Raw genomic sequence first — 134,385 nt, forward strand, 5'->3', positions numbered from 1 at the left:
CCATGCATAGAGGGGCCGTGCAGACAGACCCGTGTGTATATCCACATTCAGTGCAGACAGACAGACCCATGTTGGGCGGACAGACCCATGCATAGAGGGGCCGTGCAGACAGACCCATGTGTATATCCACATTCAGTGCAGACAGACAGACCCATGTTGGGCGGACAGACCCATGCATAGAGGGGCCGTGCAGACAGACCCATGTGTATATCCACATTCAGTGCAGACAGACCCGCGCCCAGACCCACGCTGGGCGGACAGGCCCCCCGCTCGCCCAGACAGACAGACAAGACAGACAGAGGCGCGCGCCCCGCCCCCCGCGGAGCACACACCCTCCCGCCCTGGCCAATGGGAGCCGGGCGGCGGGGGCGCGTCACTCCCGGGCCGGGGGAATCTCTTGAATGAGCCACATTGTTGCAGCGGAAAGTGACCAACGTGCCGGCTGCTGCCCGCCCGCTCCTGCGCCGCCGGGGCCGGGCTGATCGAGACCGGCGCCGGCTCCCGCCCGCCGCGGAAGATGATCGCGTCTCACCTGGTCGCCTACTTCTTCACCGAGCTCAGCCATGACCAAGGCCAGAAGGTGGGCGCAGCCCCCCCCATCGATACCTCGCGTGTGTGTAAATAAGTGTGTGTGTGTGTGTGTGTAAATAAGTGTGTGTGTGTGTAAGGGGGTGAGTGAGGCTCGGAGCGGGACCCGGGGCTGGAGGAGGGATCGAGGCGGGCTTTGCAGGCTACAATCGATACCCCCCCCCACCCCCCCATCCCCGGACGGACGGACAGACGGACTGGGCGGGGAGGCCGTTCCCGAGCTCTGCGGTGGGTATCGATACCGAGCCGGGGGGCCATGTGCCTGTCCCGTCGGAGAGAACTCACCGGTCCGGGGACTGGAGCGGGCGATACCTGGCTCCGGGTGGGGGGGGTGTTTCTGTCCCCCTCCCCCGATCCCCTTGTGGGGGAGCTGCAGCGACTCCCCGCTACCCCCCTCCCCTGATCCCCTTGTGGGGGAGCTGCAGCGACTCCCCGCTACCCCCCCCCCGATCCCCTTGTGGGGGAGCTGCAGCGGCTCCCCGCTACCCCCCCCGATCCCCTTGTGGGGGAGCTGCAGCGACTCCCCGCTACCCCCCCCCCGATCCCCTTGTGGGGGAGCTGCAGCGGCTCCCCGCTACCCCCCCCGATCCCCTTGTGGGGGAGCTGCAGCGGCTCCCCGCTACCCCCCCCCCCGATCCCCTTGTGGGGGAGCTGCAGCGACTCCCCGCTACCCCCCCCCCCGATCCCCTTGTGGGGGAGCTGCAGCGACTCCCCGCTACCCCCCCCCCCGATCCCCTTGTGGGGGAGCTGCAGCGACTCCCCGCTACCCCCCCCCCCCGATCCCCTTGTGGGGGAGCTGCAGCGACTCCCCGCTACCCCCCCCCCCCGATCCCCTTGTGGGGGAGCTGCAGCGACTCCCCGCTACCCCCCCCATCCCCTTGTGGGGGAGCTGCAGCGCTACCCCCCCCCCCGGGTCAGGTTGAATTGCTGACCCGTGTTCGGCTGTGCGTCCCTCTCGATTTATTTTTCGGGGGGGGGGCGCGAATAGTGGGAGTGTGAAGTGGGCTTCTCCCCCCCCCTTCCCAGTACCGGGGAGCTGGGAGCCCCGGGCGGAGGGTGGACGGGGCAGCTCAGGGTCCCTCCTAGGAGGTCCCATTCTGGGAAACTCCAAGCATACCCCACGTCCTGTGTCTCGCTCTGCAAATCCGGCAAGCGGGGGGTGCCCTAACCCCCTGGGCCGCAGCTGCAGGGGGGGCCGGTCTTCCCACTGCCTTGCTTTTATCGTGAGAATAGGGGGGGGTCCCCGGCCCCAGGGGGTCTTGCCTTGACTTCATGTCTCCGCCCCACCCCCCATGGGCTGTGGGGAGAAGTGCCTCTGGTTTGGGGGGTTCTGCCCACCGGGCTAAGGGTGGGTGGAAGGATGTGACCTGATCCTGGAAGGGGCCGATTCTGAAGGTGTTTTCCCCTCCCCAGGGGTTTAGTTCCAACACAGGGATGCGCTTGGAAAGGAGGCGGCTGCAAAGTGTCTGTGGGGAGGGAAGTCTGTTCGGGCTCCCCTTGTCTTGCTGCCAAAGCCTGGCCCAGCAGGATGGATGGGGGCGCCCCTGGGATTAATTTCCTGGCAGTTTGGGAATGCAGATCCCACTCCTGCTGTTGGGTTTTACAGGACCCATGTATGTCCCTGTCCGCCAGACCCTTTCAGTGCCTGCTAAATCTCCTCCCTCCCAGCCCTGGAGTAGGTGGGGCGGCTGGGAAATCAGGGGGCACTTTCCCGCCAGCCAACAGAACTGTTTCTTTTAAAGCATCCCAAAGTTCCTCGCTCCGTGGATTTGAGATTTTGCTTTGGCCCATTATAGACAATAACCTTCCTGTAGCTTGTTCCAGCCAGGGCTCTTACCCCCAGTCACAGAAGGTTGTAAGTATTGTCCCCCAGTTTATAGCTGGGGGCTAGGGGAGGTGAGGGACAGGTTGTAACTTACCCAAGGTCCCACAGGAAGGCCAAGGCAGAGCTCAGGTGAACCCAGATTTCCTGATCCCCAGGCCTAGCTTGAGCCACATGGTTAGAGCGCCCCCCCCTCACCCCCCTAGGGCGCCAGTGGTGAAATATAAATCCTTCTTTGGGTTCCAGTATTGTTCTCTCCCCTTGGCCTGCTCCATGGTGGGCGGGAGGATGGGGACCTTGCGATTTAAAGTTTTGCTTTAGGGTTAGGCTCTCTGTCTATAAGAGTGAGGGTTATTTTAGGACGTGTCGGAGTGGGATGCTTAGATTTATGTGAAAACCTTCCCTGGAGGGTTCCTCCCTGCAAGCCTGAAGAGGGTTCTTCAGTGATGCCATGTGTCAAAACCCTGCAGTTCAATGCTTTCCCTTTCCCCCTCATCTTGTGGGGTAGGGGAGTTTAACTGGGGACACACTGAGCATCAGCATTAGCAGGATGGTGACACAGTGTGGATATATGCCGAATGTCCGGTTTGGTAACAGAGCAGGGTTGAGGAGATAGTCTAGGTCACTCAGGATTTGCAAACCAAATAAATGGCTTTTTGATGAAGTTGAGAGGGGGAGGCAGTGAATTATGTTGTGACTGGGAACTTTGAACCCAGTTTTAGTCCCCACCAAACCTGTGTTACATCATGAATGTGTTTTTCGATACCAGTTAGAAAACAAAAAAATTAACTCTGCCTCCCGCTTTGTCTGGAAAGTGAACGGCAAATATATCAACAGTGCTTTTTTTTAAAAAAAAAAAAAAGAAAAATTAATACAAAAAACATATGCATAACTTGAGCAAACCACGGTCTCAGTCCTTGGATTGAAAATGCAAATCAACAAATTGTGTGATCTCACTCTATTATTGTATAGTTACAATTTTCACAAGTAATTATGTATTCAGAATGTGGACATACTGAAATGTACTAGTGTTCGTTTAGCTTATTTGAGTAAGCTAAATGTATTTGTCCTGCTTTGAACAGAACCAGCTGTTGGTCTCTGAAAATGAACAGTTAGGTGAATCCCCCCCCCCCTTTTTATTTTGGCGGGGAGGGGGGGGTCACTCTGATGGTGAAACTTTGTCTGAAAATGGATTCTGAATTCTCCAGCTAGTCTGGTGAATGTCCTTAAATTAGATCTTAGAGACGGACCAGCTTTTTGTTACATATATGGACACCCAGTAAAGCTCAATTCTCAGTGCTGTGGTCATATGCTGCTGTACACACATGCTCACAGATGCTCTAGCTCGTCTGAAGCTGCTGATCAGGATTTCGAAATTCCAATTAATGCTCCCTTTTTAGCGGGGGAAAAAAATCACTTCCTCGTTTTAGTACTATATGTTCCCTTTGTAGCAACAGTGACACAGATAAGAACCCGCTGGCCAGGGAGACCAGATGTAAAACTAAGAAATGCTACCATGTCCGTGATGTCCCTGCTGGTGGTTGCATTAAATTGGAAGTAAAAATACCTAGCAAAAATCAAGTTGATATGTAAAGAAATATAGTTTAGGCTTCCGTCTTGTTCCATTGCGTTTAGATATAACGGGGCTTGTGTAACAGTGGAATCAGCTCCTATGATATATGTAATGTAACAAGACACAGGAGGTAGGCAAATAGTGTTGGTGCGTTTGCTCTGGGTTTTCTTGCTGTTCTCAGTTTGCTATGCCCTTATCAGTAACTTAGCATAAAGTTCTTTCTTAAGGAATTTCACTTGGTTCCAAACCAGGAACGTGGTGTGCAAAGCATGGTCTGTCCCTCTGTTTCAGTAACTACTTTTGCTAGGGAGAGCAAACAAAGGTTATTGTTCGGATGTGGGAAAAAGTTGCAAGCAATAATTGGCCCTGTTAGTCTCTAAGGTGCCACGAGTTCTTTTCACTCAACAGAAGAAGGTTCAGCTACACTGGCTGCGTTTATGTATGATGAAATAGGTTTACAGATACTTTCCCCAAATAACTCCTTCCAGACTTCGGATTTCTTTCAGAATTGTGTATTAAATAAGCTTCTGTAAGCCCTCTTATTTTAAAAAACCAAAATCTTTAGCTAATGGCCATGCTACTTTGAACGCCGAGTGTGCTGTTTCTTTGTCAAGACAGTAGATTGTGTTTGGCTGTCTCTTGCGATGTGGCTGCCATGGGTCTGCCATTGTTACTTGGGGGCTTCTGGACACCATAAAATCAAACAATAATAACGCATAGGTGCTCCAGCTTTTTCAGTGTGGACTGCATCACGTCTCCCATTTGCAGTTGCATGCACGGGAAAGTAATATTCGGAAAGTAGTGAATGTATCTCTTTGTTGTTTCTAATGCACCTTAGCAGTTGGAAACAAGGAGATCCAGGTAGGCAGCCCACCCTCTGCAAACCACAGTTGGAGAACCACCAATAACCTTGGCCGACTGATTTAGTGAAATGACACTTCATTAACTTGCATCTTCATGGAACTGACCGGGGAAGAACAGAGTATTTACATATTAAAAAAAAAATCAAAAAAAATCTGAGCAGGTTATTGATCCTGTTGCTCCAACCATGGCTGATGGAAACCGTTCCTGATCACAATCCTGTTCAAGAGGTCATGTTGTCTCTTGATTAGAGCTTGAGTCTCTGAGCTTGCACTCCTGGGTTCTGTTCCCCACTTACTGAGTTGCCAGGATGTAGCATAAGTAGGGCCCTACCAAATTCACTGGCATAAAAAACGCATCACGGACCGTGAAATCTGGTCTCGTGCTTTTACCCTATACTATACAGATTTCATGGGGAAGGCCAGTGTTTCTCAAATTGGGGGTCCTGATCCAAAAAGGAGCTGCAGGGGGGTTGCAAGGTTATTTTTTTGCGGGGGGTTGCGGTGTTGCCACCCTTACTTCTGTGCCGCCTTCAGAGCTGGGTGGTCAGAAAGCAGTAGGTGTTGGCCAGGCGCCCAGCTCTAAACACAGCGCCCCTCCCGCAGCAGAGCAGAAGTAAGGGTGGCAATACCATGCCATCCTGACTTCTGTCCTGCTGCCTGCAGAGCTGGGCCCTCAGCCAGCAGCCGCCACTCTCCGGCCACCCAGCTCCGCAGGCAGCAGGGCAGAAGTAAGGGTGGTGGGGTACGGGATTGCCATGCTTACTTCTGCGCTGCTGCTGGTGAGGTGTTGCCTTCAGAGCTGGGCTCCTGGCCAGCAGCCGCCGCTCTCCAGCTGCCCAGCTCTGAAAGCAGGACTGCTGGCAGCAGTAATGCAGAAGGAAGGGCAGAAGTACTGCAACCCCCCAACAACTCCTTTTTGGGTCAGGATTCCGACAGTTACAACGCTGTGAAATCTAAATAGCTGAAATCATGAAATTTACAATTTTTTTTAAATCCCATGAAATTGTCAGAATGGACTGTGAATTTGGTAGGGTCCTAATCATACGTCACTTCACCTTCAGTTTGCCCAGTTGTAGACTGGGTCGAAGTAACACTTGTCAAACCTCAAAGGGATTGTGTAAACTTAATGAATGTTTGCAGAGCACTTTGAAATCCACAGATGAAAGGTGCTTTAAAAACACTAAGACTATTAATATTTGAATGTGGCACGTTTACTGGGTCGGTGCTGCATGTCTCATACATTAATGTTGATTGAACCATTATGTTTTAACTGCTGTCATTTGTGGCAGAAATAATGCTAGGAAAAGTACTAACTGCATGTGGACACTTGTGATTCAGAGCTGAAAAATTGGGCTGGTATGTTTTTCTTTTCCTTCTAGCTAAAGGTACGAATTAGGGATAATAGCTAAGTTTAAGTTATTTAATTTTACTTTCATAATGAGGCCGCCCTTTCAGTACAGTGTCTCTGTCTGTCTCTTCAAGTCAAGTCGGCTATGTGGAAGTCATCAACCTTCCATCTTCTGCAGAATTGTAAAACTTCCACTCTCCTTTGGATACCAGTCCATCTGACCATTTTCTGATGTGACTGGCTCTTTCTTTCGCTTGCTTAGAGGAAGGATTTAAGTGTCTTCTTCCCCTTGTCACTTGGAGTCATTCTTAAATCTCAGTGTCATTGTCTTTCTTTTAAACTGTGACTGTTGTTATGCTGGGGAAGGATGGTGGGTGGATGGTTCCCTGGACACTGGCAACTTCCAGCCACTGAACGAGTCCAGCAATGTCTGTGGCAGACAAGCTTTCTCAAAATACCCAGCCAATAACCTTCACTTTTGCCCTGCAGGCAGCTCTTCTAAGGGCCTCTCTGCTCAGTGTCCCATTGTGGTGGTTTCTGCATTGTGGATACCTGCCATTGGGGGACTGGATAAAGTCCCACCACCACACTCCGGTGAGTGTGAGCCAGCTGGACAATAGTATCGTATCAAGGTAGAGGGACTTTGGTGGGGTCCTCCTGCTGTCCATTTTGTTTTCTGGCTGGATAAGATGTAAACCTCCAGGGCTGTCGGTTCATTTTCTGTCTTGTTATGTAGCATGGCCTACTGGATAGAGCACTGGGCTAGGGCTCAGAATACCTGGGTTCTATTCCCCGCTCTGCTACCTGCTAGGTGACCTTGGGCAAGTCACTTCCCCTCCCCGAACCTCAGTTTCCTCATCTGTAAAATGGGCATAATGATATTGCCCTCCTTTGTAAAGCGCGTTGAGATCTACTGATGAAGAGCGTTAGGTATAGTTATTACTTTATTAATACACACTTATATTATCTTAGCACCTAATAGCTCCAATCAGATCAGGGCTAGGTGCTGTACAAACACGTAATAAAAGACATTCCCTGGCTTTAAGAGTTGGCAATATAAAGTGTATGTGGGGTGGGGGGGGAGACAAATGAGGTAACAAAACCCAGAGGCTGTTTTATCACAGTTCATCTCTGTCTGGCCTCTCTTGTCCTGTGGCAACAGCAGTAGCTGATAGCAGCTGAATGGAAGCTTGGCTGGAATACACAGTAGCTTCTGGTTTCTGTGCTTTGAGCCACAAGCGTCAAATGCTCCCTGCGCTGGGGTGGGGGTTTTCCTGGGGGCTGCACTTAGGCTGCTGCGAACAGCAGCTGGTTTCTCGTAAAATACTCGGTGAGGGCAAGACTGACTATGTCGGTCCTTGATGATGCACTGTAGCATGACTTCTCTTAGTAATCGGTTCCTTACTCCCCACCCCTCGAGGCGTCCCGTTCGCATGCTTTGTCCTGTAAAATGAGACTCCTGAGGGAGGGGGGTGGGGAGGAAACTGGCTGTACAGGAAATTGTCTGACTCAGGCTGTAGTGTGCTGCAATAGGATCCGGGAGGAGTGTCAGGCTTTGCTGCTCTCGTAAAGTCACAATGGGGTTTATTTCTGCAAAGTGCCGAGTTCTTCCAGGGCAGTCAGTTGCGGGTGAGGGCCGGCAGCATCTTCCTGCAAAATGCTGAGCAATTCCTGGATCAGTGTCAATACTAGCAATCCGTACCCAAAACACAATCACGCAGCATATCGTGACTTGTAATTTAGTAGGTGGCAGAATTTCTTCCTTCTGTCCCTAAGATTTTAAGCTCTGTGTGTGTGTGTGTGTGGGTTGTGTTAGGCCACTCCTTGATGCTCACCCGTGTGATCACATTTGCCGACCTAAATTTACCAGTATGTTTGCAGATGGTCTTAGCTGTGGCAGTAGGCCCAAGCTGGGAAATGGTTTCTGTTCCCTGCACTCCTGCGGCTTCAGAATGCGACCTAGGGCAAGTCGCTTTCACCTCATTGTGCCTCAGTTTCCCCCTCTGTAAAATGGGGATAAAAACACCAATTTTGCAAAGCACTTTGAAATCCGCTGATGATACAAAGTGCTAGATGGGTGATTATTTGCTTCCTGTCCTAAACTGGGGGCAGTGTCACTCTGTGCTGTTAAACACTTGCTGCATTCCCCACCAAATTGACTGCATTTTAGTGGCAGGTCAGGTGATCCATCTGCCAGCCTCTTAGGGATGTTTTGAGAATTGCTTAATGTTTGTACAGTGTCTTTCATCAGAGGACCTCAAAGTATTATTTTGTGCTTCAGAATTTGAGAAACTTTCATTTTTTAATTACATTTCTACTAATCCGTAGCTGGGATAGGGAGTAAAAATGAAAACCTACTGGGGCCACCATCCTGTGGGACTTGGGAAGAGGTTCCTGATACCAAGCAGAACTTCTATGCAGAGATCAGGCCTAAACTAACCCTCCGAACTTCAAGGGTATTTCACAGCCTGATTTGTGGCTGGCTATTGTAAATGGCTTGTCAGTGGAGCAGGTCAAACCAAAATCCCAGATTTGATCTGATCACCATGGGGCTGTTAAATCCGGATCCAAACTTTGCAACTTAAACACAAGCTCTTTCTAACACACACCGAACTTTCAGTCCACCACCACCACCACAAAAAAAAAAGGCCTTTAATGTTTTTTAACATTAAATTCTCTCAGTGCTTCTAAAATGCACAAGCAGATCTAAGAACTAGAGAGAGAAAACACTGTAGAGCCGGACACATTTATTCTGAATTTAATTCTTGCCATGTCTGTGGAGCTGAACAAATCAGCCAAAAAATGAAGTGATGATTCATAGAAAAAGGCAAATGGCATTGCTCTCCTTCAGAAGGCCAGCATGCAAAAATAATTTAAGACAAGCATGTGCCCAGGTTCTTTTGCATTAAAATAAACAGCTCTGTAGTACTTCCCATGCTGCATTATCTTTGTTATGCAGGAAGTGTTTGTACTTAACAGGAAGCTACTATCATGCTATGATTTACAAAACATTCAGATGTAGTCAGATAAGTGTTGCCACTCGATTGGGGAAACAGAATCAAGACAAAAGATCCACATAACTGGAGTACTGCTTTAATCCATACAATGTTACCCTTAATCTTTAACCATTAGGTTGATTCTTCATTCCTTTTGCTCCTAGTACTGTTACTAACTCCATGGGAGTTGCTGATTCTTCAAGCATTTGTGTGCTTTTACTCCTGAGTGATTTTACTTCTACAAGTGGCTGCATTGATGGTACCAATCTTGCAAGCACTCGAGCATGGGGTTTAACTCTTTCCGCATGAAAACATTGCACTGAATTTGAACAAAACTCCTCACACGCTTAAATATTTGTAGCATCAGGTGCTTAAGGTGTACACTTTATATTGTGAGCTCTTAAAGCCAGGGAATGTCTTTTATTACGTGTTTGTACAGCACCTAGCCCTGATCTGATTGGAGCTATTAGGTGCTAAGATAATATAAGTGTGTATTAATAAAGTAATAACTATACCTAACGCTCTTCATCAGTAGATCTCAACGCGCTTTACAAAGGAGGGCAATATCATTATGCCCATTTTACAGATGAGGAAACTGAGGTTCGGGGAGGGGAAGTGACTTGCCCAAGGTCACCTAGCAGGTAGCAGAGCTGGGAATAGAACCCAGGTATTCTGAGCCCTAGCCCAGTGCTCTATCCAGTAGGCCATGCTACATAACAAGACAGAAAATGAACCAAGTGCTAAATCGACAGCCCCGGAGGTTTACATCTTATCCAGCCAGAAAACAAAATGGACATAAATACAGAATCAAGCCCCTTGCTAGCCTCATGTGCTCAAGAGGAGGGAGACGAGTTTGCAGGAAAAGGAGAAACCTCACAACTTGTCCATTGAGTAAGGTACATCTGTCCTGTCCTTTGCTACTGCACAAATTCTTCTCAAGTGGCCACCCAAAATTAGCTGAGACTTGTTCTTCAGCCATGAGCTCCCTTGTTTTGTATTAATCATTCCTCACTTCCTACCCTCAAAAAGTCCAACCATTATCTAAAGGTGAAATAAGTATATATTTAAAATATTCATTTCCCTTTTCTCTATAATTTGATGGAGGCTTCAGTCATAACATATTGGCAATAACACTGGACTTTGCACAGGGTTTCTGTAACCAGTCCCCACATTACAGGAATGCAGCCATGTGCACACAGAGATGGGCCTGAGCTGCAGAATTTGGATGTGGATCTGAATTTAAAGTTTGGGGCTGCTTTCACTCTGGGGTTGTGGTTTCAGGGCCATCTCCACTTTATTCCTCCCAAAGCTACGCTGCCAACAGAGATCATGCGGGATGGTAAAAGATGTGTAATTGCAGTTTCTTCCCTTCTTTGGTTGAATTCCACAAATAGGGATTGCAGTTATTCATAATCATTGCTTAGGTCTCCTACAATTTCTGTCAGCTGAGCATCTCAAAAACACTTCTCTAATATGAACTACATAAGCCTCTTAACACACCTGTGAAGTAAGGGCTATGTAGGGACCCTGTCACCCACGGGTGAAATGCAGCCACCTCTGGGGTGAAACACGGCAGCTGTTCAGCAGTTTAGGACAAGAAGCAGACTACCCCATAGTCAGTTTTTCAAGGACTTAGTTTTTAGACTTTGATTTTCTGCTTTATACAGAATACGCTTGGAGGTATTTTTGAATAGCTGGTAGCTATTTTAAATTGCCCCCTACTCATTACACCTGCTTTAGTTTATATCTCTAATTGTGATTCAGGGTTTGCTTTTACAGTGTCTGGACAATAGCTAATAGGAGAATAAGGAACAGGAAATGAATCTTTTAGGTGTCTTTCCGTAGCTCATTCCAGATTGTTCGTGTCTCATTCTGCTGGAATCTTAACAATTCCTGAGGTTTGAACTAAACTTCTGCCCAAGTGTAATGTTTTTCTCTGCTGTGTGTGCTATGAATGTGTATAACACATGCCATCTTAAACTCAGTACTACAACTTTCTGCCACCTACCTGGTTTCGATTTCCTCAGGGAAACACCATTAACTTGTGAAACTTTTTTCCATCCCAAAGAAATTTCCTTTTCCAGATTGCACTCGAGTAACTTATTGATTTGAGATTGACAATGATCTTAAAAAGGTAGAACAACCAACGAGGATGTTCCTCCCCAAAGGCATTCATCTGTCACAGTCACAAACTAATTCTCCCATCTTGCCAGATCGTACCTGTATAATTAGATGTAAATTTACTTACATTAAATACAGATGGCTAATTGGAACAACATAGCATTGTGGGGTTATATATTTAATTGCCAAATAGTTTCATTCCTGTTCATTCCTAAATAACACAGTCAATTTCCAAATAGTTTTGCATTTCAGCATCCCATATGCCGTCCGAATAGCCACAAATGCTGCTTCGTTATAACTTACTTGGAGTCCAGAGTCATCACTTTGGCCCTGATTCAATAAAACACTTGTTTATAACTCTGAGCTCCATGAGAATGGTCAGTCTTGGTTTCAGACTGGTGATGTCCCACCCGGTGTAGTCCCTGAAATCACTAGGGTAAAGCACATGCTTAAGTATTTTGCTGAATCAGGGCCTTAATACCTCAGCTGCGGGGACTATTTGCTCAATGGGACCTCAGTTTGAAACCAAACTTGGCCATTTCTCTAACCTAGCTCATGTAGTTGCTGACATTATATGTATTTTTAAATTCATTTAATGCTATTCCCCAGACTGGCTTTGGGATAGCATGACTTACAGCCTTGCCTGTGTTAGCTAGAAGGTAGACTAATGGCTAGTAGCCTCAGTCTAAGTGTGTAGGAGATGATGGATCCAGGTTTTAAAGAGCTTTGTGGAATTAGCGGAAGGTCACCCCGCTTCTTGACATTTTTAATACCGTGGAATCGTAAGTACATCAGGATCTTGGCAAGCACCAGACTTATAGTGAGAGAGGTTTGTGGGGATCAGCCAAGGTGCATCACCATGTTATCACAAACCGGGCACCGTGGCATCTGCTGTTGAGCAAGAGTATTGCATGCTCTCTGCTCGCTGTACCTTGCCATAGGTGGAGGTGGAAGAGCAAATATTGTAGATCTCAGCTGGCAAGTGATTGGAAAGCACTTGGCTACCATGTGGGGAAGGAAAGATTTTCCACCAGCAGCACCATGGGGCAGCGGGAGAGAAGGATCAGAAGTGAAGTGGGGAAAGGGAGGAAAAATAAATACTTTGGCTTGGGAAGGAGGGTGTGTGTCTCTGGTGAGGACGGCCCGACTGGGCTCCTCAAAACTGCCTGTACTTCTCACTAAAGAGAGGCCCAGGGTGTGATGATAATGGATCTTCAAGAGTTGAGGGTGTTGGGGTGCAGGCCTAGTTAGCCTGATGAAAACCCCATGTGAAATCTTCCTGCTAGATGGCTGAGTTCGTTCTTGGTTAACTGCACGGCTGGCTTCTCCCAAGGAGACTATAAAAGGGCACAACTGAAGAACAGCAAAGACCCGCGGTGCAGGATACTTACAATGACTTCATTCCTCCAGCATTAAGCTCACAGCTGAGAAATAATATTGTGCCCCTTGCCCTGTGTCCAATGCATCAACTACTAACCGCTCCTGAAGGCTTTGAAGGCTCCAATGTTACAAACAGCCTGGCTAATCTGATTTTAAAAAGCAAGCACATTCCCACTTGCCCTGGCTATGCTCTTGTTTCGACCTTCCAGCATGTCCAAACATCTGAGCAGTCTGGAGATGGGACAGGCCCAGAGTCCTAGATCCTGAACTCTTGCAAAAATGAGGATTTGGGCATGTGCTTTTCCTCTCATGTTTTTTTCCACTCCGAGTGGGAGGAGGGGCACATAACTGAAGGCTGTTACCTCAGCATTGGTATGTGGGCTGTGTGGGAACTGATTTCCTGTGAGTGAAAGCACATAGCTGGGAAAGCGGAGATAAGTATTTGGCTTCCCCACTGTATGGTATTTAAAGGTCCCATAAAGGAATCCTGTCTAGCTTGCTCTGAGAAGCCCTTTCAGATGTCACTCTTTGCATGTTCACATCTGCCTGTCAGCTTGTCCTCTGCTGGCCTCTTTTTGTGACTTTATTCAGCACACCAGAAGTTTTCCTTAGGGAGTAAGAATATCCTGGCTGGATAGCAGAGATATGTTTGCGATTCAAGGGACAGATCCCAAGGGGGTGTAAATTGGTGTAGAGCCATTGACTTGAATGGAACTAAGCTGACTTAGCCCAGCTGAGGATCTGGCCCCAAATGCATGAGCAACTAGGAGGCGGTGTGGCCGAAAACACACAAGGAATGAAAAAGGGGAAGGGGGGAAAGCAGCCCTTAAAATGATACTTATTTTGCTCACCCTAGTGGTCATATGGCCACGTCCATGAAGGAGGTCACTTCTCAGCCAGCTGGATGTTGCTGGCCTAGGAAATGCCAACCGTCTCTTTCAATACAGCACTTTTAAAAGCCTCCCACGTAATTTCTGGTGAAGCGCGCTCTTTGCCTTATGTGAACAGGGCGAGTAGAGCTTTCCTCTGACTTCACTGACACTTGAACGTGCCTTTTTAATTTGTTTAAACCAAGTAATTAAACTGCAGGGATGTTTTCAATCGGGGGCTGGCTGTCTCCGTCTAGGGTCAGGGAAAAGACTCAGTTTAGGTGTGGAACTCTGACGGTTTTATTGTGTTTGAATAATAAAGGAAGCCCAGAGTGGAAAGTCTGATCCTAACTTTGCCATGGTGTTTGTCCTTCCCGGCTGGGGGGAGAGGCCAGCAGCTTACCCTGCCCTGTTGATATAAAACTGGTATTCCCAGAGACCGACAGGCTGGCTAGTTTCAAAGGCCTTAAGGAGGAGAGTCTTGGTAACTAAGGCATTCAGTGGCCTTTGAGGATCTTGAATTCAGTTCCTACTTCTGCCTCAATTTTTCTACGAGGCCACAGACGAATAACATATAGCCTGATTTGTCAGAGATGCTGAGCACCAGAAGCTCCAATTAATGTTTGATGAGAGTGATGGGTGCTTGGCAACTCTGAAGAGCAGACCAGGCAGTTGCATGCCTCAGTTTCCCCCTCTGTACAATGGGGATAATTCTGACCTGCCTGGGGGTTGTGAGGCTTACTTCCTTAATGTGAGAAGCGCTTTGACACTGAGAAGGAACGCATGTGGGAAGCACAAAGTATTATCTGTAGTGACTCAATTCAGCTGATGAGTGTTAGTTGTGATTTGAGCTGAGGCGTTAGCTTGATTTGGTCCTTTTCAAACGCCGTGCTATGTCTGTATGGAAATGTACCATGCTAGCAGCTGGTCCATAGAGAAGACGATAGTCTACTGTTGCCAAAAGAATTACTCCTTTTGCTCCATTGAGAGAGGCCGGTGCGCATTGGTGCTGAGGGTCTCTGGTTCAGTCCCCAGCGAGGACCCGTGGTTGGGTAATATTCTCATGGGTCCATCCAAAATGCCTGACCCCATGCTGACCCACTGGCTTTCCTACACCTTTCAGATTGACAAATACCTCTATCACATGCGGCTCTCCGATGAAACGCTCCAGGAGGTGTCTGAGCGCTTCCGAAAGGAGATGGAGAAGGGTCTCAGAGAAGACACCAACCCCACAGCGTCGGTGAAAATGTTGCCCTCGTTTGTGAGATCCACCCCGGATGGAACAGGTAAAGTGCTGCAAGGAATTGCTTGTTCTGTGTACAACGTGGGTGGGGGTGCTGGTGGAGGAATGAGCTCTTCTGTTCCTTATTTGTTCCTCTCTACACCCTCTTCCTGATTGTTTTGTCCTCCTGTTGTGTTTGAATTGGGGAATGAAGGGTCCAGTTCTCCGACTTGCCCTGGTGGTGTAATTCTCTTGACTTGAAGAGACTTGCGCCTAATTCACACTGGGGTCGCAAGCCGAGAATGCCCCTTCTTGCAGGACAGAAACAGTCTCAGGTAGAACACAAGGGGCTGGGAGTGCCAGCAGGCCAACTGACCTCTGAGTGACAATGGGAAACCTTAGCTCCCCATAATACACACTCACAGTCGAGCCTTTTAACTGAACACTTCCTGCCAGCCACTATCCTAGCATAGGAGTGCCCAGAAAGTGCTCAGATATTACAATGATGCTGGTATAATAACCTAGATAGATGCAACAAACTCCTCCCATGGCTGACAGCTTTGTTCTCCCAGGTCCCCTAGCCAAGGCAGCTTATTACTGTCCCTCCAATCGTTGTAATCTCTGTGCAATCACCAGATTACCTTTAAAACTGATTTGCTGATGTAACATCTGCTAAAGCGTTCAGGACCAGCAATAAATAAATCAACTGGGGTATTTGTTAGGAAAGTTTCTAGATAAATGACTGTCAGGAAACTGGGTGTAGGATTTGTTTGTTTCTTTAAAGAGCGCTGAGAGGCTTAGGTTAGGGAGAAAAGAAGGATTTCTGGTTTAAAGTCAGGGAGTCAATTACATGCAGCGGGTGACATGGAATAACCCCTGGCCCCTGATGGAGACATGAGAAGGAAATTTGGCAGTGGTTTCCCACAGTTGCTGACCTCCCTCCAGCAGAGCTGAACATTGGGGAGCCCTAAGGTAGCCAAGAGGCTGAGGTGTTAAGTAACCCGGTTGATTAGACTGACCTTGCGCAGGACAGGAGACATGACGGCTGAAATGCTGGCAGCAGCTGGTGTCTTTGTGACGCTGGTTCTCCCAACGTTGCTGCCCTGGGGGAGCTGAACCAGCATCAGTAGTGCAGGGAAAGGGGTGGGGAATGGGTCAACGACTGCTGAGATAGGAGATCAGCTGGGTGAGCTAGGGGTATGTAGAGGATCTGGAAGACTCTGGGGCAAATTCCACTTCACTGGACCTGTATTTGCGTGTGTCCTGGAGTGGTTCTTTGGCCCAAAGAGCGTGGTGACCTCGGTGGCACCGCTATAAAGACTTTGTATCGAAACGACCAACCTGGGACCCGGTGGCCAGCATCCAGGAGAGGGAAAGGGAGGAGGAACTGAGCCGTAGAAGAAGGCACCCGTCTGCATTTCTCCTCCCGTCTCCAGCTGCTCTGCTGTTGCTTTGGGTTTTTTTTCCCCTGGCTGCTTCTGTCTGTGGTCCTGTCTACACTACAGCAGGGTAGCTATAGTGCTGTAATGTCCTAGTGTATATGGAAGGGCTTGTTCCATCGCTGTAACTCATCCACCTTTCTGAGCCACGTCGCAGGCGTCTGGCAAGACCAGCTGAGCCCCGGAGCGTCCCCTTCTTTGGGTTGCAGTCTCGTGAGAACAGCTCCTCTGACATTGGTGTCACTGACCCCGAGCCATCATAGGGTGTGTCTGCAGCAGTGAGTCTCAGAGCCCGGGTCTACAGACTCAGGCTCACAGTGCTCAGAACAGCAGGGCAGACATCGTGGCTTGGGCTGTGAAGTTCACCCTTGTCCCCGGGCTTCAGAGCCCGAGCTCCAGCCTGAGCCCGAATGTCAACGTAGCTGTTTTTAGTGCCGTAGCCCGAGCCCCGCGAGCCTGTAGCCCCGAGCTCTGAGATTCGCTGCCATGGGTTTCTGCTAGGCATGTCAATGTCCCCATACAAACCCTACGCCAAATCCCATCCGGAGGTGGTTTCTGGTTTCGCTAGCCTTAGGCAGCGTTGAAGGGATCTTGGTGTTTTCCTGGAGCTGCTGCATCTTCTGCTTTTTAAACAATAAAGCTCTAAACTTTACCCTGGGTAAAGTTTCATCCAATGATGCACAGTGACTTGCCAGTCTACTGCTGCTCCTATGCCTTTGGGCAAAGATTCAGCAGAGGGATTTCTCTCAGGAGAACTATATCTTTTGCGGGGAGAGGAGTTCTCTGATCATACAGGTTCTTCCATCAGGGGTGAATATTTTATTTTTTGTTAGATTCAGTTTGTTCCTGTGGTTGAGATCCCATAGTCTAAAAAGGAGCTGAGATTTAAGCAGCCTGAACATCTTAGAGCCTGATTCTCCTCTCAGTCCGTCAGTTCTAGAGAGTTACTCCCTTGATGTCAGCCTAAGTGAGAGCAGAATCTGGCCCTTGCTGTCAGCTTTGAGCCGCTGCTGTGTGGGTGCAAACCGAGAGCCCGGTTCAAATCTATCCCTAATATTGAATCGCCAAATGATTGTGTCACTGATGGACACATCCCACCATAAACTTTTTAACAAACTGTCCCCACTCCATTTGCTCTTTTTCCTTAGTGATTGATGCTCACATGTTCTGTCCTGTTTAAATATTAATCTGGGCGGGGTGGGGATACATTTCCATCATAGGTTCTGCTCCGGGTCTTGTGGCTAAGGCACTGGGTTCAATTCCTTGTTCTGTATAAGCATCTAGATGGAATTGTTTGGTTGTCTAATACTTAACATGAATGCCCCTTCCACATTTTAGAAGTAATTGTAATCCACTCAGTCTTGCTCAGAAGCAGACAGATGTTACAAATTTAAGGCCCTATGGGAGTTGATGGTGCTCATTGCACAGCACCTCCTCAGGGTGAGTTGAGGGCTGTTAGTATCTTGCAGGATCAGGTTCCCAAATACATTGGCACCTACTCAAATGAGATGGGTTGGACAGTTAAAAAGAGCTCAATTCTCAGTTTGGTACAATATATTGTAATGGGCAGCAGGGTCTCTGGAGTCTTCGCTAAGAGGGAATTGGTGTTAGGGATAAAGGAGACTTCCCCTGTAGACAAAGACCAATAGTAATTCTCTTATACAGGATTCATAGATATTAAGGTCAGAGGGACCATTATGATCATCTAGTCCGACCTCCTGCACAATGCAGGCCACAGAATCTCACCCACCCACTCCTGCGAAAAACCTCTCACCTATGTCTGAGCTATTGAAGTCCTCAAATTCTCCATCCGTAGATCTCAAAGCACGTTACGAAGGCAAGGAGGCGTCATTAACCCCACTTCACAGATGAGGAAACTGAGACCTAAGAGGTGGGCAGTGTCAGATCCTGAACTTGAGCCCATGTATCCTGACTCTCAGTCCAACACCCTATTCTCTAGGCTGCGATCTCCCCATAGGTAATATAGCAAAAGTGAGGCAACTGACCTTGTACTGTCAGAGCTCTGTGTTCCTCTCATTGTTCAAGCTGGATCTTTCTTAAAGGAAATCCTTACTGCTCCTTTTGGGTCACCAGGCACTCTTGCTACCAATGTTTTGCTCTGAATACCATATGAAATATGGGGCTTTTGAGATGGGTCAGCTGCATCTGGACAAGCAGCTGGGCTCTGTCCCCAGGAGAACATTGTAAGCTGGCTCCTGCCACTCACACTGCCTGTTTGCCACATGAAGGGTTAATCGAGACACAGCTTGTGACTGCTCCAGCACCATGTCTAGCTTTAACAACATGGTGCAAGAGAGAAAACGAATCTAAGGCAAATCAAGTGACACATTTTATTGGAAAGTGAAGTCTGATCTAAATGTGCCTCTCAGCTTTGTGGGTTTTCCCCTCAGCACTTGAAAGTGTGGGTGGCATTTGTCCATTTCCTTCTTCCCCATCTCTTCACTGGCCTCAAATAGAGGAAGCATTAGTCAGGAGGGTGCAGTGTTATAGTTTGCATACCCATTTTATGCCACACCTTCTTTATTAAGCGAAATGGCTCTTGGAAGCTATGAACACGCAGCTTGCTCTCAGCAATGCTGATTCTCTTCTGTTTTCACTACTGACTTCAACAGAGTTTCTCCTGACTTGCACTGTAGAGTAAGCGAGAGGAGACCCAATCCCTGTGCCCTCTTGCTTAGACCCTGAGCAAACACAAGTCCTGCTGGAAAGAATGGTGTGTTCAATTACCAGATTTTAATCTCCGGAGGCTCGGTTTGTTTTCTCAACAGCGTAGGCAGTTCATATACCTTGCCAGTTGATTGTTTTACTTTTCTTTGAAATCTGTGGTAGCCAGGTTACTGGAATATTTTGCTCCTTTGCTTTGCCCTATGGGATGGAATCCTGAAATGTCACTTTCATTCCGAAGATGTAATTTCTTCTTCATGTTACGTCCTTCCCCATGTTACCATAGACAGGTACTCCATTGCACATACACATGAGTATAATACCCACATTGGAGTTAGACTAACACAGTATTCAGTGGAATGCCTGAATCCCCAAGTAGATCAGTGTACTTAGAATGGGATTTTGAAAGAAACCTAAGGGCATTAGAAGTCCAAAACTCATTGAAATTCAGGGGATCTTAGGTACTTCAAGGCCAGATTTCCCCCCCCCATCCCCCCCCAAATGCTGAGCACCCATACCTGAAGTAAATGGGAGAACTGTGTGATTGCCCCATCTGGAAAAGCCAGGTCACAACACATGTGGGTTTGAAGGATTTTAAATATATCACAGTTTATAGATCAGAGGGGAAGCCGTGTTAGTCTGTATCCACGAAAACAACGAGGAGTCCGGTGGCGCCTTAAAGACTAACAGATTTATTTGGGCGTAAGCTTTCGTGGGCAAAAATGCATCTGAAGAAGTGGGGTTTTTTTACACATGAAAGCTTGTGCCCAAATAAATTTGTTAGTCCTTAAAGTGCCAGCATACTCCTCATAGTTTATAGAGAATGTCTGATCTGCATGAAACTGCAGCTCTGGTATTGTATTGTACTCGGTACTGACAGAACCAAACAAAGTCGTTCCCATCTGATGATAGGTTTTTATTTTAATTATCAGGTTAAACTGCTTAACTTACTGGGCCTGATTCTGAACTGACGGTTTACACTGGGGGTTCCTCCATATGTTTACACTGACCTGAAAGCAATATTCGGCTACTCCTATAACTGTGCCAGCCGAATTTGGCACAGCTGTGTTGAAGTTTAGAACGCTTGCCCTTTTTTCCAGCCTGGTTCTTTTGCTAGAATGATCCAAACTTTATGGAATAATCCCAGCAATAGGATTAGCTGGTGGATCCACAACAATGAGATTGTAACAGGCACAGAAAAGCCATTGACAAAGCTGTGTTGTGGTGTGTCCCCACCTACCCCCTTTGTTTCCATGGTGGACAAAGTCTGGAGCGGCTCCAATTTTTCTCTCTCTCTTTTTTTTTTTTTTTAAGCTGACTGGATTGAATATTCCAGATCACTTCAGCAGACCTGCGTGTGAGTCAGTGGAGTCTCAGTCTGCACAGTCATGGAATTCTAAAGTTCTGTACAAGGGGCGCGGTGGGGAGAACGGGGGGAAAACAAATTTAAAAGTACATTTTAAAGCTAAGCGAAAAATAACCCTTTCCAGAGCTGCTGTCCCAGCACCTGTTTACTCAGATCAGGCCGAGGATGGTGTAAGCCACAGGATTTCAGTCCCCTTTTGGATTCGGGGCTTCAGTTTTATTTCTTCAAGCTCACACAAGCATGGGTCATGTCGCTCCCCCACTCCTCCCGGTGTAGATGCAGCGAGGTCGACAGAAGGAAGGTAGGAAGCATCAATACTACAGTATTAGCAGCACGACTGCCGCCCCGTAGCTGTGCCGCTGTAGTGTAGACAAGCTTCAGCTACCAATAGCAGGGACGCTGTTACAGCGCAGACTGGATGCCTGCGGAATGACCCAGCCTCCCAGGCAGGCTTGTACAGCTGATGCTGCCGCAGGGTCACGGCCGTCGGTACTTGCAGTTGCTAGACGCCAGCCAGCTCAGGTATATTTCCATGTGGTGCTGTCGCACCTCTGATTGCAGGGTAGACATACCCTGAGTGTCTGCAGCATTTAGCACAAGGGGGGCCATGATCTCCACTGGGGCCTCCACGCACTACCATAATGCAAATAATATTGTTTAATTGGCATCTCCAATCGTAGTTGGATTTTGCACTTCGTAAGAACATCCTGCCCAAAAAGCCTTCCTTTCCTACCCCAGAACATTTTCCTCTCCCCCAAAAACTCTGGGAGTCAGTCTGGATGACCAGTCCCGTCCATCGGACACTTTATAACACCTTGACATTAAAACGGATCCTAAAAGCCCCAGGGGTGGCTGTTTTACTTCTGCTGCTCGTGTGTCCTGCGATCCTCGTGCTGGTATCAACTATAATTACCGTGTTTCTTATGGCAACAGGTATTGAGTTGCTCCCTGGATGGATGCTATTTTGGTAAGACTGTGTGACCCTGGGTATGTTGCACATCCCATATTACTGAATACTTGGCTGCTGTTGGTGTTCAAGGTGCGGTACAAGACTTAGAGGAAATCCTAGTCTGTGCCCTAAGGACTTCACATTCAAAAGGCTTGATGCTGCCAGATTCTGAGCACCTCCCACAAGGGGCTTGTGGTAAGATGAGGCCCTGAAACATAAACCCTTGTATCAGAGGCCTAGTATGAGGCCTAAGGCCTGAACTAAAGTAATGGTCAAGACTTTGTTAACATAAAGCAAAGTTACACTGTGACCCAGAGGCAGGCCCTGTCACAGAAGCTGGCAAAGAAAGGGCTGATGTTGCAAAAATACACATACCTAAAAGGTCCCGGGCACTAGAGATACAAACATATGCCAGGATGATACCAGAACACTCTGATACTTGCACATTCCACAGAGATAACAGAGAACAGGCGGACCCATCCTGAAGACAGGGGCAAAAGGGTACTATGATGGATAGAGTTGTTTTGTTCGAACCAATATGTGCAAGGTGCGAGGCGGCACCTTACTACGTCGAGGGGTTGTACCTCAATACGTCAGGAGTGATGTGAAACTTGTTTGTACTTGTGTATAAGAATGCACCCTTGAAGAGTTTTCATTGTCTGGCCTAGGGGGGCAATGGCAAATCCTGCCACTGACTGAGCCGATCCATTGTCAGGGAGCACATATGTGCTAGCAGAACTGTGGACATCTGATCCAGAGATAATAAACCTGGCTGGGTGCCTTCGTACCTTATCGGAGTCTGTGGTCATTGGGGGTTCTCTCAGGGTTTTCTGTGTCGGCGATCTGCGGAGCCGGGGCAGCACAGAGAGGGAACACACGCACGCAGCCGGCTGTTATCAACATTGAACAGAGCAGAGCACCACACTGGTGACATCTGACAACATCGTTGACACCCTCGGTCCTAGTCAGTGATTTTAACGGGCGTTGAAAATCCTTAGAGCCTGGCAGCTTCTAAATGTCCCTTCAGGTGTTTTGTACCGATCACTTGAGAAATGCTTTTGGAAATGAAACACAGGCCTTCTCTGTAACTGGGATTAGCCTGTCTTGAACACAGTGCAGATCTTGGCTTTCCCTACAGGTTGTACTGGTGAAGCTAAACCCATTGCTGCTCATTGGTGGTTGAGTCCCAGATATAGACAAGGGCTGTCTTGGTGACCGTTACAAGAATTAGAGAAACTAAGAAGCTTGTTAGTTTTCAGACCCTCTTACCTTGATGCAAGGGTGATCTAAGCTACCTGACCTGCAAATTGGGTATCTCAAGGAGAGAAGCAGTGGTGCCTTGCTGGGGTTTTATGGCTATAGAATGGAAGTTTGTGATTCTTGAGTTCAAATCCCAGCTATGCCCCTGAATTGTTGTGGCCTTGTGCAAGTCCCAAAAGACACCACTCTCTGCCACAGTTTTCTTATCTGTGAAATGGGGATGAGGCTAAATCTACCTTGCAGAGTGGCTGAAAGAGTCTTTGTTTATATTTAAAAATTGCTCTATCATCTGGGTACTATGCCAAGCTTCGTTGTCACTGATTCTCAGCCTACCTAAAATTAAAGTGTCTACTTTTTATTTTTAAAAATAAATCTCACGGCACCTATCCCAAGCTCTAGATTTTCATGTAAGCAGATGTCTGTTGTATGCAGCTGCTGGAGAGACAGTTCCCTGATCTAGGATGCTCAAAGGCATTGAGTTATTGTTAGAGAAGGCACAAGTTGTGATCTGGGTCCCAGTTTCAAACACTCCATAGTTCTCGGGTGCTTGGCTTGGGCGTGGGGATGTTGTTTGAATCCTTATAAAGATGGGTTGGTGGGGGGCTGTCCAGTGCTTGCTAGATAATGACCTGACCAGCTTGGCAGCTCCTCCTTATAACATGAGTGTAAGTAATTAGGGCGTAACCAGAGTGTTACAGTCCGGGCAAAGCTTTCTCTTCCTAGCTTGCTGAGGATAAAATGGGATTGATAGGAGGTTGTCCTTGAGAATCTGGCACCTGTTTCTCCCTCCTTTCCTTGCTGACCAGCCACCTTCCTCACAAGGCCTGCCCGCCCCAGGAGTGAGAGATCCAACTCTGATCTCTCGCAAGGGAGTGCACGGCCACTGCCTCTAACTCTGGTGTCCCATGGGGCATCACACCGCCCTTACTGCTAAGAGATTGAGCTGGTTCAAGTTTAAACTCTCTTCATCGTGGCAGCTTGGGATCTCTTGTGGAAGGATGATTTTGGATGAGATTTTTAAAGAAATTATCCCCTGGGATCTGGTCTTGGCAAGTTATTAGTTTCCAGGAGTACAAGGTATTTTAAACAGGAGATTTAGGGTAGGGGGTTAGAAGAGGCAGCTTTACAGAAATGAGCAATTGTTTCAGCTCTGATTTGTTTTTTCCAACCCCCCCCCCCCCCCGCTTTGCATTTCTTGCAAAGTCAATGCTTTTTTAAAAAATAGAATTAGCTTCCCATCTCCTTTGGGAGGTGGGTTCAGCTCAGTAATACTTGTGAATCGTTACAGGCTTCCTAACGCAAATTAATTAAAGGGAGGCCGTACTCCAGAGAAGCTGTGTGTTAAGCTATGCCCGAGGGACCTAGCCAAATCATGTTGCGTTATCTGAGTCTCTCGCCTGCATTTGTGTTGTGTCTCCGCTAACAGCAACCAAAACAGGCAGATAAACTCGATTCACTTTCCCTCGCTGCTTGTCATGCTGGTAGATTACACTGCTTTCAAGTAGTAGATGATTTACGCTGCTTTGCATCCCTCTAATGATGAGGGATTTGGAGACAGCCTTGAGATTTAGGGTTGTATATCTGTCTTATGTTGTTTTCTGCCTCCCTCTGTCACATCGCCATAGGATCTGACTAGCTCACAATCTTAGGTTACATCTACACTTGAAGCTGGGGGGTGTGATTCCCAGCTCGAGCAGACCAGCTCACGCTAGTTGTCATCAAATAGTAGCCTAGCCATGCTAGCATGGGCTGTGGCAAGCGGTGGTACCTAACCGTGTCGAGTACAAACCCACCTGGACCCTATGGGGAAGAACCTGACTCCTGCTCTCCGCCTGGCTCTTGCTAACTTTGCTTTATATTAGCAAGGCTTGACCACTACTTTAGTTCAGGCCTCACAACAGGCCTCTGATACAGAGCCTTATGTGTTAAGCTCTCTTTCTAGTACAGTGCTCTTACTCCCATTTCCCTGTTGGCCACAGGGCTTTGTGCCGGTTTTATCCCAGTGTAGATGAGAGGAGAATGGAGCCCCGTCTTTACAAAGTTTGCCCAAGCGCATGGCAATGGTCCTGGGATGGTTCAGAGGCATCTTTCCATTCTGTCCCTCTGTGATCACTCAGTCTGTCCTATTTACACTTCAGAATCCTTCCTTCAGAAAAGCCCTGCTTTGAAACCGGTCCCCTGGGGTTGAATTACTCGGCATGGAGATGGAGCGACTCTCCTGAGGTCACACAGCAAGGCAGTGGAAAAGTCAGGAACTGCATCTGGTCTCCTGGCTCAATTCCTCTGCTCTAACTAAGACCAGGCTGCTCCAGCCTCAAAAACAGCGTTGCTGTCTGCTCTGTGTGGACACGGAAGATCTCATAACTCCTCTGTGTGAGCTATTTGTGTCACAGGCCACAGTTCCCCAACTACCTTGTGCAACTTGCTGTGGCCCATTGTTGCCTCATCCGCCACCACAGAGCTGCTTGCATTTTAACTGGTTGAAGGGGTCCCTGGATGTAGGGTCAGATTCATCCCTGAGGGGGTACTTTTCACCCCCTCCACCCTAGGGGATAGCTGTGCTGAGGGTAGGGATTCCCTCATGGCGGGCAGGCATTGGGAGTATGGCCATCGCTCTTCCTTGAGAGAAACTTCAAGTTCTGTTCAGGGCTGTGTCAGGGGGGTCTGGCCAGGAGAGAGGCTCACTCAGCCCTTTTCCTGACTGTGCCTTATTTCTGCAGTGGAGCTGGCTGGCTGTGTCTGCCCGAGCAGGGATTGCAGGACGATTGCACTGTACGGAGAGATTTCAGCAAATCAGTAAAGTGCATGAAACCACTATTGCTTATTGTTAAAAGCAGCCAAGTACCACTGCCAGCGGTAGCATATCTGGCCCATGTAAATAGGCAGTCATTTCATAGCTCCATTTTAAGTGTGTGTGTGTGTGTGTGAGAATAAGACAGAGGCCTCTAACACGATATTCTTCTCTCTTTGCGCCTGCAGAGAATGGAGACTTCTTGGCCTTGGATCTTGGCGGCACGAACTTCCGTGTGCTGAGAGTGAAGGTGTCTGATAATGGCCTGCGGAAGGTAGAAATGGAGAATCAGATCTATGCCATTCCAGAGGATCTCATGCGTGGGAGTGGGGTACAGGTAGGTTTAATATTCCTCCCCCTTCCCCCCCCACCCTTTATTCCTGAACACACTTTCTCGCTGGATCACTCAGCCTGCTATGTCTTCCTGACGTGATTCTCCTGGGTATTCGAGAAGGAAACAACCCATGCTCAGATGCGACAGCCATTGGGGCTGGGTAAGTGCAAAAGGCCGAGGCTTTTAAAAGCAACTAATAATTTTCAGGTACCTTGGGCCTTGCCTTCACTAGTGAAGGTGGGTTTTTAACACCCATTACCCTAGTGTAGACAGGCCAGTTTGTGTTTTAACATGTGGTAGCTGGCAGGTATCTACACTAGGGTTCACAACTAACGTGTTCAGACTACAACTTGCCATCTCTCCACTAGGGATTTCTAATGAGTGTTAAACGCACCTTTTTTCCTAGTGTCAACGTGTCCGCCATTGGATGCCCAATTTGAGACCCCATAACAGGGCCTTGTTTTCAGAAGGCAGGTCCGCAGCACTCTCTGAAAATTAGGCCCCTTAGAGGGTGTTTCATGTTGAGTATACAAAACTGCCAGTCACTAAAAATCTTGGCCCCAGAGAGGGTGGTACTCTGGTCTGCCCTGAGATGATGCCAGCAGTGAAAGGACAGGAGTAAAGCACAGCGCATGTAGCTCTAATTCCCCTCTGATTCCATCCTCCCGCAACTGTGCCTAATCCCAGTTTAAATCTTACATAAAAGGTCCCCCCCCCCCCCCCCCGCACGGCCACCGCCCATCAGTTCACATGTCATCTTGCAGCATCATATTTGCCCTCGGGAGTTGCAGGCACCATGCAGTGGAAAGATGCTCCTCTGGTTGGTCAGAAGTAATCATCAATAGTCACTTTCTTGTCCAGGGAAATCTCTCTCGCTGTCCACGTGAGGGGGTGACACCCAGCGGGTACTGTGATGACACGTGCTCAGAGAGCATCCTCTGCAGCTTTGTATGAGGCTTGTGCTCTCTGGATAGAGGAGGGCGGGAGTGGAGCAAGGAAATTTTAGTGTCATTGCAAGATGCTGACGTGGTGGGAATTAAAGTTGTTAGGAGTCAGCACACCTGGGTTCCATTGTCACCTCTCCCACCAACCTGCTAGTCCCTTCCCTGCTCTGTGCTTCTGTTTCTCCCTTTGACTTGTGAGTCTAATGATGCCCACCATTCTCTCTCCATCTCAAAGTACTTCATTAAAGAGCTGTGTAAGTGTAAAGTACAGAGGCAGGCAGATGATGAAACACGTTGTCCGACTGTCTCCTAACCCTTTTGTTGGGCTGTTGATTTTGGCTCAGAATAAATACAAATGGAATAAAATAACAGTGTGCATTGTATGGGAGAAAATAGAGTTTGACACAAAATAAATGCAAACAGAATAAGATAATAGTAAATGACTGTTAAGGGGGATGTTGTGTGTGAGTCCTAGGGAATATAGTTTTAAAACTGTAATCCAGTCATCCCCCCCGCCCCACCCTCTTTGCTTTATACCACTTGAAGACAAACTGGTGTAATCTGTCTGTCCAGCTGTCTTCGCTTTTCTCATTAAAGCCTTGTGCGTAGAAGGCGCTTTAAAGTGCCTTGCAGAGAGATGTTAATGCTTTAAATGAGATTCGTCACTACCCGGGGTTTACAGTCTGGCAAAGGGGGAGGAAATGCCTGGAATAAACAGCTGAGGGAACTCGAGTTCAGTGCTCTGTTCTCTGCTGAAAACTTAGAAGAAGGAAACTAACGGATATTGAGGATCGATCCACAGTCAGCTTGGGTGATGCAGCAGGCAGAGCCTTGTCTGTGTTGGGAATTTATCTCCATTCCAGCCACCCACTGGACCCCATGTGCAGATAGACAAATTTGCGCCCTGGCATTGACCCCTGCTTGACACCTGAGTTCGATGCACCAGTACAAAGCTGCTGCTTATTGCCGTTTACCTTGTCTACGCTAGGGGTTTGCACTGGTGGGCGGCTACTGCTTAAAAGAGCTACCCTGCAAATCTTTGGTGAAGACATAACTAAATCTCAGTTGCATTTATTATGGTAACATATCTCTGTGAAAATTCATTGCAAATCTTCAGTGCAGTCAAGGTCTAAAGAACCAAGGAAGAGAGGTTTTTTTCTTTATCAAAGTACTGGACCATCCTGAACTGTCATGGGGAATCCTAGTATTTTGCTCTCTCTAATACCCTAGATTCCAAGACCTCAAAGCACATGACAAAAAATTAGGTAGTTCCGTCTACCTGCGCTATAACAGGGGGCAAACTGAAGTGCAGAGAGGTGAAGTGACTTGTCAAAACTTGCAAAGAGTCACCAGCAGAACTAAGGAGAGAACCCAGGAGTCCTGAATCCCAAATCTCCTGCTTTAACCACGAGATCAAATTCCTTTCCCAAAAGTTGTCTGTCTCTGAAAATCTTCCAGGCTGATACAGAGAAGACATGCTTAAGGATTTATTTTAAACTAAGCAAACTACACCTAGACACCATGGTAATGGGCAACTTATAAGTGAGTCTTAATAATAACTGTTTGGATTTTTATTACAATGTGGTCTGCAAAGTCCCAGAATACCAAACCAGTTACAATCAGGAATACAGGTGCAGTACAGGGAATGCTTAACATGCCTGTGAAAGTTTCCTCCAGTGTTATGGGTAGGCTTACATGAGGTGGTCAAAAGTTTCCTTTTGTGGGGAGGGTTACTCTCTAATAGCTGAATTGCTTGAATAAAGGAGAGAGACATTGGCAAGCGAAACACAGTCAATGGCACCCAGTGTAATGTAGGATCCAGCGCATTCAGTTGTGAAATGATCCTGACTTGACTTTGTGTTGATCCATTCCAATGGGTGCTGGATTGGGTCTTTACGCTGAATAGACAGATTAGAGCGACTCAGGGTCTGAGCAGCCTAACGGGTGGTGATCTCTGTTCTACAGCTCTTTGATCATATTGCCGAATGCCTGGCTAACTTCATGGAAAAGCTGAACATGAAGGACAAGAAGCTGCCCCTGGGATTCACCTTCTCTTTTCCTTGCCACCAAACCAAACTGGATGAGGTAAGTGAAGCTTTTACCTTCTCTGGCTTGTAAGCCATAATAGATTGACCTGCAGGCTGAGGCTTGGGCTTCTACCAGCCACCAGGCGAGGCAAAAGAGAAGAGTAGCTAGGTTTTATCACACCATATGATTTTAGCCTGGTCTGCACATGGAAGTTGCGTCAATTTGACTTAAATTGATTTTTTTAAACCAATTTAGTTAAACTGGTGCCAAGCAGTGTGGACTTTGGCTTGCTTCGGTTTAGTTTACATCTGTTCCCTTAAACCGGCAAAGACCTTAAGCGTGTCTTCATACACTATGGACGCATCTTCACGAGGAAGAAAGGTGCGTTAGGTACCATACGGTACTTAACATGAAGTAAAATCTGAACAAACTGCCCTGTCTTCATGTGGGTTGTATCTCTTGCTAGTTACCACATGTTAGCTAACTTGAGGTAAGGAAGTGCCTCTTTTGCATGCTGACGCATGGAACTTCAACTCTTTGGTGGTTATTACTGATTTGTTTCTACGGCACCATTAACGTGCAAGGCATTTTACTGACAAGTAACCGAGAAGATTTGCTGCCTTGAGGCATTTACGCTCCAAATTGGGGAAATAAGATAATGAGATATGACAAGAAACCATTAGGAGAAGGTGGGGAAAGGACAAGAAACAAAGGGGGAGGGTAAAATTGCTCTTGAGGGCAGCCTAGCTTGCAAAGGGAGTGTTATTTATAAGGCTCCGAGCTGATTATATTTTGGGATTGTTTTTGTGAATAACACCAGCTGTGTGCTGGGACGCTGGCTGAGAAGAGGATTTTAGAGGAAGGATTGGATGGCCGATGGGGGCAGCTGTTTATCACATAAGTCGAGAGAGGCTGTTAGTGGCAGAGGGGGCAGGGTGGAGACAGATCTGGAGCCCCAGGTACAGAAAGGAGAGACAAAGGTAACACTGAGGACTGAGATGGAAGCAGGGCAGGTGGAAAAGGAACTGAATGCAGGCACTGGGTAGGGGGAAGGTGTGCAGCGTAAGGTAAAGCAGCTCCAAATGCCCCAGGACATGTGTCCCCTCGCTACATGCAAACAGACATGTCAAGCTCCGCATCATTCATGGTGTACCATGCTCCTCTTCCCACTGAAGTCATTGGCAATGCTTCTACCAGCGACCGAGCGGGGGCTGGCACTCCTGCAGGGATTGATGTGCTGTCAGCTGTACTTAGCCATTGACTTGTTACATGGAGGGACTCTGGTGACCTGATGGACTGTCTGTGGCATTGGGTTCCCAAGGTGAAATTTCGTTTAGCGCCCTCTGGATGCATGCGGGTCATTTCACTTGTCATGTACCCTCTCCTCTGGTACCTAGCATCCTTGTGTGGGTCTCGTTTTCTACCCGTTCCCTGCCATTATAACTGGAATGCTAAAAATTCTACTCACCTCTCAGAAATGTAGCCATCTGGGTATTTTTCTGTCCCTTTGGCACATCCTCCATGTGCAGCGAATACTCCATCGTAAAGGCACCCACATGCTGCATAAGTTTCTATTCACTTTTCTTCCCTTTATACTGCTCTCTTGGGGAAAGTAGGGTGATCTAGTGGAAAGCTGTGGGGTGAGGCATCAAGAAATCTTGGTTCTATTCCTGGTTCGGAAACTGACTCATTGGGTGGCCTGGGGCAAGGTACTTCTCTGTCTTTTTTTCCTCAGTTTCCCTGCCAAGATACTCACAAAGTCTCCATTTCACAGATGGTGAGTTAGACTAGATGACCCTTGTGGTCCCTTCTAACCCTATGATTCTAAAGCTCCTTGGGACCTAGGGAAGAAAAGCTCTGTATAAGAGAGAACGGAAGATGTCTCTGAAACCCTTTCAGAGTGGGAGCTAATCAAATTCCACGGCTGTACGGCCAAAATATTCCTGCTATTATCAGTATCTCTTAAACCTACTAATCATAGTAAAAGTCCCAGGTGCAAAGTGCCTTCTGCTGCTCAGGGCAGATTATTAGATTTGTTTGGAAAACCTCAAGCACCAAAGACTGTTTTTAATCAGAAGTCGTATGACACCCTGAGCTCTTTGGGAAGCATCCTGGTAAACTTGACTCTGTAGAATCTGGTCAGCCTCACCCTGTGTTTCGCATTTCTAATGCGGGTGGAAGTAAATGACTAATTCCCCATCCCATCCATATTTTGATGGCATTTCCAGAAATCTGGGCCTTGCTGAGACTCAAGGCAGGTTAACACGTAAAACGCTGCAGCGAAGATGCTGCTATGCCTACAGGATTGCTTGTCACGTCAGTGTCATTAATCCATCTCCCGTTGACATAACGCTGTCTACACCAGGTCTGTATACCTTGCATCGCTCTGGGATGTAGATTTTTCATATCCCTGAGCAATGTAGTTATACCGATGTAAGTTTATAGTGTAGACTCCTTGCCAGTGTAACCATATTGATGTAGGTTTCAGAGTAGCAGCCGTGTTAGTCTGTATCCGCAAAAAGAAAAGGGGGACTTGTGGCACCTTAGAGACTAACAAATTTATTTGAGCATAAGCTTTTGTGAGTCTCTAAGGTGCCACAAGTCCTCCTTTTCATATTGATGTAGTTACACAGTCATAACCTACACACACGACAGTGCTGCAACCCATCCCAGGAACCTACTGCAATAAGTTGCATCAGTGGAAACCCTTGTCTTTTATACCAGTGCAGCTGATCTACAGTGGAGAAGGGTTTTTATGTTTGGTTGGGTTTTTTTGTTTGTTTGTTTGGTTTTTTGCAAAAATCCCCAGGGTAGCGATAGGGCCTTAGTGAAAGACAGCTGAAGACTCCATGTTTGATAATATGGTGTTCTGATTTCTTTTCGTAGAGTATCCTTGTTACATGGACTAAAGGGTTCAAATCCAGCGGCGTGGAGGGGAAAGACGTGGTTGCCATGATACGTAAAGCCATCAAGAAACGAGGGGTAAGCATTACCCGTGTGCTGAACTCCCAGGTTGTTGGGAATCAGCTGCTCCGCCCCGGGCACTCTATTCGGCTTTGGAACAGAAGAAAGAGAATATGTATAGATCCTGGTCTCGATCTAGCTTACAGCCCTCCACGCAGGAGGGAAGGTATTGTATTTCAAGGTGTTCGCATAGACTGGGTTCCTCCAGGTTGGGAAAAGCACTATCTAAATGCCAGCAGTGGCTATACTTGGCTTCAGACCCGACACATTCAAGGGTTGTCGGTCGGATTGATGCACGCTTCATCTGGAAACCAGTGCAAGACAGCTGTGCTCTTTTTAAAAAAAAAAACCTGAACAAACTTCCTCTTTTTTTTAAAATCAGATTAGATTCTGTTGGTTGAGGATTACAGCAAACCTCGTGCTTCCTCATGCTCGTGTTCTGCTCTTTTCTTATGTTGTTCTCCTGCAGACTGCATTATCAGCTGTGAAAGTGGGTGTACTCAAAGAACTACTTCAGCGCTGAATTCACCCCTGCTCTGAATTGCATATTGTTGGTGTACCTTCTGATATCACAGTTATTCTGGCATTCGGAAGGACTGGAGATAGGGAGAAAAACAAATGTAGTAACCTCTGCCTCCAGTTCCCCATCTTTCCCTGTAAAGCCTTAAACGGCTTGAGATCTGGCTATGCCTCTCTTCCTTGTACATTACCGACTCCTCAGCTGACTGCTTGAGCTGATAGCCCTGTGACTAAAACAGGAAGTAGGGATGTTGGCCAGGAGTCTTTCAGGAGGAGTCGATTCCTCCAAAATTGCTCCCATTGCAAGAGCCTCGATTTCTTAGTTTGGATCTGCCAGAGCTTAGATTTATGAACGCAGCACCAATCAACACGGATTCCTCCTAAATTTTGGGGCAGGAGAGGGCTGTGGACTGGCTGGATGTGAAGTTACTTCCATGAGCATGATGACATTGTCTATACGGTTTATTGCATTTGTTGCAAGTTTTCATTCCTGTATCATAACTTTTAGTCTTCTAAAAACACGAAGAGTCAGGGACAGGTGGTTGATAGAAGTCTAGATAAATCCATCTGTAACATGGCTACTTAGCTACCCTTCTCAAGGAGGTGTTGAGATCCTAAATGAATGTTTGTGCAGTGCTTTGACATTGAATAGCACTATAAAAGGAACAATTTTTACTAAAGATAGGCAGCCTATTAATGTTCTTCCGTCACTGAATCTGTGCTGATGAACGTTTAGCCCCACTTGAGCCATGGTTTTCAAAAGGAGCTAGTGATTTTGAGTGCTGACCTTGAGATGCCTTAAGAAGGGAGCTGATAAGAAGTGCTGAGCCACCTGCTCTGTGAACATCTTCCCCTTCATGGTGTCTCCAGCTGAGCACTGAGAAATCGAGCGAGCCAAAATAATTAGTCCCAGCTGATAATCCTGGCCCAAATGAGGCTGAATATTTGTAGGCACGGATCCCAAATCTTGGCCTTGGAGCCTCACTCTTTCTATCCTCTAAAGTAACGATTTCCCCAACCCCCACAATCAATCTTAGTAATGAGGGAACGGGAAGTTTTGGTCAAACTTGACTTGATGTCTCTCCCCTTTGCCTGTTTCAGGACTTCGACATTGACGTGGTCGCCGTGGTAAATGACACCGTAGGGACAATGATGACCTGCGGCTATGATGATCACAACTGCGAAGTTGGGCTCATTGTTGGTAAGACGCAGTGTAACGTTGATGGGAAATAGATCCCGTCCAACCATTCGAGGTCTCTTTGAGATTACAAGTTTGACTGAGGAAAGTAATAGCGATGATGGAATATTCAAAGACTTCCGTAAGTTGTTCGTCTTAGTACCATGCAACGTTTTGATTAAGAAGCTAGAACGATACAAAATGAACGTAGCATGCATGAAATATTGGCTTAACTGACAGATCTCCAAATAGAACTGTCAATGGGGAATCATCACTGAGTGTTTCTACTCGGGGTCTCACAGGGATCAGTTCTTGGTCCTACGCTATGGAACATTTTTATGAATGACCTGGAAGAAAACATAATATCACTGACAAAGTTTACAGACAACCCAAAGAAGGGGAGTGGTAAATAAGGACGAGGAGAGGGCTCTGATACAGAGCCAGCTGGATCGCATGATAAGCTGGTCTCAGGCAAAGAAGATGCATTTCAGTATGGCCAAGTGTAAATGTGTGCATCTAAGAACAAACAATTTAGGCCATGCTTATAGGATGGGTAGGAGCTCTGTGTGGGAAGCAGTGACGAAGACCCCATCCCTCCCTCTCCCAGGTGACTGACTTGTGATCTGTTTGGCACAGGAACTGGTACAAATGCCTGCTACATGGAGGAGATGCGTCACATTGACTTGGTGGAAGGTGACGAAGGGCGGATGTGCATAAACATGGAGTGGGGAGCCTTCGGAGATGACGGCGTGCTGAATGACATCAGGACAGAGTTCGACCGTGAGATCGACATGGGTTCGCTCAATCCAGGGAAACAACTGTAAGCAGATTCCTGGCTTTGGCTCAGATGTGGGGGGTGGTTTATTTTGTATTGTTTGTCCTTCTATTGTGATTGTTTTGGTGTGAGGAGGAGGTCATATACGTTAACTGGGTTACAGGACCCTACCGGATGCAAGGTAGACCAATGCAAACTAGGACTGTAGCACAAATTTGGGTTGGTATTTCTGTACGAACCACCAAGAGCAACCCCGTCATCAGCTTTGCTTCATCTTCTAATGAATGGAATAACAGCTACTTCTGGATTTCCCATTCAATGTAATGATCTTCACCTGAAGGCAAACAGTGTCACCCAGTGTTCATACATCAGTGCAACCAACAGATATCAAACTCAGATATCAAACTCAGTGACTGAGAGATTGATTTTTAAATTAGAGGTGGACCCAGTCCATAAAACTTGGATCTGAGCTTCCTCCAAGATGCAGAAATAGTTTGGTTCTGGTTCAGGTTTACCTTTAATTGCAATGGATGGGAGAGGAAGTCACCTGAAGGCTTGATTTTTTTTTTTTTTTTTTTTTAATCTATGTACTGTATATGTTAAGCATTTACAGTTGCATTTCTTTCTGTGCGCACAGTTCAGTCCAGCTATTATCAAGGCAGCTCAAACCGTGCCCACAGGAGAAGTTCTAGCATGTACCTTAGCAATTTCCCCAGGATTCTGCAGACCATACAGACTCACCCACTGCAGGATAAGATGGGAGAAGTGGGGTATATTTCCAAAGGGCAGATAGGCACTCAACTCCCATGTGCATCTTGGAAAATCTCTCGCAGTGTTTCTAGCTGTTTTAATTTGAAGGCCAGAATCCTCCGTCAAGTATGTGCTCATTGTTACATTGGAGCCTTGATGTTACTGTGGTTTAACCAAAACTCTGGAATACGTGACGAATGGCCGTGTCCACAGGGTTGCAGGGTGATGGTTTGAAAAATAGACCAAGCCTTAGACACATTTAAAACTTAGACTGACCTGGCAATATCACTCAGAGAGATGAAAAATTCACACCCCTGAGCGCCAGCCTAACTCCCAGTGAATTTGTGACTAAGTCAATGGAAGAGTGCTGCATTGACTAGCTACTGCCCCATGGCGATTACCTACGCTGACGGGAAAACCTCTCCATTGCTGTAGGAAGTGTCTACGCTATGGTGCTATACTGCCGTAGCAGTGTCATGGTAGCAGCCGTACCGTAGACCTGGCCTGTAAGCGATTTCAGAGCCTAAGTCCCACTGACTTTCAATGCTGCGTAGCGCTTCTAAAGACTGTATCCTCAGGCCCTGTTTACTCTACAAGCGTCTGCCAGCAGAGCTGTGTTGGTCAGGGGTGCTGAAGAGGTGTGATCCCAGGCTGACGGAGCTGGGCTGGGAAAAGCTGTACTTATTTTGTCCTTGGGTGGGGAGGCTGGAATATGCTATACCAGTGATTATACTAATATAAGCTGCGTCCACACTAGGAGCGCTGGGCTGGTATAGTATGCAGCTACAGCTACGCCAGCAAAGCCCTTTCTGTGTGTAGATCCTGCCTCAGGCACTGTGGCTCCACTCCTGCAGAACTCTCACGCTCCCTGGGGCTAAAGCAAAGCTCCTACAAAGCACAGATGTTTCTCCAGACTAGAGCTCCCCAGTCTTTTTATTGAAGGTTTTGAAATGTCCCCCAGTGATTTTAAGCAAAATCTGGGTGTATCTGTATTGGGCTGCTATCTGAGATCATAGAACCATAGAACTGGAAGGGACCTCGAGAGGTCGTCTCATCCAGTCCCCTGCACTCGTGGCAGGACTAAGTATTATCTAGACCATCCCTGAAAGGTGTTTGTCCAACCTGCTCTTAAAAATCCTCAATGATTCCACAACCTCCCTGGGCAATTTATTCCAGTGCTGAACCACCGTGACAGCTAGGAGGTTTTTCCTAATGTCCAACCTAAACCTCCTTTACTGCAATTTAAGTCATTGCTTCTTGTCCTATCCTCAGAGGTTAAGAAAAACAATTTTTCTTCCTCCTCTTTGTAACAACCTTTTACGTACTTGAAAACTGTTATCATGTCCCCTCTCAGTCTTCTCTTTTCTAGACTAAACAACCCAATTTTTTCAATCTTCCCTCAGAGGTCCTGTTTTCTAGACCTTAAATAATTTTTGTTGCCCCTCTCTGTACTTTGTCCAATGTCTCCACATCCTTCCTCTTAAAGTGACAGTGTAGAATGGCTTGCACAGTGGACTGAACCTTGTGCTTAACTTCTCTGCAGGTTTGAAAAGATGATCAGCGGCATGTACATGGGAGAGCTGGTCAGGCTCATCTTGGTGAAGATGGCCAAGGAGGAGCTGCTATTCGGTGGAAGGCTCACCCCAAGCTTGCTCACCACAGGACACTTCGAGACTGGATTTGTGTCTGCTATTGAAAAGTAAGTAAGAAAGAGCCTGAGCAAATGGTTCCATCCTCAGTGAACCCCCAACAGTGGAGGGGAGACCACCCCCTCTTCAAGACCTGTGCTCTTGGGAAGGAAAAGGTCTGTCAAGGCAACGGTGAGTGATCTGTTGTGTAGACACCAAGTAGAAACTGAGCAGGTTAGCCCCCCGCTCCTGCTCTGTGTGATGTGATCACTTAAGAGATAGAACTGTAGAAATGTGGGGCTGGAAGGGATCTTGAGAGCTCATCGAGTCCCGTCCTCTGCGCTGAGGCACGGCCAAGTAAACCTAGACCATCCTGGACAGGGTTTTGTCCAAGTTGTTCTTAAAAACTTCCAGTGAGGGGGATTCCACAGCCTCCCTTGGAAACCTATTCCAGAGCTTAACTTCCCTAAGAGTTATCAAGTTTTTCATACTGTCTAACCTAAATCTCCCATTGCTGTAGATTAAACCATTTATTTCTTTTCCTATTTTCAGTGGAGATCACTGTCATCTTTATAACAACCCTTAATATATTTCAAGTCTGTTATCGTGCCCCCACCCACCCCCTCTCAAGTCTTCCTTTCTCAAGACTAAACGTCCTCAGGTTTTTAACCTTTCCTCCTGGGTCTGGTTTGAAAACCTTTGATCATTGTTAGGGCCCTACTAAATTCATGGTCCAAATCCATGCAGATTTGCGCATGCAGTTGGGTTTCTAATGCACACTTCAAAGCAAATTTAACCGTCATGGGATTTAAAAAATCATAAATTTTCATGATTTCAGCTATTTAAATCTGAAATTTCAGGGTGTTGTAATTGTAGAGATCCTGACCCAAAAAGGAATTGTGGGGGTGTCACAAGGTTATTTTGTACGGTGGGGGAGGTGGGGTTTGCAGTACTGCTCCCCTGAAGAGCAGGGTAGCAGCTGGAGAGCAGCAGCTGCTCTCTGGGAGACCAGCTCTGAAGGCAGGGCCGCTGCCAGCAGCAACACAGAAGTGAGGGTGGCACGGTATGGTTTTGCCACCCTTACTTCTGCACTGCTGCTGCTGGCGGGGCGCTGACTTCAGAACTGAGCACCTGGCCAACAGTCGCTGCTCTCCGGTCACCCAGCTCTGAAGGCAGGGCAGAAGTAAGGGTGAAAATACCGCAACCCCCCTAAAATGTCCTTGCAGCCCCTTGGCAATCCCTTTTTGGTCAGGACCCCCAATTTGAGAAATGCTGGTCTCCCTTGTGAAATCCGTAGAGTATAGCATAAAAGCACACAAAAGACCAGATTTCACTGGGGGAGACTAGATTTCACGGTCCATGACGCATCTTTCATGGCCATTAATTTGGTAGCGCCCTAATCATTTTTGTTGATGTCCTCTGGACTCTCTCCATTTATCCACAAGCATCCAGCCGAGTAGAGCGGGACAATTACCTCCAGTCTCTTATAGTTGATTTTCCTGTTAATACACCCCAGAGTGATATTAGCCTTTTTCACAACTGCATCATGTTGTTGACTCGTATTCCGTTTGTGATCCACTATAATTGCCAGATCCTTTTCTTCAGTACTACACTTCTTCGGGGTTGGTTTTTTTTTATTACTTCATTTGATTTTTTCCTTTCTCAGTGTAGTACTTTGCGCATGTCTTTATTGAATTTCATCTCATGGATTTCAGATCAATTCTCCAATTTGTTAAAGTCCATGTGGAATTCTAATCCTGTCCCCCAGAGTGATGACACCAAGTATCTAAAAACGTTATAAGCATACTCGCCACTCCATTATTCAAGTCATTAATGAAAATATTGAAAAGCCCCAAGCCCCTGTGGGAGCCCACTAGTTACATCTTCCCAGTCTGCAAAAAGAACAGGAGTACTTGTGGCACCTTAGAGACTAACAAATTTGTTAGTCTAAGGTGCCACAAGTACTCCTGTTCTTTTTGTGGATACGGACGAACACGGCTGCTACTCTGAAACTTCCCAGTCTGACAGCCCACCATTGATAACTGCTCTTTGAGTATGTTTTTTCATCCGGTTGTGAACTCACCTTCAAGTAATTTCATCTAGATCTCATTTCCCCAGTTTATGAGAATGTCAAGTGGGACTGTTTCAAAAGCCTTGCTCAAATCAAGATGCATCACGCCTTCTGCTTCCATCTATCCATTAGGCCAGTAATACTGTCAAGGAAGGAAATGAGGTTGGTTCGGCATGGTTTGTTCTGACAAATCCATGTTGGCTGTTACTTATCACCCTCTTAAGAGTAAAAGCACTGGAACAAATTTACCAAGGGAGGTTGTGGAACCCCCAACACTGGAGGTTTTTAAGAAGAGGTTGGACTATCCCTGTCAGGGATAGTCTAGATAATACTTAGTCCTGCCTCGTTGCTGGGGATTGGACTAGACGACCTATCGAGGTCCCTTCCAGTCCTATATTTCTATGTCATTAACCTCCAGGATAAGAGGTGGGACTGGCAGAAATCTTGGGCCTGTAACACGTTGAGTTAACTCAACAGTATCTCAGGCTACTCCACTGAACTCCTTTTTTTGCTCTTCAGAGAGAAGGAAGGGCTACAAAAAGCCCACGAGATCTTGACCAGGCTCGGCCTGGACCCATCTGCAGAAGATTGCATAGCCACCAAGCATATCTGCCAGATCGTCTCCACACGCTCGGCGAACCTCTGTGCTGCTACCCTGGCCGCAGTGCTGCGCCGCATCAAGGAGAACAAGGGAGTCGACAGGCTCCGCTCCACCGTCGGCGTGGATGGCTCGGTGTACAAGAAGCACCCCCAGTAAGCCTGAGGACCTAAGTGAGGCTAGCAATGCGTTTGCGAGGAAATGGCCCTGGGGGTCATTCTGCAGCTCGATGGGGTTGAAAGCAACCCAGTCCCAGAGCACTTAAAGGGCTGTGACTCCCAGTAATGTCCGTGAGAGTCCTGTATGCTGTTCATGGCTGTAAGCGGCTGGGACTCACCCCTGCAGCACCTCCTGCTGGTGTCCTGGGAATTAGCTCCACTTCCAGCCTTGGAACACCCTCTGCAGGCCGGTGTCCCGCTTACGCCGGGCCCCCGTGTCCCTCCCAGTGCCCCTTGTACGCCGGGGCGCTGCCCCCTGGCAGTAACCCCTCACTTGCAGGGTCTCCCCGCCCTGGGGAACCCCTACGCCCTATCCCTACCTCGCCTCAGTCGTAGGCTACTGCCAGTCACTAGCTAGCCCCCGCGCCCTGGGGCAGACTGCAGTATGAGCCACTCATCACAGAGGCAGCAGGTCCAAACCCAACTTTGCCTGTCTAACCTTGGGCTGTCCCCTGCAACCCCAGTACCTGTTGGGCCTAATACTAGGCCGCAGTCTGGGGCTTTCCTGGCTGGAGCTCCCCCAGCTCCTCAGGCCCTTCCCCAGCCCTGCTCTAATCTAGGTACTCTGCTTAGGTCCCTGCAGCCAGGTCCCTCCCTCTCAGAAGCTAGAGAGTCTTTTTAGCTTCAGCTCAGCAGCCCCTTTATAGGGTCAGCTGAGTCTGTTTGTTTGGCTCCCTATCAGCCCAACCTAAGGCTCTCAGCCCCGGGCCCTCTCCCAGGGCTGGCTTTTAACCCCTTTGGGCTGGGAGCGGGTGACCACCCCGCTACAATTGCCCAAATCAGTAGTGTATCAGTTAAGGCACAAGCAAGGTCACTTTTAATAGATTGCATGGTTTGTAACAAGCCTCTAAATTTGTGTTGGAACTTAGAGCATGAAGCCTGGGAATTGGACCCCCGTAGGTTGCAATCTGAGAGGCAGGGTAGTCCAGTGAATAGGGCGCAGGCCTACGAGCGTGGAGACCCATGTTCTAATCCCAGCTGTGCTGGGACTCTGTTTTCCCAGCTTTCCTGCCAGTCTGAGGTGCCACCAGTGTTAATGTTTGTAAAAATGCATTGAGTGAAAGGGCTTTACAGGAGGGCATGGAAGAAGTTAAAGAGCTGCAGGAAAAGGCCTTCAGAAGCTTGTCCATCAGTGGATAAGATCTTGCGCTACAGACCTAAATGAGGTCTAGCTTTGCGTAAGGCTCAGTGGGGTATAGGCAACAGGGATTGAACCTGGGACCTCTGGATCTAAAAGCACGAGTCTCCCTTAGCTGTCTATATGTGGGCCAGCCACCAGTAGAGGGGCCTGGAGTACCACGCTCAGTGGGTGACACTCACTTCCCCCTCTGTCTGTGCAGTTTTGCTCGGCGCCTTCAGAAGACCGTGCGGAAGCTGCTGCCAGACTGCGACATCCGATTCGTTCGGTCGGAAGACGGGAGCGGCAAAGGGGCCGCTATGGTCACGGCAGTGGCCTACAGGCTAGCAGCCCAGCAGAAGGCAAGGCAGAAGACCCTGGAAGCCCTGAAGCTGAGCCATGAACAGCTGCTGGAGGTGAAGAATAGGATGAGGATCGAGATGGAGAGGGGACTGAACAAAGAGTCGCACCCGGACGCCACTGTGAAAATGCTGCCCACTTACGTGTGTGCCACTCCAGATGGAACAGGTAACACCCTGTGTGTGTGAACGCTCCTGTCCCCTCCCGGATAGAACATCAGACTGTCAAGGGGCCAGAACCTGCAATCTGAGCTCCTTTGTATTTCAGGGTTTGGATCTGCCTGGTTGGGGCTCTGCCTGGTGAGTGCTCGGCTGCTCTGCCTGGTGGGTGCTTGGCATCCCCCGGCCCTGACCCCATTCCACCCCTTCTCCCAAGTTCCCGCCCCTGCCCCGCTTCTTCTCCACCTCCTCCCCCTCCCTCTCAGAAATTCCTAAGCACCGCCAAACAGCTGTTAGGCGGCAGCGGGAGGGAGCAGGAAGCGCTGGGAGGAAGTGGGAGGAGTGGGGGACGTGGCGCGCTCGGGGTGGGGAGAAGGAGGCGAGGAGTGGGGAGCTTGGCTGCCAGTGGGTGCAGAGCACCAGCTAATTTTCCCCCGTGGGTGCTCCCGCCCCGGAGCATCCACGGAGTTGGCGCTTGTGTGCTGCCTAATCCACTCAGGCCCTGTCTCAGAGTGGACTCTCAAGCTGGCACTGGGCATTAACAAACACGAGTCACTGAGGAACAGGGTGGCTCTGGGGACTGTAGCCCTATATTTTTGGACTTCAGATTTGCACATGCCGTTGGGGTTTCTCATGCACACTTCGAAGCAAAGAAAGTTCCGGAACAGTTTCCGAGGAAACGTGGCCCAGTGGGTAGAGCACTGGACTAGGACTTTGTTCACCTGGGTTCTACTCCTGACTCTCCCACTGACCTTGCAGCGTGACTGTAAGCAGGTCACTTCCATGCTCTGTGTCCCTACTTCCCCTCCTGCACCTTCTCCGCTTTAAGAAAAGGAGTACTTGTGGCACCTTAGAGACTAACCAATTTATTTGAGCATAAGCTTTCGTGAGCTACAGCTCACTTCACATGGCTGTTACTCTGAAACTTGTCCGCTTTGTCCATTTAGATTGAAGCACGTAGCACAGTGAGGCCCTCGTCTCAGTTGAGGTTTCTATGCGTTGTCTTGGTACAAAGCATAATGGGGACGGAGAATTGGTCCTCCATGGTTCCTTCCGATTCTCCAGAACAGAAGAGTTCAGAGGGTGGATTCTGATCTCTCACTGGTTTAACTCCCATGACATCAGTTTTCACTGGTCTCTATGAGGTTGGGATTAACCTCTCCATTTCCAGGCTCTTCGTGTCGCCTGCTCGCTTTACTTTGCATTCCTCGGGTGCTCCGCTGCCTGCAGATGAGAGGTTGGGGCTGGCTGGGTCTTTGGGGTGATCTGGGTACATCATTCGCTGGCAGCCCCTGTGGACAGTGTTGTAACTGCCTTCGTTTGGGTTTCAGAAAAAGGCGACTTCCTGGCCTTGGATCTCGGGGGAACGAATTTCCGTGTGCTGTTGGTGCGTGTGCGGAGCGGGATTAGGCGCGGCGTTGAGATGCACAACAAGATCTACTCCATCCCGCAGGAGGTCATGCAGGGGACAGGAGAGGAGGTGAGCCAGGGCCAGCTTGAAAGGAGAAGAGGGGGCATCTCGCCTGAAGTGTCCTAGTGGTTACGGTACGGGGTGGGAGCTGGGCCACCTGGCTTCTAGCCGTGGCTCTTGCCCCAGCCTGTTCTTTACCCTGGACAAGCCCCTTCCCCCTTCTGTACCTCCGTCTTTAAAATGGGGTGGTGATACCATTTGCGAAGTGCTTTGACATCTAAGGGTGAGAAGTTACACAGAAATGTTGTTATTATAGTGTGGTTTAGGATCTGAAATTACACAGTCCAGCAGACCGACATGGACACCAAAGATGGATGCACTAGTAACGTCTATCTGTAGAACCGTCAAAACCATTTCAGGTAACTCATACTGCTGCAATAGTGTTCTCCATCCATAGAATGCAGACGCTTCGTAAAGGTGTGCAAAGATCATATTTTATGGGTAGTGAAACGGAGGCACAGAAGTTGAGTGACTTCCCAGAGTCACACGGTGACTTAAGTATAATTCTGCAAAGTATTTCAGGCTGTTTAGTAGCATTTCTCAGTAGTTGCACTGGAGCAAATTCTGGGCACTGTTGCCTTTTGCCCCATTATAAAATGTATACAGATGCAGCTGTTCTGTGCTCACTTGTCAGTGTTATAAATGATAATAAGGGACCACGGCAAGAGGGCTTGGTGAGGAGAGGGGGAGCAGGGTGTCGGTGTGATGTATTCATGCCATGTAAATATTCAGACACCTGCAAGAAGATGAGATTTGGGGTGTCAGTTCAGCTTGCAGCCTAGCTGGGTGTGTTCCTGTTAAAAGACCAAAGAAATAAGCCTCGCTAATATTTCACAGCCAGAGTAAGATCAAAACCATGGGCCCAGGTCCACGGTTGTAGAACAGTGCCCCACATTTAGCATTCCCATCTTGCACTGTACTGACTATATCATGCCCATGGGGCTCTGTTAATCCATCCTTGCTCATATCTCCTGTCACACGGCCGCCTTCCAAGGAATCCAGCTGTTCTAGCAGCCAGCCTGACCCCTCAAGCTCTTGCTTTGTCCCTGAAACCCATCTCCTGAGTCTGGAAAACAAGCAACAAGGCTCTAAGAAAAGGAGATTCTCCCCTAACTCCCGCCTCTCCAATGCATTGAAATGACTCACTGACGCATTACCCTCCATACCACTCGCAAGAGAGTAAATCACAGATGTTCTAAAATAGAGCTGCAAATGTTGGGAAATCAGCATGACCCAAATTCCTTGCTGTTATAAACCCACTGCCCTGGTAGAATTCAGGCAGCAGAGAATTTATCCCAGCACTAAGCAAATGAAGAGGGTACTGAAGAAGAATTTTCTTCCTGCTTATAATTTTCCCCTGCAATTTCAGTTAGGCCTGGTGTGCACTTAAATTTAGGATGAAAAATCCACACCCCTGAGGGACATAGTTATGTCAACCTAACCCAGGGGGTAGAAGTAGCTAGGCTGATGGAAGGATGCTTCAGTTGACCTACCTATGGTCAGTCGGGGAGGTGAAGTTCCTACAGCAACGGAAAACCCCCTTCTGCTGCTGTAATCTGCAGCTACACTATGTGGGGCCATAGTGGCATAGCCCCCATAATGCAGAGAAGCTCTTTAGATCAGGATAACTGATGCGAACACAACCTTAATTCTAGTGTTGCTCTGTGCTGGTGGACAGCTTCCACCCCAGAGGTGGCTGTGGGCTTCCACCCCAGAGGTGGCTGCATTGATGATGCCCCCTCTTGTGAGGTGCCAAACAGCTCTTTGGAGAGATTGAGCCTCCTCAACACCCACTGCATCAGTGACAGTGGAGCGTGATCTCGGCAATGCAGATCAGCCCCCAGATTCATCGGCTGATCAATTTCAAGGCCAGATGGGAATGTTGTGATCATCTGGTCTGACCTCCTGCAGAATAAGGGCCAAAGAAGCTTGCCTAATAACTTCTGCATCAAGCCCATAACTTCTGTTTGAGCTATAGCGTAACTGTTTAAAAAGAGAAAAAGTCTTGATTTAAAGACTTCAGATGTACCACATCCCTGGGTCAGTTGCTCCAATGGTGAGCTAATCTCACTGTTTAGAAATAAAGAGCTTTTTTTTTTCAAAGTCTGAATTTGTTTTAGCTTCAGCTTCCAACCCCTGGATCATGTTCTGCCCTTTTCTGCTCAATTAGAACTGGCTGCTATCTGAAATCTCTTCCCTGTGTAGGTATTTACAGACCATAATCAAGTCACTTTTTGACCATCTCTTGGATCAACCAAATAGATTGAGTTCCTGTAGCCTCTCACTACAAGGCATGTGTCTCTTAAGTTTGTAAAGAGCTTTTGCATTCCTCTGGGTGAAGAACACTGTATTAACGTTGAACCAACACAGTTTGTTTCGTTTTTTAACCTGTGTGAGAAATGCAGAGAAAAATCTTTTAAATAAAGAAAAGGGGGCTGAAGGAGAAAAGCCTGAAACTTCAGGTGATAACTTTGGGGCTGAGATGGGGTGGGGTTTGTATCCCATTGCAGATGGGTAACCCAGCCCCAAATGCTGGATTCAGGCATCACCTGAGTTTGGAGTTAGATTTTTATGGCTCTAGACTTTGTGTTGCTGGTAACTTATCCCCATCAAGCCCTCCAGTGCTCCCATTGAATTCAGTGCTCAGGATAAGGCCCAATGTGACTGTGTTTTAAATTTTGACTATATATAGCTAGGTGCCGCTGTATAATTAGCTACAGGAGGAAGACCTCAATGGAGATGGATTTTTCACTACTTGGTTATGCAGCTGAGTTGACGTGGTAGCCCATTGATCTTTGCTAGTACCAGCAGACACACTCTTACTTAGCTGGTAGCCTGGTACTTAATCAAGTTTTCCGCAGTTACTAAAGCAACTGCCTCTGGTTGTCTGTCTACAGCTGTTCGATCACATCGTCCACTGCATTTCTGACTTCCTGGAATACATGGGGATGAAGGGCGTGTCACTTCCTATGGGATTCACCTTCTCTTTCCCTTGCCAACAGAATAACCTTGATGAGGTAACCTATATCCAGCTACCTGGTATCTGTACCTACTAACTAGCCTGTATTGCTACACTGTTCAGAAACAGAGGGAAGGATTAGAAGATGACATCCTCATTTTCAAACTTCCTTTTCCTGTTTCACTTGTGAGTCTGTTGCCACCTCTAGACATTTCTCCTTATCTTGACCCTACCTGACCTGAAATCTTGCTTATGCCCTACCCCCTTTCCATCCTATTGTAGTTCCCTCTTCCATAGTCTTCCAGAACACCGTTGGCAGAGCAGTTCTGCTCCAAGATGGACCATCGTCGACCTCCTCCTTAGTTACCTGCCCGGGCTTCCTAGCCACATCAAAATTCTCTTTGTGCCTCTCTGACCACTCTAATCTCATCTTCATTGTGTCCCAGCAATCCTGGGGCTAAATCCTACTAGAGGAAAGCTGCCCATAGTTGTCTTTCGCAAACTGTACTCTCTTGGTCCTCATGTCTGTCCCTTCCAGGTTGCTCTCCATGGAGGGATGTCCTGTGACTTGTCATACCCTCGTCTGTGATAGTTCTTAAATGTCATTATTACTATGTATGTTTTTATTAATTCCACCCACAAGCAATGCTGGGCATATCAAAGGAGGGGTCCCTGCCCCAAAGAGCTTATGATCTAAATAGAGCAAATGTAGATAGAGGGTGCAATACAACATTATTCCCTGGCTCTCCTTAGTTCCTGTCGTGGACCAGGATGCGAGTGGTCAGACCTAGTTGTCAGAGCAGTGATGGTCAGGCCTAGTGGTTGGAGCAGGCATTAGGAATTGGAGTTGGGGGGGTCGGAGCCGGGGGTCAGTCAGGAATCAAGCCAAGGGTTGGAGCCAGAGTCACTATCGTGGGCTGGGGTGCAGAAGCAAGGAACTGGAACAAAGCAGGAAGACAGGGCCTCTGATGTAGCAGCCAGCCAAGGATTCACCTAGTTGCTCGGACAATTTCCTGTGCCTCCTCTGGCTTAAATAATGAGTCTGAGCCAATCAGAGGGGCTAGATGTCTCCTCCAATCAGGAGTTGCATGGGTGGTGCCTCTGGTGAGCTAGGGTCCACCGGCTCGTGCTCCCCACTGGTGCCAGCAGGCTGCTGAGTGGTGGCTGTAATCTCCAGGGGCCCAGATTCAAGACCTGCAATCCCTCATTTTTTTTCTTATTACTTCCCCTTCTGACCATCCACTTTGTCGCTTTAGTTCATTTTTAACCCTTTCCCTACCAAGAACTTTCCAACCCCCGCCCCCCCCCACCCTCTAACATCCAGAGTCCTTTCCTTTTTAAACCTCACCTTAAACCTTCCTTTTCTTTCTAGCATCTTAACTCTCCCTGTAAAGCCTATTGCAATGCCATGTGTGAAAGAGCTTGGTGTGTTTTAAAAAACAAACAAACAACGAATTGGAATTGGTTTGTTAAGATGTCACGTCGCAGAGCTATTTACTGCAAATATTTCGGTGAACATCTGCCAGGACTAATGGGAACATCAATGGGAAGCTTTTCCCCAGGCAGGAATGGGAGCTAGGCATCCATTGATGCCTTAAAAAAACTCCTCCTGTGTTAATAACCTGTATCATTGCAACAAAGAGGAGGACACAGCTCTAGTTAATATTGACGAAAACAATATCTAGGCTCCGCCCTCTGTGTATAGCAGTATCTGCTGAAAAACATGTACCATTCAGGTCAGCTGGTGTCCTCCTATATCAAAAGGTGATTTAAAGCTCTCCCTTAAATAGGTTCTGAGTAGGCTGGCCAAGAGTTTGAACACTGTGCCCAACTTGTTGCCTTAAAGGGGCCTGATTTTAAGGAATTCTTGAGCCTTCTCTCATAAAAATGGCCATACTGGATCAGAACAATGGTCCATCTAGCCCAATATCCTGTCTCCGACAGTGGCCAGTGCCAGACCTTTAGGAGGGAGAGGGGTTGTACAGAACAGGACAATTGGGGTGATCCACCCCCGTCTTCCCTTCCTGGCCTCTGGCAGTCAGAGATTTAGGGTCACCCTGAGCATGAGCTTGCATCCCTGACCATCTTGGCTAATAGGTTTACTCTCAAAATCAGACCCTTTAAGTTACCACCAGCTGGGCACCTAAAATTACTAGTTGATCTTAAATCTTGACCACAGTCCCCTTTAGCCGTGTATGTGAACAGATGTAGCTACAAAAAGCACTCTTACCGGAACAGATCTTAAGTGACTGTATTGTATCTTTTGTTCTCTTTTTAAGGGGATACTTCTGAAATGGACTAAAGGGTTCAAAGCTACTGGCTGTGAAGGAGAAGATGTGGTGAACCTGTTGAAAGAAGCTATTCATAGGAGAGAGGTGAATGTCCATGGGACAACTGATCTGAGCGATCAGTGTGCAAATGAAAGGGAGAATTTGCGACTAGTCACTCAGATAATCCAGATCTGTTTGGAATTCTCACTGCAGCTAGAAAGGAAATTTACTTGGCTGAGCGTAAGGTCAGAAAATGGCTAAATGACTGTCGTATCTTACTCCTCACCAAGGGTTGGACTTGGGACCTCCAAAGCTAAAAGCGAGGGTCTCTACAGCTTGAGCGATTGGACTAAGGCCCTAGCTGGCAACTGTAGCAGATTTAGGTGTGCTGTGCTGCTGTGAATTCGGGAACACATAACGTGCTCTGAAAAAGGGCATTAGGTGAACTTCTTACAGCTGCAGGTTCTAACACTAGCAAGGTCATCCCGGCTCTTCAGCATGCCAGTGTAAATGAGCCAAGTTACAGGCAGTTTTACCTTGTTTGGGGTATTTTGGATCAGGCCCAGCTTCCTAAAGTGCTTGGCTCTGCAGATGAACAATCCTAAATACAAAATATGGCCATCTGAGGCAAGTCTACACTGGTGGGGAGGAGACACGTCTGCGAGTCTGAGTCCATGTCTTGTGCCATGAGGCTAAAAAATAGCAGCGAGACATTCCGAGTCCGGCTGGAGCCCAAGCTCTGGGACTCTCCCAACCTGCAAAGTCGGAGGGTCCCATAATCCAGGCTCCAGCCCGAGCCTGAACGTCTGCACCACAGTTAAAAGCCCCTTAGCCTGAGCCCAAGTCATCTGGCACGAGTCAGCCGCATGTGTCTAAATGCCGTGTAGACGTGCCCTTAGTTGCTTTGATCCCAGTAATGGGAGATGTATAAAACCGACATAGGGAGACTTCAAAAAGTCAGGTCCTTTCTGCTCTGCATCATTCACGTTGGGTGTTGCTCTGAATGCAACAGTGAAAGGGCGCATAGAAGGTGCTGGTTCTTCCAGAATAACGCATGGTAGCCCTTTCTTCCCCAGGAGTTTGATCTGGATGTGGTAGCAGTGGTGAATGACACAGTAGGCACCATGATGACCTGTGGTTATGAAGATCCTTATTGTGAAGTCGGACTCATCGCTGGTAAGAACTGAAGCTTTACATAACAAACCAATCTCTCCCCCGTACCCAGTTCCTATTCTGTACACCACTCATGTCCTTTTTCTTTTAGCTATTCCCCCGGAGAGCTAGTACACATCAGAAATTTCCACCAGTGGTGGGGAAAAATGTTAAAATCTTTAAAATTTCAATGAAAAATGGCAGCCAGTGAAAATCTTTTGCTTTCCCCCATCCCCAAACAACTTCATTTCCTTGAGTATTTGGGACCAAATTCAGACGTGGTATAAGCAGGTGTAATTCTATTACCTTCCATGGTGAAAGACTATGAAGGATGCTGGTAATGATAAAGAATTCCTCCTGGTCAATACTTTAGGTTTCGTGGGTGGCGTGTTTTGGCAGGCCTAAGCCATCAGGGTGATCTTATCGCTTCATTCTTGAGAGGCTCACGTAAGGCTCATTGCTTTTTCCCAAGCTGTTTAAGCTCAAGAGAACGGCCGTTGTGTAGCCCAGGCTGCAGAGATAGTGTCACATAAGACTGTGAAATTTGCATCGACAGGGTTGCACAGAGTAATAGTAAAACCCCCAAACTCTGTTGCCCGCTTTCTAACAAAGAAACTTCTTAATTTAGCATGTCTGAACTCATACCGGACAATGATCTACCGGGTTAGCTCCATTGACTTCAGTGGAATTGTCAGCAGAATATTTAGCCTTCAGCAGACTGTGAACTGGAATTTTCTGCGATTTCAAAATTTGTTTTTGTTCTGAATTGGAACAAAACACTGAATTTCAAAATTTCCACAGAACAAAAATTTTGAAGAAAAATTGCTTTGGGGTCAATTTAACTGGCTTTTTCTTTCGATGTCAACCTTTTTTCAGTTTATGGACGATATAAAATCAGTGTAGAAAAGAAAAACCAAAATGTTCTGTTCCAAAAATGTCAAAAGGGAAATTGCATCAGAGGGGTAGCCGTGTTAGTCTGGATCTGTAAAAGCGGCAAAGAGTCCTGTGGCACCTTATAGACTAACAGACGCATTGGAGATTAAGCTTTCGTGGGTGAATACGCACTTCGTCAGATGCATGCAAGGGAAACTCTTTCCATTTTCTCCTTGGCAAAATTTTGTTGTCGAAAACTACATGATCCCATGGAAAATTTAGATTCTGCCCAAGTGACTTTCAGCAAGCTTTAGCACTGGGGTGCAGAACCTACGGCCCGCGGGCTGGATCCGGCCCACTGCTTAATTCCATCCAGCCTGTGGCAAGTCTCGGCGTCTCCCTGTGGGATTGGTGCCATGAACACCGGCTCGCCCCATTGCGGGGGGGAAGCCCGAGCCTCTGTGCCCGCCCCGGGTGGGTGAGCTGAACGTTTTATATTTCTGTCTAAAAAACCCCCACTAAATTTAAGTTGCTTTTTACTTGCGTGTGGCCAGCGACTGACAGCATCTGGGATAGTTCTCTCCCCAGTCTCCCTTAACTACCAGTAGTAGAAGAGCTCTTATCTTCCCCCTTTTTTTTTTTGCTTTCCCTTCCATCCCCTTCAAAGCAAGTGATGTTTCGGGAGCCTCTAGACCTTTCTGTGCTCTTCTGCCACAGGCACGGGCAGCAACGCCTGCTACATGGAGGAGATGAGGAATGTGGAGCTGGTGGAGGGTGAAGAGGGCAGAATGTGCATTAACATGGAGTGGGGGGCGTTCGGGGACAACGGCTGCTTGGATGACTTCCGGACAGAGTTTGATGTGGCTGTGGACGAACTTTCTCTCAATGCTGGGAAACAAAGGTGCGTGTGTGCGTGCGCGGAGCTTTGAAGACTGCCGTGCTTTCCACGCTCTCTTGGAGAACACATGGCATTCAGGGATCTCTCTAGCACATCCTGGGCTGCAGTCCAGGGACTAGGATTTGTCCCATTAGCTTCATGACATGGTACCTGAGCATCACGAAGATTCCTCCCCGTTTTTCTGACCATCGCCTCGGCAGAATTTAAAATGAACTGAGGCTAGAACTTGGGATGGAAATTTGGACGCTTACGAAAAAGTCAGCTAGTTTAGTGCGAAGGGCCTGACCCTGTTCTCACTGACACCAGGGGGCTGGAGCAAGCCCTGTGAGCATCATCTTTCTTTTTCATCTCTCTGTGCCTCTGTTTTTCCCCCACAGCGTGCGGGGGGATCGTGCTACAACTTGACTGGGATGGTGTCAGGTTTAACTCACTGGGCCCGATACTCCTCTCACTCTCCCCCTGGTGCGAATCAGGAGTAACTGCTGAAGTGTGTGGTGTTTACACTGATGTGCACCCTTGTTAAGTGGCAGGGGAATCCAGCCCATTGTTTTCCGATCGTTGGAAAGAAGGTGCTGTGAGAGACGCAAAGTATTTAAAGGGCAGTCTAGAATTCCTCTACAAACCCATCCTAGAGCCAGGTGGTTCTCACCCCACTGCAGCTGAGCTAAGGCAGGGGGGAGTATTATCTTCATTGTACAGGTGGGGAACTGAGGCACTGGGGGGAAGATTCAGTGGCTTGCCTGAGATCACACAGGGAATTGGTGGCAGAGCTGGGCGTGGAACCAAAATCTCCAGAGTCCCAGTCCTTTGCCTTACCCCCAGCCTGTCCTTCCTACCCCATGCTCAGCTGGACCTTTTCATCTCTGTTAGGGGGCTTATTCCTTCACCCACTTACTTCCCTGGTCCTTCTCGCATGAACAGAGAGCAACAATACCCGAAGTCCAAAGGTGCAAACAATTCGATGTTTATTGGGGTGAACTTCCAGCAAGCATGATTCCAGTTTCCTTCCTTAGTGTCCCCCTTCCCAGCTCTGACACCACAGAGCCTTACACCTGGGTTCCTGTTCCCATTCCTGCCATTAGCCAAACATGGTTCCAATTTCCCCACCCCTATTCCTTGTTCCCATTTCCCCCTTTAGCAAAATGTGATTCCAATTTCCTTACCCCCATTCCTTGTTCCCATTTCCCCCACCCACACACCCACCCACTCACTTCCTGATCACTGCAGGCTATACAGTAAAACTTGAGTTCTGCTTTGCTATACCTTAACCAATCATTTTACTGAAATTTAACTAACCAATCCTAACATATTGTAACACGATTATGTAACCAATTATATCCCACCACCTTAATTAGTTTACTCCCAGCAAAATTAATTATACAGCAGACAGGAACAATCACAGAACCAGACAGAGATTATACAGACAAACAATAGCAAAGTGGGAACTATAATGACAAAACAATACAGAAGTGAGGATTTCACATCCCAGCTATTGATAAGTGAGTTCTTGCCAGACAGGATGCTATCAAACTAAGTTTCCTTTTACATTTTCTAGGCACTTCCCTTTCTCTGGAGGTGACAGGCATTATCAGGACAGGATTGTATTCCTAACAGCCCTATAGCACCTTATTTCAATGTGACTAGTTTGGAATGTGAGGATGTGACCGGTCGCTTCCCAGCTTATGGCTGCCTCTGTTGCTTAGCCAAAGGCCTTAGCCTAAGCACAGGGCCTCAGACTGTCACAGTAAGAGAAGGACCTTACACCGGCAGACGGTGATTTTGATTCTTTCTTTTATACCTCTATAACTAGCCAAGTGATAAGAATACACCTACATTCTTAGAGTACAGGCCTTTACCGACTGGCCTGAATATCTATATCCTAACAAACTCCAGGTTTGAAAAAATGATCAGCGGGATGTACCTGGGCGAGATTGTCCGAAACATCCTCATCGACTTCACCAAGCGGGGGCTGCTGTTCCGGGGGCGGATCTCCGAAAGGCTGAAGACCAGGGGGATATTTGAGACGAAGTTCCTGTCTCAAATTGAGAGGTGAGATTCCAGACACAGAACGGAGGGGTTGGAAAGAAAGGGAAGGTGGGTGAACGAAGACACTTGCTCCTTTCCTACAGATGGGATGTAATCGAGTTGGGGAAAGTATATACAATGAAATTTAGCAAGGTCTTAAGTACAGCTGGAGGGGAGGGGGGAGAGGAATAGATTTTTTTCGGTTCAATATTTTATTCCAAAATATTGGATAAAAAATAGTTTTCATGTTTCACCATAATTGATATATGTAATTTTTTTTACATTTTTGGCAAATGGAAATATTGCTATGGGGTTCATAGACCGAAGTGTCATATGACCTGAAACTGAGCAATTTGTTTTGATTTCAAGCCTTTTCGTACCATTTTGGAGTTTTTAATAAAATTAAAGGACATTTTGAAATAAAACACTGATATTTTTTCAGATTTTTTTTTTTTAAAATTGAAATGATTGGCGAAATGTTTTGGTGTTGCCAAATCCGTATATATATTTTTTTGTCTCTCCCCCCCGTGTCAGACAAAACATTTTGCCCAGTTGTGGTTTTCAGCGTTCAGCAGCTTGCCGGATTCTAGCCCCCACTTATCCCACTCGGTCCCTTGCAGGGTCTGCTTCTTGCAGAACAATGTCATGCCCAGGGTTTTCATGCTGCATTACAACCAGTCCCCCGCGCAGCAGTGACTGTTAATCCCTATTTGTTTGTAATATCACTGACGCAATGTTTTCTTCCTGAAATACTTTCCTTCTTGCGCACGCATGCTACAGTTTGTTGTGTGGTTACTCGCGGATGCTGCCTTGCACGCCCTGCTCGGCTGCAGTGTTGATCTTTAACTGTTGCCGTTTTTAAAAAATGTCATCCATTAAAGCATTGGGGGAACGTGGGGAGGGGTAGGAAGAGGCTCTGATTCCTGATTGACTCACACGATAAAACTCCACAAGAAATTCCAAAATTCCCAAAAATCTGCCACGCAAGCAGCAATCAGGAGCCTCTAATGTCGTTCTAAGGAAGTCAGTGGAATTTCATCCGAGTCATATTAGATCCAGAATCCTTCCAAATTCTCAGATGTACATATGAGTTCCATGTAAATAACTAGGTAGAATCCCAGGGCTCTGGCTGTGACACTGTCAAAGTTGTGGGTGTTTTGGGTGGTGGAGGAAGAACCAAAGCAGTGACTGCAGAGCTCTCTATTCCCGCTGCACTAGATATTAACAAGCTATTGTTAACTGGAGGAGCAACTTCTGCACTCATAATCAGGGGCTTTATGAAGCAATCACCACTCTGATTATGATGTAAACTTAGTTCACACTCGTGAGAGCTGCTGAGTGGAAAAACAGGGATTTTCAAAGGTACCAAAGGGATTTAGGTACCCAGATCTCATTAAAATCCAGTGAGAGTGGGGTGTCTAATTTCCTTAGACCCCTTTGGAACTCCCACTGTACGTGAAATGCTGCCCCGTTACTACCCAACAGATCTGCCTCCTGGGTATTCAGTCAGCTCTGCTGAGCTGAGTGACAAATAGAAGCATTAAGTTTGAAAGGCACTTTAAGTGACTTAGGTGCTCTTGAAAATGAGGCTGGCTCCTAAGTCACTTAGGCGTTGCAACACTGACTGGAGCATCACCTAAATACCTTTTCAAAAACAAAATGAGACAAGGCAGGTGAGGTCCTATCTTTTATTGGACCAACTTGAATGGGCGGAAGGGACAAGCTTTTGAGCTTCACAGAGCTCTTCCTCAGGTCTGGAATCATAAAATATCAGGGTTGGAAGGGACTTCAGGAGGTCATCTAGTCCAACCCCTGCTCAAAACAGGACCAATCCCCAACTAAATCATCCCAGCCAGGGCTTTGTCAAGCCTGACCTTAAAAACCTCAAAGGTTTTTCCCACCACCTCCCTAGGTAACCCATTCCAGTGCTTCACCACCTTCCTAATGAAAAAGTTTTTCCTAATATCCAACCTAAACTTCCCACACTGCAACTTGAGACCATTACTCCTTGTTCTGTCATCTGCTACCACTGAGAACAGTCTAGATCCATCCTCTTTGGAACCCCCTTTCAGGTAGTTGAAAGCAGCTATCAAATCCCCCCTCATTCTTCTCTTCCATAGACTAAACAATCCCAGTTCCCTCAGCCTCTCCTCATAAGTCATGTGTTCCAGTCCCCTAATCATTTTTGTTGCCCTCCGCTGGACGCTTTCCAATTTTTTCACATCCTTCTTGTAGTGTGGGGCCCAAAACTGGACACAGTACTCCAGATGAGGCTTCACCGATGTCGAATAGAGGTGAAGGATCACGTCCCTCGATCTGCTGGTGTTATACCAATAAAATAAAAACCAGCAGGATCTTATTAAAGGGGAAAAGGCAAAATGTCACATTTATTGTGAATACAGAAAGAATCCTAGTAAGCAGTTAGTTATAGCTATAACATTCCATTCAATTTCATATTTATTCACACATTCATTCATACAAACATACACACACAGGTTCTGCAAGGTTGTTATCATAGTTACCAGCCTTAGAGTTGCTCATGCCAAGCCACTGGCCAGGTGGCCTGGACATGAGGAGTGAGCAGGGCCTTGTCAGATGCTCATCTGATGCTCCTGGAAGTTGTTTTGCAGAATCAGACCCCAAAGTTCTCACTTTCTAGAGTCCATTTTTATAGGAATTTCTTCCTATGCCAGTCTATGGGAATTGCTTCATCATGCTGTTGCTGAATCAATCAGCAGATAGCACATTCCTGACGGCTCCGTGCTGCTAGATGTTATCTTGTTCTTTGGTTCGCCCATTCTTGAGGCTGTTGGGTGGATTCCAGTCTGCCCTCCGGGAGGGCCCTCTGGTTGTTTCCACTTGACGCCTTCTTCAGCCGATGGACACTGGATTCTTAGGCTGGCACCTCCCTGATCATTCAGTTATTATCCACACCAAGCATCCATCCACGTACATCCTCTATCTCTATTTTAATCACAATTGTTAACAAAGCAAGATGAATACAACAAAAGGGCGGGGAGTCTCTGGGTGCTGTTTCTGTTGTTACAAAGAATTGCTTTGAGAACAGACTCTGTTTTAGAATGTACTAACACGATTAGCAGCTTGCAAGTTTCACACACAGAGGGAGAGAAACAGTACCAAAAACCAAGAGACCTCTTAATTAGTAATACCCTGGAATTTAAACTATGGGGAATCAAACTCATTTGTGATTTTAATACAGAACTTCTTTAATATGATCCAACACTGGCAATGCCCCTACTTATACAGCCCAAAATGCCGTTATCCTTCTTGGCAACAAGGGCACACTGTTGACTTGTATCCAGCTTCTCATCCACTGTCACCCCCAGGTCCTTTTCTGCAGAACTGTTGCCGAGCCACTCGGTCCCTAGTCTGTAGCGGTGCATGGGATTCTTCCGTCGTAAGTGCAGGACTCTGCACTTGTTGAACCTCATCAGATTTCTTTTGGCCCAATCTCCTAATTTGTCTAGGTCCCTCTGTATCCTATCCCTACCCTCCAGCGTATAGTGACCAGAGGTGGTAACCAGAGTGTCCAAGCTAAACACAAGGTGGGACAGATTGTTAAGCATCAGGCTTTAAAAATCTAGACCTTGTTGCTTTTCACTCTCTTAGTCCCTCGGAACCAGCTCAGCTGCAGGAGAACGAGTTGGAAAATCTCTTCTTCCTTGTGCATCATCAACAGGATTCTTTGCCGAGTTCTGATCACTTACGCCCAGGGCAAGCGGTGGGGCTGCACCAAAGGCAGAACCTGGCCCGCAGAAGCTTTTATGACAGGTCATGCTGCCCGAGAAGGAATGAATTGAGGTCATTCTTTAGATTAGAATTATACTTCCAAAGGCATCCTGAGTTCAGACTGTCCCTGCATTCTGATGTCGACAGCTGGCTTTCTTTACGTTTCTAATGCCTCTATCCTGCCCTGTCTGCCTTCCTCCAGCGATTGCCTTGCTCTGCTCCAGGTCCGCTCCATCCTCCAGCACCTGGGCCTGGAGAGCACGTGTGATGACAGTATCATCGTGAAGGAGGTCTGCACTGTGGTAGCTCGGCGTGCTGCTCAGCTCTGTGGTGCTGGCATGGCAGCTGTGGTGGATAAAATCCGGGAGAACCGCAAGCTGGACTTCCTTAAGGTCACAGTTGGTGTGGACGGGACACTCTACAAACTGCACCCTCAGTAAGTTACCCTGTGTGAGAGTCCCCGGAGGCCAGAGATTGTTCCAAGGGGACGTTAGCGGCCAGATACGACAGTCACAAGCAGGCTACGATGGCAGACATAAGAACCAGGGCTGGTTGAAACTTTTCATCCACCTTTTTTCTGGATAATCCAAAAATATTCATATAGTTCGGTATCTCTCCCCCCCCCCCCCCCCCCCATGGAAACCAAACATTTGTTTCACATTGAAATGAAAAAAATGTTCACTTTTGGGGTATTGGTTTCCCCCCCTTTCTCCTTCCCAAGGGACTGAAAAAGGGGTGAATGAAAGGGGAAAAATTTGTGTCGAAACAAATTATTTTATTGAGATGAAAAAATTGTAAAAGTCCGTGCAAAACTGAGATTTTTGTTTCTAAATCTTTTGCCAAAAATCTGTGACCATTTCTCAAGCAGCCCTAAAACAGTGGGATGAAATTAATAGGCCAGATTTGCGGGGGAGGAAGGAGTTCTGATCCATTAGATGATGGAATATGTTCTGCAGGGAAGGGGTGGAAGCACCCTTGTCTTGGTCACTTAGGAAAGGGCTGGGAGACATACTTTAGAGACCAGGAGACATGCTTTAAAGACTGTATCCAGCTGGTCTTGAATGTCCATGACTGCCGTTCGTTTGTGAATAACCATGTTGCTGTGTCTGCATTTTCACTGCTAATTGAGTCAGTGCAGGGCTCAAGAAGCATTCTTCCCTCTGCCCCGGGATGGCTTGTGCAGTGCATTATGGGCTAGACCAGCTTTGAGGATGTCATTTTGGGCAGTTCAGCTTTTCGAAAGTCAGGGACGAAATCCTCTTTGTTGTTCTCGTTCACAAAGAGCAGGTACCAACTATAGCCATGAGGCTGTACTAGTGGCATGAAATGGCTCTCTGCCGGACTGGGAGGTGTTGTTCCTCACCACGTCCCAGAGCATCTCCCTAGTCCACAGCCTGACTGCTCAGGTCCAAGTTTGTACTGTTGGATGGTGCCTAATGTAACCCACCTCAATACAGAGTGGGCCTCTCTTTCCATCGATTGGCTGGCCCACCTAGAGAGGTTTATGGGTGCCTTACTCCATTAGCTCAAGCAGTAGAGATCATGCTGTTAGATGCAGAGGGCTCAGGTTCATTCCCCACAGATGATGCATCCAGATGGTCATTGTGGGAGTGCTGGGGGGAAACTCTTTGTTCTTCTGACCATCCTCTTAGCCAAGATTAAAATGAACTGAGGCCAAACCCTAGGGTCGAGATGGGGAGCATCAGAGATAGATATACTCATTCCTGTCCTCCTCCACCCGCTGCAGCTTCTCCTCAGTCATGCACGAAACGGTGAGGCAGCTGACCCCGAAGTGCGAAGTGACCTTCCTCCAATCAGAAGATGGCAGCGGCAAGGGGGCGGCACTCATCACAGCGGTGGCGTGCCGGATCCGGGAGGCCGGGCAGCGATAAGAGGGGTCTTTCGGAAGGCTTGGATTTAACAGAGCAAACCAGCGGCCCCCTTCCCACCCTCCAACACACACTCCTTCTCCTGCTCCTCAAGCTCCTAAGACTCTTCGCTTTGCTTGTTCTATCGAGATACCACCACTGAGACCGGAGATGCCGTGTGTTCGAAGTTATTTTCTTAGGAGTTCTATTGCATGCCATAAAACTACCTATCAAGTAAAGCTAAAAGTGTCATCGGGGCATGTAGCTACTTTTCCAGTCAAAGCCCTCTTTGTTTCACCGCAGCCTATTTAAAATACTAATCCTCCCTCCCCAGCCGCAATGGCGTTTGTTCTTTAGCAGTAGAAGGATAATGCCGGAGCAATTAAGACACTGCATTGTCACTTTGGTAGTAAACAATACCTATTTGTATATGTCCAAGTCTTAACATCAGCACACTAGAAAGCAAAACCTCGTTTAAGATTGGGTTAAAGACCTCCACTAGTCTTTTACCCTGATCAAGGCTGTGTTATTTCCATGAAAGTCATGGTAATGCTCTTAAAAGCACAGGGCGCAGCATTTAAACCAGTGCGTTTGAATCTGCGCCGAAGGATACAAAGTGTCCGTACGAGTGATGAGTAATATTAAAGTACCTGCTGGATCAAGTTAAAGGTGTTTCTTTAATTTGACCAGCAGAGCATGTGCCTGGAAATACTTGGGGACTCAGGGTGTAGTCCCATTTCCCAGCTTCTCTCCTATTAATATAGTAGTTGGCCAGTGCAGCCATTGGCGGCCCCTACTGGCGCATGCGTGCATAGAAAAAAAACATCGCTGAAATGAACCGTTTCTCTTCCACAACCGTTCAAACACTGTGCCCTCAATTGATGTGGTGAGTTTAGTTTTATTTTTGTCTGTGAACTAGCTCTGTATCTTTATTCGTAAAAACCCCATAGGTCACGTCTGGATTTATGCACTGTATTTATGTTTCGAGAGATCTTACGTCTTTTATGTATATAGTTGCGAACGGGGGATTGTTATGGACTAGTTTTAATGTGGTTTGAGAGACTAGTGCAGAATGCTCTTTTATTATTATTTAAAGTAACTGTCTGGGAGCAAGGTGGAAGGACTGAAATTTCTGAGGACCGATGTACGGGAGGGGTGCAGTCATTTCAGGTCTTGTATTATCAGGGGAAATGGAAGTATGAAGGCCATGTATTTAGTGCACTAAAAGAAATAGCAGCAGCCAGGGAACAAATTAATTAGTTAGTTCAGAGTCTGATCCTGCTAGTTCTGACTCATGAGTAATCATTGCTCATGGGAGCAAGCCCCCATTGAGGCAAGCACAGTCCTAATTCTGCTTACACTGAAGTCAGTGACAAAATTCCCCTTGACTTTAGCAGTGCAGGAGCAGGTCCTTGGTTTACTCACTGGAATAAACCAGGATTAGGCTCTAGCTGTTTTTAATCTAAAGGGTTATTCTGCAAATATGTTATTCTTCGCCTCCAGCTCCCATTGAAAGCAACTGGAGTTTTACCATTGGCTTCAACACCAGTTGGGAATCAGGCCGGAATTTCTTACAAGATTCAGTTCCAGTCCTGCAAACACGCACAGTGTTTTGCTTGAAGCATGTGAGTAACCCACTGCCGTTGATGGCTGCACTAACCTGCTTAAAGTTAAACACGTGTGTGAGGGTGCAGGAGCTTGGGTCACTAGTGGCAAAGAAATAAAGGTAATTTTGTCACCCAAAATTTCAAAATCCTTCTGGTTTTCCAAACTGGCATCCCCAAAGCTAACAGCAGGCTTGCTGTGTGGAGCAGAACTCTCCCCACCACTTTGCCTTTTATGATAAAGAGTTAATAATTTTGCCAACAGAAACCTGTGCAGACGAACTCAATTCTCCAATTTCTTGTTTCCAAAACCAGCAAATTCACACACACAATTATGCAATTCCTCACCCACCCTCGCACAAACTTTTTTGTAAATATTTAACACGAGGTAACACACGTCTGGTGATATACACATAAAAACCTCAAACTGACCGTCCGTTTGGAGGGATATAGAATTGTGTGTATTTTTTTTTGTTTGTTTTTTTTTGTATATTTTTATACTGCTTGGGGTAACTTCTTTACCAAAAGAATCTCTATATAGGGTGTCCATTCCAATAGCACCATTTTAAAGCACGCCACAGGTGTCTCTTGGCATTTTAAATACTTATATTTTTTTATAAGCCACACGATTACAGTATAAAAGAAATGGAAAAATCAAAATTGATGTGTACAGAAATAATGTAAGAGAATCATCCAGTTTAGAAACTTTAGATGAATTTAAATAAATTATCTTAAAAAAAAAAAAAAAAACAGAAAACCATCTCATCCAACACCAAGCAGTTGTGTGTGATTCTTTTACTGGGATTATTAGTATTTGCTTACTGATCAAGGCATTTTTTGCTTTGATTATATCTACTGTACAGTGGAGAGGGTTACAATTGGGGATATATTTATAAACTTGAAGACAAGGGATTATCCGGCGGTTGTATACTGTATTTCACCAGTAGTGAATGAGTTCACTTTTAACATAGATGCTTTCTTTGCAATCAATGACATAGGGGGGCCAAGGCAATCCCTTTTTGTAGCTGATTCGGGGTCTGGTTCAGCAAAGCACTTGGGTATGTGACTTAAGGTTAAGGGCATGTTTAAGTGCTCTGCTGATTCAGGGGCTTGGCAATGCTGGCTGCCCCGTTTCCTTGCAGTACAGTGGGTTACGACTGTGCGAATGGTTTAATTCTCACCTGAGGAGTTGCATTGACGCGAGTGGATCAACTTGCATGAATAAGGGGTTGCAAGATGGAACCAGCCCCTGGGCATGGTCCTTCACCCCTTGCTTATGGGCCCATCCCAATGACCACTGAAGTGAATGGGCGTCCTTTCACTGATTCTTAATGGGCTTTGCAGTGCTCGGCCCTGAAGTGCCCCCTGAACTCGGTGCATGGGAGTAATCTCATGATGTCAATGGGACTACTCATGCACTTTGAGCTAAGCAGGTGCTAGTTTTTTGCTGGATCTGGGCTTTGGTGAGTAGTCCCATTGGAGTCAATGGCACTTAATTGGGTGAGCAAGGAAAGCTACATTAAGTTCTCTGAATGAGGGTCAGATCCAGAATTGCTGAGCACCCGCAATTCCCATTGACTTTGGGAGTGGAAGGCTTCTCGACATGTTTTAGGTGGTGCTCAGCACCAAATACCTGTTCTCTTGCAAATGGAACAGGCATAATGGCAGCAGGATAAGTTACCAGGACTCTCTTTGAGCTTTCTTATCTTGACAAGTGTGTATTTATGTGGCTGGTGGGATTTCTCCCCAGCGTAGGCTCAATGAGATCTGCAAAGAGGTGGGCGCTCTTGAGTGCAAAAGGAAAGCCTTTCCATGTGGGAAGTATTGTTTTAAAATCTCTGTGCTACCAAGTTGTGAGAGCCAGATCCAAACTTTCTCAAAGTTCAGAGGGAATTCCCATCTGAGTTTTTGGTTTGCCCAGTTACAGAGCAATGGGCTAGTTGCGAAGGCTGTCTCCGAGCTTCCCCACAATTTGGATCTGGGGTGGATAGTTCAGGACCCATCTGCCTGTTGTACCTCCTTGTACAGCTTCTTAGGGATGCACTGGGTACACTTGAATTAAGCTGCAGCAGATCATCTCCAGACCATATATGTCTTCGGCATATGGCTCAGTTGTGTCTATGCGGAATATTTCCTCTGTTCGCTTTAAAAGTACAGTTTGTGCACCTTTCTGTATCGAAAGAGAAAGCATCAGTACACTATATAGAAAGCTGCTACTGTCTTACCATTCCTTCCAGCTTAGGAGCTAGGAGAACTATATTAAGAATTTATAGCTGATGGCAGGTTGTGAATGCAGCTTTTTCAGGGGGACGTTGTTCTTGGTTCAGAAGCTGGCCGATGTGAAATGGAACCGAGAAACATGACAAAGCGGGATTGTAACTTCTAAACCAGAAATTACAATGGGGTGTTGTATTAATGTGTGTCAGAATGAGAAAGGAAGATCAGATCATGTAGACGGGCGTTGATTCTCAACGCTGCTCTGTCTTTCCTCCACTAAGAAAATGTTGCCACACGTTTCAGGATGGCTTATTTTTCGTTCCCATTAAGATGCATTTTCTTTGTTCTCTTTATTGTAAGGTTTATTTCTTCTCCAGAAAGGCAGGGATTCAACTTTCAGCAAGCCGGCACTTATTTTTCTCCCGGATGTTAGCTGCCAGGGGTAAGAGAGAGAGAACCATTCTTTCTACCTTACAAATTATTCACTTGGCTGTTACCTTGGATGGAATTTTTATTGGACAAACTATGCAATATTGTGTATGGTAGGAAGAACCTTAACCTGCAGATCTCAGAGCAGAATGAGCTAGACCAGGTGCAAATTATAGTGAAATCTGCCTTTAAGCAACACGCACGATCTAATAAGTCTCTAAATTGCAGTAGAATATTTCAGAGGCAACATAGTCCAGTGGATAATAGGACTCAGAAAAGCTGGGTTCTAGTCCCGGCTCTGCCACTGATTCTCTGCATAAGCTTTCCTCAGAATACCTCCACAACCCCAACTGAACTCAGTGGCTTTGTGGATGTTCAGTCCCACTAAAAATTAGGGCCTTTTTTAAAAAAAAAAAATCAAAAAATCTCTGCGCCTTGGTTTCCCCATCTGTAAAATGGGGATAATACTGCATATTCTTTGTGCAAAGCACTTTGAGATCTACGGGAGGAAAATGCTATGAAAGAGATAAGAATTATTATTCCTTATTGCTTTAAAGCCGTCATTAAAGATGGAGCGTTACTTTTTGGAGGTGACCTTGTGTTGTAAGATTCATAGTATATTTCAGGTTTCAGAGTAACAGCCGTGTTAGTCTGTATTCGCAAAAAGAAAAGGAGGACTTGTGGCACCTTAGAGACTAACCAATTTATTTGAGCATAAGCTTTTCGTGAGCTACAGCTCACTTCATTGGATGCATACTGTGGAAAATACGGAAGATGTTTGTTTTTATACACACAAATCATGAAAAAATGGGTGTTTATCGCTACAGAAGGTTTTCTCTCCCCCCACCCCACTCTCCTGCTGGTAATAGCTTATGTAAAGTGATCACTCTCCTTACAATGTGTATGATAATCAAGGTAGGCCATTTCCAGCACAAATCCAAGTTTTCTCACCCCCCACCCCCCAACAAACCCACTCTCCTGTTGGTAATAGCTTATCTAAAGTGATCACTCTCCTTACAATGTGTATGTTAATCAAGGTGGGCCATTACCAGCAGGAGAGTGGGGTGGGGGGAGAGAAAACCTTTTGTAGTGATAAACACCCATTTTTTCATGATTTGTGTGTTTAAAAACAAACATCTTCTGTATTTTCCACAGTATGCATCCTATGAGGTGAGCTGTAGCTCACGACAGCTTATGCTCAAATAAATTGGTTAGTCTCTAAGGTGTCACAAGTCCTCCTAGTATATTTCAGATAGAGAGAGGTTATTTCACAGACTTCCTGTAAAATGTGAGCTAGTCCCAGAGACAGTCTGGACTCTCTTTATTGGCCTGAAACAAAGAAAAGTGCATCTTAACGAGGTCTTCGGAATGGGCTCCTTAAGGGGCAGGAAGAGATTTGATTTAAAGCCAAAGATCGTTCAGCTATTAGCAGAAATGATTGACTGTAGATTTCAGCTGTTCTGTTGTTTTTGTGTTTACAATATTTATTTTTAGTAATTTACTGCCGTACATAGGATTCCTTATTTTTGTACTTTTCATACCGTTTTTCTTAGTATGGTATTGTACTTCCAGCTTCCCCAAGGCATGATGATTATTCTGACAAATAAAAATTGTTCCCCAAGGCACAACTTTATCTGGTTGGGCTTGTGTGGTTCTTTTCAAATAGTTTCAGAACATCTTAATCTCATCTCGCAAAGAGATCCACGTGGACAGAACCTTAATTAAGGCCCAGCCTTCAAAGGATCCGCACAGATCATCCCCTTCTGCCTACATGGTGTCTTGCTGATGTGATGCTTCCTGAGACCCCCTGTGAGCACACAGGCCCTTCAATACAGACTCATTTAGTTGTATTGAAGCCACAGTGCGGGGAGGGGAGGGCTTGAGACAGCGGACCCTCCTGACATACTACAGACTATTAAGCTCTGGTGCTGGAGTTTGTACATTTCAAGGCGTATGAAGAGAAAATATATAAACACTCGTCTAGCACCTCTCTTTCAAGGATCGCTTAATCCTCTATGGGCCACTGTAATGTTTCTAAATGAAACCAAGACAAGGAATAGGGTGTTTGCCCTGTTTTTAATTCTGTGTGATGCACAAAGGAGGCCTGAAATGTGGTTTCCTCCCCCCCTCCACATTTGTCAATGCTTTCTTAACACTAGAAAGCCAGGGGCTTCCCAATCCTGGAAGAGGTACTAGGAAGGCAGTGCTGTCTAGTGGCTGGAGCGCTCGATGGGGAGTTAGGAGGCCCGGGTTCTATTCCCAAATCCTACACTAGTTCTCCCCCGAACATATTTGCCTAATATACTAAGGAACATGCTTCGCTTGTCAGTTCTATTTCTCGCTCCACCACAGCCGTGCAAGTCATTGTCCCTGCATGCCTCAGTTTCACCTCCCACATTTTGTCTTGTTTCAAATCGTAAGTTCTTTGCGTCAAGGACAGTCTCTTGCTACATGTCTGTATGGCGCCAGCACAATGGGGCCCTGATCTTGACCGGGGCCTCTGGTGCTATTGGGTAATACAATACGTTTGACATCCGCAATAGCAGCGAAGTGAAATCCGATGATCTGAAAATGGCAGTGGTCTTGTTCAGAGTGTTTACGCTTTTATGAAGAGTGCTTTAGAGAAGGGATTTTAGGGTTAAGGGCCCTTCCCCATCATTTAAGGGCTAAGAAATGGCCAGTTTCTTTGAGTAATGCCAAAAGTTCTCCAACAAAATGCAGCAAGTGAAGACCTGATATTCTGGCTATATCTAAGGAAGAAAAAATAAGCAGCAAAGAAAAACCCTTTAAAAGCTCCCACAATGAGCACTATTCAGCCTTATATGTGTCATAGCCAAGCCCCAAAAGGCCTAGATCCGACTTTCTTTCCTTGCACATCCACTTTAGTTGAACATCGCAATCCCCTGAAATGCAGGTGTGCGTTGTTCTTGGCTGTTTTATCGATGGGCAACCAGAGACCCCGCTGGTGTGAGCCATGCCCTTGATCACCCAGCATGCCATAGGCAGAGCAAGGGATAGGATCCACCATTCCTGACGTTAACCCAAGCATGCAGCCCTCTGCTGGGACTTAGTAAAATGAGGAGCATGGTCTTGTACCCCTCTTGGGAGCCATTTCGTCTGACCTGTCATTGCCTTGAAGTCTGCAGTGTTGAGCTTTGCTGGGCCTAGCCTAGTTTGGCCTGGAAGGAAACGGAGAAGGGCTGGCCTTTTAAATTGTCAAGTTCAACAAGACCTAATTAATGTTCATTTGGGGCCAAAGGGCCAAAGGGAAAGAGAGAATAAGACCTGAGTGTGTGTCTGAATACACAGGATGTACGTGTTAACTATACCGTACCGGTATCGTTCCCTGCTTTCGCTGTAGCAGTAAAGTCCCGTAAGCCAGGCGGACACTACAGATCTATGTCGGTGTACCTGTGTTGCTCAGGGGTGTGAAAAATCCACATCCCTGAGCGATCTGGTTACACCGACCTTCACCTCCATGTCAACGGAAGAGCTTCTCCCATCGATAGAGCGACTGCCTCTCGGGGACGTGGGCTAAGTGTCTTCACTTAAGTGCTCTAGCTGCATTGGTACTGCTGTGTTTTAAGTGTCAACTTGCCCTTCGCGTGGATGCAGCTCTACCAGCATACAGGTGTTTATACTGGCATTGCTTATCCTTGTACAGGAAGGAGAATAATCTAGCCTGCTATTAAGGTAGAAACACACACACAACCTGCAACCCACACAGCTATTCCAGGAAAAAAGCGGTGTAGACCGGTGATGTGATTTTTTTTCAAAAGGGTTGATCACCTGTAGCTCTCGGTGGCTGCAATGGAAGTGCTAGGTACTCGTTGTATCTGACAGTCAAGCCACAGTGAATCATGGCCGATTGGCAATTTCTTTTTACGGAGCAGTGTTGCCTAGTGTCTGGAGCTCTGGGGTGGGACACAGGAGCTCTTGGTTCTATTCCCACCTCTACCCTTGGCCTGATGGGTGACCTTGAGCAAGACATGTTCCCCTTTCTGTGTCTCAGTTTTTCCATCTGTAAAATGGGGATAATGATACTAACCTCCTTTGTAAAGTGGTTGAAGATCTATGCGTGAAAATGCTATATAAGAGCTAGGCATTTATTATTTAACTTCCTGCAGCTATTTTTCTTTCTCTAACAGACCTTTTTCTAGTTTGACCTTTCTCTTGCATTTGTTTAAGTGTTTTTAACCCAGCTTTTGTTTAAAAAAAAAATTAATGGGGATATGCCCACCCTTTCCCTCTCCCCCAAATACATAAAAAGAAAACAAGAACTCAAACAGAATTCTGTCCTCTAGAACCTGGTGTAAATCAAAAGTTACTCTGTAAAACCCCACTGTAAGTCAGAGTAGGGTCCTTTTCTGCTGACCTCCAGTACTTCAGCCGTCATGCTCAGTGCTTAATTTGTAATGAGAGAGGTGCTGGTGCTCAAGCAAGATTTTTACATTCATAATGGACGCAGTAAGCCTAGAGGTGCCGGGGCTCTGAACTGCCAGGCACAGAGGTGCCGGGGATCAGCCCTGACACAAATTACGTACTGATCACCCTGGAAAAACCGTGGGTCAAAAAACAGACAAAAATTAGGTATTCGTTTGACCACTAGAGGGAGGGCCTGCACTGCCATAAACGTACTTAGCAACACAATGCAGCAACCTGTTGGGTATTCATGCAAAATCTCTTTCCTAGTGGTTGCCAAACTCTTCATGCAACCCTGCTGGGAAGCCAGGTTCGCTTTTCTATGTGCCGTTGCTTCAGCGCTGCTCATAGTAAGAAGAGGAAGAATGTTTCCATTGTCATGTATTTAAATGAGTCTGGCGTCAACTGGAGTTTTCAAGACTTGGCCAGTGCCCGCAGCTGTCATGATAAAGCTTCCCATGTGGTTGTGGTGGGTGGCTAGGGGCACTGTGGTCAATGGTCGTTCCTCAACTTCCTTTGAAGCTGTCGTTCCTAGCCACTGCTATAGACCGGCCCCTGGTCTTCATGGACCATTGGTTTCTTCCACTGCAGCAAGTCCTCTGTACGAGAGTGACAATCGCATCACTTCTCATTGTCAATCAACGTATACCATCGGGGCCACGTTTTGCGGGAGGGGAACCTTTCAGGTTCAACTGGAAGTGAAATGTTTGCTCTTCATGAGACAGGCTAGGGAAGAGATCTGCAGCCCAAGTACCTCGAGCTGTGACAGACACGTCTCTGCTGCAAAAAGAGGTGTGTTTTCAAAGCCAGGTGTGGAGTTATAAGGTTGACACCAGCTAGCTCCAGCAAGAAAAAAACAACCTGTGTCTTGTCTCCACTATGGTTTCACATCAAGATAGCTACCTCGGTGTAAAAAACACTTTTGCTTTCAGTGCAAAAAAAAACAAACCCCTTAGTGAGACATCCCTGGAAATTGCAGGCATCTGCAGGACATGGGGTGGGTGTGTGTGTGTGGGGGGGGGGGGGGGGCTCCTCATCATAACTAGTCCAGCCCTAAGCAGAAACAAGCAGGGCTGCATTTGGTATTTGCCCACCTGCCAAAGTTACAAAGTGGCCCAGTTTTCTAAGCTATAAAGAACGGTCGTGCGCCGCTGTGTCAGAGCATATAACCCCTGTCACAACGACAGCTAGATTTCATCCCTGGTGGAATTCCATTGACATCAAGCGAGTGACGCAGGCACCATGCACGAGATTGGTGTTGGCAGGTCACTGGAAGGTCAGCGGCTGACCGCTCGAGGTTGGCAGTGGACCGTGAAATTCTGCTACTATGTCATCGCTCGTCAGACATGAATACCTGGATTTACTCACACCCACCAACATCCAAAAAGGCAGCTGTTAACAGCGCAGCCCAGGGTCAGGATTGGTGGCGACCCCCTGGAAGAGTTTGTTTCTGTATCAGACAAGTGTAACTGAGGTCAGAGCAGGGCAGAGGACCTCCGCATCATAGAATCATAGAATATCAGGGTTGGAAGGGACCTCAAGAGGTCATCGAGTCCAACCCCCTGCTCAAAGCAGGACCAACCCCAACTAAATCATCCCAGCCAGGGCTTTGTCAAGCCAGGCCTTAAAAACCTCTAAGGATGGAGATTCCACCACCTCCCTAGGTAACCCAGTGCTTCACCGCCCTCCTAGTGAAACAGTGTTTCCTAATATCCAACCTAGACCTCCCCCACTGCAACTTGAGACCATTGCTCCTCGTTCTGTCATCTGCTACCCCTGAGAACAGCCGAGCTCCATCCCCATTCCAACACTCACCTGTGATTTAACCCACATCCCAGTGCCACAAAACGTGTCTGACTTTGCTGACTAAATCATGCCAAAAGAGCCTGCTAAGATTTGCTCGGCCATCCACTTGTTACATTTTCTTTGCTAAATTACTTTAAAGTTACCAAGGCTCAAACTGGAAACGAGCTGCACGTTTTTCACAGGGGAGGGTAATTAACCGTTGGAACAGCTTCCACGAGGGACGTGGTGGATTCTCCATCCGTTGCAGCCTTTACATCAGACGCTAATGTCTTGCTAGAAGACACACTCTCATTCAACCACAAGTTCCTGGGCTCCATGCAGGAGTTGCTGGGCAAAAATCATCTGGCCTGTGTATTGTAGCACGTCAGATCGGCTACCTAGTCCTTATACGGTGCTTTTTGCATCAATCGATCTCATAGCACTTTACAAAGGGGGTAAGTAGCACTATCCCTGGAATACCAGAGAGAAACTGAGGCACAGAAAGGTGAAATGACTTGCCCAAGGTCATGCAGCAACCCAGTGGCAGAGCTGGGAAACAGAACCCAAGGCTCCTGTGCGCTATCCAGTGCTTTATCTGCTAGGCATCTCTCCCTATCTGATGATCATAACAGTCCCTTCTGACCTGAAGATCTATGGCAAATTTCTCAGAAAGGAAACACACTGCTAATATCCCTAAAATCCCTTGAATAGAGCTTATGTTTCCTTCCTCCTGAATTGGTGAACAACGCACAATAATAACGCCCACATGTAATACAGCAGCTAGCCACTCATCTGTTTACTTTAGACTGCCCAGCAAGTGCAGGTAAATATGTTCCTGACGGTACCAGGGCTAATACCAAAGAGAAAGTAAGTAAGCCTCTGCAAATACAATCGATATTAAAAGCAAGATACTGAGAAAATCCACCACCTGGCATATAACAGGGCTTGAGAGGTTAAGGGGGGTATTCACAAAGGTATTTAGGTGCCTAACTCCCATTGGAATCCCATCCCAAGTGATGGATAATGAGTTATTGAGCCTTTACAGCCAATTTCTCAACTGCCCTGCTTTTCTTGGTGGCTTGTTGATTGTAACATTCCCATCTGGACTTGAAAGCTATGAATCTACGGGAACTATTTAAAATTCACGCTTTGGCCTCTCTCCCAGATTCTCTTTCAAATGAGTTAAGGCTTGATCCTGCTCCAATTTTTCCAATTAGGAAAAATTATCTAACTCGAAGCGTAGCTAAGCTCTGGACTAGCTTCCAAGGGAGATTGTGGCACCCGCATCACGGGAGGTTTTGAAGAACAGGCTGGACAAACACCTGTCAGGGATGGTCTAGATTTATGTGGCCCTACCTCAGCACAGAGGGCTGGACTTGATGACTTCTTGAGTTCCCTTCCAGCCCTACATTTCTATGATTCCAATAAGATCAGTGGGGATTTTTCAATTGATAGGGCACGAAGATCAAGCTCTAAATACAGAGTAGCTAAAATGCGTGGGGGCAGGGCAAAAAACCCTGCAGTGCTGATACACCCAGAGATAAAAATATGGTCTTCTATCTGCCTAAGGATCTCAAAGCACTTGAGCATGTTGCAAACCCTCTGAGCTAGGTAACTATTGCTATCCCCATTTCAGAGGTCACTAAACAGGAGCAGGACACGGGTGCAGAAGGTCAGAACCACAGCCACACGCTCCTCCCCTCTCCATGGGCCCTGCTGTACACCCTCAGGGAGTAGGCTGTGAGCAGTCTGTGCTCTCCCTTTACAAGGGCCATGCAAGAAGGGGAGAATGCTCGTCAAGGCCTCCCCTACTGCTGTATAATTGTGGGCAGATTCTGGCTCTAAGCAACTTGCCCAACAGCTGGTTAAATCAGTGGGGGACTCAGGACTTGAAACCACAAGCCAGCCCCCTGCTTGAGCATTAGCTGACTCTCCTCTGACTGACCCTGGTGCAAATCTGGAGCAATTCCAATGAAATTTCACCAGTGCCAGGAGAATCAGACCTGCTGGAGATTGTTTAAAGAGCCAGTTCCTTCATGAACATCCAGCTGTTCGAATGTCGCATGCATCTTATTTATTCCATGCATAAACTAATTTTGATGCTTGGGCTGCAGATCTCTTCCCTAGCCTATCTAGTGCTGTCAGGGGGCTGCATAGCAGAGAGAAAACAGGGTGATGCAGTTATTAAGAAGGGGCTGAGGTGAAAATTTGGATTGGGCTATTTGGGCCTGTATTGAATCTTTGTTTGGGAGCTGCACCCTGGATGCAAAGAACTTCTTGGAATCGTGTCTGATGCAGCAGGTGATAAACATTGTGGCTAATTAGAACACCCAGCAGCCTACTTAGAATATCAGGCAAAACTCTCTAGGAAACTGCAGTTCTGGAATATAACAGTGTAAACATCTCTTCGCAGCTTGCAGATTACTGGCTGGAGGGAAGGAAATATAACCAGAAATGGTGAGCCAAATTCTCTGCTGGTGTAATGTCTTTGGCTTCAGAAGAGTTACACCAACAGAGAATTTCACCCTGTGTTTACCGAATCACCCAGCTCAAACTGAGTAACTGGTTAGAAACCCATAAAGACTTCCATGTGGGAGCGATTGGAAAGACAGGGGCTGTTTAGTACAGAGAGGAGACAAAGAGGAAGAGACACGACGCCGATACACTGAATAATGAATAAGATAGAGAAGGTGGATTGGAGTGTTCCTATTTCCCCTGTCTCATCGCAAGAGAGGACACTCAAAGAAACTGAAAGGCAACACATTTGAAACAGATGCAATCATATGTACTTGTTTACATAACGCGTGTGGAACTCCCTGCTACTAGATAACAATATCGAGGCTGAGTAGGGTTCAAAAAAGGATTAGGCATTTACACAGAGAAGACCATTGTGGTATGTCAGGCAGCGTAAAAAGTAGGGATATACATCCTCCTGCTTCAGGGAATAAGGGAGCCCTGAACTGCGGGGTTAGGAAGAAATACCCCCAAGGGGCTGGTTATTCCCTGATTATCCATTGTGGGGACCCTCACATGTTCCTCTGAAGTGTGGGTTTGTGGCTAAGGGCTTGTCTAGGCTGGGAAGTTGGTTCTGATTAACCTGAATTTTTTTGTGATGACCGGCCTTGCGTCCACACACAAAAGATGTTTTCTCAAATTGTCTGGCCTCCTGGGCCCTTGCTGGGGCATCTGTGGGGACTGAAACCAGGATCTTTGGCGCTAACAAGTCTCAACCACTTCAGCTAAAGGACCAAAGTCTAGCTTTACAAAGGTATAGGGACGTGTAGTGGGACTTTCAAAAGGGCCTAAGTGAGTTGGGTGCCTAAATCCCTGTGACTTTCAGTGGGAATTAGGGTGCCTAACTTAATTAAGTGTCCGGGGCCATTAACTTGCAGAGAGTAGTAGACACCTAAACCCTAGAGGTGGTGTAGCCGCCAGAGGGAGAGAGAGCCACGTGACAGTGGGGGTTGGTTGCATTTGGACCCTGTCTAGTGACTGGCAAGGAGAGGGTTAAAGCCGGGGCCCCTGATTAGGGAACTGGCAGCAGCTGGGAGCATTGCTCAGCAACCCGAGCCCCCATAGGATGGGGCTGAGCGCAGGCGGGGCGCCCCGTTCAATCAGCAAGGGGAAAGGCAGTTGGGGGAGAGAACTGGCCCAGCTAACAGGAGCTCTGAGGGCAAAGCGGGTGGCGGGATCCTCCCTCTGGCCCATGCGAGGGCAGCAGGTAGGGGTGGTTTTGTTTACGGACTGGGGGAGATGGGGCTGGGCTGGCTCTGAGGAGCCCCGTTGACGCTGTTCTCGATTCTGCCTGTGGGTGGCAGTGGGGCAGTGGAGGGGGATAGAAGGGGGCTGGGGACTTCGTGGAGGAGCCCGGCTTTTGGCGTTCGCTGGGGAGGTTTCCTGTAACTCCAGGCTGCCTGGGGGCACAAGCCTGTGGTGTATTTTCGAGGGACTCTCGTGTCTCTCTGTGATTCAGGCAGTGGGGGTTTCTTTCCTTCTGGAATGGTCTGACCCCAAGGGAATATTTCCGTGAGGGGAAATATTCCACACCCCTGGCCCCAAAAGCCTCAATCGTCCCTGTCTTTAATTCCATTCCATTCTCCTTCACTGCCCTCTTTTTGCTGAAGTCCTCTCTAAACAAGGATCAAGTGGTCAAGGTTAAATCTGGCTGCTCTGTGGGCTGGCTCTAGCTCTGTAGCCAGCAATAGCTAATCCGCTCCTCCCCTCCGGATGGAGGGCTTGTCTACCCTTGAAATGCTAAAGGGGCAGAGCTGTGCGCTGGCCCATGTCCTTACAATCCTCTCTAAGGAAGCAGCACTTGCTCCTAGGGCTGACAACTGACCCTGTAGAAATGGTCCCTGGCCAGGATTCTTGGAATAAAAGGGGTTTTCGCTTGTGCCTAGTCCAATTGCTGGAAGGCGCAGGTGACATGTCAAGCCCTGCAACTCTGTTGGCTTCAGGACGGCAGGCCTGGTGGTTGGTGAGCTGGACAGAGCAGTGGCTGGTTTGCAGGCTGTTCTTCCTGTCACACCTTTATGTGAGCATGTGGCTCTGGTGACAGACAGGGTAAAATCCTCTCTGAAGCGCTTGCAATCCAAGGTCCGAACGTCCCAGTTGGAGCGCCTGAGGTGTGACAACGTGGGGATGGTTTGTAATATTTTTCGGGCCTCAGTTTCCCTCTCTACTTTGCATTGCTACCCAAGGGGGTGGAAAAGGGATTAAATCTGCTCTTGGGGCAGAACCGGGAGGCTTGAGGAGTTTGTGTTACTGTCTGGTCTGGAGTAGTTAGGGAACGTGCTCAAACTGATCCATATCAGTGGAGAATCCAAGAAGACAGCAGGAACCCCAAGGGCCAGGGAACTACCCCCTCCCCGCCCCACACACATACCCTCTCTTGGCTAGGAAGCAGAGCAAAGGCCCCAGCTTAATAATAAAGCAGGTGTCAGATGCCTGGAGTAAAGATGGCCCTTTGGAGAGACAGAGCTCTCTCCTGGGACTGACACTGACAGGAATCCATAGCAGCTTGGCCGGCTGGTTGCATGGGCTTGGCCAGGTTGGATTCTGTCTTAAGTTGCATTTCTCCGTGCTGACCTTAGGACTTCCCAATGCTGTGTCCCAGCTGACTAACAAACCCTCCCTCTTTGAAAAGGTTCCCTGGGGTCCCTGCAAATCTATGCTCTTCGGGGAGCAATGCACCCCAGCACGAAGGACTCCTAGTTAGAGACCATCCAGCTGGACCTGCTGGGCAGAGCCCATGGTGTGAAGGAGTCCTGGTGGCCTGCCCGTAAGGATGTGTAGAGACCCTTTGGGGGGTCTGCCACACAGTAGGGGCTCATCCCAGGGACCGTTTAAAAGACCTTGTGGCTCTGTAACATATGTTTAGGCACATTCAGAAGTTCTGAGCACTAACGGCTGCCATTGATTTCCATGGTGCAATCTAGCTGTCTTGTGTTGCCTCCTGGCCTGCAAGAGATCCCTTACCCTGCAGGGAAGGAGTGCACTGAATGACCTGACTCCAAGAGGAGGATGCTCCCAACCCTGCAGAGCAAGGGTCCAGGCCTGTGCTATGCCTCTTTGCCCAGCCCTCCAGGCTTGCAGCCATTTTCTCCAGGCTGTATTCTGGGAAGTGTCAGTATGGAGTTACACGGTCTCCCTTAGACCATGTGTAGCATCAGACTGAAGCAGCATATTCTGCCTTGATGCTGTGAGTAAACTGAGTCAAGCTGCAATGTACTGGACTGGTCTTTCTGGAGAGAGACAGAAAAACATCCTCTGCTCAAGCAAACTCCTCCCCCCCCCCACACACATGCATCCCCTGAGCACCAGGATCTACGCTTCTCTTCATGATCAATAGTCACTTGCATCCAGGTCCCCTGTTTTCCAAATGCTGTTGCCTTCCACCCCAGAGGTGGCTGCCTTTCTTTAGTGTTCTACATGGCTTGCAAAGTACTCTGGGCCCTTGGTTGTCAAATAAGCATAAGCAATATATGTGAGGCACTTTACCTCTGAACTCCACTATCTGTCTTCCCAATGATGCTATGTTAAAGCTTGTACTGAATTTAGAGAGGTAGGTTGCATTTGGACCCTGTCTAGTGACTGGCAAAGACGGGGAATATCTTTTATTGGACCAACTTCTGTTGGGGAGAGAGAGACAAGCTTTTGAGCCACACAGACCTGAAGAGGAGCTCTGTGTGGCTTGAAAGTTTCTCTCTCACCAACAGAAGTTGGTCCAATGAAAGACGTTACCTCACCCACCTTGTCTCTCTCAGACCCTGGCGTTGACGCGGCTACTGTGACACTGTATGTACCGAATGCGCCGTGCAGTCCAACAGAGAGATCTCAAGCTAAGGCGTGTGCTACATTTGGAATGGGGGGGTTACCAAGACCCCAGTGAAGAGAGCAATGAGTTACAAATGCAAGCCCCTGTGCTTAAAAATAAAAGGGCAGGTACGCAGCTCCCATGGTGAGTGAGCTTACAGGGCAACAGACACAACTGTAGAGGCGGGAAGGTCACTTGTTAGCCTATAAACATGTTGATGAATGTCCAGAGTGAGCCAAGGAAATGGAGTTTCTGGGCTCAAAGGATTCTGAGGTTTTGTAGGCTTGGGGGGGGGGGGGGGGGGAAGAGGGTCACAGAATGGTTACAGCAACAGGCCAGACTCTTACTGATATTTGGGGGATGCCTGCAGACCCCAGTTGAGTCTGGGACTCTCTTGTGCTGGATATTGGACAAACACACGTCAGAGATGGGCCCTGCCCTCAACAGTTTACATTGGAAATAGACAAGGCCAAAAGATGGGAGGAAGGAATTTTCATGATCTCTTATGTTGGGCATGCCATGAACGCATCTCCCAACATCTGAAGTGGCTAAATGGGGATGGGTGCTGCACCTGGGGAGGGGTTTGCAGGGCAAGTCTGTCCCATGCTTATCCCACAGCAGTGGCTCCTGTCTTGCAAGGCTGTCTGGGCTTGGCTCCCCGCTCCAGGCATTGTGACTTGGCTCCGGGCACCCCTCCACAACAGCCAGAGTCGGGAGCCTTGCTCCAGCTCTGCTTGGGTCCTGACTCTGCCCCTCAGCCCTGTTCCTGGATGCTGGCTCCTGCTCCAACCAGTAGGCCTAACTCCTGGTCTGACTACACATGCCCCGGTTGTGACACACTCCACCTCCTGAGGTGCAAACCTCCAGTTCCTACTGTTCCCCCTGTGCAGTGAACTTGGACCATTTCCGCTTCAGGAGAGTGAGCTGGTTTCTATTCTGGCTGGCACATCGTCGAAAGAACTACTGACCTGGGTTCTGATTGCAGAATCATTGTCAGTGACACATGTGCCAGACAGACCTCCTCTTTAGTTTGCCAAGCGGGTGGAAAAGACGCTTAACTTGTAGGCAAGATAAAGACAATCTGGTTGACATGAATACACAAACATAGAAATGCCCTCAAGCCAGTTCTTAGAGTTGGGGCTTGTCTACATGCAGCGAATGTGTAACTGGTACAAATTTTGCAGCTAGACAACTCCTTGCTCCTAAGGAATAGGACTGCACATATTGGATGACTCCAACACTTGGTATGTGATCCACCCATCATGCGCAATGCCTCGGGACAATGAAGTACAGCATGGAGTCAGTCTCTTGAACCCAATTTACAGCTGATGCTAAACTTTGCCACTGGGAGAAGATGCTTTGTGCTGTGGACAACTTCCATTGTGCACCTCTTGTAAACCAAGCCAAATCCTTGCTGAATCAAATCTTCAGGCTGGCAAAACTCTCATGGTTTCAAAGAGTTTTCTCCACGCACTGAACAAGGATTCCCAGATCCAGAGGAGTGCATTTAAGCCAGAATATTTAAAACAGCTTTGTCTGCTTGTCCGGGCATCTAATGCATTTGGGCTTCAGCATGCAAATGATAAGTACTGGAAACTTTTAGGAAGGGAAAGGTTGGGGTTTTTTTTGTGCAAGCGCTCGTTAGGGTGCATTAACAAGCATGGTGCTTGGTATTGATCAAGCCACAGGCAGCTGCATTATTGTAAAGGCCTAGCTTGAACCTCCAGAAGAGCCAAATAGATTCCAAGTGCAGTTTACCATGTCTCCAGATAATCCTAATCCTTTTAAAAAATAGATGTGAAATGGCAGCGTGTAGCCCCTCAAAGAGCCAAGGACACCTCTTGCAATGGTAGAGCAGGACGTAGGAGTTAGTCCTGCTGTTCCCATTAAGTTGCGTTCTGACTCATTAAGTTGTGTTCCATGCTCACTTTTGGATATGCTGTTTGTCGCTTCCTCTCCTGAAACGATTTGCTGTCCCTGCGTGCTGTTAAAGAGCTGCTGTGTTCAGCCCTAGAGGTGGCTGCATTTCAGGGGTGGATGGTGGAATAATTCCTGCAAATAACTTGTGCGTAAGCTTTCAAAATACTTAGGGCTTACTTAGGAAGGAAAGTACCATATACACGTGAATTATCGCATACAGTATAAACAGTGGTGTCAGGCTACTAGGGGTGGTGTCCCTAGCCTCTGTTTACCAGAAGCTGGGAATGGGCGACAGGGGATGGATCACTGGATGATGACCTGTTCTGTTCATTCCCTCTGCGGCACCTGGCCCTGGCCACTGTTGAGAACACTGGGCTAGATGGACCTTTGGTCTGACCCAGTATGGCTGTTCTTATCCGGTTTTAACTTTTTTTTAGCATAATTATTGACCCTTTGAATTTCTAAAGCTCCTTCCACCTGAGGATCCGAGTGCTTCCCTACCATTTATTAAATATGCCTCTCAATACCAATATGAGTCTGGGAAGTGGTGGTCTTAGTGTATGCACAGCGTGGTGGTACGTGACCAGGATTCATCACTGAATTTGGCCCGCTGGTTGGATCATTAGCTTCCCCGGCTCTGGCTGAGTACTGACCGGTAGTGTGACATTAATGCTGTTCCATGCCCCCTCGGGGAAGTGTTTATCCCACTTTGCAAACAGGGTAAAAGAGGTATAGATGGGGAAACCGAGGCACCAATTAAGCCCCAGTCCTTCAAAAGGCACCTAACCGCCAATGATTTCAATGGAATTTAGGAGGATAGATACCTTTGAGGATCTGGGCCTTAACCCGTGCCTCAGTTTCCCCATCTATGCCTCTTTTATCCTAAGTGGCTTGCTGAAGGTTATACAGTAAATCAGCAGCGGTGCTGGGACTGGAGCCAGGGCTGGTTGTGAGAGCTGAGAAAAGAACTCACTCCCCCACTCTTGGTTTGTGTGGGCTAGACCAGGTCTCATAATTGAACTCTTTTCTTTTTGCTGAAGAGGGAAAATATTCGCTCTTCTGAGTGGGATTCTTGGTACAACATTGGTAATGACTCAGTTTAAACACAACCTTGGGATTCGATAACTGCTTTAATAGCTTCTAATGTGTTACTATCCGGCTGCCTGTAATGACTGTTTCAAAGGAAAAGGAAACCTGGTTCCGATGTAGCTCGTTGAGAAAAGATCTCTGGACCAGCTGCTAAGGTCAAGCGCCTCATCTCCCTGCTTCCGGAAACTTCACAGTGTTCGTTCCAAGTGGATTTTGAAATCTCCGTCTCTGAGAGCCTGCATAACAACTTGAGATGTTGCAGCCCTGGCTGTTTCTTCTCGCTTCCTTGTCCTCTGTGCCAAGACCCTTCTTGCAGAGGGGAGCGTGGGACACAAGGGGAAAGGAAGCCCGTGTGCTAAAGCAAACATACCTGGGTTGGGATATTTCAAGAAGCCTAAGATTTAGGTGCCTATTGAAGTCCAAGGGCAACTGGGCACCTAATTCTTTTAGGGCTCCCTTAAAATCCCACCCTGGGCTTCTAGGATCTACAAAACCCAACAGCTGTGGACCTGTTTAGCTAATATTGGGGGCACCTCAGGTTTACATGGGACTGAATCCTGATACTCTGGCTTTGGGCAAACTGTGCCTGCTCGTGCATATGGATCTTCTCGGAGGGAAGTGAGTCAAGGGGAAGGGCTGGGGCGGCAGGGAGGTTAAGGAGATGACCATCATGATTATAACTTTTCTGAAGAGCCTCTGGAATTTTCACGTGCAAGGCCACTCCTGTCCCGCTTCGAAGCATTCACTCAGTGACATGGCACACGTATGGAGGACAGGCTGCTGTGATTATCCACAGGCCAGTCCTGATCCACCTTTCTTCAGCTGCAAGGGTCTCCTACCTGACTTCCACTTCCAGAAATGAGCCCTGCTTCCTCTTGGTTTTCCACACTTCTGTTTCTTCAGCGATATGGACACGTACCCTCCAGTGTATCTCAGCCAGTTATGGCACACTCCAGCCTAACATGCTCCTGAGAAGTAGACAATGCTCCTTTAAGTTGATCCACCAAGGCCCTGGGTCTCCTGGGGTTGGTTCCCAATGGTAGAGCTTTGAGCAAGTCCAGCTGTGCCTTGGTTGTGTTACCAGTCAAATGGTTCTGGGACTCCCCCGGGATGCTGAGAGACTCCGTACCTGCAAAGACTTTTAAGGCCCTTTGATGGAAGTGGCTGTAGAAAAGGCAAAGTCTAATTAGTGCAGTGGCTATTAAGCTGCATCTTGCATGGGCAGGAGCCTGCGGTACTTGCATTGCGTTAAGCTTTAGGGGCCCAGATCCTGCTCCACCGCAAAGCGAAGGCCACTGAAGTTATTCTGGTTGGCAGGACTATTAAGAGTAAATATATGGCCCGGGGAAAGAGGTGATCAGATACCCCATAAGGAAGGCCGTGTCAGAAGTGACATAGTCTTGCTGTAGCTAATGTCTATGTAAAAAAATAAATAATTCAAACCCCACCCATACTGCAGTTTCCCTTCTTGCCACAAGGTGGTGCACGTGAGACAAATGGGAAGACGCTTTGAGATCATTTAGCCAGGCGGGTAACAAGCAAACCAGGGACACAGTTCAGGTATGGGAAGAGGCACCACAACCCGCTGAATAGAAGCCCAGATATAGAAGTCAAACGACCCCTGTTGGTTTTAGCTTGAATCCATGGGCCTGCTGGCCCACACCACGCGGTGCAGGGCGTGGCTTTTACCCTCTTGCCACTTCATCAGCTGGCTCTGCAGGAAGCAAAGGCTAGTTTGGGAGACCCCCCATGTGCAAGTAGCTCTGCGACTCTGCTTACCTGCACTGCATCTTTCAAGACCGGACAGACTCTGCTGACACAGACCAGCAGCTATTCTGTGGTCAGGTTAATACTGGCCGTCAGCAGACGCACACACGCTGCTCTCTTAATCTTTTAATCGATACCAAACAGACTTGTTTTCTCCACACTGATCATTCCAGTTAACAAGAGTTTTAATTTTAGAAATTGCCTGCAATTTGATGGGGGGTGAATTCCTTTGGACTCCTCATTATTCCCAGACCTGTTCTTTGCACACTTCTCTGAGCACCCTGCCATTCATAGACACTGTAACTCACTGTGCGCTAGCTACTGATCTCATTATCCATGGCTTTTCCTGCTGTAATGTGACGAGTGGAACTGGAGAAAGAGGATCTGGTTGGTATCCGGGGCCATAAATATCAGACTCTCTTCAAGTAACACAGTGACGGGCCACTCAACATGTCAAATAAAACCTGTTGGGTTTTTTTGTTTTTGTTTTTTTTTTACAGATCTGCCTGCTTGTGGCATCACTCATTGCTAACAGAACACCCATATTTCTAGTCTAACTTGGGGCATACGTAGCCAGGGAACGTACATGAAAAGCTGCTTCACAAAGGTCCACCACTTCTTACAGAATTTACTGCTCTCCAAGCTTTGGAGAGTAGCAAGAGAGACGCTTTCAAAATCAAACTTCTCTGCTTTCCAGGAGGTTAAATTCTTTAGGGAGAGCGCATAGTGTGTAAGTCTGCTCTGATGGTCTGCATTGACCCCCACTGCAGAATGGCTGCTGCTGGCAAAGAACACCAGCAGCCATTCTGCAGTGGCGGTCAATGCAGACCATCAGAGCAGAGTCCCTTCAGTTTTTTAAGATGTGGTGCACGCAAACAGAGTCAACAGTCGCATAATTCTTCAACGGCTCTTACATTCTGCAGTGCTGTGTGTGAACAGCAGTTGATCTGGGTAACGTTGTTACAACAATATCGGTGACGAAGCAGGGCCTGGGCAGTTAGAATCCCAGGGTCTAGTCCCAGTTCTGAGACAGGACTGCTGCAATTTGGTGCATTTTTTGTATAAATGGAAAGTTAAATTTAAAGTTTCAAGGGTTAACTTGGTGGCCGCAAAACCATGAGTGTCTAAATGTATCTAGGGCTAAGAGTCACCTTCCCAGAGCCCTGATTAATGGAAAGTGGCTTATGACTTTCCTTGTTTTGAATCTTAAATTATTCTCCACAAAGTTCTTAGTGATAAGAAGAGTCAAAATGTGTCTAGTCTTTGATCATGCAAGCAAGGAAACGACTATAGCTTTAGGTTCTTAACAATAATTGGCTAGTTATACAACAGGGAAATTAAACTACAAAAACTTTTCTTAAGGCTAAGAATATAACTGCTCAAAAGCCAGGTAGTTCAAAATTCAAGGTTGCCTTGGTAATACTAACCTGGCCAAGTGGGACATATATTCTATTTTCTATTCCTCAAAGAGACATGTCTTTGACATATGGTGTGCGTTTAATATACTAAAATAAGAAGTCAGTGTAAGTTATTGAGTTTCTATAGAATTATGCTTCACAAATCATCACTAGGATGGTTTCAGGAGATGAGGGGTGCCCACGCATAGCAGCCTTGATGCTTTGTTTTGGCCCAAGTTGTCATGTCGTATGGCGCCTTTCTATTGCTTGTTTCTTTAAGGCAAAGTGTTTCACAAAAATAAATGATACACTGGTTCAGGAACTAAATGAATCAGTCGTGAATAGAATAGAATGCTATCTTGACTGGTTACGTCCCTAGTCCTTTTAAGGTGTGATGTACTCACTCTGACTTGCATCCTTGAGCATTGAGACTGCTCCCAGGGATAATCCAAAGGTTCCATTAATTTACAGGTCAAGAGGGAAATTTACTGGAGAAGTAAATGACGCATTTTGTGAGCTGGCCTACAGTTTCCAGAGCAACCATCCATTCCTCTGGTATCACAATAGACAATGCAAGACCTGAAGATTGTTTGTTGCTTGTAGCAATGGTTAAGGAAGTGTTTGTATTCAGAGTCTGTTAGCATTGTTGTTACACTGCAATCTGGAAACCAACTCTGCACGGTGGAAAGGGTGCAACAAACCAGTTGGGAAGAAGAAAAACACTATAGGGGACTTTTAAATATTGGTCAATTGTTCCCCAGGTCAACTTTTCTACAGCCCTGAAGTCCCTCACAATAAGACACTGTGTTTAGTGTTGCTGGGTGGGTAGTTTTTCTAGGAATTGCCTGAGTTGAAAATATTTGTGTGGTCTGGAAGAAAGAAAAAAAGTTTCAAAATTCCTCCTCACAATTAATTTATAGGAGAGAAAAAAAAAACCTTGGCTTTTGCTCAATCAAAGCCCATGGTTTTGATAAAATCAGACTGTTTCATTCTGATTTGACTGCTTTGAAACTTCTTTTTTTTATACAAAAATTTTTTAGAAACAGTTATTCCAAAAAATCAAAATATTGAAACTCATCATTGTGATGAGAAAAGAAGTACTTGTGGCACCTTAGAGACTAACCAATTTATTTGAGCATAAGCTTTCGTGAGCTACAGCTCACTTCAGCATCAGCTGTAGCTCACGAAAGCTTATGCTCAAATAAATTGGTTAGTCTCTAAGGTGCCACAAGTCCTCCTGTTCTTTTTGCGAATACAGACTAACACGGCTGTTACTCTGAAACCATCATTGTGATGACATCACTTGTGTCGCTTTTCTTCTACGTGGCAATTGATTCAAGTTGACCAGCTTTGCTTTGGACACATTGGCATTTTCTGACAGCAAAGCGTTCTGATGAAACATTTCCCTCCAGCTGCGGTGGTCAAGGGCAATTCTGTAATGGGTAAGGTGAAGAACCACATTCTACTCTGAGATGAACATGTCCTTAACTTCAGTGAGCGTGCATGCAAGGCCATAGTTTCAAGTCTTCAAACCCTCGCACTCGCATAAGCAATATACACTAGTTTACCTGCTTCTTTTTTTACGCAGATTTGAATTAAAGAACAAGAATTGCACAAATACAAAATGAGAATGACTGCCTGGGGAAGAGTACTGCAGAAAAAGATCTGGGAGTTATAGCAGATCACTAACTAATGAGTCAACTAATGTTAGGGGAAAAACTTCTTGTCCTTTCCAGTCCTACATTTCTAAGATTCTACGAATGGCTTTTGGAATAACCTTAATCCTCTTCTTAAGTGACATTAGCCCAGGGTCTGGAGAGGGCAGCAAGTCATCTTATACCAGAATAAGCGTGTCAGCATAGTGGTGGTTACAACGGTCAAACTGTATGGGCTTAAATTTACGCCTTTAAGTTCTGCTGGGAAAAAATACTTACCTGTGTAGACAGGCCATAAAGCTTAATGTGTTAAAACTCGTTGAACGCTGTTTTAAGAGTCTGCAAACGAGGCAGGTGGTACTGATTTAACTGAATCACTTTCAGAAACGTGCACAAACTGTGTGTTGAGCAACTTTTAGCCCGTAAGGATACATGATAGTGCAGGGTCTCAGAGCCCAGGCTCCAGTCTGAACCTGGACGTCTACACAGTAATTTTACTGCTCCACAGCCTGAGCCTGAGTCAGCCACCAGCTGCAGGTGTTTAATTGCCGTGTAGACACATCTTAAGTTCTCTAGGGCAGAATCGTTTTCTATTTTTGGCTTATGCAGTGTTAGCCCAAACCAATTACAGTATATCTCCTATTTTATGAACTCATCAGTTCATAAAATCAAAATTTGTAAAATTGGACATCTCAATTACAGCTGGTACAGTGCATAAATTGCAGTATGGTGCATTGCTTTGCTTGCTTGATTGTCCTTCAAACTGCTGCAAAGCTCTTTCTGATGCCATTAGTGCCTTGGTATTGTGAAGGAATGGTGACTTGCTCCTCGTCAACATCACTGTAATTATCGTTTTCCCCTACTTCCACTCCCGGCGGGGGGGAAATGGCTTGTATAAGTGGTCATTTGTAAGACTGGTGTCCATAAAATCAGGATTCTAGTATGCTAACAGAATTCATACTCAACATGCTGTAAAATCTCTTGTTTCCTCAAATATTTCTCTTTTAAGTAATCTGCTGGTTTTTGGAAGTAGAACAAGAATTTAAGGGGGAAAACCTAATTTTATAGAATTCTACAAATGTTGGGCTTGAGAAGTCAAGTCCAGCCCCTTGCACTGAGGCAGGACCAAGTAACCCTAGGTATCTTTGTAAACCTTTCCAATATCTCCTCTACTTCTGCTTCCTATCACTGTTCCTATGCACATAGTCCAAACTAACAATATATATTTTGCTCTAACTTTTCTGTTAGCTCAAAGACAGTAAGATTGAACAAAAGTAGGTCTCCAGGAAAGGGCACAGCTTCTGTTTCTCTGGTCAAATGGGCTGTTAACTTCCTCTGTGCAGAGACCTTAGACATGTAAAGGTAAAGAAAACCTAGGCATCAGTCTCCTAGCTACACAAAATGGAGTAATTCAATCACACAGGCAGTTTAGAGATCTAGAATTATTCCAACACTCAGGAGTAAAAGGCAACAGAGAAAAGAAGGGAGGTGATGAGCTATGTACTGTCAGTGGAACTCGAAAGCACTTGAGTGGATTATCCCTGTTTTTACATATTGGGAAACTGAGGCACAGAGGTGCAGGGCCAGGCCCAAGGTCACCCAGCAGACCAGTGGTTGAGCCAGGAATGGAACTGAAGTTTCGTAAACCCTAATCCTATGCTCTATACACTAAGCTAAGCTCCTTGTACAAAACCTTTTAATGGTGGTGACAACAAGGAAACGGTTGACAGCTGTAACAAATTTCTTTCTTTCTGTGGCTAATGAATACATTGATAAGTAATCCAAGGGCATCTGCTTTTCTTCTATTTACTGGGACTGCTTACAATCAACTGGCTCTAATTAAGTTTCTGGGCTTTTTTCTTGTACCAACCACTCAGTCTGTTTCCCTGTGATTTTTATTGCTCAACAGGAGCTGGCTGAATTACAGCTGTCTTGGTAAGTGTTCCATCTAGTGGGCGAGTGTTCCACTGGGCTCTGATGTTCTGCAGCCGACGCTCTTGTGAAGTCACTTTATTTCTTCCCCCCCCACCTTCTTCCCTTTTAGTGTCTGTCTCTTCTCAGCATCTTTCTCTTCACTGTTTCCAAATGCTCCTTGACAGCTTCTGGTCTGGTCATAATGTAGAAGCTGCTCTGCATAGCTAATGACCTACTTGCTGTTGCTGAAGGCTGTCTGATAGACTGTTTTTCTCCTTAGCCTTGGTGCGGCTTCAAACAGGCATCAACTGATGATCAAAGTGAGGCTTAGGCTACACCCTTATTTTACAATTGAAGAAACTGAGGCATGGGAGTTCAGCGACTTCTGTCAATATAAATGACTTCATTGTAGTATCTTCGAACATGCTCAGGGTCACGTAGTCAGCGACGGACCCAGGAGTCCTGATTCATCGTCCCCCTGCTCTACCCATGCTAGGTCAGGAAGGAAAAGGTTTAACATGGCCCATGCAAAATGGTGTACCGTAAAATGTCGAGATCAATAGATCTTTGGTCTAAAAAGGAGTTGTAAATATCGCAGATGTTAATTTTATTTGGTTTTATTCATGGAGTACAGCCCTCTACGTTTTACTTGTGTTTATTGTGCAGCATCTGGCAGGGTGCGGATCCGGAGATCGAATATACATCACTGATGTTCAACTGAAGCAAAAGGTGAAACAAAAGCCAACTCTTCTAATTTGAAAGTGCCCAAAACGGACAGGCACACTGTGAATGGTGTTAGGCAAAGCAATTTTGGACCATACTGTAAAGACGAATGATGTAGACTTAGAGCGCATAGAATCATAGACGATTACGGTTGGAAGAGACCTCAGGAGGTCATCTAGTCCCATCTCCTGCTCAAAGCAGGGCCAACCCCAACTAAATCATCCCAGCCAAGGCTTTGTCAAGGCGGGCATGTATGCGCACACACCAGCTTGCATGCAAGATCCATCAAACATACATGCCCTTGTGCGTGCATTAAGGGTTCAGTTCACTGGGGTTCAATATCCCACCCATCCTAAGTGTGCGTGCACACACCCCACACACGCTTCCTCCAATAATAAGTGCTGACGTGTCCTCTCCCTCTCTGAAAATCAGGCCCTGAAATACTTGCAGTAGTTCTTTGTTTTTGTTTTCATGGTGACCAGGTGGGGTGTGGGTGAATGGATGAGAATGGACAGCCAGAACAAAAATAAACTTGGGGAAGAGGGGGGACCAAGAGTCTCTCTTGCAATTGTGCTGTAGTAAATTCAGGGTAACTCGGTGGGGCTCGGCTGGATTTACAGCAAACATAGCGGAGATTGGAATCTGGGTGTTAGAGGGTTTAAAAACAGGTAGGCAACAAATGAAAATGATTGATCTTAGAGAACGCAGCTCGCACATGCGTAGAACCAAAGGATGAGATTTTCAGAGCTGGTTAAATAATCCCCTATCTGACCTTGGAAATTCTAGCTAGAATTGCTAGTGAGATACTGTAACTGGAAAGACATTTATATAAGAAAAAGACCTAGGGGTGGTGGTGGGGATTGGCTTGCAGTGCAATCTGGTGGCGGGGGCGGGAGGGAGGAGAAACAAGCCATTTTAGATTGTGGGTAGGATATGTAGAGGTGACCTGGGGCAGGAGATGTACAAAGAGGGGGAAATCTCGCTCTATAGCCTCAATTCTGCAGCCCTTTAATACCTGTGGGAGCATTTAATGAGTTGGGACTTCAGGGTTTGGTCAGTTGTAAACGCTGGTGAAAGATTTGAGGCGTTGGTCTCCTTTGGAACCATGCTTGGCTACTAAATATTGCATAGATTTCCCCTCCTCCCCCCAGACACTTTCTGGCTTTGCTCTTAAAATCTAAATTGCTGTGATGTTTTGGGGCAATCAGAAGTTTGAGCTCTGGAACATTTTTGTTTCTAAAAACTGTAATTTCTCAGAGGCATCCTCGAATTAAACTATTCCAGTCTCTATTCTGATCTGCCAAGGCCGTTTCATTTCACTCGAACGCCTGATGTGTCTATTGGGACCTCTGCTAGAACACCTAGAAATCCAGTCTTGCTTGGGTTCTTTCAAAGGGGTACACGCACACAATCTGTCACTCTAATGGCAGCATCCTGCTTTCTTCCCACACTGTGAAAGCGACATTTTAAGACGGTGATGCTCGGACCTCAGTGGTTCAGGAGCCAAATGAGTGATTAACGTTACCCAAAAGGGCCACAGTCGTATGAGTTCATTGTTTCATCGACTATATAGAACATATTTAAATTGTCACAGCAAAATGACTTACCAGCTATTCTACAACTGGTTGTTAACCTAGTAAAAGCATCTTGATTGGTTAATAATTAAATCACACACTGTTTGGTTAATAATTAAATCACATGCTGCAAATTGCCACAGGAGACTCATCAAAGAGCCACTTGCAGCTCTGTCCCCAGGGCAGTCTACTGATACAATCATAACAGCTGCAGGGCTGAATTCTGCTGTATTGAGTTCAGCAGAGTTGCACCTGTTACACCAGGGTTGAATTTAGCTCTGGGAACTAACTATGCGTGCACACGATTAAATTCACCCCGGTAAAGATGATCAATCCAAGGCTTCTGCCACTGCTTAAGTGCAAAGTAAATGGTGCATGGCTTTCTGCACAGGGGTGAATTTCTTAAACCTGTTTTAAATCTCTGTGTTTCCAGGGGGGTTATGTTTGTGATTCAGGGAGCTGGCAAAGATTGGCTCGCGCTTTCATAGCATTGCATCTCGAGGGGCCATAATCCTTTTCATTCTCATGGAATAACTTCATCTAGGGCATCGGCAGCTATTGATCTGCATCCTGTTGGTGGGGGGGGCGGGGGGGGGGAATGCTGCTGCTGCTCTGAATTTAATGGATGGACTTGGACATCCTAATCCTAGGGACTCTTACATTTATTTTTGAAATGCTTCTGATCTTCACAGCATCCCATTCCAGCAAAGGTAAGTTCTGCTGTGACCTATGTATGAACCTTACCCTGCTATGGCAAGGATTTCTTTCTTGCAATCCATCAGGTGAGAAGCTGATCTGATTTCAAGTGACCTATGAAGGCGCATACTGCTTATCATGGCAGGGACATGTATGGGGCAGAAGGTTCATTTAATTGACTCAAGGTTTTGTTAGACAGCAGCGTTGGGGTTTTTTTTTCTTCTTCTTCTTCCCTTCATCATTGCTAAGGCAGCAATGGAATGCTTGGCGTCTGTCTCCTCCAGTGTGCGTGATCTGACTGATAAGGGACAAACTAAGGAAATTACAAGGAAGCCTGTAGGAATGAGCCACCTTACACTGAAAGGGTCACTTAAGGCGTCTCCAGTGTTTTCAGTTCGTTCTCCTGGACCTCGCTAGGTTGTCTGTCTGCCATCATGGCACCCTGGTGTATGCCTAGTTGGAGAGGAAGGATGGCCCTGTGGTTAAAGGCACTGGACTTGTAGACTTGGGTTTGATTCCTACCTCTGCTATGTGCTTTCTGTCTGACCTTGGGCAAATCACTTAATTTCCTCATGCGTCAATGCTCCGTTTGCAAAATGGGGAGTTCCTGTGTCTCTTATCCAGCAAAAGACGGCCAGTGCCCCCCAACGAGCTTACTGTCTATGTACAGCGCCTAGCACAATGGGGCCCTGAACTTAGTTGAATACGAAGGGAAGTGCGGTGGGTCCAAATGGCAGAGCAGAGACGTTTCAACTCTCTGTGGTGTGTAGGGGAGCAATTCCTGAACCCTGTGGCGGCGTTTTCATTGGAAATGCGGGCAGGTGCATTCATTTCTGATTAAACCTCCCCTTTAGAACGTGCCCACATGATTCTGCCATATTCAGGGAGTGTTGTGGCCCTGTTCAGAGGGGTGGTTAACGATCCTGTGATTACTGTGTCCTGTTAGCATATGGGACCCCGGGGCATGTGCAGTGGAATATTTGAAACCTATGAGCTCAGATGCCTACTTTCCATAAAGATGAAATGATCCCTTTTCAGCGACGTTTCATTTCTTTGGCGCGTGTGTGCTCTGAATTGCAATCGAGGCTATTTTCGTGGCTACCCTTCCCGGGGAGCGACGCAGCGAACAGTCCCTGGGCTGAAATAAACAATTGGAATGAAATCTGATTTGCAAGCAGATGGGTCTGATCGTCTCCCTCACCATAGACTGCTGCCCCCTAATTGCATCTTACGCAAAAGAGGATTGGTATGTTTGTGGAAATCGCAGTTAATTGCCATGTCATTAGCTAACTAGATATTTTTTCTACCTCGAACAACACAGCTGCTTTTGTAGACCCTGAGTCAGAGAGATCAGGCTTTCTGATGGTACATTTAAACTTTTAGAAAACCCGCACATCCATCCTGAGGATAATACCACTGAGTTCAAAGAAATTCTAACAGGAGTTAATTGGACTCATTGGATAGATACAATTTTTATTCTGCATTACAGAAGTGATAAGAAGTGCCAACCAAGCTCAGGGCTCCATTGTGCGAGACACTGTGCATACCCGTAGTAAGGGAGCTCCTGCTCTAAAGAACTCAAAATTAAATAAATACTACAGGCTAAGGTGTGGGGGGACCCAGACACAGAGAGGTGAAGTGACTTTCCAAAGGTCACAAAGCAGTTCAGTGGCAGAGCCAGGTCTCCTGAGTCCTAATGAGGTGCTCTATCCACTAGATCATATTGCATCTGATTGCATTTGTGCTAATTATACCATCACACAGGTCTAAAAGCATATTATACAGTAAGACCATTCGGCAAACCTTACAATCCCCCACCCCGTCCCCTAGTTGATTCCAATCTCTCACTCCACCATCCACTTATAGGAGGCCTGCATGAGAGGGCGTGCACACAGTTTCTGACACTGATTTGCCTTTTTGCATTGAATGGCTGGAAAGGCAACAAAAATAGGGTCTCGTCTGAACTGAATTTGGGTTGTAAACATGGCTAGATAGGAGACGGATGTGCTCGGGGATGATTTGTCAGAGTCGGCCCAGGAGACTGCGTCTGTGTGCGTATGCATCTGCAGTTCCCTTTCAGGAAATTTCCCTTAACCACTCTTGAATGAGTCATGGCTGACTCTTGTTTTCTTGCTATCTCAGAGAATGGAAATTGACTATTGTGGAGGGTTTTTTTTTTTTTTTATGGTGCATGTATGAAAACAAATCAATTCTATAGGGTTTCCCCTTCAGAACTGGGCCCCTGTTTTCTACTCAACAGTTCCCCTCCGCCTCACCTGGAAGAGGAGAGTTGCACCCGCCCACATCTTCTCAGCCCCTCCCGCTCACCCAATCTGGAGTTTGGGTGTATGGGAGACACCGGGTTGGCAGGAAGAGGCACCTGTTTGCCTGTCCTGGAATCCTGGGAGCTCATTTTTCTTCTAAGTGTAGAGAGCTATTATGCCATAAGCGGGTTTTTTACCCACGAAAGCTTATGCCCAAGTAAACCTGTTAGTCTTTAAGGTGCCACCGGACTCCTCGTTGTTTTTGTGGATACAGACGAACAGGGCTGCCCCTCTGAAACTCTGCCAACTGCTGACTTTTTAAAATGCCAACCTCTGCCTTTCTGTGGTACATGCAGTGCCTAGTACAGGGGTGGCCAAACTTTCTGAGCTGCATATGACCATCTTCAGAAGTTTGAGAGCCAGTGCTTCAACCCTGCTCCTGCTGAAGGCAGGTGTGCCCTGCTGGGCAGAAGCCTTGAGACTCTTTCCCCCCCCCCCCCCGCCACACACACTAGGTAGAAGCCCCTACCCCACCATCTCGCTAAAAGGCAGAGCTCCTTCCAGTCTGATAGGTGGAGAATGGGGGCTTCTGCCCAGCATGGGGGGGCTCTGCGAACCACATTTTAACATGAAAAGAGCCGTATGTGGCTCACGGGCGATGACCTAGTACAATGGGACACTCAGGGGCACACAGTGCAAGTGATAAAATGGAATGTACCCCTGTTGTGTCGTGTCCTGTCCTGGGTGACCACAGAATTGCTTGAGCTAGGCTGCCAGCTGAAATCTTGTTCTCTTGAGCTTCCAGTGGGGTAGAACCGACGCTGCTGCAAACAGAGAAAGCATATTGTTGAACAGAAGAACGGTTTCTTCAGAAGAAGCCTGACATCACCGTGTAAAACTAATAAACTAACCATGGACTGAGACCTTGAGCCTCAAAGAGCCAGGGGATATGGTCAATCAAAGACAGACCTTCCAACCTGCTCCCAGTTCAGAAACTTGATCCGTTAGTGTATTTAACCCTAGGGCGGATGAGTCATGGACTGGAACTAGACTGCCATATCCAAGTGTGGTGTCTGAAAGCAGAATTCAGCTTGTTATGCCACACCAAAGCTGTAGCAACTCTGCATTCAAGACCGAGAGGGGACCTTTTATCCAAGGAGCTCACAATCTGAACTCAACTAGCTGAAGCATGTCCCTAATGCCAAGGCTCTGCTTGTGAATTAATATCGATCCGTCAACAGGCTTCTGTCTGTAAAGAAATGCCTAGCCTCTGCACCTGTAACTCTGTTTGCAAACCTGTGTGTCCAGTCCAGAGCAAGGGTGGCAGAATTAGGCCCAAATTAAGGATGTCAGGATCTGGACCTTTTGTACCTTCTTCCCTAAGACACATGCCCCAGGTTTCTCAGTTCATCAAAATGTTTGGGGCTTGTCTACACACAGTTCTTGCACTGCTATCATTTTAAGGCAGAGACAAGGTGGGGGAGGTAACGTCTTGTATTGGACCAACTTCTGTAGGTGACAGATGCACACTTTCAAGTCTACACCAAGCTCTTCTTCAGGTCTGGGGAGGCTTGAAAACTTGTCTCTCTCACCTACAGAAGTTGGTCCAATAAAAGATATCACCTGACCCACCTTGCCTCTCTCATATCCTGGGACTGACATGGCTACAACGACACTGCATACAATAATTTAAGGGGGCAAGCTGTACTGATATAAGCACCTTTAAATCAGTGGAGCTGTGTCCACAGTCAGGAGTTGTACTGCTTTATAGCTAAATCAATATAATGTTCCAAAACTATGTGCAGATGCCCTTAGATGTAGCTCCATTAGTAAAACAGAATCCAGAAGTTGGTCTAAAAGCAAGGTTGCTGCTTGATAATACTCCTTGTTCCTTCTGTGAGCAGAAAGTCCTTGTGGTACAAATTCTAATGGATGCCATAAACAAATCGACACTTCCAGCTACAAACGTCAGTGAAGGAGCTATGATGACTCTTAACAGTCAAATAAATTATTCCTGCCGTGAAAGTCACAACACATAGCAAGCTCAATTATTCTCAGCCACTAAACATTACTAGGGAGGACTGAAATATTCATGTCCTGTGTTTAACTGAAAATTAAGCAAATACATCATTGGGTGACAGTGACTTGGTTGAAGGATGATTGCCCTTTAGAGCTGTTACCAAATGGACCAATAGACATGGGAGTGGCTCAGGAAACTTTTAAAGTATATTGAAACCAGTGAATCAAGGACTGTGTCAGAGTCAGAGGCTTTACCTTGCTATGCTTGTTTCCACTGAGTGTAATACAGAATAATGAGGATTCTTGCAAGCTCTGTTTCATAGACCATCTCTGGGCCAGGTCACACGGGAATCTTGCTGCTCTGAAGCCAACCATCCTCTTCCCACGATCAAGTGCCTCAGTTTGCCCACATGCTTCTGCAAGTGAAAGGGGTGTGTGTGTGTTCAGCTTCAGCTACACACTCTTGTTCCAAGTCCAGGGGCTGTTTCACAGTTCCAACAGCCGGAATATCTCTTGCATAAATGACAACCTGTTCTACCTCCTATGGCAACAACCAGCAAAAAAATGGATATTATTGTTTGTATTATGGCAACAGATAGCTAGAACAGGGCCCCATTTTCTGTGCGTGTGTTTGTGTATACAGTCCCTAGCACAAGATTTAGTGTAAATGGATGGCCTATTGTCCCTGTTATGTATGATCTACCCCCAGAATGCCTATGTGAACACGACCACACTTGCCCTAAATGTTCACAGAAAGCTAACTGAAAAGGGTGTGAACGTGGCTGATCCAAACTTGATTTAGATGCTAAGCAATTGTTCTTGGTAAACACGTCATGCGCTCTCCCTACCCCATGGCTCTCCTTGAAGCCAGTTTTGGCTCTGAGGGGCTGCTGCAGCTGAGAAATTGCTGTGGAAGGTAGACACCTTGTGGCAAAAGCCCAGGGTTGCCAATTTTGGTATGCCGTATTCATGGAGGTTTTGTCACATCTCACAGGACCGCCTTCAATTAAAGATTAATCTCTCATTCCTGGAGACCATCCTGGAGGGTGGGCAACCCTACAGAAACCACGTCCCTTTGAGTCAGAGTTTCTCCTCTCCTGCTGCAGGGGCCAGAAAGGTGCTGCAGTCCTTGGGAAAAGCTGCAGTTTGTTTTGACTCTTGCGTGTGGTTAGGTATTTTTGCTGGGGGGGTGTGGGGAGGAGTGGAGCCACGGTGTCGTCACCCCCTGCTGGCAGTGAGTGTAAAGCAGTGCTCCACACCAGACGCAGACTCAAGATTCAGGCAGGTTCCGTCTTAGCCAAGCAGGGGAGTTTGGGGATAACTTTATTCCGCTGATAGCGGAATACAAGGGCACCATCTAGCCCAGTAAGTGCAATGAACCTGGCAGGCTAACAGAGCAGCTGAATAAGCAAAGCAGAAATGATGATGAAAGACTCTATTCCTAAGAACTCTAGCAAGACAGCAGAGCAGTTCTGTTCACAAATGCTCGGCTGCGACAACCTGAATTAAAAAGGCGCGTTAGGAATATTCCCTGAACATGTTCTGATCCTATCCATAAATCTCCCGTTTGCTTCATAGCTGAGCCAACACATGCAAGATTATCCTGGTCATTCTAAACATATAATACAGCTATCTTACCAGTGGGGATCTGCTCCATTCTGTTTTCATTTGAATCGTTCGTGGAGCCCTGAACTGCTAGCCTTCTAGCAGATCTGTTAATATACAGGGCGCGAAGTCTCAGATCTCACCATTCAGCAGGCTTAATAACACATGGCAGTCCTGTAATGCTTCCAGCATTAGTATGAATGAAGTGGGGTTGGGGGGCTCGAGGTAGGATTCAAACACCTTGGCTTCCAGGTGTTTTAACTGTAAGTGAGTCTGGGAGTTTCCATTTATTTAACCGTGAAATAGAGGAAGTGTCTCATTCAGTTGTAAAGTGATTTATGCTTTTGGAGAATGAAGCAGAGTTAGGTAGCATTGTCTAGTGGTTAAGGCACTCAACTGGGACAAGACAATCTTGGGTTTACTTCCTGGCTATCCCACAGACTCTGTGTGACCGTGGGCAAGTGGCTTGCTTTCTCGGTGTCCGTTTCCTACTCTTTGGACGGCACATAGATCCCCACCAGGATCTGGGGGTCTCGTCATTACTGTAATGCTGCTAATAATTTAGAGACGCACAGAGAGGATGTTTTATGGGACTCAAGCTGGATTTGCAAATTACTTATTAATCACTTGAATGAGTTGCCAGGCTATTCTTATGGAAACTACAGCAGCTGTAACTAATAATTAATCATTATAAAAACTGAATTAATTCCTGACTCCACTGCTCTCAGGATGGTAAGAGGAATGCTTTATTTTAATTGAGGCTATATTTCAAAGAATAGTATTTTAAACCCATCTTTTTACTTTTTAAAAAAGCGATTTGCTTTTTTCCCTCTTTTCGTCTCTGAATGCATTCACTATAGGGGCTAAGCTTTCTAGCAAGCCTGTATCCCAGAGCTCAAGGAAATCTTTTGAATTTCTGGAGAGCCAATGGTAAGTTGTCCAATTCTAAAGTGGTGGACTCTGTGTGGTGCTTCCTCGGCATACCCAGGGCTGTGAAGCATCTCGCTACCACCTGCCTTTAGCATCAGGAAGTCTTGTCTGTCTGGAGGGAAGGCAGGTCAGCTCCCCAACTCCACAGGCAACACAGCAGCTCCCCTCTAGGCTCCAGGCATGCCTGTTATTTCACATGTTGGCGTCTCACCCTCCGATCGTCTCACTAGAGCGTCTAGCCCTTAGTCCACTGGACACTTGAAGTATTCACCGCTTCTGAAGAAACGGTACACTCTATCTTACCATTTCCACCTCAGGTCCCCGCTCCACTTCATTCACAGCACTGAGATAAGTTAATAGTGAAATCAAGCATATATTTAACAAAGCCTTGAGATTCAAATAGAAGTTTTGGAACGAAATGGTTACATCTTGAATAAAATCATAACACCTACTCTAGAGCCTACGCTTAATTAACAAGATACTTCCATCTTGTAGAGGTGTAACTCACCCAAAATCCTCGCAGCACTTTACATCCAGGTTTGGCTGGGACCCTCCTTGCATGAGACAGACACATGCTGACAGCTTGCCTCATAGGTGAAGGATTCACGATGTTTCCTTACACTCCAAAGGATACCAGACCAATACTTTTTTGTCTTTATTCATAAACAGAACATCCCATCTTGTCTGTTTCATCGTATAGATTTCACAACCTTTCATTTCACTGCTGGCTTAGTATGCCAAGAGCCACGCAGTATGAAGCATACAATGCACAATAGCTAAATGGCCAGACAGGGAGATAGGTGTCTTTTTACCTCCTGCCTGGAAGGAACATTTCCAAGGTACATCACCTGTGGGTGACCTGCCTTACTCCAAGACCTTAAGAACTTTAAAGTTCAATGTAGATCCATAACTCCTTAAATATTATCCATGCATTCATTGCACAATGATTGTCAACCAGTGAACAACTAGCTCTCAACAGAGTTCTCACACGCCATGCTTCAGTGAACCCTTATGCATCCTTGTAAGATCCTATGCCCTCTGCCACGAAGGGGTGCCCAGGTCACACTCTGACCGAGAGGTAGACAGCATGGTCCTGTGGACAGAGATCTGGCCTGGGAGACTGTCCTAGCTTCTAGACCCTGCTCTGCTGTTACTAAATGTCCCCTTGGGGAGATACTCTGGATTCTAAATCACTTGCAATAGCTTTTCAATAAGTGGAGAAACTCATCCTGACATTCTTATGTTTTCCAGTCTTTAGTGGCCTCTGGGATTAAAGGTTCAGCTCACAGGGGAATTGACGGCGTCAGGGGCTGGTAATGCAATAGGAATCTTTCACCTCCATATGGCTGGTCTGAATCCAGGCGAGGCTGGTGGTAATTTAAAATTGGTACTGTCCATTGGTTGATTAGCAGCCTAAGTAAAATGAGTTGCTGGGTCCCTGTTCCGAATGGGCAGGTTGCCCATGTTACTAAAACCCCATACGTGGCATTAATTGTCAGTGGCCCTGTTTCAGGAAAGCACTTAAGACCACACCTAAGTGCATGCTTGAACAGGGTGAACTCTCGGCATAGATGATGTGGAGTCTGAACTAACTGCTTATCCCTGGAAGTGGGCTGTCCGGGTTGGGGCATGCTGATGGAAAAGCTTGCACTTATAAAGAGTATCAATAGAATTCTAGCACCTGTGAAGGGCTAAGTAACACTGGCTTGACCTACATAGTGGTGCGTAACCTTCCCCTGTCCTATCCCAGCTCTGTTCATTTATAACCAGAAAGGATGCTTCCACTTGGTATAAGTGGTACCTGCTATGTCTTTTGCTCATTACACAACAGGCATAATATGTAGGAATCACCTGGGTATGGCGGGGGTCCAAATAACCATGTTTATTAAACCCCATAACATGCAGGGCCTAGCTAAACTTGTTTCAGAGTAGCAGCCGTGTTAGTCTGTAACCACAAAAAGAAAAGGAGGACTTGTGGCACCTTAGAGACTAACCAATTTATTTGAGCATAAGCTTTCGTGAGCTACAGCTCACTTCATCGATGAAGTTCTGGTCACTTCTGAAACATTGGCCACTAGGGGGCTCTCAAGCTATCCAAATGGATATTACCCGATTCCTATATGCTGCGGTAACAGTGTTGGCTTGCTCCTTGAAAGTGTTTAGTGTGAAACTTCCTCTGGCTAAATTACTAATATAGAGTCGAGTAATCTGGGATTGTCTGAGTACAGGCACCCAGCTCCTAATTAATTATAACAGGCTTTTGATGCTTAATTCCCATAGTCTCTGGAAATCCCAGCCCTATGTATTCTGTATGTATGTATAATAAAAAGTAAATCAGGATTCTCAACCTTCACGCTTACAGGGATAAACCAACTGCTTCCTCATAGTGGAACTTTGGGCAATGTATTTCATACAGAGTTCTTTGCCTCTTCTTCTGAACCAGCTATATACCAAACTAAACTGTAAAACAGGATACCAAACTAGAAAGCCATCCTTCTGAGCCAACATGTAACCTTTATGCTCAGCCTGATGGATGCTATGGCCTCTGTTATAGATAAACTTGCATAATTCACCCATCAACCAGTAAGTGATAGATTTCCAGTGGAGTAACATGTTCATTTTTAAAAGGCCCATCCTTTCGCATCTAAACTTTCCTGATGACTCCCTCTTCCTTCTCCCCACTCCAGAGCTAAACGCTATACTTCCTCCCCCCCAGCTCCTATGTACCTTTCAGTTCTTCAGCTGTTACTTCAATTCTTGCCATTGATTGTTCAATCAAAGGGATTTTGAGCATGAAATGTTAATGGACTATAAACTACCCTGCCAGCAATAAAGTGACAGAATAATTTACCACCTCAGCTGCTACTGTACAAAAATCTGGCTTTTTTTTTTTTTTTTTGCGCAAACACAATTATAACAAAGCTTGGGAACACAAGCAAAACAAATTGAAACTCTGTTCCTTTTTTTTTCTGCAGGTAAATGTTGCCAGATCACTCTTGAAATTAAAAATACCACATCACTGTAGCCGATTTTGCTGCCTTTCTGAAGCGTAGCTGGATTAATGTGCAGTAGTACAGGGCTCTGCCCTCACATGATTTGTTCCATTAATCAGCAGATCTGTTCTGTGGCTCATTAGGAGCTCCTTGTTTGATATATGTCACCCTCCTAGGCTTTGGAGGTTTTCCAGGGTTGAAACGTCTTACAAATATTGCAACAGTGAAATGCACCTGAAGAAGCAAGAATTCAACTTTGCGGAACATCTCTGGAGAGAAAACAATCCCATTGCAATCAGTGGGCTTCTTCAGGTCCATATGTATCTCAATCCCCCATCTGTTAGATGGACATAATAGCAAGCTCTCTGGGCAGGAACAGTCTGTATTTGTAAAGCACCTAGCACAACGGGGCCCCAGTTGCAGTTGAGACCTTTTGGTATTCCCACAATGCCTAACAATTAGGGGTCAAATTATTATCTGTAACTAAGGAGCCTCCCCTTTTCTCTGAAAATCAGAATAAAAGTTCTGAATTGTTCCTCATAGCTCAAAAGTTGAGGAGTATTCCATAATATTTATACATGTGGTCCCTTCACCTGGCTTGACTACCACAGACTATTGCTGTGTATCACTTTCCCCTCCTGCTCTGTACCCCATATTTCAGTTAGTTTTTAAACCCAGTGAGAAGTTTGCTTTGACAATACAAAATCTTCATTAAAACCGAGTCATAAAAACAAGTGCAATAGCCTATAGATCACTGGGCACAATGCAGTCTGATGAACTACAATAAGTTCCCAAGACCTGAAGCGGCAGTTGAATTAAAATCACCCAGACCCAAAACACCAGGGGTGCATCAGAGGGCTATAAATTCTTCAGGACACTTGTCCTGTGGTGTGGGCAAGGAGCCCAGATCCAGGGAAAGTGCTTTGGGAATAGATATTGTGCAAGAGATTAAGAGTTGGCACTGCTTCAGTGGAGAGACTTGTGTCCGCTCCTTCTGGGGCAGGAAACGTGTCCGTAAGTCGTGCAAGTCTTGCTCCCATTGGAGTTGATGGGAGTTCTGCATTGATGTCAAAGGGAATAGTGGAGACTCCATGGCTTTTTTGCTAGAGGAGAAAACCATTTTAATTCCAGTCAGACTTGCGTAGCCTACGCCATGCTCAGAAGAGAGACAGTGGGGTTTCCTGCATTGATGATCGGTGATCCCTTGATTCGAGGATGATTTCTACCACAGATTTACATCTGGGTCCTGAGATGACTCAGGAGTCCGATCCTGGAACTGCAAATCCTCCTGCAGTAGGTAGACAGACATTTTGTGGCAGGCCAGCAGCTGTTGGAAGAAAGTTTTATTTCTTTTTCCTTCCTCCTCTCTCTCTAGCTTCGAGGGCAAGGTGCTTCTCCTTGAAGCGGGCCACTGCCTGATGGAGGATATGGCTCCATTGGGGTCACTTGGTGGCTTGCTCTTCCCAACTTGTGATATGCTTTGTGAGTCTTTGTAGCATTTCCTCTGACCACCACAGGATCTCTGACCATGGGTGAGCTGCGAATAGAGGACTTGTTTTGGGAGGCGAGAGTCTGGCATCTGCACACAATGTCCAGCTCAGCGAAGTTGTTGCATGAGGATCGCTGCTTCAATGCTGGTGACATTGGCATCAGTGAGGATGCTGGCGTTAGTGTGGCGATCTTGCCACTTAATGCAAAGGAAGGAGGGATAGCTCAGTGTTTTGAGCATTGGCCTGCTAAACCCAGGGTTGTGAGTTCAATCCTTGATGGGGCCATTTAGGGATCGGGGCAAAAAATGGGGATTGGCCCTGCTTTGGGCAGGGCGTTGGACTAGATGACCGCCTGAGGTCCCTTCCAACCCTGATATTCTATTCTATGATCTTCCGGAGGCATCCATGGGGGTATCTCTCCAAACTCTTGAGGTGCTGTCGATAGGTCACCCAGGTTTCGCATCCATAGAGGAGTGTAGGAACAACCATTGTCTTATAGACCGAAGTAGCAAAAGTGCTCAACTGTCTCCAAAGTCTGACCCTCAATGATGATTTATGGTGGGTCATGAGCAAGGCCTGAAGCAGGCTGATAGAGCACTTTAGTCTTCTCAATATTTAATGAGAGTCCTAGGCTTCGGTAGCTTGTGCAAGAAAATCCAGTAGGGGCTTAAGGTCATTCTCAGTGTGCGTGAGGACGACACAGTCATCAGCATGGATTACAGTTGACTCCTGAGCTAAGAGAACTGGCTCTCCAATTAAACCTGCCAGATGGGAGTAGTGCTCGGCAAACATTATTTATTGCCTAGGAGCCTTAGTCGAGGACCAAGCCCTCGCAGTGTTAGGTGCTTTACAAACAGAACAGAAAGACCATCCTTGCTCCAAGGAGCTTACAATCTAAGCATGCTGCAGCTTTCATTGTCTGTCCATCACTGTAATCTAGCGAGGTTTGTATGCCAGCTAGCACCTGTAAGACTGAGGAGTCGAAAGGCTAAATGCCCAGTCCGTCCTGGGAGCAAATCTCCCCTTCGCGTCACTGGAGGAAAGCTTCCATTCTCAAACTGATGTGGAGGGGATAGCAGATGCTCAGCACCTCTTCGGATCAAACCAAGTGGGAGTTCACGATTTATCTTGGTCTTGTTATGCTAGCGTACACTCGTGCCCTCCCTGTGCTTGCATGGCAATTGCAGGGTGGGGCAGCAGATATGCCGCGAAGTGTTGCTCGAGTGGGCAGCTTTGAGAAGGAAAGCAGGAGGTGGCCAGTTGGATAATACACCCTCCTCTCCCTACCTTTTCAGCTCTGTGGAATTCACAGACTAACCAGCCCTGTGAATAACTGCTATAAAAAGTGAAGCGTTTCACTACAGGATCCCAAGCCAATTCTCCTCCGCAGGCAGGCTGTTCGGCTGTGAAGCCCCATCAGCAGACTGCTTCTTTCTGTCCTTTCCCCAGCTTTGTCCTGGTCTCTCAACGCCTGGCTGTGGTGTAGGCGCAGTTTATCCTGATGTATTCCAAGAGATTCCCTTCTGACTTCAGTGACGGGAAACAAGCAGAGCAGTTCTGACGCAGCCTTTCACCTCCAGCCCACGGGAAAGGAACTGACCTATGCTGGCAATAACTTGATTCCAGGAACCGGCCTCTGGGATTCTGTCGCTCTCCAAGTGGAATGCGGTAGCAGAAACCACTGTTAACGCAGTTGGAAGAAACCCGCGCCAAGTTGCTTTTTAATTTGTGAGTCTGAGGCTTGAGACAGATTTAAAACATCAGGCCAGCACCTGCAAATCTAGGGATGCTGTTTCCATAGGCCCCCACAATCTCCTTTACAGTCAGTGGGAACTGGGGATGCTCTGCACCTCTGAAATGTAAGCCCAAGGGGTAAAAGTTTTTTCAAAAGCACTCAAGTGCTTTTGGGCTCCAAGACGCCCTGGAAATCTGTGGGACTCAGGCCCTGCTGAACATTTTACCCAAGGTGCCGAAAATTGGTCTCCTAAATCCCTATTGACAGGTTTCAGAGTAACAGCCGTGTTAGTCTGTATTCACAAAAAGAAAAGGAGGACTTGTGGCACCTTAGAGACTAACCAATTTATTTGAGCATAAGCTTTCGTGAGCTACAGCTCACTTCATCGGATATGCATCTAATGAAGTGAGCTGTAGCTCATGAAAGCTTATGCTCAAATAAATTGGTTAGTCTCTAAGGTGCCACAAGTACTCCTTTTCTTTTTGTAAATCCCTATTGAGGCTACTGCAGAAATGGCTTAACGTTTCAAAGGTGCGGAGCTCCCGCAGTTCCAGGTGACTGTCATGGAAATTCCCTGTACCCTGTACCTCTGCAGATCAGGCCATTTTGGATTTAACGGCCGAACTGGGGGTTTAAGAGGATAACTTTAGGTGCCCAAGCCTGAAAATGTTGGCCCAAAACTCTGTACTGTTGCAATCCCTAGTTAATCATTTTTTGGCCACTGTGGGGGGCCTCAAGCACTGGTGCACCTCAGTCCCTCCTATTCTCGGCCTGTGGCACGTAATACTCTAGTCTCCTGTGGGCTGTAATATGTTGGTCTTGTTTTCGTGGTTGGGTTAGTGTGCGGGTGTGAGGTGGTGTTGAGAGCCTGTGCTATATAGGAGGTCAGACTGGATGATCTGGTGGTACCTACTGGCCTTAAACTGTGGCCAAGACAGCAACAGCTGTATCTTCCATATTGATCCACAGCTAAAAGCCTGAAGATCTGGGAGTGGGTGTGGGCTGGCAGGAGCTTTGGGTTAGGGAGTCAAAACTCTTCCAAGCTTCTAGTAGCTGTTGCACATCCAGTGTCTTGGGCAAGTCACCTAACCTTTCTGTGCTTGGGTTTCTGCGTCTGCAAAATGGGTGTAACAATGCCTCACAGGGGTGCTATGAAATTAATATTCATAAAGGGAGTTCCCAGGATCTCAGAGCAAACCTAATAATGTTGACTCTCTAAGTCCAAGGTAATATAGACTCATACAGCTGGTCGGAGAAACTTAGACTGAACCACATTCTCTCCGAATATGCTGCTGTTTGTTTCTATTACTGCAATGCCTAGGGGTCCCTTGTCACGAGCAGGACCCCATTGTACTAGGTGCTGTGTGGACACAACAAAAAGACAATCTGTTGAAATCAAAACGCCTTGCGATATTAGGTGAATTTCACTGGAATTTTGTTTTTAGAAGAAAACCAGGGGGGAAATGTTCCGTCTACATTGAAAAGTCCCTTTTGGAACAAAACGTTTTTTAATTTTTCTTTCTGAAGCTGCTTTGTGTGGCATTTTAATTTTGTGTTATAATACAAAACCACTTTGATTTTGTTTAAACAACATTTCAATTGACCCCCAGACAATTTTTTCCCTATTATCTCTCAAAGGGAATTCTGAAAATTGAATTTTATTCCAATCCAGAACAAAGCCAGACTTCAATATCTTTTTAAAGGGAATTTTCATCCCTACACAGCTGTATCCTCTCATGATGCACTGTATCTATCTGTTTAGGTTTTTACACCATGTGTGTCTCTGTGGTATCTGAACACATAATACCTTTTGAAATGGGGACTTCTAGTTTTTAAATGGAATGAAACTCTTTTTTTCCAGCCCAGTTAGCATGCATGATATATAACTTTAAATTGTCACTGATCCAGGAATAAATATTGACCTTCTACCATGTTAATTTGTGGAGAGTGATTCTACATTTGGTGAGGGGGAAAAGGAAATGCTTACCTGGCTGAGGTTTCCTTTTTTTTTTTTAGTAACATCTGCTTTGAAGTTGCATAGATCTGAGATGTTAAAAGTAGTCCTGGCACAGAGAGAATAGTGAGCAGAGTGAAGGTGAGATTGTCCAAGGTTTGTGACAGTTTTTGACTCGGGCGACTGTTGCATTTATCACAGAGGCCTCCAGCTTTACAATCTGATTTGATGCAGGCAGGCTGAAGTCAGTGTGACTCCACATGCAAGCAGGGATTGGATTGCAGAACTGAGAAGCAGTTGTGGTCTGGTAGACCATAGATAAAACTCAGGGCTCTTGAGTCTATTTCTGGCTCTGACTGGGTAGCCTGGGGCAAGTTGTATCATCCCTCACTGTCTCAGTTTCCCAATGTGCAAAACGTAGAGCGATACTGACCTCTTTCGAGAAAGCGCTTTGAGATTTACTGATAAGTGCTGTAAGAGCGGGGTAGTATTTGGGCTTGGCAGGACTTAATTTTTTTTTTTTTTTTTACGCTTTTGATGGATAATATCAACGTTAAACGTTTCTTTAAAAAAGAATCAGTTGCGCACAATTATGAGTTGTGAAAATTTAAAATTGATGAAAAAAAAGCTTACATTTGTGGAACCTTATGGGGATAGGAAATTGTGGGTCTCTAATTCTATTTACTGACAGAAGACATTGAGATTCAAAAAGTTAAAGCTTTAGTATTAAAACACAAATTGTCAACATGACATGTCAAACTACACAAAGTAAATACCCTTAACTCAAACTCTAAGTTTTCAAGCAGCATTTTTCTTGTCTGTCTATAAATTTTGATTATTATTGATGGAAATGTTTTCATTTGTTTCATGTGTATGGTGAATAGACATTCACTGACACTTCCCGATAAAAATCAGATCCTTCCAAGACTAATTATATCTCATTGTATCTGCTGTTTTATGCCTGTGTCTGTCTCGCAAATATGTACGTACATATAAAATGCTAGTTTTGTTCACTGTGGAAACCATTAACTTTGGATCAGCTGATTTCTGTGCATTAGCAACCCCAACCTTAATGTTCCTTTAGTTTCTTGATTTTTTTTTCTTTTTAAAGTGTTTTGACCTGTACACCAAGTAACCACACACTTCAAAAAATAAAAACAGAACCCCTTTTTTGTGGCTTCAGACTAGAGTTAGACAAATGCAGCAAGGGACAGTTTGTTGTGAGTCACACAGCATCCGGTTTCAGGAGCTAACAATGAACCAGTCTCTATTTGCTTGCTATGAGGTTTGGGTTTTACAGAGCACTTAGATGTTATCAATCAAGATACAGCTTGAAGCTGCTGCTTGTTTTTGTTTAATTTGGCTGCCCATAAAAGGGCTACGTAATCTACATATCTTCTTAGCTGCTTTGACATGCTGTCTGGTAACTGTTAGACATGGTTAAAGATATGTCCAACCTATACTAATCTGTAACCATGTGAGATTTGACTGCTGCACCCCATTGCTACTTGAGATTTCATGGCTGACAGACTTGAATGCGGTTCAGGGCCTTGCAGCGTTGGGGTCTCTTGCAAACCATGCAACTTAACATTGTTGCTGCGATCCCACGAACCATGGTGTCACATGCATGGAGATGCACATAAATCCGTCTCAGTCCTCTCTCATTATATGGAAGGGACCTCAGGAGGTCATCTAGTCCACACCTCTGCTCAAAACATCCCTTAACCCCAATTAAATCATCCCAGCCAGGGCTTTGTCAAGCTTGACCTTAAAAACCTCAAAGGAAGGAGATTCCACCACCTCTCTAGGTAACCCATTCCAGTGCTTCACTGCCCTCCTAGTGAAAAAGTGTTTCCTAATCTCCAACCTAAACCTCCCCCACTGCAACTTGTGACCATTACTCCTTGTTCTGTCATCTGCTACCACTGAGAACAGTCTAGATCCATCCTCTTTGGAACCCCCCTTCAGGTAGTTGAAAGCCGCTATCAAATCCCCCCTCATTCTTCTGTTCCGCAGACTAAACAATGCCAGTTCCCTCAGCCTCTCCTCATAAGTTATGTGTTCCAGGCCCCTAATCACTTTTGTTGCCCTCCGCTGGATGCTTTCCAATTTTTCCACATCCTTCTTGTAGTGTGGGGCCCAAAACTGGACGCAGTACTCCAGATGAGGCCTCACCAATGTCGAATAGAGGGGAGTGATCATGTCCCTCGATCTGCTGTCAATGCCCCTACTTATACAGTTCAAAATGCCATTGGCCTTCTTGGCAACAAGGGCATACTGTTGACTCTCATATCCAGCTTCTTGTCCACTGTAACCCCTAGGTCCTTTTCTGCAGAACTGCAAATTCCAATCTCCCTTTACAATCAGGATATCTTTCTTGTGTACCTTATCGATGATGTCTTGGAGTGGATTGTAAAAATCTTCAATTTGCTCATCGTCATAGTCTGTTGTAGGGGCATAGACTTGTACCACTGTGATCTTAAATGGAGCTGCCTTTAGATGGAATGGAAATAAGCCTGGTTGGATATGGGTGGCATCCTACTACTGAATTCTTGATATCTTTATGCACAGGAAATCCTACACCATTGACATGTTTGTCCTCGCCACTGAAATAGAATACATGGCCTTGTTCCGGTAGTCCAAAGTTCTTCCATCTGACCTCAGAGATTTCTGTGCATTGTTCCATTTCGTACGTGAGTTCTTTCAACCTCCTGTTTGTTTCAATGTCCTTACATTCCATGCGGCTATAGTGATGGTGGGGTTACATCAGTAGTATACTTGTTGCATCCGCCCTAGGGTGAGACACTTGGTGCGGTCATTATTAACCCGGGCTGTGACCAATCCGGTATGGACATGGTTGACTTGCTCATCCTATGGTGTGTCTTCGGCAAATTTCTAACCTGGCGGAGCCCATCCCTCTTCCTTTTAGTCGCCTCTTATGACATGCAGGAGGAGCAGTGGGCCTATTCTGTCCCCGAACCTCCAGGTGTTAGTTGTTGAGTACAATGCTAAAATATTAAAAGTTGCTCATTCCTCTGAGCTCCTCGCTGCATTTTCAGTCTCATTTTCCTGCCATGTCCGTAATTACTTTGGCAGAGAGAATTCAATTTGCTGTGACATTTTTTCCAATCATTGGTGTTAACCGAGCCATAATTAGCGAAGATTGTTAAGAAGTTTTACAAACTCATTTTTACTGCTTGGTTACGGCAAACATGTCCTGAACTTTTCCTCTCCAGAGCCACGAAAATTATTTGCAGTATGATGATTAACCTCTTGCTAACTGACCAATTTGCATAAAATATTAAATTTCCTGGGATAGCTTTTCTAATGCTCCCAATCCTTTTTGCTATTGAACTCAGTGGGAGCTCTGCCAATGACTTCAATGGGGCAGAGCAGGGTTGTGCATTTAATATTTTGAAACAAGTACTACTAAAGTAGGGAAAGCGGCTGATTTCCCCACAGAAAGATACTGACTGCAGAATCTAGGCTTGTGGAGAGAATATCCCACGCCAAAGTTCTTGGTCCAGCCTGCCACTTCCCTCTGAACTTGTGGGGTTCAGATAAATAGAACTTTGATCCAAACACTCCCGCAATCTAGTTTATATGGAACTACCTCGGTTTGGGTTTTGCTAAGACAAAACTCTCTCTCCCGGATTCTGATCCCAGTGAAAACTCTACTCTTCCTCTTACGCCCCATGTCTTCCTCCCCCTTTCCCAAATTTGGTGGTGTGCATGGTCCATTCTAGAAAGAGAAGCCCTGGTTGCAAAGTTCAGATCTAATTCCAAAGCTTGTTTGGGGGTGTGTCCAATGCCTAGTTTTGTTTTTTCCATTAATACAGCAAGAGACCAGTTGTGCGGTTCATATCTGGAGCCAAGGCTAGGAAAAGGGTTGGCGAGTGTTGGCATTCGCATCTGGGAATCCAGTTGGGGCACATCTCTGAAATGAGCTAGAGAAGGAAATACCAAGGCAATGGGTATGAGATACTTGATGGGAAGATCTATTTTTATGGGCTGTCCAAGGGGTAGGAGACAAATGGGCAGAGAAAGATAAATGAGACCGTCTCCAAATATTCCTTTTATTGATAGAGTACCTGTGGCCCCACCATGGGCCCAATCCTGTGGGGTGTTGTGGCACCCTCCAGTCCCATTCAAATCAGCGAGATTTGCTGGCATGTGCAGAATGAACCATGATCCTTTACTGCTAGATCATATGTTGATTGTCCTACCATGGGTTGCTCGGGTTAGATTCTTTCTTGACTTCAGTGGGCTCACACCATAGGCAGATGTGGGGCACAGGAGATCTTTGTTCACTTCCTGTTCACTTCCTGTGAATGCTACTGTGAGGCAAAAGGAGACGGTCTGGGACAGGTTTGCACCACATGGAGAGAAACAGGGGAAAAAATGACCACTTTAGGCCCTGATCTGATATACAACTCTGCAGGCTGACACATGCTCCCCCACAGCAGCTGTCAGGTCATGGAGAACTAGCCTCTTGACTAGTTCTGAGCCAACAGGACAGGCTATTGGTTTTTGCAATAAATGACCAGGACAATAAAACATAAGCAAGTGAATCAATATCCCAAAGTAATGTTTGTTGCGTAACTTGTTCCATAAATCTGACATGTTGTGGGATGTTTAGCAATTAAAAATGGCAGTATGGGGAGGGGAATGATGCAAATAACAAGAGGTGCTGACGTGGAATATTCAGGGTGATTTATTCTGCAAATCAAATGGAAGATGATTTGAAACTCTAATATGCAATTTTGGGGGCGTTACTATTGAGAAGAGCCCCTCAATGGAATTGAAATGTAAAGCCAAAAAAGTTTCCGAGAATGATTGATGTTGCATTGGTATTTTTAGAGACTTTGCATCTGGGAATTTTTTTTTAAACTCATTGTTTTTTAGCACTAGCTAATGGCATGAATAGTAAAACTTGCTTCTGGTACCACCAATCTACAAATCTTGTGGTTTGGAGATAAGAATTTTCAGAACAGATCAGACTGGGATTCATATAATCCAATCTCCTGTCTCAACAGGGGCCAGTGGAGCCTCCTTTAGAGAAAGCTGTAAAAAAAGAAACAACCTGTAGCTGGCAGTTAGGGAATAACCCTCTCCTAGGGAAAGCTTCCTTTTGACCCTTACTAGAGACTGGCTCATGCCCTGAAACATGAAAATTTGTATTTTTGTGAACTTAAAAACAACAGCAACCACCCAACTGTCAAAACTCAAACTGTGTAGATGAATAAAAACATCCTATCTTCCTGAATTCTTTGACTCTGTGTCTTTTTGACAGTGAATTCTACAGGCTAATCTTGCATTGGACGGGAAAATTACTCTTCTAAATGTGCTATCTTTCTTTCAATTTCACTAAATAACCCTTTGAGGGTGACTAGAACTGCCCAACATCCCTTCTCTACAGCGAACATTTGTCTGTTGCTCTGGATCTGCTTAATAGAGATGGAGGGGACAAGACTGATGGAACTGAAGCGTTCAGACCTCTCCCTACCCCAGAACAGGTACATCAGTGGCAACCTTGCGAGCTTCCTGCCTCCCCCAGTGCATGCATTCATATGCTATTTCTGCAGTATAGCTCTGACTCCAAGGAGGGGTCTTTCCATCATGGAATGGAGTAGAAGAGCACTTTAGTGCAATCCTTGGCCACTCTGCTCAGAGCGCTAACAAAGAATGACTAGCATGGGCACACCTCTCTGCTAGGAACTAGCCTACGGCAAGCAGTTTGTTTCAACCAGCTAACTATTGAGGACAATTGACATATTGAGGACTATGTTGGAATTACAAGTGTGTGTGTGGGTGGGGTGGGGTGGGGGGTTCCTGGTCATGCTTGCAGGGTAGGGGGCTCTTTGGGCACTTTCCTAATCTGGAAAGACCCCCACCTTGCTTTAAGCTTCCTAAGTTGTCTTGCTGTTTTAGAGAGCAGCCTGTTTTCTCTCTCTGGTTTTGAGTTCTTGTGTGTTATCGTTCTGGATTCTAAGAAACAGTTGTTACTTTGCAACCTTCTAGTCAGTGTATTCATGGTTTTTATCTAATTTCTCTGGATGCATGCCATGTAACATAACCATCAATGGATAATATTTGAATAACTACTTTGTTAGTTAAGTATCCCACTCTTGAACCCCACCGATAAGGCACCATCTCCTTGGCTAAGGAGCAATGAATTTGCCTTTCATTCAGACAGTCCTTCAGGGCAGCACTTTAATTAGCCAGTGGGGGGAATCCCTGTTGATAGTACACTATAAAATGTCTTCAGTCCAAGTGAGATGAGTGTTGTTTAATTCAATTAATCTATTCAAATAATGGAGTACAGTCATAATGAGTGTGGAGAATTACTGCTTGCTGTGTGAGTTTCCAAGATGGACATCTTGGAGAAAACCTGCCTGTGGGGCAGAGGGTGGGGAGGGTGGGAGTGGGATCAGTTTATCTTCTTTTTGGGAAGAGAATTTTGAATATCCATGGAAAGGGATGCCACAAGGAGTGCCACTTCTAACCATCCAGCCATGCCAGATCCCAGATGCTGCGTAAGTACATGGGGTGAAACTGCAGCACCATTTTGGAAAGCTCTACAGGGTTGGTCCTACCGCCTGTTCCACGAGTGGAATGCACAAGAAGCCTGGATCTGCTTGGAGGAGGTGCAAAAGTGGAGACCGCTTCCTCCCCAACATGATCCCCTCTCAACTCCACAGAAGGCCCTCTTGTGGCCATCCAGGTCTCCAGGTGGAGTGGAGCTGGAGGGACAGATGTGTTCCTCTGGAGCCTCCCTAGCTGCTTCAACAATGGTTGGTTCTGATAGCATCTAGAGACTCTGACTTAAGATCAGGGCCCCACTATGTTAGGTGCTGTGTAAACGCGTAGCAAGAGTCAGTCCTTGCCCGAAAGAGAACACAATGCGCAACCCAGACTCTGGGTAGGAGAAGAGTATTATACCGCTAGAGTAAGTTTGGATGAGCTATTACCAGCAGGAGAGTGAGTTTGTGTGTGTATGGGGGTGGGGGGATGTGAGAAAACCTGGATTTGTGCAGGAAATAGCCCAACTTGATTGTCATGCACATTGTGTAAAGAGTTGTCACTTTGGATGGGCTATCACCAGCAGGAGAGTGAATTTGTGTGGGGGGGTGGAGGGTGAGAAAACCTGGATTTGTGCTGGAAATGGCCCACCTGATGATCACTTTAGATAAGCTATTACCAGCAGGACAGTGGGGTGGGAGGAGGTATTGTTTCATATTCTCTGTGTATATATAAAGCCTGCTGCAGTTTCCACGATATGCATCTGAGGAAGTGAGCTGTAGCTCACGAAAGCTTATGCTCTAATAAATTGGTTAGTCTCTAAGGTGCCACAAGTCCTCCTTTTCTTTTTGCAAATACAGACTAACACGGCTGTTACTCTGAAACCTGTCATACCGCTAGAGATTCAGTGATTGCCTTCCCCAGGCTTGTTTCATGTCCAGGAATGAATTCAACCTGAACCTCCTGAGTCCCAGTCCAGTGCCTTAACCACAAAGACCCTCTTTCCGTTGGGAGTTGACCCGCAGACTCAGGTCACTGTTGCTTAGATTTTCTGAAGTACACCAAGAATGCTTACACTTATTTCCCCTTATGGTTCATGTTGTTAGCCAGTATTTGGAACCTTGCCATGTTGTTTCCATGAGGAGGAGAAATTGATGAGTCAGATATTTCTTTGGAGCAATCCTGTTTACGTACAAAAGCATGTACACTAAGTCCTATTTCTATGAATACTGTAGGAAAAAACAGCAGGTAGTCTCCCTGTCCAGAAATCCAAGCCTGCTTTCCAGCCAGTCCTGTGTCCCAAAAAGTTCTGGGTCTGCTCCCTCTAGGGCTGCACTCAGGACTCCTCACTTTTTCCTAGTTTTATGGCTGCTTTCACCTACCCGGGCACGCACAGCTCCAAACAAAGGATGCCCAGCCCTTGTGTTTGCAGTCAGTCCCAGGGAAACCCCTCTTATCCTCCCTGAGGTTCTGGCATTCCTATGCAGTGCTTTGGGAGGTGACTTCTGATTGTTTCTAGCTATCATATTCCATAGAGGAGCTTAATTGATTCTTCCATTCAGCCTAAATGAAAGGCAGCTAGCATGTCCATCCTGTCTCTAATGTTGTTTGTGATTGTGTATAGATCAAAGATGGTGCTTGTTGGCAGTCATTAAAATCTGATCTACAAAATCTGATTACCAGGAGTATAACAATAACAGACTCCTGTTGCAAACTATCCTAAATCTATTCAGGTCAGGATACTGAGCTGCATAGAGATGTTTTCCCCAGCTTAGTTAAAAGTAAGATTTTCCACTATTTAAAAACAATGAAAATAAAATGAATGGAGTGGGGGGAAAAAGCTGCACTGCAAATGTACATGCAGTGGGTAATTTACTTTTCATTTGTCCTTTTATTTGGGATAATTAGAGCCACAGTGAGCTGTTTGCCTTGGTATCTAATTGGAGAGAAATACAAACAGACCCACCTGAGGTTAGAAACCATCTTATCAAACTGCACTGAAAATGGCCTCCCTTTTCTGCTTTCAGCTGGAAGCTGAAGTTCCCAGATATCATGAGACAGGCTATTCTTGCGGTATGGCTGGCCTGACCCAAAATCACCAAGTACTAGAGATCACCGAAGTGAGCTTTGCTGTCCTGAATTTCCTAGCATGACAGGATGGTTGTATTAGAGTAGCACCTAGAAGCCTCAGGCACAATCGAGGACCCTCTGTGCCTTAGTAGTAATAATTTAGTACCTAGTTTTTATATAGACTCCTATCCCCATTTTATATATGGGAGAAACTGAGGCACAGAGAGGGAATGTGAGTTGTGCAAGGTCTCCCAATAGGCCAATGGTAGAGTTGGGAATAGAACCTGCGTCGTCAGCACTGGACTGGAACTCTCTATCCAGTAGAAAAGGTTACCCCTCTCCTTATTGAATGTACACACAATGAGACAGCCCCCTAGTATCGCAGAGCGTACAGCCTAAATAGACAGCAGGCATAGTGAAGGAGAATGGCAGTATTGTTATCCGCATTCTACAGCTGGGGAAACTTGGGTCTCAGGGAGGCTTAGTGGGAAGCGGGTGGTAGAGATGGGAATAGAACCTGGATCTCTTGACTCTTGCTCCAGTCCCTTTGGCGGTAGACGTCTCCTCCAATAGCTGTTTGAAATGATGGTGAGCAGTGGGTTAAAATTACACGTGAGCATTTAGCCACTGCAAGGGGCCTACGTTGATCCCAGACAAATGTTTCAATTGCTAAACGCTAGCCTTCCATAAGGATTCCGCCCCCCAAGCTGGTGTTCTTTAATTCCTTCCACTCTGAAAAATGGAGCGCTCTCCGGCAGAGTGCTTGATGTTATTGCCAGCAGTGAAGTGGAACCTTGCTATCCAAGGTCGAAGAGTGACATCTTCATAGCCACCTTCTCAGCACCTAGAAAATTAATGGAGTGAGGGGTTTTTTTTGTCTCCAGGTTTGTCAGGGTTACTGCAAGGTATTTTTCTTCCAAAAGCCTACGGGGTTATGTTGGCTGTTGTATACAAAAGAATGGCCTTGCACAATCCTTCCGTCAGAGTTTTAGGTCACCTCATTAAGGGTTTAATTAAGGATATTGCAAGACTGGTGCTGGCGTCTGAAGATAGGCAGTATATCTTGTACAGACCTAATCTGTCTGTGCTATGGGATGCAGACTCCAAGATGCGGCAAACTGGAGATTTTTATTTGGCCGGGCAGCATTGTTTGGTGGAAACTAGGGACCTAAGGAAGGTCTTTTTCCCCCCCAGAATTGCCCCATAGGCACATAGGACTGCATCATAGCAAACGCGGTAGAATTGGATTTTTATACATGGACCGTTGGGAGTAAAGAACTGGGGAGCAGGACTCCAGGGTTGTATTCTTAGGTCTGAAAAGGAAGTACGGACTTAGTGATTCGAATGGGTGAGGACTGGGAGCCAGGAGTCTTGAGATGTAAACAGATAAATATTGGACTAGATTTCAGTCAGATTCCAGCACGTTGGAGCTCTCTCGCTTCTTTAAAAACAAGTGAGCAGACCCTGCTTCCCAGCCTGTCTAATTCCAAAACCACCTCAGCAGAAAAAACAAAACCCAAAGAAGAACACCACAGTGGTTGAGGCTCACTGCAAGACCTTTCAGCACCTGCCCACAGTTCAGGGAGTAAGTGGTACTGAAGTGGCAGTAGGGCCTAGCCTTCATAGACTCCTAGAATATCAGGGTTGGAAGGGACCTCAGGAGGTCATCTAGTCCAACCCCTTGCTCAAAGCAGGACCAATCCCCAATTTTTGCCCCAGATCCCTAAGTGGCCCCCTCAAGGATTGAACTCACAACCCGGGTTTAGCAGGCCAATGCTCAAACCACTGAGCTATCCCTCCTCCCTTCATGACCTCAACTGAGGCGAATTCCAGTCCCCATTGTACTGAGTGGCAATGAAAGCGTATGCTGTTTTGCCAATCCAGCCCCTCTGACAAAGGGTTTGTTGTGGATCACTTCCATGATCCGTTAATTCCTTGTCCTGAATGCTTAGATGGCCGAAGCCCCATTTGCTGCCAATTTAGCGGTTGGTGAAAGGGACACTTCTTAGTATTACAGTAGCATCTAGAGGCTTCAACTGATCTGGGCCCCACTGTGCTCGGAGCTGTACATACAGAGCGCTCCACCCCTTTACAATCTTAATAGATAAGACAGACGAACTTGACCAAGGCTATGAAAGACTTGAGTTCTATCTTTAACTCAGCTTGTGAGTCCTGGGCCCAGCCTTGACTTGCTGACTGAACAGCAGTAACGGGACTAGAACCCACTGACATATTCTACATAATCCGCCTTGTGCAATGCCACCATCTTTTGCTATTCTCTTTTAAAGAGAGCAGGAGTAGGCCAACAATTGTTGGTGGGCAACATACTTCACTCACTAAAACCTGGGTTAGATTAGAACGGGTGACCCATTCCCAAATTTCTGTGCTATCCAATTTCCTGTGTCCGTGGTGTATTCTGTTTATATGGCGAAACAATGAACTTGACCCATGTCTAAATACCAGAAGATTAATGCACCAATTGTGGTGGTTGAACCTCATTTGCATAAGACATAGGCATGGGAATAATCTGTGCTTACATCAAGTAATTATTTACAGAGAAATAGTGTCAAACTTGCATCACTGGAATCTAGTACTTAATTAAAATAACACAGTTTAGTTTCCACACCAGCCTACTCTTGATGTACACTGATAGCTTAAACAATTTATCAAATTGAATTATTATGGAAGATTTAATTTCTCTTTAGACACCCAGTTATTACAGTGATATCTTCCCTAATGTTCTGGAAATACATTATTTTAATCAGCAGTTTTGCTTTGATAATAGAATTGAACTTTCCATTCATTATGATCAACATAGGAGGAAATGATAGTAGGACTGAAGTGTTGTGGTTTAATTTCTGCTGTTGCTCCAGTGTAAATCCTGGAGTAACTCCACTGATGCGTGTGGCTTTAACAAACAGCAATATTTGTCGGCCCTGTTTTGTGTACCCATGTATGCTGGGTAATATGAGGAATCTGTTTCTGAAACTAAACTGGCTCTTTATTAAGAGAACTATTTACAGACATGCTGCAACTGCAGTTAGCATTCCAGCCATGTGCACACAGACTGACTTTCTGGTGCTTCTCCCAAATAATTCCCTCCTGTTATCTGTGCTCCTTTCTCCAAGTTCTGTGCAGGTTGCTAAGGACCTGATTTGGTGTGCAATGTGGTTGTAAAATGCTGTCATAGCAGTATTTTCAGTATGGCCAGTCTCAAGTATTTAAAATTTTAATGAGATTGGTTTAAAATCATGATATTTAAAATATATACATTTGGGGTTCTTTTGTTTGGCTTCTGGGTTTTATCTTTTAAAAGTTTGTTTTCAAGCTTTTCTTCTCAAAACTCACTTAAATTTTAAAAAGGAAGCTGAGATTCTCACATACATGATTCCAAGAGCATCACAGCATCTTACTATTATCTCTTGTACGTGTCCGACTACACAAGGTGTGAAGCAGTGCAGAGTAGGCCCTTGATTTTTAGGATTACTAAGGAGAGACCCCTGCTGCTGGGGTATAACTATTGTCTAAGGCCTTATGTATGCTAGAATCCTGCCCCAATTCCAGTTGTCAATACCCAGCCACCAACTTGTCTACACTAGGGACTTGCAGCAGTGCAGTTAAGAGAAGCTGCAATTTGCACTACCGGAGCTTGACCCCCAGTAAACTCTGCCAATGTGAATCATGGCTTAGACTGCCTATGCTCCAGGCTTGCACTGATGCAGCTGCATTGTTATAAATTCCCACCGTCGGCCAGGCTGAAGAATGGTATGCTACAAATTTCTCTTAACATCTCCCAGTGCTTAGGAGGATCAGTCACCGCCTCTTTGACAATACAGGCCTACTACCCAGTACCAGAAACAGGCCTGTTCTCCATCACCCAACCGCCCACACCACCCGCATCCTTCTCAAACTGTGTGGGTATTGGAGCGGGACACAATGCTGGGGTGGATCTCAAATTCATAGATGGCCATCACTCTATCTGTTGCAAAGGGCTGAACCAAATCTCCAAATCCCTCTGTGCTTCGGCAAGGTTTCAGCCCTGCCACTGGCTTTCAGGGAATGAACCCAGGTGTAATAGCAAGAAGATGTGACCTAATACCTGGGGTTACAGGGGCAATCTTCTTTTGCTGCCCTCGGGACTCTGGGGGCAGCCACATGTCCCACTGCTTAGGCAATTTCATGTGGCAACACAGATGCAGAAGCTGTGGGCATGGTCTGTGCCCTGGCCCATCTCACATGCTTCTCGGATTCTTCAGCAGCTGCCCACTCACTTTCATGGGAACAAAAGAAAGAGGAGGGAATGCTGCATCCATGGGGGCTGCAACAGGAGCGCTCCGTTTGAGGCTGAAAATAAACAGCTGTGTTCCAGAAGCCCTTCTGCAGATGCAGGGAGTATTAAGCTTCATCCCTCTACCTTGCTTCGCAGCCTCTGCTGCCCTCTTCCCCCTCTACATACACCCATGCCAATGGAATACAGGGCCTTGCTCTCCTCTTTGGCCTCGTCTGCAGCAGCATCTTATTTAAAGCTTCCAGCATATACAGCCTGTTGCTGCAATCGTGGGCTAGCCCTGCATTTACCCAGCGTTCCAGGTGGGCTTGTACAGCCCGCACTGAAGCGTGCGTTACTGCGGCTTCACCGCTCGGAGACCCAAGCGAGCTAGATCAAAGTTAGCCTGGGTATGCCTACTCAGGCTGCAGTCATACTTCATGATTGCAGGATCAGAGTGGCTGTACTGGGTCAGACCAATGGTCCATCTAGCCCAGTGTCCTGTCTTCTGACCAGTGGCCAATGCCAGGTGCTTCAGAGGAAATGAGCAGAACAGGGCAATTTTGAATGATTCATCATGTGTCATACAGACCAGTCAGACACCCAGAGCATGGGGATGCATCCCTGACATCTGGGCTAATGGCTGTTGATGGACCCATCCTCCAAGAACCCATCTAATGCTTTTTTGAACCCCTTTTTGATAGACATCCCCTTTGAATATATGGGGCTGCTCTTTCTACACAAAGAGAACGTAACTGCATTTGTGCTACAATGTTCTCTCCCCTGTGCTTCAGTTTACTGGGTCTAATACTGAACCACCACTGAGCTAGTGGGAATCCAAGTGCTATGAAAAGCTTACTAGGAAGCACTCTAAAAGTGCAAAGAGGACCTGATTTTCCACTATCCCTCATGAGCCTTAGTGTGGATAAATTGTGTAGTCCATTGCTTGACCATGCTTTGGTTTATGATCTATATTCAAGGGATGAAATAACTAATGTCAGTCAGGTTTATTACTCTGAGCCAATAATATTGCAAAAAGAAAAGGAGGACTTGTGGCACCTTAGAGACTAACCAATTTATTTGAGCATAAGCTTTCGTGAGCTACAGCTCACTTCATCGGATGCATCTCAGAGCTGTAGCTCACGAAAGCTTATGCTCTAATAAATTGGTTAGTCTCTAAGGTGCCACAAGTACTCCTTTTCTTTTTGCGAATACAGACTAACACGGCTGTTACTCTGAAACCTAATAATACTGCAGTAGAGGGAAAAGGTTGTACGTAATACCAGTTTCCAGGAAGCAGTCTCACCCAGAGTTAGGCTCACTTTACGCAGAAGATGTGCTTCCGTAATTACACATGTCAGCCAGTAGAATTTATTGGATGATTTTACAAGTTACACATTTCTTTTGCATGTCACTAAAATTCAATCCATCGCTTTGTCCCGGTTCATTAACGTGTTCTGTTCCTTTCCTTATCTTTGTTTTGGATACACGCTTCCCAGGTAGTGGTCCATGAAGGTACCTTCTGGGATTTACCAGGGTAGAATAATCTCATATCTCATCCTCTTCTTTTGGCATATTCTAGTACTGGCCTATGAGAATAACTCCCTACCTGTTGTTATGGTAACATACCCATACATCCTGATCCCGACAGCTTTCCTAAAACATTAGTTCAGCTAATACAAGTTGTCATGGGATACTGAGCATAAGTGAAGGGGATTATAGTAAAGGTATAGGCCGAATTAGGTTATATAACTGCTATAATATTTGTGCTCAATGCTATTTGTGCTTAATACATGCTAAAATATATGGTGCTGAGGATGATGCATCATAATATGATGCATACGTTTACATGCTAGGCAGCATATATTGGTCAACGCTTAAGGTAGGACTACACTGCAAATTAAAGTGGATGCCCGCTTGCTCTATAATTACCTATGCTAGTTTTAACCGAGCTAACATGGGCAGTAGCAGTACTAATGGAAGATGTGGTGATGGCATGGACTAGCAACCCGAGTACCTACCCCTGGTCCCCAGCGGGCAGGCACTCGCCCCTGCTGAAGGCCATGCCTCCCCTTCTACGCTATTGTTAACCACCTTAGCTAGATTAACCTCCAGCACAGGTCTGCCTGCCTGGGCTACAATTGCACTTTTTAATTGGCGGCGTAGAGTGGGGTCACTCCCTTGAACTTGGACATCGCTGGCGTTTCACTGACCAACAGGTTGCACGCTTGCCAGGCAATTGGTGTGTTGCAGCCGCAGTTCATCTTCTCATTGATACCTTGAGGTCTCGCCGTTAGCTTCCATCTGTTTGTATCTTGTCTTAGATTGTTTTATCCCCAGAAAGCTTGGGCCCAGATCCTCCAAAGTGCTCAGGCACCTGACTCCCACTGAAATCAAATAAGTTAGGTGCCTAGCTCCCTTTGAGGAGCTAGGCCTTTGTCGTGTTCTCTTTGTAGAACACCTAACGCGCATCCCTCTGGCCCTCTAGGAACCAGTGCAACACAAATAATAAACAGTGGAGAACTGGGCATCGGGTGTTAGTCACTGAAACAGTGTATGTACGCCTGCTAACACACTTAGATTATCTTAAGTAAAAAGCCTGCTCAGATAACATCCGTTTGAAATACATTTCAAGGTCTTGATCCCAATTTAGCTGCAGTCCAAGACAGAGCTACTTTTCAATTCACTTGGAGCAGGATGATGATGATGTAAATTATGGATTTTTTTTTCCTCCTTTCTTCTGGCAAAGCCTCCCTGCTGCTGATGTGCTCAGCTGAATGATCTCAAAGTTACTTTTTTGCATCTGGAGCCATTCCAACAAACCAAGCCGCTGAAGACCACCCAGTGAGCATGCCCTTAATTATTCTAAAAAATAACACCAAGCGATTTTTAAACCAAATATATGATCTGCTTTCCCTGGGCTTGCCAGGAGCAATTCATCCGCTGTCCGGGCACCTCTCTCTGCTCACCTGCTCTCCTCTGCTTTTATATCTCCTGGAGTTTCATGGATGTGTCTGAGGGCCAGATTCAGCCCTCTATTATCTCTCTGGCCCAATCGCTTTCTCAGAGTTCCCCAAAGACCAAAACAAATTGTAACAAACCCAAAGTTTGGGGGAAAGTTCACTCTTGCTGGTGCTCCAGAAACCATCTCAAAACGAACCTCTTCCAACTTCTCAGCAATTAATCCTATGAGATTTGGATCTCGAACTGGCTTCAGAGAAACTTTCAGTGAAGTTTCTCGCAGTATTTTGGCTCAAAACTCAGAGGACAGGGGTGAATCCATGAACATCCAAACCGGAGAAAATGTAGATACACAAAACTCCATAAATCCCGATGGCCATGCTTCACTCATGTTATGTACTCACCTACCCATGCACTCCCAAAGAAGTAGCTTTTCTTACATCATATATAATGTTGCCCTCTTCAGATAGTGGCACGTGTCAGGGCCTTGCAGCTCTGTTTCTCAGTGCAGGAGAAATCAGTGATGTGGCGCCTTGGTATCTAATTATTGTAACTCATTTATACTATATTCACACCTGTCTTTGAATAGAGGTGGCCACAGACACCATTGCTGCTTTTGGGGGGGTCACAGCCCTAACACTAATGTCTAGTTCTCAGAAAGCAACTTTGTCCTGAGAACTGACTCTAGGTAGAGCGTAAGGTAAAGAGGAAATTCTCCCGCTGTTTGTAACACCTTTGGCAAAAAGAGCCCCCATCATAAAACAACAATTATAGAACCATAGGGTTAGGAGGCATCGCCAGGGTCATCTAGTCGAACACCCCACTGCGATGCAGGATTTGTGGGGTCTAAACCATCCAAGACAGATGGCCATCCAGCCTCCTTTTGAAAACCTCCAGTGAAAGGGTCCACAATCTCCCGAGCCAGTCTGTTCTCACAGTCAGGAGGTTGTACCCGAGATCCAGCTAATTCTGCTATGCTGCAGCTTGAACCCGTTCCCTGTTGTCCTGCCCTCCGTGGCGCAAGAGAACAATTTTCATCCATCTTCTTGTTTTGATGGCAGCCTTTCAAGTATTTGAAGACTCTCTCCCCCTCCACACTTAATCTCCTTTTTCCCCAAACTCAACATACCCAGTTCCTTCACGCCTACGGCTTGCATTCCATCCCGTTGGTTACCTTTGCCTCTGGATCCTTTTCAGTGTCTCTACAACCCTTTCCACACAGCAGTGACCAAAACCAATGGAGCCCTTCTTCAGACTCTGCAGGGCTCAGATGCTAGGGGAATAGACAGCGCTGTAGCTGGGGAGCATGCCTCTCAGCCCGGGCCGGCAGATGTGCTAACTCTGCTAAAAATAGCAGCGTGGACGTTGCAACTCGGGTTAGCCGACAAGTCCACCTGAGCCCCTGACTCTGTGCTTAGGTAATTAGCCCGGGCCACAATGTCCAACCGCTATTTCTAGCATGCTAGCTCGTGCAGAGCTAGCGAGTGTATGCCCAGGTTGGGAAACAGGGTCCTAGCTGCAGTGTAGACACGCCCTGACAAAAATCTTGTTGGAGTCTGTGTAACAGCACGAGCCAGTGACTCCACCGGCAGCGTTTAAAATGAACTAGCTTGTGCACATGGGCCTGATCTTCATGAGTGTGGAAAGCTCCCGGGAAAGGAATGGAGAGCATAGGCGCTTGGCACCTCCGCAAATCTCTCTCCGCACGCACTGCTCCAACCACCCCTGGAATCAACGGGAGCAGCTGCTGCTGTTGTTGGAAGGACTCAATGTGTGGCAGCAGAAACCCCAGGTGGCTCTGGAGGGCTGGGGGCAGAACAGACGGGTAGGCTCTCGCGTTGCTGTGGCATGTAATGTTTAAATGAAAATAACATAATTGTGAAATACAAGCTCTAACGTAAAGCACACCACAAGAAGGAACTGAATCTGGCCGTTTAAATTAGGCCGGTTTTTAGACTAGCGTTTGTGGCATCCTGTAGCTTTCATTCTTTTGGACTTTTCCCAAAGCACCCCTTATGGGAAAGTGGCCCCTGCCTCTCCCCACTGTTCAGGCCAGGGTTGTGGGTCACTGAGTCTCCAGGATTCTATAACCCCTTCCTATTTCTCTTGGACAGCCCTAAAAGGGGGTATCGGTCACCCTGAATTCTCCTCTGTCCCAGTGATGCACGCCAGGTATAGAAGCAGTCTCTGCTGCATCTTGCAGTCACACAGAGGATTTTAAATGATCTATATGGATAAATGTCGTCCTCTTTTTTGAGTTTTATTTGCAATTGCAAGTTCTGCTCTATCTCCATCAGAAATCCCTTAACTTCTTAAATTCCTTCCTATTAAAGAGACTTGAATTAATAAGGTTTGACTTACGAAACAGCAATTCTCAATTTTAACCATTCTACTTAGCAATAATTATTCCCACCCACCACACTCCCACTCCTAATAAGCTCCATAGCTATTAATTTCTCTGCTTAGACAAAAGCATTACCAATGCAAAAAAAGACATTTTGAGTTAAGTGCGTAAAGGGCTTTACTTAGCTCCCCTAAACTCATGCAACAACAAATGAGTGTAAACTGCAGCTACCCTCTCACATTTTACTGAACAAGTTTATTATCAAGCTGTCTTCTGCAGTTGATGTTTTTCAAACTTTTCATTAGGAAACAGTCAACCCATTTCCTTCAGTAATAAAAATGAACTGTTGCTTGTCTAAATAGGTCAGACTGCTGGAAAGCAGTATCTGTAATCTTCCGTGTTGTAACCACATCGGTCACTAAAGAGTTGGCAAAGTCTGTTGTTTTGATAGTATAACAAAACCCATGTGCTACATGATGGTTCTAAATGAGCTATTACCTCCTAAGAAAGAGATCTTGGAGTCCTCACGGATAGTCCTTGGAAAATGTTCTATGCATCGCTACAGTGAAAAAAGGCTAAGGCCTGATCTATGCTAGAAAATTAGGTCAGCTTAACTATGTCACTCAGGGGTGTGAAAAATCCACACCCAAGTCCCCATGTAGGCAGGGCTATAGATGGAAGAAGTCTTCTGTTGACCTGGCTACCTCCTCTTGGGGAGGTGGATTTCCTATGCCAATGAGAGAACCCATCGAATCGGGTAGCATCTATGCTGAAGCACTCTTGCCATGCAGATGCCCTGCTGTAGTGTTGCAAGTGTAGACCAGTCCTAAGAGAATGTTAGGAACTGTTAGGAAAAGGATAGACCATAAGACAAAAGGATCATAATGCCACTATAGAAATCCCTGGTGCCCCCACTTCTCAAATGCTGTGTCCCGTTCCAGTTGCCCCATCTCCAAAAAGGATCTAGTGGAACTGGAAAAAGTTCAGGGAAGGGCAACAGGGAACTTCCATGCAAGGAGAGACTGAAAAGGTTAGGGTTGGTTAGCTTAGAAAAGAGACGACCAAGGGGGGGGTGAGGGGTTATGATAGAGGTCGATACAATCATGAATGGTGTGGGGGGGGAAGCATACAGAGAAGTGCTGTTTAAACCAGGGGTCACCGGAAGAAATTAATAGGCAACAGGCTTAATACAAACAAGAGGGCAGAACTTTTTCACATGATGCACCGTTAACCTGTGAAACTTGTTGCCGTAGGCTGTAGTGATGACCAAATGTATAACTGGATTCAAAAAAGAACTGGATGTGTTCATGGAGGACCGGTCCTACAAAGGATATTAGCCAAGATAGTCAGGGATGCAACCTCTGACTTCCAGAAGCTGGGAGTGGAAAACAGGAGTGGATCACTCCAAAATTGCCTTGTTCTGTACACTCCTCCTGAAGCTCTGGTACTGGCCACTGTCCAACAAGGTACTGGGCTAGATGGCCCATTGACCCAGTATGTTGGGTTTTATGTACAATACAATTTCAGAACATGTAACCTGAAAAACGAACCCTATGAAAAATCCATCCTATTTTTCATTTAGTTTACAAAGTTATAATTGATCATAAGACTTTTAGATGCTGTGGAAACTCTTGTAGATTCACAGTGGTGCATTGCTAAAGCAAATTAACTCTCCTCAATTTTCACACACTGCTGATATTTTTAGTTACTTCATTTCATGCAAGCGCTTTGGAATCCATCTATGTTAATTAAGCTGAGTTAGCATCTTTCCCAATGCAGGTAATTAGGATGATGGCTTTATTTAACATCCTGCCAACCTGTCTGCCTTCTGTGTCAGCTGCGAAAAGATGTACCAATGTCAATAAACTTCCTGAGCTACTTCCTTGGAGTATTGACAAGTGGGGTACATCTCCAAGGCAATGTTGTCTTTTCTAAAAGCCAGTCAGATCCCAGAGGGAGAGCATCCATCTGTAACTACAGGGCAAAACCCTCTTGGAGTTAATTTTTCATAAAAGAAAATCATTTGATTTTCTGGCTAGAACCAGATTGGAGTATGGGTGGTGCAGTATATTAAAGGAACTTGGGACTTGCGTTTACTGCAGTGTAGGCCAAACCACTATGGTTCTCACTTAGCCAAAACTCCCTTACGGACCTCTGAAGACTAGGGATTGGCCCTTCTGGATCCGCACATGGAGGGACACTCTCTCAGCTCATTGGGCTCCCCACTTCCTTGCAGAAGAAGGACCCAGCCATCTCCATGATCAGGCAGGCCATTTGCCCCCTTTTAAGCCAGACAGTCTTGCTTTTCTGACATACTGATAGAAAACCAGATGTGGTTTTGTCCAGTATCCCCACAGATGCACAGAGGATACCATTTTGCAGAATGCATTGCTCCACCCCATCTCTCTGTCCCCATTGTGACCTCACACATGGTGCTTGTGAGGTCATGCCTAGGGGAGTAAGGGAGTTATGCTGGTGGGGCATGCCCATGTCGTTCTGTAAGTCCTGTATTCTGGGGATGCGTCAGCAGCTACCCTATCCATTTCACCTGGACCTTGTGGCGGCCTTTCCTAACTGTGTCGTCTTGGGGAGGGGGTAGAAAGTAGGCAGATCAGGGCTGGGTAGAAGATATACAGTGCTGTATTTGCGGCCAATATGGCCAGCTATTCCAGAGGAGTCGCTGAAGCAAGCAATGCACGTGGGTCTGACTCCCAGCTCCTTCAGGAAAGATGCTGTCCCCTCAGGCTGTCTGGTTCTTCTCCATAGCCCTACCCCAGGGCTGCTACAGCCAACAGGTCAGTCTGGTAGCATGGCTTGGATGGAATCACACTGCCAGGGAGCTGGGATGGGGGCCAGTACAGGTGCATATTGCTGTCTTAAAGGGTCCATTACATTAATTCAAGATGGATGAATCAGTTGGGAAGGAAGAACTCGTCTGACTCTCAGCCTGAACAAAATATTTTTTAAAGTTTAGGAAGTGTTAACTCCTGGATCCTAGATAGGACCCAACATGGCAGAACCAAAACACCAACCCGCCTCATGTTCTTATGGCCTTATGGGTCATGCAGGTTGCTAGGAATGATTTTTTCTGCGTACTGCACCTTTAAATATCTAGGCTCCTGCTAGAAACAGCTGCTATTTTGTGGTCCCATTGGATGCAACCTGTTGCAGATGAGATGAGCGCATGGCATGCTTGCGCTGTCTGTTATGGAGACCTTACTTTGGTGTCTCTTTGTTTTTCTATTTTCCTTTCCCTTGTGTATAGGGGAGACCATCGCATGCCCCTTTTGAGCAGAGCAGAAATGCCTGAAATCTTGCAAAAAGAAATGTTCTCCCTCTCCTAAGATTTTGCAGACAGGAGAGAAATAAGGCTCAATTTTTTCTGCCTTCCACTAGCCTCTCTATCACTTTTGCTCTTCATTCTTGCCATCTCTGGTTTATATATTGAAATGGTGCACAGGTATCTGCCCACCTCAGCAGCTCCCAATAAAGTCAACAGGTTCTTGGCACCTTGCAGAACGGAGCGTGTGATCCTGAGTGGCATGCAGTTCCAGGAGCTTGCATTTACGTCAATAGGAGCTCTCCCAGCCCCTCCCCAACTTGCTCAGCATAATTGTGAGTGCAATCTGGCGGTGCTCGCCTGCTCAAAGCTGTTGTATATTACATCACACCAGCTCGCTAAAGTGCTCCTTGAATGTCCTCCTGCACATCAGATACTGCTGTCAAAGGCAGTACTTGTATCCCCTTGAGAATGGAGTACTGTGCATATCCTGCTTCCTTGGTGTAAAATAACAGGCCCTATCTCCGATGCAGAGTATCAGCAAACAATCCATGCGGATGATGCTTAAGGGACCAATAGCTGTAATGACCAGTTGGGGTTTGTCATTTAAATGGATACCAATTATTCCAGGGAAGCCATGTTTTATGCTGCTAGCATTCTGGCTAGACAAACCGACCAAGCAGAAAAATTACAATAGCTTATAAAGGCAGCCTCAAACCAGCTATTTAATCTTGATCTGTCCACGCCCCCAGCACTTCACAATCAGAAAAGATGAATCTTGGCGCTCACGGTTCTCAGTGTCTAAATTCAGGTAGCTGCTTGCACAACAGAAGAATGCTGAGCAAGTTGGTGGTTATCGCTAAGCACCAAAGATGTGCCAAAGTCCAGGGATCTGGGCTGATCTGATTGCTGAGCATCAGACCTGGGCCAGACTGTCAGCAATGCAGGGGAATCAGAGGGGGAAGGTTCCCATTCAGCCCTGCTCAGTTTGTGACTCCAGTCCTAGGGAGGAGAACAAGGCGAGCTGCTCACGAGCTATTTCTCACTGCTAGCATGTGGGCAGAGCCGTGACTCTTGTCCCATCCGCACTCCGGGATGCCCAGGAATCCCCGTGTGATGGAATGATGCCTAGTCATCTTTCGGAGACTTCTCTCTTACAGCAGGTATTTATATTCATTCGGTTGCCAGACTAGCTAGGAATGGGTAGACACTCATTTCCATTCATCCCAACCCATGTTCGCCGTCCACCAGCATTTCAGGGCTGGTCCTCGCTGCCATCAGGACAGCCATGTGTAGTCACACCCGAGCTAGCTTTGCTCGAGGCAGCTCTCACTAAAACAGCAGTGTAGCTGCGGTAGCATTCTGATGGTTACCTGAATCTGTACGCAGGATTCCAGGCAGGGCTGTATTCAGGGGACTAGCCCAGGCAACTATGCTGTCTCTGTTAGTGAGCTTGCACACTCAAAGCTAGCTCAGGTTTGCCTACCCGTGCTGCAGTTGCAGCTGCCAAGATATATTGGAATTGGAAAAGGTTCAGAAAAGGGCAACAAAAATGATTAGGGGCATAGAACGGCTTCCATAGGAGGAGAGATGAATAAGACTGGGATTTTTCAGCTTGGAAAAGAGGCGACTAAGAGGGGATGTGATAGAGGTCTATAAAATCCATGAGTGGTGTGGAGAAAGTAAATAAGGACGTGTTGTTTACTCCTCATAATACAAGAAGAAGGGGTCACCAAATGAAATGAATAGGTAGCAGGTTTAAAACAAACACAAGAAAGTTTTTTTTCACGCAACGCACTGTCAACCTCTGGAACTCCTTGCCAGAGGGTGTTGTGAAGGCCAACACTATAGCGGGGTTCAAAAGGGAGCTAGGTAGATTCATGGAGGATAGGTCCGTCAATGCCTATTAGCCAGGATGGGCAGGAATGGTGTCCCTAGCCTCTGTTTGCCAGAAGCTGGGATTGGGTGACAGGGGATGGATCACTTGATGATAACCTGTCTGTTCATTCCCTCTGAGGCACCTGCCATTGGCCACTGTCAGAGGACAGGATACTGGGCTTGATGGACTTTTGGTCTCACCCAATATGGCCATTCTTATGTTCCAGTTGCTGTGTAGACAGCCCCTTTGAGTGCTAGGAGATATACCCCCAGCAAAACTGTTCCTCCTTGTTCTTATGGGGTGGCTGCCCTCTCGGCCAATGCACCGGGGGTCGCACCAGGGACCTCCAGAGCAAAAAGCATGAGCTACTGCAACTTGAACTAATGAGCCAACGCTCTGTAGCTGCGGGCTGTAACAGACTCCGATCATCTGAGGATTGGCACAGAGGGGGACCTGTCGAACACGCTCACCAGTTGGTTACACTTGCTTTAATTTTATATCCGGCTGCTTGCCTGTTTCAGGTGCTTTTTCTCGTTCACAACATTCAGCTGGCACATATAGCCAGCAAAGGGTCATCGCAGGTTTTCTCTGCACCCAGCACAAGCCCTGTTGAATGCCATCAGAGTGTGTGACACCCCCTTACAAAATTCTACTTGCCCATTTGCACGGGGGGGGGGAGTGGGAATTAGGGCTTTTTCCATTATCCCGCTCCTCATAAGGTTTGACAAGTATATTTTATTCACCTTCTGCCTGCTTTCTATATCCTAGATCAAGAGCTCTGGGAGGCAGGAATGGTCTTTGTGGCGTTTGTTGGTACAGTGCTTTGTACAATGGGGGTCTCTTTCGTTCAACTGAGGTTGTCCAACACATTTGGAGCTGGGTTGATGGTTTGGCATGACAGACCGGTAAGGCTGGTGCACTTGTTTTTTAAAACTATTCTTTCTTTGGTGTTACTTGGTAGGCAGTGTCTTTATTTCTGTTGATCTTGAGAGACTCTCCTGGGAGCAGGAGGAAAAACAAATCAATCATCAGAATTTTAAACGGAGGCATTAACAATCTAATAACAGCCATTTCCCCGGGTTCTGATTACAGTCAGGGTTGCAACTATTAATTCATAAAGACTCCCCGGGAAGCACATGCCGTGTGTGTACAATCGGTTCTTACAAGCAGCAACAAGTTGATCGCAGTACCCGTAGTGTGTGAAAGTAATAAATCCCCAAATGGCAGGGCTACAAAAACAGGGCCAGAGGGAGGCTGTGCTTGAAGAGAGACATTGTTTCTAATTTCCACATTTATCGATAGCTCTCAAAAGATCTGCCCAGGAGAACTGGGTTGGGGATTGTGCTGAAAACAAGTGCTCTTACCTCCCGTGAAAACGCTCCACCCATGCCGCTTCTGCCATGCTGAGCTACATCCTCATGAGAGGGACAATCTTTTCTGCTTCAATTGCCCGGTGCACACAGCGTCCTCGTCAGCTTCTCAACGCAGGCAGATCATTAGTGGGAGTTCCCACCTTTTTATTTTTCAAGGACTTTGTCCAGCGATTTTGGGATTAAGCTTTCCAGCTCCTGGAGTGCTGGCTTTCATCATCACAGAGCTGTTTAGCGGTTACTTTAGATTGCTTTGATTCATTTCACTTTTTGTTTTGTAAAATGCTGCCCAATATTCTTCCTGTTGTCTTTGGGTACATCCACACTGCAGCCAGGGGCGTAATTTCCAGCATGGGTAGGTCGATGTAAGTGCCCTGGATTGTGCTACAGTAGGGTTTCTCAAACTGGAGTCCGTGGACCCCTGGGGGTCCACAAGGGTACTCCAGGGGGTCTGTGAGTCATGTCCGGGGCCACCGGCCCCACTGATCAACTCCTCCCCCTCCCTCCCAGTGCCACCTGCATGCCACAGAACAGCTGTTCAGCGGCGTGCAGGAGGCACTGGGAGGGAGGGAGAGGAACAGGGATGGGGCATGCTCGGGGGAGGGGTGGAAAGAGGTGGGGAAAAGGAAGGGGTGGAGTGGGGGCGGGGCCTGGGCCTGAGCGGGAGGCTTGGGGGTCCATGAAAAAACTTAAATCAAAATGGGGGTCTTCGGGTTGCTAAAGTTTGAGAAAACAGTGTGCTCGAGCACTAAAAATAGCCATGTACCCGTGGAGGCGGTGGCATGGCCTAGGCACTCAAGTACAATCCTCTGAGACTCTAGGTACATAGGAGGGTGGCTAGCTCCTGTTGCTGCTATGTTTAGCATGCTAGCTCAGTCAAAGCTAGCATGTGTATGGCTACGATACAAGTGAGCAATGGAGCTGCGCCTTATTAGTGAGGCTGAGGGGTTTCAAAAGCACCTAAGGGTCTGTCCACACTGCATCTGGGAGCAAGCCTCCCAGCCCAGGTTCCAGCAGGGCTCGGGGTAGCGTGCTAAAAATAGCTGAGTAAATATTGCAACTCAGACCCTCAAGCCTGAGAGAGGGGTTGGGCTGAGAGTCCGACCTAACGTCAAAGCAGTTTCTACACGGCTAGTTTTAGCATGCTAGTGCAAGCCCCGGGGGCATGAGTCTGTAGACCCAGGCTGGCAGGATCGCTCCCAGATGAAGTGTAGACGTGTCCTATTAGGACCACGTGTCCTATTGAAAGTCAATCAGTCTCCTCCTCCTAGCTCACGCGGGAGCATATGAAAACCCAGCCTGCAATGGCTAACTGGGGAGACGGGTCAGAGAAGGCTCTCCATATACAAGTCTGTCTCTGCTTCCCTAGCTATCTTCCAGTCTTATTCCGTTTCCATCCACATGTTCTAACAATCCCAGCACACAGTAATGAACTGCAGGCTGTACGGAGACATCAGGTGTGTTTTCTGTGCACCACTTCCTCCAGTTTACCAACTATGCACAGGTGCAACCTGTGAGACAGAGTTGTCCTGTGGTTAGAAGTGAGAGAACCTTGGTTCTAGTCCAACTCTGCCACTGTCTCACTGGGGCGACCTTGGGCAAGTCCCTTCACCTCTCTGGGTCTCGGTGTGCCCATTTGTAAAAGGAGGCTAATACTTACTTACCCATCGTAACACCTCTCACAGGAGTCTTATATTTGTAAAGCATTTGGGACATATTTAAGGGCTTGATATGCAGGAGGTCGGACTGCATGCTCTAACGTCCCTTCTAGCCTTAAAATCTGCAACTGCAGAGCTACGTGCTGAGCTGTCTGAGTTACTATAATGCTGATTGTTAGAATTACCCATGCAAGCTCGATGGTGTTGGTGAGGGAGGAAGATACTTGCCCTCCCCATGTGCAGATTTCAAACTCCATGGAAGGACTTCCTTATGTCTCTGGAAGAAAGAGGACAATGCTGCAGAAGAATCGTTCCAACCTGCTGCGGTTCTGGGGCTGGGGTCCGCTGCTCATAGAAGCATAGTGTTTGAAACTATACTATGTTAAAGCACGCTAGGCAACATTCAGTGTTAACCAGCAGGGTCAATGTGGACCAATTTAACGCACAACATGTTGGTGTGCTTTAGAAATCCTACCTGCTGCCATGTTGACATTCCCATCCTGACCATATGGCCCTAATCTATATCTATTATTAAACAACCCTAGAAAAATAAATTTGGAATGATTGCCCTGAACTTACCCATTCCACCTAGTATGAAGAGGTCTGGGAATGGGAGGATAAGAAATGTAGGATTTCAGGCACTTAATTTTCTTAATCCATTTTTCACTGAATGGCTCATAAGCTTCTCTGCAACCCCTCTAGACTATATAAAAAGGCAACGGTGCCACATACTGCTTCAATGATCTATTCAACAATAAAGGTCTAATGTCCTTTATGCAAAACAAGGAGCTGAACTCTCTTTCACTGTCCCAGTTTGAAAGACAGTTGATGGGATTGGGTGCAGCTATGCACTGACCGACTGCAAACTCTTATGTAGCATTAATAAAAAGCAAATCCAACATAAGAACGACCATACTGGCTCAGACCAAGGGTCCATCTAGCCCAGTATCCTGTCTTCCGACAGTGGCCAGTGCCAGATTTTTCAGAGGGAATGAACAAAACATGGCAATTTTGAATGATCCATCCTCTGTCCTCCAGTCCCAGCTTCTGGCAATTGGAGGTTTAGGAACAGCCAGAGCATAGGGTTGCGTCCCTGACCATCTTGACTAATAGCCATTGATGGACCTATCCTCCATGAAGTTATGTAATTCTTTTTTCAACCCAGTTATACTTTTGGCCTTCACAACATCCCCCAGTATTGAGTTCCACAAGCTGACTGTGCGTTGTGTGAAGAAGTGCTTCCTTATGTTTGTTTTAAACCTGCTGCCTATTAATGTCATCAGTTAACCCCTGGTTCTTGTGTTGTGTTGAATGGATAATACTTCTAACCACCTCTTTTAATCAGCTGTTTAGCCAGGGTGGTGCTTTTTTCTCCTGATCCTCGTTTTTATATATATATGTTTTATTTGGGGTATACGTTTAGTTTGAGCCTCTTATGTTGGTGTTAAATAGACTCCATGCAGTTTGCAGACATTTCACCTTTGTTACTGTACCTTTTAAATTTCCATTTAACTAGGGTTTGGGGGGGGAGGGTTTGGGGTTTTTTTGGGTGAGGGGGTATAGTTCTCCTTTTGAAGTTAAACGCTACTGTGTGGAAACTCTGTCTCTGGATTAAGTTTAGAAGTGTGTGCAACAAGAGTGATGTAGTGGTGGGAGTCTGCTATAGACCACCGGACCAGGGGGATGAGGTCGATGAGGCTTTCTTCCGGCAGCTCACGGAAGCTACTAGATCGCATGCCCTGATTCTCATGGGTGACTTTAATTTTCCTGATATCTGCTGGGAGAGCAATACAGCGGTGCATAGACAATCCAGGAAGTTTTTGGAAAGCATAGGGGACAATTTCCTGGCGCAAGTGCTAGAGGAGCCAACTAGGGGGGGCGCTTTTCTTGACCTGCTGCTCACAAACCGGGTAGAATTAGTGGGGGGAGCAAAAGTGGATGGGAATCTGGGAGGCAGTGACCATGAGTTGGTTGAGTTCAGGATCCTGACGCAGGGAAGAAAGGTAAGCAGCAGGATACGGACCCTGGACTTCAGGAAAGCAGACTTCGACTCCCTCAGGGAACGGATGGCCAGGATCCCCTGGGGGACGAACATGAAGGGGAAAGGAGTCCAGGAGAGCTGGCTGTATTTCAAGGAATCCCTGTTGAGGTTACAGGGACAAACCATCCCGATGAGTCGAAAGAATAGTAAATATGGCAGGCGACCAGCTTGGCTTAATGGTGAAATCCTAGCGGATCTTAAACATAAAAAAGAAGCTTACAAGAAGTGGAAGGTTGGACATATGACCAGGGAAGAGTATAAAAATATTGCTCGGGCATGTAGGAATGATATCAGGAGGGCCAAATCGCACCTGGAGCTGCAGCTAGCAAGAGATGTCAAGAGTAACAAGAAGGGTTTCTTCAGGTATGTTGGCAACAAGAAGAAAGCCAAGGAAAGTGTGGGCCCCTTACTGAATGAGGGAGGCAACCTAGTGACAGAGGATGTGGAAAAAGCTAATGTACTCAATGCTTTTTTTTGCCTCTGTCTTCACTAACAAGGTCAGCTCCCAGACTGCTGTGCTGGGCATCACAAAATGGGGAAGAGATGGCCAGCCCTCTGTGGAGATAGAGGTGGTTAGGGACTATTTAGAAAAGCTGGACATGCACAAGTCCTTGGGGCCAGACGAGTTGCATCCGAGAGTGCTGAAGGAATTGGCGGCTGTGATTGCATAGCCATTGGCCATTATCTTTGAAAACTTGTGGCGAACGGGGAAAGTCCCGGATGACTGGAAAAAGGCTAATGTAGTGCCCATCTTTAAAAAAGGGAAGGAGGAGGATCCTGGGAACTACAGGTCAGTCAGCCTCACCTCAGTCCCTGGAAAAATCATGGAGCAGGTCCTCAAAGAATCAATCCTGAAGCACTTGCATGAGAGGAAAGTGATCAGGAACAGCCAGCATGGATTCACCAAGGGAAGGTCATGCCTGACTAATCTAATCGCCTTTTATGATGAGATTACTGGTTCTGTGGATGAAGGGAAAGCAGTGGAGGTATTGTTTCTTGACTTTAGCAAAGCTTTTGACACGGTCTCCCACAGTATTCTTGTCAGCAAGTTAAGGAAGTATGGGCTGGATGAATGCACTATAAGGTGGGTAGAAAGCTGGCTAGATTGTCGGGCTCAACGGGTAGTGATCAATGGCTCCATGTCTAGTTGGCAGCTGGTGTCAAGTGGAGTGCCCCAGGGGTCGGTCCTGGGGCCGGTTTTGTTCAATATCTTCATAAATGATCTGGAGGATGGTGTGGATTGCACTCTCAGCAAATTTGCGGATGATACTAAACTGGGAGGAGTGGTAGATACGCTGAAGGGCAGGGATAGGATACAGAAGGACCTAGACAAATTGGAGGATTGGGCTAAAAGGAATCTGATGAGGTTCAATAAGGATAAGTGCAGGGTCCTGCACTTAGGACGGAAGAATCCAATGCACCGCTACAGACTAGGGGCCGAATGGCTAGGCAGCAGTTCTGCGGAAAAGGACCTAGGGGTGACAGTGGATGAGAAGCTGGATATGAGTCAACAGTGTGCCCTTGTTGCCAAGAAGGCCAATGGCATTTTGGAATGTATAAGTAGGGGCATAGCAAGCAGATCGAGGGACGTGATCGTTCCCCTCTATTCGACATTGGTGAGGCCTCATCTGGAGTACTGTGTCCAGTTTTGGGCCCCACACTACAAGAAGGATGTGGATAAATTGGAGAGAGTCCAGCGAAGGGCAACAAAAATGATTAGGGATCTAGAACACATGAGTTATGAGGAGAGGCTGAGGGAGCTGGGATTGTTTAGTCTGCAGAAGAGAAGAATGAGGGGGGATTTGATAGCTGCTTTCAACTACCTGAAAGGGGGTTCCAAAGAGGATGGCTCTAGACTGTTCTCAATGGTAGCAGATGACAGAATGAGGAATAATGGTCTCAAGTTGCAGTGGGGGAGGTTTAGATTGGATATTAGGAAAAACTTTTTCACTAAGAGGGTGGTGAAACACTGGAATGCGTTACCTAGGGAGGTGGTAGAATCTCCTTCCTTAGAGGTTTTTAAGGTCAGGCTTGACAAAGCCCTGGCTGGGATGATTTAACTGGGAATTGGTCCTGCTTCGAGCAGGGGGTTGGACTAGATGACCTTCTGGGGTCCCTTCCAACCCTGATATTCTATGATTTTATGATTCTATGAAACCCCTGTGTTTAAATACTACTGGGGTAGCATTTTCCTCCTATAAGAATGTTAAATGTAATTTAACTACGGTCACTATTACTGAGTGGTTTAGCTACATTCATCTCTTGTGCCAGATCCTGTGCGCCACTTAGGACTAAATCAAGGATCTAAATCAGCTGTCACCATCTGATTTAATGGGAGGCTGAGGACAAAGTCTGCCTAGCTTACATGTACATGCATCCAAATTTAGCTGCTTCTCCCGATTCCAGTTTTAATTGACACATTCAGAAAGGCAATGGCAGCAGTTGTTAAAGGGGACAAATGAAGGTTAAATCTCTTAGATGAGTGAAGCGGACCTTTCAAAGCAATGAAGAAGGTGGCGATGATAAATCCTATTGTCATTTTAGCTTATGAACAAAGAGGATCTAAGGTAACGAATACGGGCACTGGACCAGGATTTGGGAGATCTGGATTCTATTCCAGTTCTGCCACTGGGTGACCTTGGGCAAGCCACCTCCCTTCTCTGTGCCTCTGTTTTCCCCTTTTTAGAAATGAGGGGTGGTGATACCGGTCTCATTAGAAATGTGCTTTGAGATCTATCGATGGAAAACACTGTGAAGCTGATCCAATCCCCACTGAAATCAATCAATTAATGGCCCTGGAATCAGGTTCTGTAAGAGCTAGGCAGTGGTATTGACTGTTTGGGGCGATTTTTAGTCCTTGTGAGCAGTGCTGCATTGACTGCTGGAGTTTAAAGATGTCCCTCTTTCGTGGAGCAGTACTGATTTTGTTTTCTCTCTGAGCCCCCAAGGGTGGCTGGTACAAATGGCATCTCCTACACCTAATGGGATGAATCCAATCAATGACCAGATGGAATATTTTAGTCTCTGTTCACGACAAAAGTGATGTCAGATGGAGAATTCTGCTGTCCGTCCAAATGCAGCACCCATCTTTCATGTACTGTACTAATGATCTCACACCAAAAGCCCTGAAATATGGGGATTGCTCCATTCATCTCAATGGAGTGTTGACTCTGAAGCCTAATGACACACACTTAAACATCAGCATTCAGTATTTTACTGCTGAACATTTAACCAAAACATCCAGCTGCTTGGGAGCTATGAATAGAGGTTAAGGAGAGTGCTGTCACTTTCCCATCTCTCTGACCCAAAGAGAGAG

At 46.5% G+C, this 134,385-nt stretch overlaps 1 protein-coding gene across 2 annotated transcripts; it reads left to right on the forward strand.

Annotated features, from left to right (window-relative positions):
• Window positions 1-425: 425 nt before the first annotated feature.
• Window positions 426-63,197, forward strand: LOC311513487 (hexokinase-2). Of its 2 annotated transcripts, XM_084615361.1 has the most exons (18): window positions 426-580; window positions 14,684-14,846; window positions 25,461-25,609; window positions 28,516-28,635; window positions 31,465-31,560; window positions 33,163-33,262; window positions 33,875-34,058; window positions 36,307-36,462; window positions 38,982-39,215; window positions 40,619-40,923; window positions 42,245-42,393; window positions 45,282-45,401; window positions 47,623-47,718; window positions 48,690-48,789; window positions 50,356-50,539; window positions 52,430-52,585; window positions 56,514-56,747; window positions 58,059-63,197. In XM_084615361.1, the coding sequence occupies exons 1-18, from the start codon at window positions 518-520 to the stop codon at window positions 58,201-58,203; spliced, it is 2,754 nt and encodes a 917-aa protein (XP_084471487.1). In that variant the 5' UTR covers window positions 426-517; the 3' UTR covers window positions 58,204-63,197. The 2 variants fall into 2 exon arrangements, with proteins under 2 accessions (XP_084471487.1, XP_084471488.1); XM_084615362.1 differs by lacking the exon at window positions 45,282-45,401.
• The last annotated feature ends 71,188 nt before the right edge of the window (window positions 63,198-134,385 follow it).

This window comes from Lepidochelys olivacea (genome assembly GCF_965140295.1).
Source record: "Lepidochelys olivacea isolate rLepOli2 genome assembly, chromosome: 26".
Classification (NCBI taxonomy): Eukaryota; Metazoa; Chordata; order Testudines; family Cheloniidae; genus Lepidochelys; species Lepidochelys olivacea.

Bases quoted from the DNA above. Each gene is read 5' to 3' on its own strand.
- LOC311513487 (XM_084615361.1), top strand. From the start codon at position 518: ATGATCGCGTCTCACCTGGTCGCCTACTTCTTCACCGAGCTCAGCCAT. The intron at 42,394-45,281 runs GTGAGCCAGGGC...GTCTGTCTACAG, and splicing joins TGCAGGGGACAGGAGAGGAG to CTGTTCGATCACATCGTCCA. The intron at 47,719-48,689 runs GTGAATGTCCAT...TTTCTTCCCCAG, and splicing joins AAGCTATTCATAGGAGAGAG to GAGTTTGATCTGGATGTGGT.